The sequence below is a fragment of the Ceratotherium simum genome, chromosome 11 (assembly GCF_057802395.1).
Source record: "Ceratotherium simum simum isolate JZ-2026a chromosome 11, ASM5780239v1, whole genome shotgun sequence".
NCBI classification, from domain to species: Eukaryota; Metazoa; Chordata; class Mammalia; order Perissodactyla; family Rhinocerotidae; genus Ceratotherium; species Ceratotherium simum.
The window spans coordinates 16019483-16163661 of NC_141910.1; the positions used below are offsets into that span (position 1 = coordinate 16019483).

The window sequence follows — 144179 nt, forward strand, 5'->3', positions numbered from 1 at the left end:
CAGCAGTCCATCCTAAGGAGTTAGAATTTTCCTCGGCAGGGGAGGACACGACTTTGAGCAGACAATGGATAAGGGAGAACTAGAAGTAATTCCAGATTGACAGTATAGAAAGATCACTAAAGTCTGGAGGGCAGACTGTAACCGGGAGGGCTGGATAAAGGACTGTTATTACAATAGTCTTGGAAGGATGAGGGGTGCTAACCACGACTGGCTAATGTCATTCAGTCCACACAGCTGGTACTGGTGCCCTGCAACAGAGAACTAGAACTCACAATCTCTTAGTCACTGTGGAGGCCCACGCAGCTAGGTTGTTTTTTAACGGATTCTTCATCTAAGGAACCCACGCATAGCTGGTATAAATCTCAATCCAGAAACTCAGATGTACAAGAAACGTAACTTTATTTTTCTAAGACTAAAGAATTTCTAATGTGAGCTCCTTTCTGCTGGCAGAGATGCAATCTCAATCAATGTGGGGACACATCCCAGAGCTGCATCTAACTAATAAGACATCTGCCAGGAGGGTGAGTTGCATCATCTGCCCACACTAGCATCTGCAAGGGAACGAGGTCTCCATCCTTGGCTCACCACCAAGTCATCCCTCTTCCCAGCCACAAGATCTGTCCAGGTCCAGCTCTGTCTCTCCACTACTTCTGGGCCCTGTGCTTCTCTCCACCGCTCGGAGATCATTAGGTAGCTTCCATCCGGCCATGGGAAAGAGAGTGTCTCAGGCTGTCTGAGGCCCTGTCTGGTTCTATGCCTCTCTGGGGCAGATCTTACACTGAGTTTTGGGGAACCTGTGGGGCTGCCTAAGAAGACTCTCTCTGCCTTGACCCACTATGCAGCCATCAGCTCTCTAGAGTCTGGTCACCTCCCTGGGGCTCTACAAAGTTAGACGTGCCCGCTCTGCTCTTGGATTGCTCAGCCATCTGGGGGTTCTGCCAGCCCCCATCCCAAGACTTACTCAAATCTTTACATTGTATTATAATTTCAGTCTTCTACTTAACATTGATCACTAGCCACACACTATGTTTCCCTGTATTTGTACATAGTGACATGGAAATACTTATAATTATAAAAGGAAGATACCAAAGTATATATATTTTATTACCGCAACATTAAAAAAAAAATCCACATAGGAAAAAAGATTGGAAAGGAATAAACCAAGACCATGTGGATGAGCGTGTGGCCCCTGGCGATAGTAGAGCAACTAGAACTAGAGATATGGAGTTGCCACATGAGCCCTAGACTGCTTACCTTCAGATGACATATGAGAAATAAACATTTATCATGTTCAAACCAAAAAAAATTGCTTTTCTCTGGTTTCCAAATATTTATGGTTACTTTTATAGTGAAATAAACAAATGTATTCATTCATTAAACAAACCTGTACTGTTTAGTATGCACCAGACACTAAGCAAAGACTTGAAGAAGAACAATGAAAAAGATAGACGTGGTCCCTGTCCTCGTAGAGGTTTTAACCTAGTAAAGAAAATAAACACGGGAGAAGTGATGAGCACTGTCACAGACGAGTACAGGATTCTAAGAGAATACATGACAGAGGAGTATATGGGGTGGGGAGGGGGGCAGTCAGAAAAGTCTTTTTTGAGGCCATAAAGCAGGTTTCAACAAATTTCAAAAGACTGAAAATATACAAAGTATGTTCACTGACCATAATGTGATCAATCTGCAACTAATAACCATAAGTTACCTAGAAAATACCTACATGTTTGGAAATTTAGAGATACATTTCTAAATAACCCATGGATCAAAGAAGAATTCATAATGGAAATTAGGAAATGTTTGAGCAAAAATACTACATATCAAAACTTGTAGGGGGCCGGCCCGGTGGCGCAAGTGGTTAAGTGCACGCGCTCCACTGCAGCGGCCCGGGGTTCGCCGGTTCAGATCCTGGGCGTGCACCGACACACCGCTTGTCAGGCCATGCTGTGGCGGCGTCCCATATAAAGCGGAGGAAGATGGGCATGGATGTTAGCCCAGGGCCAGTCTTCCTCAGCAAAAAGAGGAGGATTGGCAGATGTTAGCACAGGGCCCATCTTCCTCATAAAAAAAAAAAAAACTTGTGGCAGTAGCTAAAGCACGATAAGAGGGACATTTATAGCCTTAAAATGCAAATATTTGAAAGAAGAAAGGTTGAATAGAAATAAATAATTTTTTAACCCCTCAAGAATACCTTCATGACTTTGGAGTTGAGAAAGATTTTTTAAACAAGATACAAAAGAAATTGACTATAAAGGGAAAAAAATTCTAAATAGAACTACATTTAAATTAAGGACTTCTTTCATCAATAGATACTATTTTAAAAGTGAAAAGGCAAGTCACCAAGTAGGAGAAAATATCTGTAACATCTATAACTGACAAAGAGCTCATTACAAGAGTATATAAATCTATTCTACAAACCAATAAGTAAAATACCACTCATTAGGAAGATGTGCAAAAGATTTAAACAAGGTCAATTGTAGGAGCCTAGGCAAATAATAATATTAATAATCATGGTGGCTTTACCTAGGGTGATAACAGTAGGCTAAAGAGATGTGAATAGATTCAAGAGATATTTACATGGTAGGATATTTATAATCATAAAACATTTGCTTTATTTTATATTTAATAATATAAATATATATAAAATAACCATTCAACCAAAACTTCAAATGTATTTTAATAAATTTTTTGTGACTTCCAAAAAGTTGAATTACTCATTCTGCAGAAGATGGTATTCTTTGCCTGAGAGTTTTCTTTTCCCCAGTAGACTTCCTAATCTACCAAGCAATACCACGACTAGAAAGTGATAACATAAGATTTGCTTTTTAAATTATCAGTTTGACCCATAAAGTTTCGCCTGGAGCCCTTCCACCAAGGTTGGCCATAGCTGGGTTTCTGGCTGTCACTCACTGCTAACCCAAGATTTAGACAAAGTGGCAGCGATGAGCAAACTTCACTTCCTCCTATCATCCCAGGCCTCCAGGCCCCCCTTTATCCCACCCATATCTGAATGTAAGTAAATAAGAAAGAGTCCCCATCTACCTAGTATCATCGTTTGCGGCTGGGAGTATTTCGGCCGCTATTGAGCCATCACAGGGTCTGAGTGCACAGTGCGGCATGCAGGAGAGATGGGGAAGGAATCCAGACTACATAACTGACCATCCATGACTCTGACAGGGCTCAGACTTGTTTCCAGTGAGTCAGCCAAGGCCTGGGCCAGACAAGATCTCAGATCCTGAAACCTCATTTCCTACTCCCAAAGCACCAGGAAAATAACACAAACAGGCGTCTGAGCTTCCTAAAATGAGATTAAACTGCTTCCGCCATGACTCCCATTTCTAAAGCCAACTGCAGTCAGGCATCATTTTTCATAAATCCTAAAGAACCATTCATTTCGTATACACAAACTAGCAAGGCTGCATTACTCAAAGACTTTTAAATTCATTTTAGTGTGATTAACTGGGCTCCTACAAGTAAGACTTGGAGAGATTCAGTCTGACATTTTAGGAATAAGGGGAAAAAGTGAGAAGCTTCAGGTTGTACTATAAAGAAGAAAGAAAGAACTCTCTACGGAGTATGCAGACACAACTATAAACATTGTCAGTCATGACAGCGATTTCCTACTCCTATAGTTTGGAGTCAGCTTCTCCAGGTTGGAAGTCCAGCTCCACTAATTCTAGCTTCTAAATATGCAACCATTGACAAGTGGCTTCACCTCCCTAGGCCTCAGTTTTCTGCCCTGAGTGGGAGAAAAGTGGATAACAAAGTACTCACCTCATAGGATTGTTGTGGGAATTAAATGAGATAATCCATATAAAGCACTTAAAAAAGTGCCTGGCACATTGTTATAATAGCTGGCGTCACCCTGATTCCAGCGGCTGCTGGGAGCTGCCTCTAGTCTGGCTTGAAATGGAAAGGATGTCTCGGACCCTGAACAGTAGTTTCCCGGGAGTTATCAGGACGTGGGCTAGAGAGAGCCTGGCGCTTCAAGAGCTCTGCTTTCTTGAAAGGACTTTGGGTTGTCAGGCGTCCCACTGCCCTCACCAGAGTTCTCCTGCCATCTAGTGTCCAATGGCAGCAAATGCCTAAATTCCAGTATGTGGGCTCCTTTCTTCGTCTTCCACTCATCCATCTCCTTTCCTACTCCACGCTCCAAGTCAGCAGAACCGCTTGGCTTCTCCAAAAGCTCCAAGTTCTGTCACACTCTATTTTGTTCACAGCAGCTCCCCGCGTCTGGCATGGCATTCTTATCACTCTCCTGTGTGGCAGGCAAACACCCGCTCCTTGTCTCCTCTAAGAAAACTCACTTCCTTCTTGCCAGCCTGGGCCACCTGCCACAGCTCTTCCAACGTTGCCTGTGTCTGCCCCCCTCACCTTCACTGATGCTCCCTGTGGACCCTCGCCCTTAGCACAGTGCCCCATGTCTAGCAGGCACCCAATATGTGTTTAATAAATGGATGCATAAGATAGTACAGCTGCGGATGGGGCTGAGGCATTCCAGATACAACTGTTCCAGCTCAGAAACAGCTTGCTGTTGCTCTCAGGTAAATGCTTCATTGTCGATTGAATACCTGTAGCCCCTGCATTGCCTTTGTGGTTAATTTTTTATTAGAAACAAACGCATAAATATACATCTACCAACAATCCAACAATTCCACTTCTAGATATTTACCCAAGAGAAATGGACATCTATGTCTACAAAGACTTGCTCAAGGATGTTCATAGTCACCTCTTTACTCAGAATAGCTAGTACCTGGAAAAGACCCAAATGTCCATCGAAAAGAGAATGGAAAAACAAATCGTGGTATAAGAAACCCAACGACAAGGCTCAATCTCAAAAGCATTATGCTAGGTGAAGAAGCCAGACACAAAAAGAGTACATATTGAATGATTATACTCATATTCTAGAAAGGGAAAATGTAATCTGTAGTGACAAAGCAGATCAGTGGTTGCCCGGAGTCAGAGGTGGGGGAATAGAGGGAGAAACGGCGGAGATTGGGAAAACGCAAGGTTTGTTAAAACTCATCAAGCTGTACACCTAACATCCGGGCATTTATCTGTATGCTAATTACATTAAAATGTTTTTAAGAATTTGAAGGGAAAGAGGGACGAAGGGAGTGAGAGGAGAGAGAAAGGCAGTCGTAGTGCTCTCACAGCCGATTGCCTTGGGGAGCTCAGGGAAGGACGCCCTCCGCTGTCGGACGCGGCTCCGGCCGGCTGCGCACTGCGGCCGCGTGGGGCGGGGCGGGAGCCGGAGCGAGTGGGAGGCCGGGGGAGGGAGCGCGGCCGCCCGGCCTGCAGTTGCTCCTCTCGGACGCCAGGCGGCGGCGTGGGTCCGGGGAGGGCGGGCCGCGGTGACCCGGGAAGCGGCGGCGAGGGGCGGGCCGGTGCTCCGGAGTCCATGTGGGCGCCGGCGCGGCGGGTTGCGGTGCGGGGTCGCCATGGCGGAGCTGCAGCAGCTCCGGGTGCAGGAGGCGGTGGACTCCATGGTGAAGAGTCTGGAGAGAGAGAACATCCGGAAGATGCAGGTAGTGGGGCGGGAGCCGATGCAGGGGGATCCCCGGCGGCCCGGGACTCCCGGCCCCTTCCCGCAGCAGCCGCGCGGTGACGCTCGCCGCTGTCCCCTTCCTCGCAGACCCGGGTCAAGGCGTCCCTGGGGTCGCCGCGGCGTCCTCGGAAGCACGCCTCGCCCTCAGACAGAACTTCTGGAGCTTGGGCTGAGCAAATGAAATGTGTGCGCCCTCGCCACGCGCAAGGCCGTTTTCCACCCAGGCCAGCCCGGGGGAGGGGGTGTCCCCGGACCAGGGTTAGAAAGCCCCTGCTGTGAGGCGTTCGGCCTCCCCCACCTTCCCCTCTTGCTCGGCCCCTTCTCCAGGTGAGCAGCCCGAGGCCCAGAAAGAGCACGGCCAAGGTGAAAGACCAGAAAGAGAAAGTGCTCGGCCTCCCGCTGGCCAGGTCATGCCCGGTTCTGTTGCACCGAAATCCGCTCCACACAGCGCTGTTTATATGCTGCTCTGCTTTGATCCCCTAAATGTTTTGTTGGACCTGCCTCCCTAACCGGATTGTGGGTTTCCCTTGTAGTGCCCTTTGAGTCGATTAATGAGTCAGTTGTCCCCTGGTGGAATGTAGATTACTAGGTTGCTGACCTCTAAACCCTGTGGTTCTCAGAATTTGGCACCTAGTTTTCAGAACTTGGCTTCTTCTGACCCACTGCCACCTTCCCCATCCAGCTAGCCTTTGATGCAACAAGTGCCAATGAGCTAGCAGCAAGAAGGCCATGAAACACTCTGCTAGGCACCAAGGATAATTTTCCCATTCATGGTTTTAAGGTCCTGGTGTCTATTCCAAAGAGAGGTGCATATATGGACGCTCCTCCTAGACTCTCTTGCCCTCCGTGGTCATCTTTGTCCCCAGAGGCTTTCCTACCCAACCTCTCTCTGCCCTCCCTCTCCAGGGCCTCATGTTCCGGTGCAGCGCCAGCTGTTGTGAGGACAGCCAGGCATCCATGCAGCAGGTGCACCAGTGCATTGAGCGCTGCCATGCGCCTCTGGCTCAAGCCCAGGCCCTGGTGACCAGCGAGTTGGAGAAGTTCCAGGTGAGGAATATCCCAAACAGAGGACTCTAGTCCTTGATGTTGCTCTTTTGCAGGAGATGAAAAGCATTTGTTCAAACTCTTGGTTTTAGTGTCTTGGTTCTTTTAACATTTGTGACAGTCCTATGGCCAACCAGTCTTCATAGAGTTTGAAATTTTGGAAAAAGTCCCAGAGGTTGAGTGCTGTATTTCCCATAGAAACAAGGATGTTCATGACCAAGAGCTTATGCTTTTTTTTCCCATAGACAGCAAATATAATATGTATACTGTATAGTGTAAAGCTTTCTAAAACATATTAATTCATTCTTACAACAGCAGAATCTCCAGGAAAGTGAAATAGGATCATCTTTAAAAGGTGCATATTAGAGCAAGATCCTACCATCATTTTGTGGACTTACACACCCACCCAAGACTGCCCCTACTTGCTGCACTTGCTACATCCAAGTGACACTTGCAGCTCCCGTGTCACTAGAGAGCAGTCATTTATATGAAGCTTTATCATTGACTCACTGATGCCTACCTCGCAAGCCCCTCTAAGGTCACTGAGAGCCCCCTGTATCCCTCTCTGGAGCAACAGGTAGCCACAACTTCGTTTTACTCCCTTCCTCTGAATATACTTTTCTGGAACTTGGGGGAAGCAGGGCCCACTTCTGAACCAGTTTTTCATAGCCTGGGATTCTGTTCACATGGAAACATTATATCTAATGTGATACATTTTTATATCCTGCTATATAAAATTCTTCAAAATTACTGACACTATAAAGGAATAACTTCTCCAAGATCATGGAACTCCAAAGAGTTTCTTTGTGTTTATTTTGACACCTAATTTTATAGATAGGGTCTTTGAAAAATTGATTCATGAATTGCTGTATCACTTTCTCCTTCCATTCCCTTTTCAGTCCTCTCCAACCAGACTTACTCTTGCACTGTGCCAGAACTGCTCTTTCCACTCGCCTCTGTGGGGCTAAACCCAGTGGTCATTTCTCACTCCTCATCTTCCTCAACCTGTCTGCATCATTGACACAGTGGATCACTTTCCCCCTCCTTGAAACACTTTACTCACTTGGCCACCAGGACGTCTCACTCTCTGGTTTCCACCTCTCTCCCTGGCCACGCTTTCGTGGCCTCCTTTGCTGGCTTTTCCCCTCTCTAGCCTCTGAGCGTTGGAGTGCCTAGGGCTGTCCTGGGACCTTTTCCCTTTTCTGTCTAGTTCTCTGGTCTCACAACTGTAAATACCATCTCTATGCTGACAACTCCTACATTCCATATCTCTAGACCAACTTCACTCCTGGTCTCCAGATTCATAAATCTAACTGTTTCCTCACCATCTCCACTTATTTGTATGTGTATCTCCCCTCACTGGAATGTAAGTTCTACGAGGGCAGGAACTTTACCTGTTTTACTCATTGCTGTATTCCCCAATGTTAGAAGAGTACCTGGCACATAGTAGATGCTCAATAAATATTTGTTGAATTGAGTTTTTCTGTGGCAAGGACAGACATTAAAGAATTAAGATGTTTGTAAGTCTTTCTGTAATTGATTAACAGTAGCCTCTAGTTACTTCTTACTTTCTGGAAGCGCGGAAGAGGCTTCTTTACAATTAATTCTCTTATTCACCTGCTTTCAAGTAATGCTTTGTCTAGGCCTTCCGGGTACCACCCTCTGTTTCAGTCAGGATAATCTTAGTTAATTGCCCTTGAGTGTCCCTTTCATTGATCAAGATAATATATGTCCAGCCAAAATATGTAGCAAAGGGCCTGGCGCATGATAAGTTAAGTACTCGGTAAATGGAGGCCAACCTCTCAGCCTTCTCTACCCTCTTCCTTCTTGCCACAGGACCGCCTGGCCCGGTGCAGTATGCATTGCAGTGACAAAGCCAAAGATTCAATGGATGCTGGAAGTAAAGAGCTTCAGGTGAAGCAGCAGCTGGAGAGTTGTGTGACCAAGTGTGTGGATGACCACATGCACCTCATCCCGACCATGACTAAGAAAATGAAGGAGTCTCTCTCATCCATTGGGAAGTAGAAGTCTTTGCCCTTGGCCATCGAGGCTGAGGACAGGAATCTACTTAAAAAGAAGAGTGGGAATTTTGGTCTTTTAAGGGAAGTTTATGAATGAAGAAATTGTGGATGGCAGCAAATTTAAGGCATATGTCACTTGCCTCTGGACATTGGTTTCTTTACATTTCAATCCTAGAAAGTGAAAGGGAAAAAACTGGTGCTAAAATATGGGTCAGAGATAGCACAGGAGAGTTTCTGAGAGCCTAAATTGCATGTGGCAAGTGCTTATCCTGGCACTAGGGATCTCCCCTGTACCAAACCAGCACCCTCAAGGTACCAGATTCTTCTCAGTACACGCGTACCAGCAGGCTGGCAGGTTCCTCTCAGCTGCCTATGATCTGGTAGAGTGGGAAGAGAGGTGTTTTCTTTTTGTTGCCAACCTTCTATTTACCAGAAGGATCACCACACCATTTTCCATAAGCTGTAAAACAAAATCCATGAGGTCACTAATGTAGAAGGGGAAAAAAGGTTTCTGGGTCTTTGTTTTGCTTGGTTTTGTTTTATATACAAGGGCATGAAGTTGATTTAAGAAGTGGAGTTGGGAGAGGTAGTTTGGATAAGAACTTTGAAAAGTTTCTTGCAGATATCCGTTTCTGGCCATCAAGATATGGATCTGCATTTCTTAAAATTCTCATGCATTACATCCTTCAGCCTGGGGACCCTGTGAAAACATGAGAGGCGATGTCATCCTCGGTATGGGAAGCAGACCTTCCCTCTCACTGGCTGCCGTGATGGGCCTGGAGGCTGTCTACAGCAGAGTGACAGGACAATCTTGCAGGGACACTCTCCCTTGAAGGGAAAGGGAGTTTTGATTGTGCTATATACAAGTATCTAGGAATGAACAGTGAAAGAGGAACTGCTGGCTGCTTAATTAAGAGGGTTATGAAGTACTGAATTTGGAAAAACCTGATTTTCCTAGAACAGAATGGAATGAAAGCCTAAACCCAGTATTGCTTACTTAGCCCCCTGAAATACCAGAGCCCTATTGAGACAATCCTTTTGGCAACAAGGTCAAAGGAGAAAAAGTAAGCAACTCAGGGGCGAGCTGTGACTCCTTTAGAGCAAAAGAGAGGTAGCCCCCCATTACCAAATACCACTTCTGCCTGGGGCTTTTGCGACATGCAGCATCCCTGTCCCAGCTCTGGCACCTTATCATTTGATAAGGACCTTATTGTCTTTCTACCACCTCATCACTTGAAATGATAATATAGCCTGTCTGTATGCCGAATCAAGGCTGTGATATATTTTCCTAGTGGTTGGGTTTTAAAAAATAAATAAGGTTTAATTTTTCCTCCACTATTGTGTTTCTTTCCTTATATCTGGGCAACGAATATATATCTTTCTCGGGTTGTATATTCTCTTTCTCATGCTTCTCTCTGTAATGTATGAAATAAGCTTCTTAAGAGGTTCAGAAGAGTGAAAATTAGTTGTGTGTTGTGGTTCGGATGCAGGACTGGTTCATTGTAAATTGGAAAAACTTTGAGGGTAGGCTAGGGCACTATGAGTTGAAGTCCACAGTATAAAAAGATAGAAACTGTCTATGAGGTTAAAAAAAGAAATTGAATATCCATGTCAGCTCTCTAGCTTCAAATCAACACTAACAGCAAGAGGTGGAAAAGATAGACAGTTATGACCCCTCTAGAGAAAATGCAAGGTCTAACATATTGAGTACCAAGAGAGTACAAAATATATGATAAGTTTAACTAAGTCTTTACTATCATTAATATTTAAATAGAGTCATTCCTGAACATTAGGAATGAATTGAATTTTGGAAAACCATCCCCTACTTAAAATCACCAAGGCTTTTCTGTTTTGGCCTAAATCTTCTACAATCTCTGTTGCATTTAATGCATAAATGTGGATTCTCCTATTTTGGGTAACTTAACTGGGAACAAGTCAGAGACCACTTTTTACACTTACGCTCTTGACTTGAAAATCTACCTCATATTAGAGATCATTTGTGTGCTGCACTTCACGTTTTATAGATATGGGCAAGGTACATTAAGTGCGGTTCCCGAGGCAGTGTTACCAGAATTGTAGGACCGTCAGTCGGGAATACACTTCCGGGCTCTAGATTCAAATTCCTGGAAACTGAGGCCTTGGCACCCTACTCTTTTGGTGCAGAGGTCACTAATTGAGATGTTACTGGAACCCTATGCTTAACATGACAATATGCTGGGGGAATACGTGCCAAAGAAATACTAGGAGCCCAATCCTCCAAAGTTTATTTTCATTTAGTATGTATGAAGAACATAAATGATGCGATCCACAAAGGTAAAGGATCGACCACGGTCGTTCACACGCTAGAGACGAGACGGTTATCTCAATTTTACACAAGAGGAAAGGGAATTAAAGAAGTCGTCTTGAAGCCCCACCCCTCCATCCTGGCCAATCGCTGGTGGCGCAACCGGAAGCTCGAGACTGGTCAACACGCTCAGGCTTCCCCTGAGTATCGCGAGGTGAAATGTGAACGCTGCGGACAATCGATTGGCTTACGGGGTGAGTGACGTCAGACGCAAAGCGCCGGGCCTACCGCGGGAGCGTGAAGGAGACCACGAATTCGGTTCCGAGGCGTGTTTGAGCTCACTGCATCGACGCCATGAGCAAAGCTCATCCTCCCGAGTTGAAAAAGTAAGTATGTGTGAGGGCCGCGCCCGAGTGGCAGCTTCTTTGCGTGCCTCAAGTTCCTTAGCTCCCCCTCCATTTCCCGTCAGTGCGCCTGGCGTGTATTCCGGTCCGAGGCCGCCGAGATCCGGCCGGGGTCCCGCGCCCGCTTCGGGGGCTGAAGCCCGCGCAGACGCCGCGTTTCGGCTTGGTCGGCATGGTTACCAAAGGCAGCGAAGGCGCCCGGTTCAGCGGGCTTGCCTCGCAGGCCCTGCTCCCGGCCCACGTCTCTCCTACCCTCTCCCTCGTTAGTTGAAGATCTCGAATGCCCGCCTTTGTTGAACGTCTCGAATAGCATCCTGTTCTAGATAAAGTGGCTGAAGAGTGAACTAAGGAAGTGGGTGGAATGGAAGTGTTTGATAGTATATGTGGAATCAAAAGCCACCTTAATCTTAGAATGTGTTTGCAGCTGTTTCTTTGAGCTTTAACTTAGACATTCCTGTTTCTTGCTTTCTTGTACTTTAAACTTGAATGTATGTGATATTTTGCTCTGTGAACAGACTTGTGTGAGAACCTTCGTTTTTCTAATCAGAGAGGGCTAGAGTCTTCTTGTATCCCCTGCACCCACTAAAATCAACTGAAAGTAGGATATTTGTACTTTTGATAGGGCCCAATTAAAAGTTTTAACCTCCTCGAACGCTCTTAACTGGACTTAACATGTTCTATGTCTCCTAAGTACTTCTCTATCTTGCTTATACCATGTAATGCTGGAATTCTGCGTGTAGTAGTTGGATAGCACAAAGAATGCAAAGGTGATCCAGGAGTCAGTTGGTAAGGCAGCCATCTGGTCTGCCTTGTGTGTGGTTTATTACTAGCTCCATAAAGAAGTCTGAGTTAAGGAAAAGTTCATATTTAATAATTTTGCATTTAAATGCACATTTATATCAAAGCCATCTTTTGTGCAAAAATGCCGTGTATATTTTAGTTGGATCTGTTAAAGACTTCATTATTAAATCATAAGCCTAACATTAAGAAAAATAGAAATTATTGTCATGGAAATGCTTATCTAAAAGTTATTTTATTGGTGAGCTGGTAAAATCTTGTTAAGTGTCCTCTGGATTCATCGGGAGCTGGTGAAATGGTAATTATTTTTTAACAAATGGACCATTTTCTAATTGTAATCTTAAATTTCCTTTTTGATTCTTAACAGATATTATTTGAGAATTTCAGAGGATGAAACTAGTTTCATACTTTTCTCATCTCTAGATTTCATGAATTATGAAATCCTGTCAGATCTGTCTCCAAAATGAGTTTCATATTTTTTCTAAATTAATTATTTCACAAATACCATCTTCTTTTACGCTTTTATCCCCTCCTCCTGGTTTAGCATAACTCTGTGGTTCTTAACTGTGGAGTAGGGAGTCTGGTTCTACTAGCATCTATTGGGTAGAGGCCAGGAGTGCTGCTAAACACCCTACAATGCACTGGACATCCCTCAACAGTGAAGAATTATCTGGCCCCAGATGTCAGTATGCCAAGATTGAGATACCCTGGCCTAATGGAATGCTCCCACCCACCTCTTAAATTGCTGCCACAGTAGTCTTGCTAATGACTGATTGTGCTTTAATAATTTATCGCTGTCTGTATAATAAAATCCCGACTTCTTAACCCAGCATTCAAGCTCCTCCATCTGAAATTCAAGCACCAAATATTACACACACTAATATTTGAGTGCCCTGTTCTCTAGTCAAACTGAACCATTGTGTTTGCTCAAACTTTCTCAATCGACTTTGGACAATTTACGTAACCTTTCTGAGCCTCAGTTCCCCTCCTCTAAGGGGAACTTATAAGGGGAGGTAATAATAGTACGTAATTTACAAAGTTGTCATAAAGATGAAGCTTGTTGGTTATATTTGCTATATTTTGTATAATATATCCTATTAAAATAGATGATTTTGTATATCACACTATGTATTTTTATTTGTAAATGTATCTTCTCACACGTTCTGTCAGGCCCCATGTCTTATTTTTGAATTCTCCCATGATAATACATTAAAAATTAATGCAATTTCATATTTTCTAGCCTATAGAAGAGGTAAAATTCTTAATATTCTCATACTACCCTGCAGAGATGAGATTTTCTTGTTTAAAGCTTCAAAGTATGCTTTAATTTTGCTAAAATATATGTTGAAGACTATCCTAAACACGTAAGATTGATGCTTAATATTGAATAAAACAACACTACTTACTGTCTCAAATATAAAATAAAATACCTATTGAATTGGATATGGTTTGATTACCTTTGGTTTTCTTCACAACTTTGGTTTTGGAAATAACCAAAATATAACCGAATCTTTGTTTTTCTGTTATGGCTGTCAAATCCAGTCATTGAAAATTAGGTCAGTATTGAACAAGAATGCGTAATTCACATCAGTATAAGGACTCGATTTAATGTACATTAATATATTCCAAATCCATTCCACTTTATTATCTTGCCCCTTCCCGAATTATGTTGCTGTCTATAAGTACTAACTGAGGTGGTCCATCACTCCCTTATCCTTTACAGCAGTACAAGGTTTTTACTATTTTAAATTTCATTATTCCTATTGTGCAAATTTTAGCAAATTAATAATATTGACTATACCTACTTTTGTACTTATTTATACTTAAATTTTTTTAATTGGTTATATAATCTTTACATCTTTTGCTTTTTCAGATTTATGGACAAGAAGTTATCATGTAAGTTGGAGTTTTTTGTTTTTTTATTGTTCAGTTGCTTTTTATGTGTGTCTTGGCAGTATATAACATTTGGAGCAACTTTATAAAAATTCAAAGCACACAGAACCTCTAACTCATATCCATTAAGCAAATTTATCAAAATCCTAACTACAATTTTATTTACCTAGTTTCTTATGTTTAATAAATTTCACAGTACTTCAGACTTTTTAGTATTTCATTTAAGCCCTCCCTCGCTTTAACAAAATCAACGGGATTTTCCTATTTTATGATATTCGAAAATTTATCAACCTCTTTTCCTTTAAGCAAAGGACTTAGTTAGACAGGGACTGAAAATCTGACCCATACAGTACTTGAAGTGTATAGGGGTTAAGATTATGGCTTTTTGTGTGTGTGTGAGGAAGGTCAGCCCTGAGCTAACATCCATGCCAATCCTCCTCTTTTTGCTGAGGAAGACTGGCCCTGGGCTAACATCTGTGCCCATCTTCCTCCACTTTATATGGGACGCTGCCACAGCATGGCCTGACAAGCGGTGCGTTGGTGTTTGCTCAGGATCCAAACCCGGGCCACCAGCAGCGGAGCACGTGCACTTAATGGCTATGCCACGGGGCCGGCCCAAGATTGTGACTTTAGAGGCAAGCAGCCTTTAATTTGAATCCCAGCTTTACCACACAGTAGCTGTATAACCTTGAACCAGTTACTTAAAAGCTCTATACTTCGGTTCCCTCGTAAAAAGTTGGATAAATTCTACTTCATAGGATTCTTGTAAGTTTAAATATGAAAGTAAATATAAAATATTTAGCCCAGTGCTTGGCATATAGTAAGGATGGTGGATTATACATCTAAATGCCTGGGTTTTATCCCCCCTAATTTTTAGTTAATTATTGATAGCTAATGGTCAGTTTCATTAAGATTTTTTCTGTTTTTCTAGTGAAATTAAATGGTGGCAGGCATGTCCAAGGAATACTGCGGGGATTTGATCCCTTTATGAATCTTGTGATAGATGAATGTGTGGAGATGGCAACTAGTGGGCAACAGAACAACATTGGAATGGTGGTAAGTAAAGATATAAGATTTCTCTTAGAGATTTCATTTTTCTTTCGAAATAAGTGTTAACTTCCCTTCTGTCAAACTCTTGGACTAAATTGGAGTTAGACAAATTACAGGCAAGATTAGACTTTCCATCTCCCTGTTAGTTTAACATATGGCAGTCATTTAAGTTTGATAATAGCCCAGTTACCTGTAGGTTAGATCTGAATCTTATATGGAACTCTCTGAGGTCCTTGGGCTTGAGATAGCTGTTGGAAATCATTTTGGAGCTTTATTCTATAATAGAGGCCCATAGTTAGTCCTTCATTAGAGCAATAGTTCTCAATCTTAGTTGTATCTTAGAATCAGATTAGTCTGGGATATTCCCCAGATGATTCTAATGTAAGGCAAAGATTAAACTACTGATCTGGAACATTTACAATCACCTGAGGAGTTTTACTAAAAAAACAACTGTGCTTAGATTCCACCCCAAAGCAATTGAAACTATATGTAATGGTGCCATCTTTTTTTGGTTATAAGACTTTGGATAATTTTAATATGTCATGAAGATTAAGAGCTACTTATCAAACTTTAATGTACTTAAGAATTCCCAGAAGATGTTGTTAAAACACAGATCCTAATTCAGTAGGTATGGCGTGGAACCTGAGATTTTGCATTTTTAACAAGTGCACATTTGATAGAGAACTACCAGTCCACAGATCACACTTTTTTATTTTAATTGTGTATATAATTAACCTAGATTTTCTGATTTATCACACCCAGATTTAAAAGTAGTCAAGGTAAAAGTTGGAAGGGATGATCACAATGGCAGCCATCCACATGGAAGAAAAGAGAAAAAACAAAAAACAAATACTCAGTTCTTAATTAAAGGAGCAAACATTTCTGTATTCATTAGGCCATAGGGGTATGACTAGTAAAGAAGAGTTTTGGTGTTTGTCAACAAGACCCAGACTTTGATTCCCTCTCTTTGCCCAGCACAGGACACTATACACAGTAAGTGGTAAGTCTAAGTTTCTTGGAAAAGGTGAATCAAAAAGGACAACTTAGCTTTAGCAAATCTTTGAACATAAAGACCTCTAAGAGCAGGTAAAGTTTTCCTAGTTGTTAGCCTTGATTTCTTACCTCACAATTTTTTTTTTTAAGTTTGAGCAGTAGAGGGGTGTAAATTTTTTTAATCACTCCAAGGTTTGTGTTACTGCTTATTTCAAATGTATTTCTATTACTGCATTTTGAAAAGCAAATCAGTAGTCAGGGTTTGAAAAACAGCTTAGAGTCTCTAGATATGCGACCATCCCCCCTCTCCAGGCTTCACATAAATCGACCTTCTTCCTCTCAGGTACGTGCTTCTTGAGCTTCTGTTGAAAGTGAGTAAAACTCTGGGTAAATAATTAGCAGCCACTTTCTTATAAAGACAGTTTTTTAATACCCCAAAATTTCCCTCTAGCCCTTCCTTTTACGGATTAGGAAACCCTCATTATAATAGAGAGTAGATTAGGTTTTTATTTCATATCTCAACAGACTTGCTAAAAAAGGATTCAAGAAGGACTTAACATGTAAAAGTCAGTTCTAATTTGGAAAGATAACTTTTTAATTTTTTTTTTTTTTTTTTTTTCCCCCCAAAGCCCCAGTAGATAGCTGTATATCATAGCTGGACGTCCTTCTAGTTGCTGCATGTGGGACGCGGCCTCAGCATGGCCCGAGAAGCGGTGCGTCAGTGCGTGCCCGGGATCCGAACCCGGGCCGCCAGCAGCGGAGTTCGCGCACCTAACCGCTAAGCCATGGGGCCGGCCCGGGAAGATAACTTTTTAGAGAATTGTGTGCCACTTGGAGTTTTATCAGAGAAGGAATTGAGCCTAGATCAAGGATCTTTCTCGAAATTTGCCCCCTGAATTTTGATGGGCTTAATTTTCTTGACACAGAAATTGGTTAAAAGCAGCACCATCCCAAGTCACTCAAATAATGAGCACCTACTTACTGTGTTTAGGCAGTCTGCTATTCCGCCTCTGGTGCTTGTTGTGTGACCAAAAATGTTTGTATTAGTAGGCAGCAATTCTTACAGCCAAGTTAACACTTTGAAAATGAAATAATGATAATATATCAGTGGTCTTTAATAAAGAGACATTCTAAAGAAAATGCAAGAAGGGCTTTTCTGGGGTTAGAAAAGAGAAACAGGTTACAGTTTTGTTTCTTCACAAGTAATTTGGTAAAGGAGACAGTTACATTGGCTTCATTTTTCCTTTGTCCAAGTCACTGACCCCCTGAGGCCATTGAAGTTACTTAATACCATTATATTAAGAATAGTTTTAGGGGCCGGCCCGGTGGCGCAAGCAGTTAAGTGCGCGCGCTTTGCTGTGGCGGCCCAGGGTTCGCTGGTTCGGATCCCGGGCGCGCACCGACGCACTGCTTGGTAAGCCATGCTGTGGCGGCGTCCCATATAAAGTGGAGGAAGATGGGCACGGATGTTAGCCCAGGGCCGTCTTCCTCAGCAAAAAAGAAGAGGAGGATTGGCGGATGTTAGCTCAGGGCTGATCTCCTCACAAAAAACAAAAAAAACAAACAAAAAAAAAAAAAGAATAGTTTTAAGAGTGTGTGTGTTCTGAGGGGAAATTTGTTTGGGGATCTATCAGCTGGATAGTTATGTAATGATGTCTTGACTAGCCTCTTCTGAAGATCCTGAGTTGTCAGTGGCCTCACCTCTGTCTTCCTTAACATTCCATTCCTCACCAGGGTTCCCCTAAGAATGTAATAAAAATTCTATATTTTATGATGCTGAGAGCTCAGTTCTTACTAGGTCTGTGCTTCTATAGCTCCATTTTAGGTTTGTATTCTTTATTAGACACCTGCGCCCTTTGAGACGCTGAAAGCCTGAGCAGCACTTTACAAAAACTAGTAAAGCACAAAACGGAGCAATGTAGAATTCTGGACCTGACAGTTCCAGTTTGATTTGGAGAATTGGGCCTCAAAGACCATGGGAAAAGAGGAAGAGCACTACAAGGCAAAGGTGTTCACCAGCTAGCGTTACTTCCTGTGTATATGTGAAAAGACGAAGTGTGTAATACCATTTTAGAAAATGTTGATGAAAAAGGCACAGTTTTATTTTGTTTTTTAATGATTCCCAAAAAAGCCCTCAGATCTGAAAATCTTAATTATCTGAAATAACTTCTCTCTACCACTCTCCACGTCTAGGGAAAGTGTCAGAAATGGACAAATTTAGGAGGGAGCTAGGAAAGAAGGCTAGTTGTTTTTCACGCTTTAATCAGTGCAATGTGATGTTCTTCCTCTGTTGCAAGTAAGCCAGGAATTTAAAACTCGGAGAACTAAGTAAGCATGTTGTTGAGCTTTCTTCATTTCTATTCCTAACTTATAAAAAGAGTAAGAGTCTGTAGGCCCTTTCAGTCCCCATTGTCATTTTCAGGGCATCGTTCTCTTTTAATGCTGCTCTTTAATTATTTGCCACCTTCTCTCCATATTCATTGCTGTTAGTTCTGCCTGGCTCCAGGACACTTTCCCATCTGTCACGTTCCTTTCCAGTCTGAGCTGCAGTAATTACATGCGAGTTCATTTGTTTATTTAACAGGTACTTATTGAGCCTTTTCTGTGCCTGCCACTACTTTAGGCACTGGAGTATTGCACCAAAGTCCCTGCCCTCTAGAAATACCATTTGAGTGAGGAAGACAATAAATAACAGTGTATGTAATAAATAAATAAAGGGAGTAGAAGGAGGGGAGAAAACAAGTTATAGCTATTCTTACTCCAGCTGCCTACAAGCATAGCTCCACTTTGAATCTTAACCAGAATGCCTCCATCTCTAATAAATTGTTACATTTCCTCTTCTCCTCCTCCTGTCCTTTCATCTCTCCAGCTCTACTTGACCTGATCTGTGATTGCCTTATGATCTGCAGTCCACCAGGGGCTCATTTTCAGTCCCGTTGCCTTCCAGTTTGACTTGTTTTTCTGCCACTCTTGAACTCAGTTACCAGCCATTTCACCTATGCTCTCATAAGTATCCTTGCTTCTCTTCATTTATGGAATGGCTACTACGTCAAGCACTGTGCTCCTAGGTAGGGCCTTTTCTTTACAACTTCTCTTCCTGCCTCTAAGCTCTCTCCCATTCTCTTATATATGCTGTTGCCAGAACAGTGATGATTCCGCCAACTGTGAAACTTTCACTAGCTTATTGTTGGTTTCATGAAAATGTCCTCCCAACACTTTTAAGATTGGTGTTTGGGGCCTTCTAAGATTGGATGCAGACTATCTTTGTTTCCCACTTCCCTTCATAACCTTTTACTGCATTCAAATTAGATTGTTTTTTTACCCCCTTATACTTTTTCATCTCAGTTATGTCTAAAATTGCCTTTCTGTCAAAATCCTACCCAATTTTCAAGACCCAGCTAAAATGCCATCTTCACAAGCATACTTTTCACAACTTCTATCCTAGTTTGTTCCCTAAATAATCTTACACCCCTGAACTAATGTACATATTCTGCTGTCCCTATTTTTCCCATTAATTTATGGATCCCTTAGGGGCTGAGATGGGCACGTTATTTGAGTCCTACAGTTGAGAAGGTGGAATGAGTCATTGGAGATTTGGCATCTCAAAAGGGTCCTTGTTAGCCTTTGATCTAGAAGACGCGCATCTCACTTCTAAAGGGCTTAGTGGCTTCATGTCATGATTAAAAGACATGAGTTATTTGGTGTCCTTATGGCTTGAAAAAAGCCTCACAAACTATTTAATACTGGAAAACCATTAATGTTTTGGTGAAAATTCTTTAATCATTGATAGGTCTGTTAAATGAATTGTTCTTTTCAAATTTACTTTTCTCTTCCTCAGGTAATACGAGGAAATAGTATCATCATGTTAGAAGCCTTGGAACGAGTATAAACGATAGCTGTGTTCTCCAGAGGAATCAGCTGCTTCCACATGTCCCCACTCCACAGCACCTGTTTTGCTACAATACAGAATCGGGTTGTGTACATTTTCATATTAAACTTTTTTGTTAAATAAACTTTTGTAATAGTCAGAAATGTTTCTAAGATGTTCTGAGCATAGAAAATAAAATATTAGCTCTTCTTTTTTTTTTGTGAGGAAGATCAGCTCTGAGCTAACATCCATGCTAATCCTCCTTTTTGCTGAGGAAGACCGCCTCTGAGCTAACATCTATTGCCAGTCCTCCTCTTCTTTTTCCCCAGAGCCCCAGTAGATAGTTGTATGTCATAGTTGCACATCCTTCTAGTTGCTGTATGTGGGACACGGCCTCAGTGTGGCTGGAGAAGCAGTGCATCGGCGTGCGCCCGGGATCCAAACCCAGGCCGCCAGTAGCGGTGCTCACGCACTTAACCATGCTCTTCTAATTTTTTCTGAAATGAACTATTCCTGGTTGAGACCAATTTGTTCAAAAGTTTTTATGCGTTAATATAGAAGAATCTGATTAAGTGTGAAATATGGCAAGGAGGCCTTTTTTCCATCTTTTAACAGTGAACAGAGATTTAAAAAAAAACCTGCAAACCTGAGTGGGTTTCTTCTGAAAGATTAACTGTAATTTTCAAAACTCTTATAGTAACTTTGATGTACTCTGACTTTTCCGATTGCAGCTACATTCCAAGTATAGTACAATAGAAGTAAAACACAGGAAGTAATGATGTAGTTGTTTATTTTGAGAAAACAATTTTGAATACCAGAGTAGAAAGAATTCTAGAGAAAAACATTCCAGTGTATTGTGGTTCTTTGTGGAGTACAGGGGTAGTGATAATGCTGCCCATAATATATTCATCTTGTTTATAAATTTTATGGTGCACAAACTCAGATGAGAGATATATTACAGATGGTTGTATCATAAACCTAACCCTTAAGAAACCTACCAAGGAAATGCTTAGGCCTATTCTTTTTGTGATCTGGTAAAAAGCCTACAAATCTTCAATCACTTTAATACAACTAGAGAATGGGGTATACTACACGTGAGTATGAAAGGTACTTATAAAACACAGAACACAACGGATGGCTTATATGTATCTCTGAAATGGTATTTCCTATTTATAGAAAAGGTTTATGGCAAAAGAACAGCTAGAGGGATCAAACCAACTTAATCACAATAAGGAGAGTTGATGTGACTTCCTATACATTTTTATTCTTCCCTTCTTCAGCAGCTCTCTTTAAATCTTCGCTGATGTTAACAGGCTTGCATTTTGTGTAACTACATAGAGCTGAATTATAAAACTGTTTCCCTAACTGTGGGCCCTAGACCAGGAGCAGCATCACCTAGGAACTTAAAAGAAATGCAAATTTTTGTATACCACTCCAAACCTATTGAAAGAAATTCTGAGGGTGAGGCCCAGCAATGTTTTAACAAGCCCTCGCGATTGCATTTCATACTCGAGTTGGAGAACAACTGGAGTAGAGCTGCTTTCAGTTAGCCCCTGCATAATTTTTACCGGTAAAAATCTGTAAAAAGATGAGTAGAGTGCTCTGAACCAGGTAACAGGCTCTGATAGTATTTTTCTTCCAATAAAAAATTATTCCTGTCATTGCAAACTATCTAATACACTTGATATATCGATGACCTGTTCTGCTCTTTGAGGAAGCAATTGCAGATATCCTGTTGGAAAACATAATCAGCATAGATTTGATATAACAGCAACATTTTAAATTGGTATTCTTATAAGTAAAATATATATCCCCTTGCAAAACAAGTCTACAAGTGATAGAAAATAAACTATTGCATTAGTATTTACCAATCTTTAACATATACATAACACAGTATGACATTCTCTGTACTATCTTCCTTAAAACCACAAAAAGAAAAAAGACTTGAATGCCTCTTAACATACTTAAGAATAAAATTAGAAAAAAGCTGGCCCTTTGACAAACTAAATTAAATCCCTGCCTTTACATCAAATAGATCTTGGCAGTTTTATCAGCATACTGATATCCACAATTGTAGTAGAGAAGAAATCATTTTAACTATGACTGTGTTCTCATACCATTTTGCTAAAGTAGCTACTGCCATAATTTGGTAAAGGACTTTTTTTTTTTTTACAGGACATATTAACTTGGTTGCGGTTACTTTTAGAATTCACAAGCTTTTACTTGTTCTGCCCTACCAGTGACTATCAGGACAGTCATTCATGGTCTTTGTAAAGTGGATGTAGAACTGGTTCTCCAGTTCTAAAACTAACCAGTTCTGGCTGGATGGAGAACCAGTTCTACATCCACTGTACAGAAGAGAAACTTGGCGAGTTTCTTTTTTGGAGAAACTGGTTCTCCAAGTTTGCTGCATATTAGAATCATTCAGGAACCTTTAAAGTCCTATAGGTGATTCCAACATGCAGCCAAGTTTGAGAACTATGACCTTAAAACAAGATTTCAGCAACCAATTTCTCACCCGAAATGCTACAGTAGGTTTAGAAGCATTCAACAGTTTGACCATATGCTGGATTTGATCAAGCACAGTGTCATTCTCAAAATCCTACCCTAGTGTCAACTGCTCTGGAGTAATCTAAGTTGCCTCTGCTATTAGACTGTCAGTGCTTCTTACTATCAACATTACTACTAGAGTTCACATTGAGAGAAGTCATTCTTCGCAAAATGGGTCTGCTTTAATAATGGATTGGGTTTCTTCGGACTCTTAAGGCACTAAAAACCCTTTGGAAACATCTTAAACCCCCACATCAGCGATTCTCAACCCAGGTTGCACATTAGAAACTTTAAAAATCTACAGTGCTGAGGTCCTGTCCTCCATCCATTACATCAGAATCTTTGATTATAGGGATCTATCAGTACTTTTTAAAGCTCCATAGGTGAGGATTTGATGATAGAATACCAATTCTTTAAATCAATAGCCTATATTTGCTTTTCATTCTACTTGAAGGAAGGTTTTTATTGACATCTTAAGGTTATACTACTAAAACTTCAAAATTTCACCCCTAATAAAATTGAGACAGAAACAATCAAAAGAACGTTCTGCAAGTCAAGGCTTCAGGCATGGGCACATTTACTTTGAAAAGGTATAAATTACTGAAGCCAGGCATGAGATACCAGCTCCCATAGTAGTTTTAACTATCTGACTGAAGATCACCTCCAGGAGTGAAGTGCAAATGAACTAGTCCCCAACTAAGAGGTATGTCTTTAAATTCTTCCTCAAGTGCTCAGCTTAAAATGCTCTAAGGTTTTGTTCAAAATCCAGGGTCCCCCCCCCCCAGACTTAATGATTCACCAGAGAAGGAAGAGAATCTATATGTTTTGACAAATTCCAGATGACTCTTAAGATCAGGGAAGTTTGGGAAACACTGTTGATGATGGATACTAAAAGAGTTAAGAAATTTTGGAGATGGCATAAATGCATTACACCTTCACACTTAATTAGAACTTTGTATTTTCTCTTGATTAACTGGTATTACTTTCATTAAACCATGATAATGGCAAAATATCTGATTCAAAATCATCTCAGATTGTGTTCCTTTTTGCCAGTGATATTCCATTTGGAACCAAGAGGGGGAAAAAGTGACTTATTTCATAGTTCAGTTTTAAGCTTCTCATATAAGTCCTCTTGGTCAATCATGTCCACGTGCTCATTCCAGCGGTGATAGGCAAGGAGAGCAGCATTGTGAGCTGCAATGGCACTCATCTCCATGGCACTTGCTGCAAACTCCATGCCATTGAGGTAATAAAGTCGATCGTGGAGTATGATGGAGGGGCATTTCTCTGGAGGCTTATAATGAGGATATGCAAGCCACGGCTGCTTCACAGCATAATCATAGGACAAAAAGAGCTTTAAAATTTGTTCTTTAGTAAGAATTTCTTGGGAAAAGATCTTCCAAACATATGTCCCATCTGTTGATGGTTGAGGATTATTTTCGCTTACAGAGGACACAATCCCAATGCTGTTAATGAACAAATCTGAATTATCAGTGGTTAAGATCATACCGAGATCAAACTTATCTAAGTCTCTAGAGCTAAAAATAGTTGAATTCAATTGCCCCTTAATTAAAGTTGTCACTATATGTTGGTAGTATTGATGGAATTCCTCAATTGGAGGATCAAAGTTGAGAAAAGTTATATTGGACATTTTTCGATTCAATGGAGTGGCCACCAAGACGATGTCATAGAAGTCTGAACGGGTTTCAGATCCAGTTTGGTAGACCACTTCATACATCTTTGTGGGATTTCCTAGAGGAAATAAGAAAGCATACATTTCTTTAGTGTTTCTAACATACTATATTTTATACCTTCTAAAAATAATTCTATACCTTCTTAATAGTTTATAATTCTAAGGAATTAAAGAAGTTTTATCCCCTAAGATAACTGTCCCAAATTGAGGCCAATTTCCTACGTGGAAAGGAAATAATACTTTGTGAGTAAGTACAAAATATGGAATTTTTACTTTGGAGGATGAGATTATTTTTCAAATTCAAAGAGTCATGCCACTGTACTTGAGCACAGGGAATATTTCTACATGGCACAACATACAGAATTTAAAATTCCATTATTTGGAACTGAGTGAGAGATGGCAGAAGAGAGGTTTCTCTGCCTGAGCAATTATTTTCTACAGGGGAAATTAGGAACAATAAAATAGAAGTTCAAACTCACCTGTCTGCTTGGCCCTTGTTTTCTCCTCTATGTACATTACTGAGCCACGTATAAGGTTGCTTTTGGAAGCCTGAAGGAGCCGTGAGCAAACAAGTTTATTGCCACCTTCTACTGCCCAAAGGCCAGAATCAGCACCGGACATTGACACTGCCCCTGTCGGCAGTAGGAAAAAATGTGTTTTATTCTAACTCTGTAAGAGGCCCTCTACCCACTCTCCCCATTTAGGTGAGTTCTGCTCCAAGTGTCTCCGGATATTGCCAAATGGCCGTTGGGGGCACAATCTCCCCCAGTTGAGAACCATTCAACTAATGAAAGCTAAGGACCCTCTCCCCATAAAAATGCACATCTACACACACACAATTTTATCAACTGTCTGAGGTTTCACAGAGAAAGGTAGTCGTCCCTGAGGCCTTAAGTCAGAGGCCACTGTCGCATCAGGTAAGCCTGTCTGTGAACTAATGTCCATAACTGTTCCCAGCCTTGGCTTACCCACAAAGCCATTGATGCTCATGCTTTGGCCATAATTGACTCTCATGATGGGAGCAATCATTTCATTGAGGAATTTCTCAGAGAAGCCTGCTTTCTGCAGGGTTTCAAGAAGTGTTTGGTTAAGCAGTCCAAGGAAGTCGTCCCCTCCTAGAGAATGTAGTAACTTTTCAACACTACTGAAGGCATAGTCATGAGATTGGTAGCGGTAGATCCTTTAGAAAAGAAGAGAAATGGCCATTAAACACCAAACAAGATAGGAGGAAGGGGATGCATAAAGAAGGGAAATAGCATCATAAGACTCAAACTGACTTTTATGTTACCTTCTGATGAGTTCCTACCTATCAAGTGAGACACACCTCAGTCACCACCTTCCCCTGGTATCCTAGAAGCTCTTGGCTTTCCCTCTCCCTCCACCTCCCCTGGAAGTCCACTGTCCTTTGTATACACCCTTGTGCATTAATATGGTCACTGGGAGCACCTTTAAAGAAGTGGGTATGTCTTTGTTTTCATTCATATTTTTATCTTCCAGCAGCACTTAAACATGTCTAAACTTTATCTTTCCACCAGGCTTGATCCTCTCTAGCCCCCCCAGTCCCAACCAAAAATAACGAGTCACTCCTAACATCCTGCATGTCATCTTCAGTTCATTTAGTTTCAAAGTGAAACATTTTCACTTCTCCTTTCTGCTTCTCCCACACAAGAAGGAAACCTTACCGATCTTTCTGACATCTCTCTTGTTACTTCATTCTCATTTCCCTGATCTTAAGTCAGGATTTATATTCAAACTACTAAAATGAATAACTGATCTACCTGCTTCTAGTTTCTTCTCTTTGAAACATTTATGAACCTCCTAGAAGCCCTAAAATACCTCTTTTATTTTTCATCCATCCACTTATTCAAAAAACATCTTGCTTACTGCTGCTTACTAAATAAAGTCCTGACATTAAAAAAAAAAAAGAGAGACACAGATTTTAGAGCCAAACTCATCAAGTCTAACTCCTTTGCTCTAACTGCGGATAAAGAAACAAACGAAAAGTAAAAGAACTTGTCTAAAAGTCACATGACAAGTAGAAGGCTCAAGCACAACTTGCCCCCTCTGCCCTCAACCACACGCACACATTCAGACCCTCCCTTGAGCACACCCGACCCGTTCACTGGTCTCTAAACATGCTCTGCATAATGCTCCCCAACACTGCACCAGCTCTTCCCTCCAACTGGAATACTCGTCTCATTCCTAACCACAGAACAGCTCCACTTCCTTCAGAGCCTGAATTCCACCCCCTCTGCAAAGGCTTGCCCAAATTCCTAGTCCACACTGATGTCATCTCCAAAAGTTCCATAAAACTTAGCACCCATGCCACTCATTCAGCACTTACATAGTACGTTGTATTATTTAATTTTTAGAAAATATCACCTGAAATTTCTCTGCACTTTATGGACTTAAAAGAACATCCACATAAATCAGTAATGCAGTAATTCAATACATAATTTTTCAGGTTGCAAGTGACAAAAATGAGAAAGACGTAGTTCCTTTCCCTCAAGGACATACAGTTAGGGACAGGTAATAAGAAGGCACATGCACAGATAAGTAAATGAAACAGAAGAAATAAAAGTGCCAAAGAAAAATCTTGATCAGCAATCATGGGAGGAGAGTTTTTACATCAACTTTCTTCTCTCAAAATAAGCTGTAAATTTTTAGAGAGCAGGGAACAATGTCATATCCATTTCAATGTTACCTTACTGTCTAACAGTATAGTATCGGTGGTCCAGTGATTCAGATTCGGTGCTCACACCGCCACGGCCCAGATTCATTTCTGGGTCAGAGAACCACACCACCCATCTGTCAGTTGTCATACTGTGGCAGCTGCATATTGATGTGAAGCTGAAAGCTATGCCACTGGTATTTCAAATACCTGCAGGGTCACCCACAGTGGATGGGTTTCAGCAGAGCTTCCAGACTTGAGACAGACTAGGAAGAAGGACACAGCCACCCACTTCCAAAAAAACTGGCCATGAGAACCCTATGAATAGCAGTGGAGCATTGCCTGATATAGTGCTGGAAGGTGAGAGGATGGTGCAAAAAGACCAGGCAGGGTTCCGCTCTGCTGTACACAGAGTCGCTAGGAGCCAGAAGCGACTCAACAGCACTAACAACAACAAAACAGCATAGTGTACAAAATGTTGCATAACTTTTTGTGGGAAAACTTTGATATCAGTGCCAAAACTTGGAAACTAAAATAATTTCTGCAACCATATCCTTTGGTTTCCAAAAGTTGGAAAAAGTAGGATGCAAACAGTGAGTTTTTTAGAAAAATAATATACTGAATACCTCATAAAATGAAGAGTAATCTTTGGCTAATGGTCAGCATGACAATTTAGTAGCTACTATTTAGTAGCCAATTAAATAACTTATATATGATGTTATAAAAAAATTATTCCTCACTTCCTCTCACCCTGAGCCCCAACCCCATTCAAGCAAGCCTCCTAAGTAAAGGCCTCCTAGAGGGGTACTTGAGACAACATACACCACATAAACACTGAACACGCTGTTTCACAACACTAGGTGCATTAGAATATATATCTACTACAAAGTTAGACGTGTGAATAACTAGTAGTTTCTGCTAATCAGATTGCTTATACAGCCTTTTTCCTTTTTAAACTACATTTGTTTAACCCTTAACTTTTATCTGTTTATTTATTCAACAAATATTTATGGAGCATCAACTTTGAGCCAGGCACTGTTCCAGGTGATAAGGATGCAAAGGTCAACACAAAAGAGAAAACAAATCCCTGCCCTCATGGAGCTTGTGTTCTAGTTGGGGAAACAGGTAATAAAAAAATAAATCAATGCGAGTAAATTGTATAGCAGGTTAGAGGAGGATAAGCATTAAGGAGAAAAATAAATCAAAAAGGAAGACTGGGAATGCTTGGAGTTGGCAGCATTATACTCTAAATAAGATGGTCCAAAAAAATAAGTAGAGTGGGGGCCAGCCCTGGTGGCCTAGTGGTTAAGTTCAGTGGGCTCCGCTTCAGCGGCCCAGGTTCAGTTCCCAGGCACGGACCTACACCACTCTGTTAGCAGCCATGCTGTGCTGGCAGCCCACATGGATGCTAGCTCAAGGGAAAATATTCCTCAGCAAAAAATAAATAAATAAGTAGAGTGGTCAATGAAAGCCACACTGAGAAGGTGACACCTGAGCAAAGACCTGAAGGAGGTGAGGAGGCAAGCCATGCAGTTATCTGGGGGGGAAATATTTCAGGTAGAGGCAAGAGCAGTGCAAAGGCCTTATGACAGAAGCATGCCTGCAGTGTTCAAGGAACAGAGAGGCCAATACAGCTGAAGCGGAGAGATCCAGGAGAGCAGGAGGAGGGACCATCAGAAAAAAGGAAGGAAGGGTAGGAGAAGAAGGATGAAGCACCTCCAGAATGGTGGAGTAAGGACCTCAGAAAATCTGCTCCTACATAAAAGCAGTGAGAACACCGGCAAAAGTTGTCAACATCAATGTTTTCAGAATTCTAGAAATAAACCAAAGACTTCCCAAAATCCCAGGAGTATTTATTCAAGAAAAATCACTGAATCTCGGTAAGAACAGTGAACTCTCTGGCATTTCAACTTACCCTATTCCCATTCCCCTCTTGCCAGCTCCAAGGTAGCCTTGAAAATCAGCAGCCTTGTAACTATGATATCTGTGAAACTAGCAAGCTGGCAGCCACAGCAGGGAATAAGACAGCTTTGGAGCTCCCCAAAATCCCCATCCCCAGAGAAATGCCACTATTTGACCTATCTGGCAGCTCACTGCAAAGCTCCATCATCAAGCTTGTCTTTATTTGACCTGATTCAGAGCTCACTCTATACAAACAGCCCATCTGAGGGCATCTGTCAAAAACATCAGTGGCAACTGAACATCACAGCTACCTGAGGGTGAGATACCAACTGGGGCTCACGAGAGGCTGACCAAACGACTTTAAAAAGAAATATTGGGATACACCTGAAATTTTTACAATGTTATAAACCAATGTTACTGCAATAAACAAAAAATTTAAAAAAAAAAAAAAAGAAAGAAATATTGGGGAATGAAAAACACCAAGACATCCTGGGGACCTAGAAGGCAAGGCCCACGTACAAGGCTGTCACATGCCCAGGAAAGACCTGAGAAGGCCCTAATCTGTCACCTTTGGCCAACCTTGAGGCTCTGAGCAAGCAGGAAGGCTAAAGTAGTAAACCACCTGCCAGAGCACTGAAAACATACCCCAACACATACACTTCAGTGGCCATACATGACAAATACAGATTTTACAGGATTAGTCCCAGAAAGGTACTAAACAAACAGCAACAATAACAAATCTTGGGGTTGGGAGAAATCTGATTTCCCAATTTGCCATATAATATTATTTTAAATGTCCAGTTTTCAACAAAAATTATGAGATACTCAGAGAAACAAGAAAGTATAGCCCATACACAGGGGGAAAAAGGAAAAAAGGAGTCAATAGGAACTGTCTCTGAGGAAACACAGACATTGGACTTGCTAGACAAAGACTTTAAATCAGCAATTATTAATGTTAAAAGAACTAAAGGAAGCCCTGTCTAAAGACCTAAAGCAAGTATGAGAACAATGTCTCACCAAATGTAGAATATCAACAAAGATCAGAATCCCAATGATATTTTTCACAGAAATAGAACAAAGAATACTAAAATTCATATAGGGCAACAAAAGACCCTGAATAGCTAAAGCAATCCTGAGAAAAAAGAACAAAGCTGGAGGCATCCCAATCCCTGACTTCAAAACATACTACAAAGCAATAGTAATCAAAACAGCATGGTACTGGTACAAAAGGAGACACACAAATTAATGGAACAGAATTGAAAGCCCAGAAATAAAGCCACGCATATACAGACAGCTAATCTTCGACAAAGCAGCTAAGAACATACAATGGACAAAGGAAAGTCTCTTCAATAAATGGTGCTGGAAAAACTGGACAGCCACTTGCAACAGAATGAAAGTAGACCATCTGCTTTCACCATCCACAAAAATTAACTCAAAATGGATCAAAGACCTGAAGGTGAGACCTGAAACTATAAAACTCCAAGAAGAAAATATAGGCAATACACTATTTGACATTGGTCAAAAAGGAATCTTTTCAGATACCATGTCTACTCGGACAAGGGAAACTAAAGAAAAAATAAACAAGTGGGACTTCATCAGATTAAAGAGCTACAAGGCAAATGAAACCAGTATCAAAATGAACAGGCAACCCACCGGCTGGGAGAAAATATTTACAAATCATATATCTAACAAGGGGTTAATCTCCACAATATATAAAGAACTCACACAACTGACCGAGAAAAAAACAAACCACCCGATCAAAAAATGGGCAGAGGAAATGAACAGACACTTCTCCAAAGAAGATATACAGATGGCCAATAGGCACATGAAAAGATGTTCAACATCACTAATCATCAGGGAAATGCAAATCAAAACTACACTAAGATATCACCTTATACCCATTAGAATGGCTATATTCACCAAGACAAAAAACAACAAATGTTGGAGAGGTTGTGGAGAAATGGGATCCCTCATTCACTGCTGGTGGGAATGCAAACTGATGCAGCCTCTACAGAAAACAGTACAGAGATTTCTCAAAAAACTAAAAATAGAAATACCCTATGATCCAGCTATCCCACTACTGGGAATCTATCCAACGAACCTGAAATCAACAATCCAAAGAAGCTTTTGCATCCCTAAGTTCATTGCAGCATTATTCACTAGAGCCAAGAAGTGGAAGCAACCCAAGTGTCCCTCAACGGATGACTGGATCAAGAAGAGGTGGTATATATATACAATGGAATACTACTCAGCCATAAAAAAAAAGACAAAATCGTCCCATTAGCAACAACATGGATGGATCTGGAGGGTATTATGTTAAGTGAAATAAGCCAGAAAGAGAAAGACAAACACCACATGATTTCACTCATAGGTGGAATATAAACCAACACACGGACAGAGAGAACTGTATGGTGGTTACCATGGGCAAGAGGATTGGGGGGTGAAGGGCACAAGGGGTGAAGGGAGGCATTTATATGGTGACTGATAAACAATAATGTACAACCAAAATTTCACAATGTTATAAACTATCAAGACATCAATAAAAAAATAAAAATAAAATAAAGATAAAAAATTCTGGAGTTGGAAAGTACAACATCTGAAATAAAAAATTCCCTAGAGGGCCGGCCCCGTGGCTTAGAGGTTAAGTACATGCGCTCCGGTGCTGGCGGCCCGGGTTCGGATCCCGGGCGCACACCGACGCACCGCTTCTCCGGCCATGCTGAGGCCGTGTCCCACATACAGCAACTAGAAGGATGTGCAGCTATGACATACAACTATCTACTGGGCTTTGGGGGAAAAAATAAATAAATAAAATTTAAAAAAAAAAAAACAATTCCCTAGAGAGGCTCAACAGCAGATTTCAAATAACAGAAGCATCAGTGAACTTAAAGATAAGATCAATTGAGATTATACAGTCTGAGGAACAGAAAGAAAAAATTTAAGAAAATGAGCAGAGCATCAGAGACCTGTGGGACAACATAAAGCATACCAACACACACAAAATGGGGATCCTAGAAGGAATGGAGAAAAAGAAAGGGACAAAAAAAATTTGAAGAAATAATAGCCAAAAACTTCCCAAATTTGATGGAAAACATTAACCTGCACATCGAGGAAGCTCAACAAACCCAAGCAGGATAAACTCAAAGAGATCCATACCTAAACACATACTAGCCAAACTGTAGAAAGACAAAGAGAGAATCTTGAAAGCAGCAAGAGAAAAGAGACTCATCCAACAAGAGGGATCTGACTTCTCATCAGAAACCATGAAGGCCAGAAGGTAGCAGCATGACATATTCAAAATGCTGAAAGAAAAGACTAACAACCAAGAGTCCTATATCCAGCAAAACTATTTTTTAGTTTTAGAGAAATTAAGATAATCCCAAGTAAACAAAAAACAGATAATTCAACACTAGCAAACCCGCCCTACAAGAAACACTAAAGAGAGCCCTTCAGGCTAGATAACACTAGACAGAAGCTCAAATCCACATGAAGACATAAAGAGTACTAGTAAAGGTAATTACATAGGTAAATACAAAAGACTCTTAAAGGTATAAACATTTATAACTCTTTTCTCCTAACTTAAAAGACAACCACATAAAGCAATAATTATAAAACTAACGAGCTTATAACGTATAAAGACATAATTTGTATGACAATCACACAAAGGATGGTGTGGTAATGAAGCTATACTGGAGCAAAATTTTTGTATATTACTCAAATTAAGTTGGTATTTGCTTAAAGTAATTCACATTGTTTTAAGCAATTATTATTTTAAGTTAAGATACTAATTATAGGGGCCGGCCCCGTGGCTTAGCGGTTAAGTGCGCGCGCTCCGCTGCTGGCGGCCCGGGTTCGGATCCCGGGCATGCACCGAGGAACCGCTTCTCCGGCCATGCTGAGGCCGCATCCCACATACAGCAACTAGAAGGATGTGCAACCATGACATACAACTATCTACTGGGGCTTTGGGGGAAAAATTTTTTTTTAAATTTAAAAAAAAAAAAGATACAAATTATAATCCCCAGGGAAACTACTAAGAAAATATATACTAAAAGAAACAACAAGAGAATTAAAATAGTACACTAGAAAATATCTCTTTAAAACAAAAAAGGACAGCAACTAGAAGATGACTGAATGCTGGAGATCCAATGCACAGCTCAGTGATTATAGCCAACTATACTGTATTATATACTCCAAAGTTGCCAAGACTAGATCTTAAATGTTCTCATCATATAAAGGAAATGATAATTATGTGACACAGCAGAGGTGTTAACTAGCTTTAGTGGTAATCATATTGCAATATATAAATGTATCAAATCAATATGCTGTACACCTTAAACTTACACAATGTTATATGTCAGTTATATCTCAATCTTTTTAAAAAGGCACAATATGCTAACAATGAACAATACGAAAAGGAAATTAAGAAGACAATCTCATTACAACAGCATCAAAAAGAATAAAACAAAACATTTAGGAGTAAATTTAACAAAGGAGACAAAAAGACACATACACTGAAAACTACAAAACACTGCTGAAAGAAATTAAAGGCATCCTCTGTTCATGGACTGGAAAACTTGATAAGATGTTCTTTTTTTTTTTTTTAAAAGATTTTATTTATTTATTTTTCCCCCAAAGTCCCAGTAGATAGTTGTCTGTCATAGCTGCACATCCTTCTAGTTGGTGTATGTGGGACACGGCCTCAGCATGGCCAGAGGAGCGGTGCGTCGGTGCGCACCCAGGATCCAAACCCGGGCCGCCGGCAGCGGAGCACACGCACTTAACCGCTAAGCCACGGGGCTGGCCCAAGATGTTCTTAATACCTAAAGTGATCTACAGATTCAATGCAATCCCTATCAAAATTCCAATAGTATTTTTTGCAGAAATAGAAAAAAAATCCTAAAATTTATATGGAATCTCAAAAGACTCCAAATAACCAAAACAATCTGGAGAAAGAAAAACAAGGCTAGAGGCCTCACACTTCCTGACTTCAAAGTATATTACAAAGCTACAGTAATCAAAACAGTATGGTACCAGCATAAAGACAGACAGATAGATCAAAGGAGCAAAATAGAGAACGCAGAAATAAACTCTCACATATATGGTCAAATGATCTTCAACAAAGGTGCCAAGGCTATACAATGGGTCAAGGATAGTCTCTTCAACAAATGGTGCTGAGAAACTGGATATCCACCTGCAAAAGAATGAAACTGGACCTTTACCTCACATGATATATAAGAATTAACTCAAAATGAATCAAAGACATAAATATAAGACCTGAAACTATAAAACTCCTAGAACAAAACATAGAGGAAAAGCTTCATGACATTGGATTTGGCAACGATTACCTGGATATGACACGAAAAGCATAGGCAACAAAAGCAAAAATAGATAAATGGAACTATATCAAACAACAACTTCCGTGCAGCAAAAGAGATAATCAACAGCATGAAAAGGCAACCTACAGAATAGGATAAAATATTTGCAAACCATATATCTGATAAGTGTTTAATATCCAGAATATATAAAGAAGTCCTACAACTCAACAACAAAAAATTCAATTAAAAAATGGGCAAAGAACTTGAATAGACATTACTCCAAAGAAGATATACAAATGGCCAAGAAGTACGTGAAAAGATGCGCAACATCACTAATCATTAGGGAAACACAAATCAAAATCACAAAGAGATTATCATCTCACACCTGTTAGGATGCCCATTATCTAAAGAAAACAGAAAATAACAAGTGTTGACAAGAGTGTGGAGAAATTGGAACCCTTGTGCATTGTTGGTGGGAACATAAAATGGTACAGCTGCTACAGAAAACAGTACAGAGGTTCCTCAAAAAATTAAAAGTAGAATTACCATATGATCCAGCAATCCCACTTCTGGGTATATATCCAAAAGAATTGAAAGTGGGATCAAAGAGATATTTGAACACCCACATTTACTGCAGCAGTATGCACAATAGCCAAGAGGTAGAAGCAACCTAATGTCCACCAACAGATGAATGGATAACACAATAGAAGGCAATAAGGGAGGAACAGAGAAACAAAAACAACATAAGACATATAGAAAGCAAATAGCAAAATAGCAGACATAAATCCTACTTTAACAATTATATTAAACATAAATGGACTAAACAGTCCAATCATAAGGCAGAGATTGGCAAAGTGGATAAAAAAACATGATCCAACTATATGCTGTCTACAAGAAATACACATTAGATTTAAAGACACAAATAGGTTGAAAGTAAAAAGATGGAAGAAGATATACCAAGCAAACAGTAACAAAAAGGGACCTGGAGTAGCTATACTAATATCAGAGAAAAGAGACTTTAAGACAAAAATTGTTACCAGAGACAAAGGAGGACATTTTATAAGATAAAAGGGTTAGTCCATCAGGAAGACATAAAAATTATAAACATATATGTACCTAACAACTGAGCTCCAAAATACATGAAGCAAAACTGACAGAATTGAAGAGAAAAACAGACAATTCAACAATAATAGTTGGAGATTCCAATATCCCACTTTCAATAATGAGTAGAACAAGTAGGCAGAAGATCAACAGTATATTAGTTCACTAGGACTGCCACAATAAAGTATCACAGACTGGGTGGCTTAAACAACAGAAATGTATTTCTTACAGTTCTGGACACTAGAAATCTAAGATCACGGCATTGGCAGGTCTGGTTTCTTCTGAAGCCTATCTGCTTGGCTTGCAGATGGCCACCTTCTCACTGTGTCCTCACATGGTCTTTCCTCTGTGTATGCACACTTCTCGTGTCTCTTCTGTGTGTTCTAATCTCTTCTTATAAGGACACCAGTCAGATTGGATACGGCCCACCCTAATGGCCTCATTTTAACTTAATTACCTCATTAAAAGTCCTATCTCCAAATACAGTCATACTTTGAGGTACAGGGGTTTAGGGCTTCAACATATGAATTAGGGGAAGGGGGCACAATTCTGCCCATACAAACAGGAAACACAAAAATAAGGGATGGGATTATCTATGTCCTGTCAGGTCTTCCAAACCATGGTACAGATTTTTGCCATTTCTCTGCATGAAATAGCCATTGAAAGTTTCTGAGCAGAGAAGTAATGTGATGACTCTTAGATTTTAACACGACCACTTTGGCTGCTATGCTGAAAATAGACTGTGGTGGCACAAGAGCAAAAGCAGGGAAATGAATTAGGAGGTGTATCAGTTTCCCATTGCTGCTGTAACAAATTAACACAAACTCAGTGGCTTAAAACAACACAAATTATCTTATGGTTCTGCAGGTTAGAAACCCAAAGTCAATCTCACTGGGCTAAAGTCAAAGTGTTGGCAAAGCTAGTTCCTTCTGGAAGCTCTGAGGGAAGAATCCATCTTCTTGCCTTTTTCAGTTTCTATAAACCACCTGCATTCCTTGACTTATGGCCCCTTCCTAGCATCACCCCAACCTCTTGCTTCCATCACCACATCTCCTACTACTCATTTTGATCCTCCTACCTCCCTCTTATAAGGACCCCTGTGGATTATATAGGCTACACCTAAATAATCAAGAAAAGTCTCCCTGGATTGGTGGTTACCAGAGGGAAAGGGGGGAGAGAGGAGGGTAAAAGGGATAATTCGGTACATGTGTGTGGTGATGGGTTGTAATTAGTATTTTGGTGGTGAACATGATGTAATCTATGCAGAAATAGAAGTACAATGATGTACACCTGAAATTTTTACAATGTTATAAACCAATGTTACTGCAATAAACAAAAAAATTAAAAAATAAATAAAAAATAAATAAATAAAAATAAAAATCTCCCAATTTCAAGACCCTTAACCTGATCATATCTGCAAAGTCCCTTTTACCATGTAAGGCAACACATTCAGAGGTTCCAGGGATTAGGATACAGACATCTTGAAGGAGGAGGGAGGCATTATTCAGCCTACCACAGGAGGCTATTCCAGCAATCCAGACAAAAGATAATAGTGGCTTAGATCAAAGTGATAGCAGTGGTGGTGGTGAGAAGTGGTGGAATTCTGGATATATTTTAAAGACTGACAGGATTCCAGATAAATTGGATTTGGAAAATGAGAGAAAGAAACAAAAAATGACAAAATATTTGTTAGCAGTAACTAGAAAGAAAAAAAGGGTGTTTATAAAGCCTTTCACTGTGAGTCCTATCAGTCTCAGATCAAGAAGTGTTAAGGATCTAACATGTCCCCAGAAATGCTAAGTGCTAGAGGCACGAATGAGCTTTAACCTAGCCTCCAAGCCAAGATATCCCAACAGGAAGCCATCAGTGGACCGGAGGATTCAATTCAACAAACATTTGAGTGAATTATCTACTACATTCGAGTTACTGTGCATACTATAGAACAACACAGGTGGGTGTGGTATGCACCATCTAATACCAAGGGATGTGTGAAGAGAGATGAATGGTGACTAGAGTATTAGGGGAAGGTTTTGTTGAAAGAGTGAGATACGAGATTGGACTTTGGAGTAAGAATGGCATCCAACCAGAAGAACTGCATAAATAAATACTCAAAACTGGAAATTAACCTGGCACGTGTGGCTATCACGGGCTGCAGGATTTCCACCTAACTACGTCCAACAGTGAGACGAATGAATGCATACTCCTAGGGGTGTGCAACGTTGCCTACCACAAGCTTGAACCCTCTTTCAAGTGTCATGGTTTACTACTGTCATATGAGCCTTCGTTCACACTGTACACTCCCTGAAATGGAAGCAGAAAAAGGACAAGATACCTCCCCAAAGCTGATGAGCAAATCCCTCAAAAAGTTTTCTGCAGAAAATCACACAGGCCACTTTCAAGGGGACCCAACTGGATCTGTCACATGTATCCAAAAAAGGGAGAAAACTTTTTGAGCAAGACCATTAGGTTTCTATACCATTCAAAGAAAGAAAAAACTCAAGAATATTCTCCAACTGCACATTTTAACCTAGTGGTTCTCAACTCTGGCTGTAAGTTAAGATTCACTTGAGGTGCTTTTAAAAATACCAATGCCCAGACCTCTACTCCAGAACAACGAGATCAAAAATCTCTAGGGGTGGAACACAGCATTCTTATTTTAAAAAGATCTTCAAGTGATTCTAACGTGCAGCCAGGGTTGAGAACCACTGCTTTACTGAAATGCAGGGGAATTCACTGTTGCAGATTCCTCTTTGGCAACCTCCTAGCTCCCAATCCTGGTTGTGACATTCCAGAGTAACTCCAACATGGGGTGATACCACAAATATTTAACAACTGGTACAGAATTAAACAGAAAGTAGACTGACGACAGCACTGGAACTGAGTCAAGACTCCCTGCTGGCGGCGGGGAGCGCGGTCCCAAAGAGCAGGCAGATGCCTTGAGTGGGAACACACAGGGTGGCAGCTATTTCACATCCAGCAGTATTTCACTACTTTAACAACTGGCGCATGCTGGTGCAATACCAGCCTTCTCTCCAACTATCGCACAGGGCATGATAAAATTATCAAAATAAGACTTGTATGTTCTTGATTTATTGAAAGAAACAGAAATGTATGATACATGACCCTTTAAACATAAAGGTCAATACTATATAATCAAATATCAAAGACAGACTGAGGAGGGCAGTAATTTCATAGAGCTTGGAAATTGTCTTCTAAAATCAAAAATAGTATTTTTCACAGTTCTGTAATACCTTGAATTCACTTCAAAAGTGATTTCTTAATTTCTCAAAGGGCAACTTTCTACATGTCAAGCAAGCCACAGATAAGAAGACTGTTATAAGCAGAGCTGCATCTGATGCCACCTAAACTTGATTTTCCTGCTGAGTGTGCAGCAACATGCCACCTATCTTCTTTAAAAAGTGACTGGCTGTCTCTACACAAATTCTATATATTTTTTTAGTTATTAGTTTATTGCTTGTCTCTACTAGTATGTATATACTTTGAGGGCAGGGACATGTTCTAGGTTCTATACCCTCAGGACCTAGCATAGTGCCTGTCACTCAATATTTGGTGAATGAATTAATGAATGAATGCCTACTTTAAAACAATCTGGGGCCGGCCCCGTGGCTTGGCGGTTAAGTGCGCGCGCTCCGCTGCTGGCGGCCCGGTTCGGATCCCAGGCACGCACCGACGCACCGCTTCTCCGGCCATGCTGAGGCCGCGTCCCACGTACAGCAACTAGAAGGATGTGGAACTATGACATACAACTATCTACTGGGGCTTTGGGGGGAAAAAATAAATAAATAAAATCTTTAAAAATAAAAATAAAAAATAAAACAATCTGCACTGTAGCTGAACTGAATGTACCTACTGAAAAGGTGTTCAGGGAATTGACCTAAGAATGATGTTTATTTATTTATTTATTTTTTCCCCCAAAGCCCCAGTAGATAGTTGTATGTCATAGCTGCACATCCTTCTAGTTGCTGTACGTGGGACGCGGCCTCAGCATGGCCAGAGAAGCGGTGCGTCGGTGCGCGCCCGGGATCCGAACCCGGGCCGCCAGCAGCGGAGCGCACGCACTTAAACCGCCAAGCCACAGGGCCGGCCCAAGAATGACGTTTAGAAAGAAAAGAAATCTCTAACTAATATTTTAAGTTACAGTAACTAGAGTGTATTTATCCTACTCAACTCCTATATTTGTCCTGGGCAATACTCAGTCATATGACACGTAATTTTACCTTTTTAACATTACTTTATTATGTTGGAACAGTCATAGCAATGAACTATTATTAGCATTTACAAGTTGAATTTCTCCAGCATCTAAAATTGTAAACCAGTATAAAAATCAGCACATGCCAACCGCCTTAAAAAAAAAAATAGGTTGCATCTTTCAAAGTCAGACTGGTTATTATATGTTATTTTTCCTAATTACAAAGCAATGCACATTCATACACATAGAAAATTTTGAAACTACAGAAAAACATAAATAAGAAAAAATGCCACCTGTATTCCCACTACCCAGAACAGTGCTGGAATGTAGTATCTTAATTTAAATTCGTGAGGCACAGAACTGATACTCTACCTCAGGCTGCTGGCCCACTGAAACATCATGTTACAATTAAAGCTCATTTAAGCTTTCTGATCCTTTCTATAAGCTCTTATACACATTAACTCACTCATCTACACAACACCAGCACAGCGCAGAGATTAAGAGTGAGGACTCTGGAGCCAGAGCCTAGGTAGGAACCCCAGTACCACCACTTATTAGGTGGGTGTACTTGCACACTTGAAACACCTCTATGCCTCCACCTTCCACATCTGTAAAAAGAAGCTAATAACAGTACCTACCTGAAAGAGCTGTCATGAGAATTCAAGGGGTTAGTATTTGTAGAGTATTTAACAGTGCCTGGCAACACTAAATAAGCATTTGCAATATACATTTTCAGAAGCAAAAATAAACTACTCTTTCAACTTCCAAGTGGATAAACAGCTCACATGTTTTATACAAAACATTTTGCCTAACAGTCTTGCAAACAGGCCTTGCAGTTAGGTAGAGAACTGTTCCAAGAAACTATACCTCCTAAAGATCATCTAACTAAAAGGTCTTAGGTTAAATGGAAGAGAAAAAATTACCTCATAAACTTGTCTAATATATCCTCTACCCACATGTGCATTCGGAGGGACTGAAATCCATATTGCCAAATTAGTTTAATCATGTTAATTATAAACCAGCTGCTCTCCTCAAACACCAAAGTTTCTCCATTATACACCCCCATTAGGCCACCAGAGCTCTGAACAGTAGAGAGACCTGCAAAAACAGAGAAAAGGTAGCTAAGTCAGTGGTTTCTATGCTGATCAAATGAAAGAAGGTAATCTGAGGCTATCAGGGACACTCTGAAGTGAGTGAATTCCGGGCTTACCTCAGTTCTCAGGAGACATATTAAAGAAGCTCTATCTTTAGAACAGTGTGTGATACACGACACACTCACTACACTGTCCAAAAGCAGAGTCTCCAAAAGATGGATCAAATGATCATGCAGATATATCAAAATTACACTGGCTACTTTTAGCCTAAAAAGGCTAAAAAGTCAAAGGAAAATGCCAGAGTACCAACTGAATTCAAGTTAAAAACAGAAATGCCAGTCATGAATCTTTGCAGCATAAACTGCTCCTGGCAAATATTTGCCCTTATGGAGGAAAGAGAGGCCCAGGAAGCATCCACAGGAGATGTGGAAGGCAGCTTAGGGAAAGGAGGCATCCCCATTCCTATGCAAAGCCTATTTTGCATAACTGGATATTTCAGATAACTGGAAGGAGGCTAAAATTACACAAAAATTCCTGCAAGAAAGGACCTGCAGAGGCCTGCCAGACCTCCCCCACAACCTGTCCCAGCTCCTCTGCTGGTAGGAAAGTAGTCAGGTGTGCCAGGTTCCAGGCATATGTCTGCACCCTAAGCTGTGTGAGTGACTTTAGGCCAGACACTTTAAGCCTCTGGGCCTCATTTCCCCAGCTGCAAAATGAGCACACCAGGTTTCTGCTAATGCAAACCATTCTTTAATTCTTCAACATGAACCCAGAGGTTTAAGAACTAAGAAGAGCAACCACCCCCACCTCCACCCTATGGTTGTAATTCCAGATAACTGAAGATACAGATAACTAGCATCCCATTACAGGAGAGTGGCTCCTAAGGCAGTACCAATTGCTAGCAGGAAAGTGAGGAAAACAGTTTTACCAACTTCTCTGTAAAAGACAATTAACAAGGCAGAAAAGTTTCAGCTCCCTATATGATAAAAACATCCATGGATGGTCACACAGAAATCTGCTTAGCTCTAAGACCAAATTACCTACCCAGGTCCTTGACAAAACGCTTCATGTGCAGATTTAAAGGATGGATGACAGAACCTCCTGCCTCATAGTCTTGCCCCCGCACAGTCAAGGTGGCCAGACGGCCCCCCACCTCTCCTTTTTCAAACAGGTCAATCTTCACATCTTTCCCAAATTTCTGCCGCAGATAATAGGCTGCTGAAGTGCCACCAATTCCAGCTCCGATGATCGCTAAGGGGGAAAAAAGGAACAATTTCTTTCCCATTTACCAACTATTTTTTTTGTCAACAATTTGGGGAAGCTTGGGGAGAGGAAGGCAAGTGACCAGTTGCAGTGAAGACAGAACTCTCTGAAGCTGGACAGACATTGCCCCAGACAAAAGTGGTAGATTAACCTATAAATTGACATTAGATCTTTTTTTCTTGCCAGATGCCCAAAGATTCTCACATTTCTTAGTCGAGGCACCAACAGGCCCGCACACCCTTTCTTGTGCCCAATGCATGGGAACAGAGGAGGTGGGCCTTTCCAGCACGCATTTTAAATCAGTGGCCGCCATTTTTGCCTAGATTTGTTCTGTCTCATTAATGTAGGTAGGTTAATGAACCCAAAGAACACAGCTCTATGGGGAACAAAAAACAAAGCAAAACAAAATAAACAGGGAGCAAAAAACCAAGACGACTGAAACTGGAAAAAGAGTGGATTATTTCGGCTGTGTAGGAGTCCTAGGCAGAGAAAGTGTGCAAGTCAGGGGTCTCTGAGAGCAGGCCACCTCAGCAAAGCGGACGGAGGGCAGGGGGTTCCAGCCTATCAGGGGAAGCAGACGGGCTCAGCTTGTCTGCACTGCTCTGCGTGCGGTGCCCGCGTGCGCCTGTCATTTGCAGAGAAGAAGCGGCCGGTCGCTCCAGGACGAACCAGAGGACCGGCCTCCCAAGGTGCAGCAAGGCAAGGCGGCGAGAGGAGCCTCCGAGACAGGGGCTGCAGCGACGCTTGGAGGCCGCCCACCCGCCCCGTACCCTCCTCCACGGCCCATTCCTCAAGTGGGCATATCTCTACGCCCGGGAAGGCACGGTGCCTGGGGCACCGAAAACGGCCCCGAGGCGCGAACCGGGAAGAGCGCGGCCCACGCGGCCCGGCGGGCGTCGCGGTGCGGAGCCTGTGCACTACGCGGCGGCCGGCCGGCGCGGGGAGCCCTCCCGCACCCGCTTCCGCGCCGCGCCCCTCTCGCCTACCGATCTTATCCGGCGGGGCCCGTGGCTCGGCGCTCCCGGGGCACCCCCAGCTGCACAGCAGCAGCCACAGCCCCAGAAGCGACGAGACGAGCTCCCCAGCGGTGAGCCCCATGACGCCCCAGGAAAGCACCCAGCCTACAGCACCGCACAGGCGGCCAGCCGCTGCGCGTCTGCGCGCTGCGTCCGTCCAGCCCCGCCCCCCGGCCGGCCTCGCCCCTCCGAGCCCCACCCAGGTCCGCCCCACGCCCGCGCAGGCGGCTGGAGCCCACAGTCCGCCCCACCTCTGGGAGCTCCCGGCGCTGGTCAGCTCGGTCCTCCAAGCCCGGCTCGTCCCTCCGAGGCCCACTCTGCTTCGGACAGACACCAAAGGCACTGGAGGAGGCTCACCCCAGCTCTCCTCCTTCCTCCGCATCTATTCGAGTGAAACACCTTATTTCTTCACTAATGCCCTCTTCTGTCTCTTCAGTGGCTCCTTCTCAAAGAATGCACACAGCTAATCGCCGTCAGAAACAGACCAGTGGAGCAACATAGACTTATCGAGTGATCACTATGTTTCGGGAACTGCTGGGCAGGAGATGAATGGGTAAATGGTGCTAGGTGAAAGGAAAAATGAGGGAGACTGGGAATGGGATGGTCCAAGGTGAAGGGAGTGGAAAAGCGGTGATAGACGTGAATAAAAGTAGTGTACTCATATCATACAGTGGAACATTATGCAAGCATTAAAAAGAATGTAGGATCTTGGGCCAGCTCCATGGCTTAGCGGTTAAGTGCGCGCGCTCCGCTGCTGGCGGGACCGGGTTCAGATCCCGGGCGCGCACCGATGCACCGCTTGTCCGGCCATGCTGAGGCGGCGTCCCACATACAGCAACTAGAAGGATGTGCAGCTATGACATACAACTATCTACTGGGGCTTTGGGGGAAAAAATAAAATTAAAAATAAAAAAAAAGAATGTAGGATCTATAACTGTTGTTGTAGTATTGTTAGGCAAGAAAAGCTGGTGGCTGAGTAATGGGTATTATTTGATCCCATTTCTGCAATGAAAATACCCCACCTCACCCCCCCCCCCCGCAAAAAAGAAAAGAAAAACCAGTATATGAACATGAAGAAGCAGTATGGATGAAAAGAAAATAACTTAGATAGAAAGAAAGGTTTAACTTGGAGAAAAGGAGTAGAAATCTAGTGCAAAAAGCATTTGTTCATTGGACAGTTATTTATTGAGTTCCTTCTAAGTGGCAGGCAATGTCCTAGGTGCTTGAGAAAAATCAGTAAACAAAACAGATTTTTAAAAATATGTATTCTAGGGGCCAGCCTGGTGGCCTAGTGGTTAAGTTCGGCACACTCTGCTTCAGCAGCCTGGTTCAGTTCCTGGGCATGGACCCACACCACTTGTCGGCAGCCATGCTGTGGCAGCAACCCACATACAAAATAGAGCAAGATTGGCACAGATGTTAGCTCAGAGTGAATCTTCCTCAGCTAAAAACATATATATATATATATATTTATTCTAATGAAGCTGACATTCCAGTGGAGAACAACAGATGATAATTAGAATAAATAAGGAAATGATATATATAGAGTGGGATGAGAGGAATGGGGAATAGGGTGCAATTTCAAATAGGATGGTCAGGATAGGCCTCATTGAGCAGAATGGCATTTGAATAAAAGCTTACAGAAAGTGAGGGAGTGGGCCCTGCAAATATCTGGGGAAACAGCTTTCTAGGAAAGGAGGGTGCCTGGTATTAGAGGAACAGCAAGGAGACCAGTGGAGCAGAGTAAGAAAGGGGAAGTAAAGGTGTTAATGGAACAAGATGCAAGTCATACAAGAAATAAACACTTCTACTTAAGAACGTAAAAATATGAAGATCAGGTCTCCTTTTCCACTACATCTAGAAATTACAAAGAAAGAGCTAAACTGTGTGCGCCTTTTCCTTTCCTTTTTGCAAGCTACAGTGTCCCCACAACACCATAGTGCATTAAGCCTACTAGGTCCTCAATAAATATTTGTTGCTTGATTAGAATTGACCATGTTAAGTGACCTTGACAAAAGTGTCATATTTGGAAACTTTCATTTCTGCTACTGAAACCTTGGGAAAGAGTTTACCGACAGGACACTCAGTGAAGGACCGCGTAAAAGACTTGCAAAGTGGAAAGTGGGCTGAAGGGTTTCTCATTCTGCACCTTTGCCCTTTCAAAATAATACTGCCACTGAAACTCAAAAACATTTTTTAAAAATCATGGAGGGAAAATTTTACCACATATATGAAGGGTAATAATAAGGTAGTATAACAAACATTTATTCAAAGAAGTGTTGTTCAAAAAAGCAGTCTCTCTAGAAAGCTAAACACTAAGATACTCTTCTCGACTAGGCCTCAATATTGGCCTATCAAGACTTGAAAAAAACACTAACACAGTTTCTATCAGCTCAAAGCTGCATCCTTGGGATGACCCTAGCTCCCTTTAAAGTGTCTGTCTGAGAAAATTCAAAGCTGCCAAAAAAATTTACTGTTTGCTCCAGCCAACATGTGGAGATAGAGCCCCTTTCTCCCAGTCCGTGTGGCGTGGTAGGAACCTAACTGACAAGCCCCAGTTACCCACCCTTCTCAATGTTTGTAATCTTTCGCTTCCCTGACTCAACTGGGCCCCTGCTTATCCACCTCCCTATTCCTTCATTTTCCCTTTAAAACGCCCGGTCACCTCTGTACAAATCCAAGTTGAGTTCAGTTCACACTGGACTCTTTTTCCTGTTGCAATAGCATGTTATTGATTAAAATTTAAACTTTAGTATCGGGCTTTGTTTATCTTTGACAACACTCAGATCTATAATTCTGCCACTGCTCCATGTTTCTTTTTTCTTCAAAACTACCTCGAAGAAATTCGTTTTCATACCTTCTCACTTCTTCACATCTCATTTCTTTCTTATTCTAAATAGTCTAAATGATATTTATTCTGTCTTAGACAAGACAGAAACTCAGAAGCAATATAAGAAAAGATAAACATATTTGACTACATAAAACAAACATTTTCAGATAGCAAAAGATAAAATTTTACAAGTCAAAAAAAATAATGCATGAGAAATATATTTGCCACTAATATGACAGACAAGACTGGAGTGTGTATCACAAACACACAAAAAGCTTTACAAATTGATGAGATGAAGTAAACATCTCAATATAAATATAGACTAAGTATATGAATAGGCAATTCACAAAAGAGAAAGTAAGTGCCTATGCTCGAAAAAAAACCATGAGGAAACGCTCAGCTCCAGTAGTAGTTTAGATGAATGCAAATTGAAACAAAGAGATACCATTTTTAATCTATCGCATTGGCAAAAATTAATAAGACTAATAACATCTTAGGATGTAGGAGATCATGAGGTGGAGAGGGTGGAGATCACAAGAATTGATTTTCAAACATTGTTTGTAGGGCTGTGAATGACTAAAACCTTTTAAAAACAACTATCTATTAAGATATATCTATATACAAATAAATAAATAGATTATTTAATTCATAAATCCCATGTTTGAGAATCTATTTTACAGAAAGAAAAGAATCAGTTACAAGGATATACATACCAGGATGCTTATTGCAACCTTGTTTGTAGTAGAAGAAAAGAAAAGAAAAGAAAAGCAGGAGTAACCTGAATGGCCATCAATACCATTTATGGTCATTTATTCAATTTACCATTGAATAAATTGTGACACATTCATTTTATGGACTATTCTGCAGCTATTAAAAAACAATTAACTAGACCTGTATTAGTTGACCTAGAGAATATCTATGACATAATTTTAAGTGAGAAAAGAAAGTTGCATGAAAGAAGCACAAAGCTGGAGGCATCACGCTCTCTGATTTCAAACTATATTACAAAGCTGTAGTAATCAAAACAGTATGGTATTGGCATAAAAACAGACACATAGATCAATGAAACAGAATAGAGAACCCAGAAATAAACTTCCACATACATGGTCAACTAATTTACAACAAAGGGGGCCAGAATACACAATGGGGAAAGGACAGTCTCTTCAATAGTCTTGGGAAAACTGGACAGCAACATGCAAAAGAATGAAACTGGACCCCTACCTTATACCATACATAAAATCAACTCAAAAGGGATTAAAGACTTGACTGTGAGACCTTAAACCATAAAATTCCTAGAAGAAAACATAGGCAGTAAGCTCCTTAACATGGCGACAATTTTTTGGACCTGACTCTAAAGGGAAGGGCAACAAATGCAAAAATAAATAAATGGGACTACATCAAACTAAAAAGCTTCTGCACAGCGAAGGAAACCATCAACAAAACAAAAAGGCAACCTGAATGAAAGAAGATATTTGCAAATCACATATCTGATAAGGGGTTAATATCCAAAATATATAAGAACTCATACAACCCAATAACAAAAAACAATCAATCCGATTAAAAAATGGGCAGATGATCTGAACAGACATTTTTCCAAAGAAGACATACAGATGGCCAACAGGAACATGAAAAGGTGCTCAACATCACTAATCATCAGGGAAATGCAAATGAAAAACACAATGAGATATCACCTCACACCTGTCAGAATGGTTACTGTCAAAAAGACAAGAAATAACAAGTGTTGGTAAGGATGTGGAGAAAAGGGAACCCTCGTGCGCTGTTGGCGGGAATGTAAATTGGTGCAGCCACTATAGAAAACAGTATGGAGGTTCCTCAAAAAATTAAAAGTAGAGCTTCCGTATGATCTAGAAATTCCACTTCCAGGTATTTATTCAGAAAAAACCTCTAGTTCAAAAAGATATAGGCACCCCTATGTTCACTGCAGCATTATTTACAATAGCCAAGATATGGAAACAACTCAAGTGTCCATTGGTGGATGAATAGATAAAGAAGATGTGCGTGTATATATATATATATGTGTGTGTATATAGATATACACATATATATACATATACATATATATACACACACACAGTATATTTATAATATATATATTGTATATATATAATGGAATACTACTCAGCCATAAAAAAGAATGAAATCTAGCCATTTGTGACAACATGGATGGAACTTGAGGATATTATGCTAAGTGAAATAAGTCAGACAGAGAAAGACAAATACCATCTGGTTTCACTTATATGTGGAATCTAAAAAAACAAAACAAACAAACAAACAAAACAAAACTCAGAAAAACAGAGAAAAGATGGGTGGTTGTTGGGGGGTGGGTAGGGGAAGGTGAAGTGGGTGAAGGGGATGAAGAGGTACAAACTTCCAGTTATAAAATAAATGTCATGAGGATGTAATGTACAGCATGATGACTATAGTCAATAATAATGTATTGTATATTTCAAAGTTGCTAGGACAATAGATCTTGAAAGTTCTCACAAGAAAAAAAATTTTGTAAATTTATATAGTGATATGTGGTAACTAGACTCATTGTGGTGATTATTTTGCAGTGTATACAAATATCGAATCATTATGTTGTACACTTGAAACTAATATAATGTTTTATGTCAATTACACTTCAATTTAAAAAAAAAGAAAATTGCAAAGTACTAGCCATGGCATAAGCAGATGTTTTTAAATAACAAAAAAACCCAAGTACTTATATACACGTGTATTGGCATGCATAAAAAGTAAGATGTGGAAGCTTACAGACTGATCTATTAATATTAGTTACCTCAAGAGGGAAAGAATGAGGGAATTATTAATCTTTTCCTTATTTATTTATATTGTTTTACTTGTGACAGTGAGCATGTATTACTTTTGTATCTTTAAGTGTATAATATATAAACAAATAATGTAATATATAATATAATAAATAAAAATAATATAGTTTTAATAAAGTTCTTAAAGCTTAAAAAAACTTGTGCTATATCCATGCAATGGAATTTTTTGTGGCAAAAAAAAAAGAATGAAGTATTGATACATGCTACAACATGGATGAACCATAAAATCATAATACTAAGTGAAAAGAAGCCAATCACAAAGGACCATATACTGTATGATTCCATTTATATGAAATGTCCAGGATAGGCAAATCTATAGCAACAGAAGATTAGTAGGCGGGGGAGAGGGGTGGGATGGCGAATAGGGAGTGACTGCCAATTGGTAAATGTTTCCTTTTTAGGGTGATGAAAATGTTATAAAATTGATTATAATGATGATTGCACATTTCTGTGAATACACTAAAAACCACTGAACTGTACACTTTAAATGGGTGAATTGTTCAGCTAATCTTCGACAAAGGAGCCAAGAACATACAATGGAGAAAGGAAAGTCTCTTCAACAAATGGTATTGGGAAAACTGGATAGCCACATGCAAAACAATGAAAGTAGATCATTACCTTACACCATACACAAAAATTAACTCAAAATAGATTAAAGACTTGAATGTAAGACCTGAAACTATGAAACTTCTAGAAGAAAACTTAAGGAGTACGCTCTTCGACATCAGTCTTAGCAACATATTTTCAAGCACCATGTCTGACCAGGCAAGAGAAATAATAGAAAAAATAAACAAATGGGACTACATCAAACTAAAATCTTCTGCACAGCAAAGGAAACCATCAACAAAACGAAAAGACTACCTAACAATCGGGAGAAGATATTTGCAAACCATACATCTAATAAGGGGTTAATCTCCAAAATATATAAAGAACTCATGCATCTCAACAACAAAAAAACCAACAACCCAATTGAAAAATGGGCAAAAGACCTGAACAGACATTTCTCCAAAGAAGATATACAGATGGCCAACAGGCACATGAAAAGATGTTCAACATTATTAACTATCAGGGAAATGCAAATCAAAACTACAATGAGATATCACCTCATGCCCGTCCGAATGGCTATAATTAACAACACAGGAAATAAGTGTTGGAGAGGATGTGGAGAGAAGGGAACTCTCATACATTGTTGGTGGGAGTGCAAACTGGTGCAGCCACTAGGGAAAACAGTACTGAGATTCCTCAAAAAATTAAAGACAGAACTACCATACGACCCAGCTATTCCACCACTGGGTATTTATCCAAAGAACATGAAAACACCAATGCGTAAAGATACAGGCACCCCTGTGTTCATTGCAGCGTTATTCACAATAGCCAAGACTTGGAAGCAACCTAAGTGCCCATCAAGGGACGAATGGATAAAGAAGATGTGGTATATATACACAATGGAATACTACTCAGCTATAAAAAACAATGAAATCCAGCCATTTGTGACAACATGGGTGGGCATTGAGGATAATATGCAAAGTGAAATAAGTCAGAGGGAGAAGGTCAAATACCGTATGATCTCACTCATTAAGTAGTGGATAATAACAACAATATACACACACACAGAGACAGAGATTGGATTGGTGGTTACCAGAGGGGAAGCGGGGAGGGAGGAGGGCGAAAGGGATAATTAGGCACATGTGTGTGGTGATGGATTGTAATTAGTATTTGGGTGGTGAACGTGAGAACATGATGTAATCCATACAGAAATAGAAGTATAATGATGTACACCTGAAATTTATACAATGTTATAAACCAATGTTACTGAAATAAACAAAAAATTTAAGAAATTAAAAAAAATTAAAAATAAAAAATAAAACCCTTACTCAAACATAAAAACAAGTAAAACAAAAATGGGTGAATTGTATGTTATGTGAATTATATCTCAAAAAGCTGTTAAAAAATTCTATCCAGGGCCAGCCCTGTGGCTTAGTGGTTAAGTGCGTGCGCCCCGCTGCTGGCGGCCCGGGTTAGGATCCGGGTGCGCACTGACGCACCGCTTCTCCAGCCATGCTGAGGCCGCGTCCCAAATACAGCAACTAGAAGGCTCTGCAACTATGACATACAACCATCTACTGGGGCTTTGGGGGAAAAATAAATAAATAAATAAAAATTAAAAAAAAAATTTCTATCCACTATTAACATTTGTCTCATTCATCCTCAAAAGACTAATATTTGATATCTTTTAATAAAATCCAAAGAATGTGTTACAGATTCTAAAGACAATTCCAAAAACGGAAATCCAAAAGTATTATAGTCTAAAGGAACTACTTCAAAGAGGACATCAGATTTTTGAATGCGTATATTCTCCTATGTTTAAAAAAATTTACATAATTTATAAAATGCAATACAAAATGCATAATGAGTACACTGAACCACATTTCAGAGCCCTGATTTTTCTGCCCCACTGGAAGAGGACTGAAATTTACATATCTTCTGACTCATTTAGTTTTAGGATTCTTGTGACCTATTCGAATTAAATATTTCTTAAGTATTTTCCAATGTACATTGAATATACCAAGAAAATGCAAATAGAAAATTCAGCAAAGATCTGGAAATATTTTCCTGGCTCTCAATAATTTAACACCAACAAGACAAATTCTTCTTGAAACTTTTTTTTTTAAGTAAAAAAATTTAATTGAGATTTTTCTGTACAGAAAAAGTAAAAACATCCATTCAACTGTATTGGGATGAGAGAAGATAAATCGCTTCTTATATCAATGAAAAACAGCAGAGTATAGACTCTCAATAAACTTTTATTTGTACATGAATAAACAAATCATCATCGTAGGGGAACGAACGTCTGCTTGCACTCAGCCTTAAGATATTTCAGCGCGCTCTGCTACCGTCAGCGCCGCTGGTGTAGTGGTATCATGCAAGATTCCCATTCTTGCGACCCGGGTTCGATTCCCGGGCGGCGCACGCAGTTTTACTCTTGCCACCTTTAAAACAAAGTAATTTCAAGAGTTCTAAACATTTATAGTTTTTAATTTTCATACAGATTTCTATTTCCTTATAATTCACAGTTGAAACATTCGAATTCGTAACTGGAAGACAAAAATGTTTACGCAAGTCCTGAAACAGGTAACCCCCACGCCTGCGCAGTCTGAGACATCCCAAGCTTCGGGTGGAAGAGCGGCTGCGCAACAAGTGAACCTATGGGTTGAGGTGTAGCCTGGCGGCCGGGAGGTTGAAAGTGCAGGATTATTCTGCGCCTGCGCAGCCCGGGTCACTTCGCTGGCTGCTCCTGGGCTCCCGGCTCGCCGCCATCTTGTTTTGGGGCTTCATTGTTCCTGCTGGGCCGGGCAGTTTCGTGTAATTGCCGCCGAAAAAGGAGGCAGAGTAACCTCCCGTCAGCCGAGAAACCCCGCTATCCCGCAGCCATAGCCGTTCAAAAGATTTGGGAGGTAGTAAAGGGTAGGGAGCTGGACCCGGAGGCGCCGCCGCGACAGCAGCAGCCATGGAGGACGAGATGCCCAAGACTCTGTGAGTCTGGGGCAGCGCTGAGGGGGGCGGGATGGTGGTCGTCCCGGAGGGAGGCTTCGGCGCTGGGCCGCTCCCCAGCCTATTGTTCTCCGAGGATGCCGCGAGATCATGGTTCCCCTCCTTGGCGCACACTTGGATGCTTAGGGACGGAGAGCCGGGCAGTGAGAGGACGAGGCGGAGGGAGAGGGTTCGACCCTCTCCACCTCATTCACCTGAAGGACACCTCAGCGTGGCCTTTGGCCTCGCCACGGGCCCTCTGGGGTCTTAGGCCTGGACAAAAGACTTTTTCATTCAAACCTCGCCTTAGAACTGGGCGAACCTTCTTTTCTTGTCCCATGCTTTCCTTTTTTCCCGCCCCTCCTTGATTAATCTCTTGATCTGTACAGCCGCCTCCCTTTAATTTTACTTTGATTTCCTCGTGAAATTCTTCATTTTCTTCTCGTTGATAGGCAGTTTTCTCTTGAGGCTGCCTGTACTCATTTTCAGTGAGGTAAAACTTTATTCTTACAGTTGCCAACTGGGAAAAAGCCAGATGTTTTCCTCTAACCTCTCTGGTTTTCCTTCTATAGCACCCCCGACCCCGACCCCTTACCAAAAAGCCTAAAACCGGAGTCCCTAAGGATTTTGAAACTGCTTTTTAAAAATGGAAATCTCAGCCGGAGGTATATATCAATTGAGAGGAAGTGGATTTAATACATTTTTGTCATCGCTTGCTACTTTTGTGATTGACATGTTGCTGAACCAGCGGGCAGTGTTTAGGCAGCAACAGTTGATAAATATCAACATATTTAGTCACCTCTGAGAATTTTTAGAATTAGTGTCAAATGAATTCAGTTTGGGATATTTTCTTTGTCGTGTAGCTTCCCCCACAGCATTTTCCTTTGTTTTTCAAAGTATTTTCGGATGAGGTGCTCCTGCCTTTGTTGCTTTTCTCTGAAAAAAAGAAAAAGCCCGATGAATTTTTGACATAGGTTTTTGTTTTTATTCTTAGAATACTGGCAGTTTGAGAACTCTATGCGTAAAAAATACAATTTTAGGTTTCTCTTTGCAACTCTCTAGCTATTACAGTTGTTGTTATGAAGTACAATGTAATCAATTATTTTTTCCATCACCGAAAAAGTTTCCATCTTGTAATCTAAATGGGAAATATAGTCACACTTGTTTCCTTAATAGATTAGTAAACTTTTTCCTAGTTTATCTGATAATCTGTTAGTTACCTTAAGTATCTTTTTAATAGGATGCAGCAATTAGTGCATGACCTTTGTTTTTTGAAAGATTATATCTGTAGATGAATACTCCCTAAACAGCCTCATAGAGTTTATGGAAGCATTTTTTTCACCTTGCCTCTTAGCTAGAAGTATGATAGCCAGCAACATATTGGATTAAGCACTGCTCACCTTTTATAATGTCTTTAAATTTAAGATTCTTATATTATTTCGGAATTTTTAATTTCAGAAACTGCCAGAAATATCTGGGAACGTAACGTTTTTAGTACGTTGATTTGGGACTATCAAATAATGAAGACAACTTCAGCTTTCTCAGGCCAGTCTACAAAAGCAGGTAGTTAAATAGTACTAGCTTGGGGAGAGGGGACCAACCATTGCAGGAGAAATAATGAAGGAAGTTTTATTCAACAAATTCTTACCTAAAGCTTGTGATTCGCCAGGTTCTGTTTTAAGTGCTGCAAGTGCTTGTTTAATGCTCATCAGAACTCTGCGGTAAATGAGTACATGTTTAAGCTGAGGAAAAGTTAAGCTTAGACTTTAACTCAGTCAAGGTCATATACCTTTTTGTTCATCATCCTGCAACTCTACTGTCCTCAACTTTTAACTTACATTTAGGACTGCTTTTGCCTTGCATCCTTCATTAGAACACCCCATCCAAAAGTCTTTTCCCCAAAGTAGTTCATGCTCTAACACTTCCTCTTATCTCTTCACTTCTACCTCCCCAACCAAAACTCCCATGCTTCCAGTCAGACCAATCTTGATTAAATATGAGTAGGTACCAATCCTTAAGTTTTCCCAGCAATATTTTTACCTTTAATATGAAATGTTTGTTTTAGTGAACATGGAAGTCAGGGGCTTTTAGTATGTTCTTAGCACAGTGTCTGATCCATGGTAAGTGATCAATAAATTTGTTTTAAAAACTGGTACAATTCCAAGCAGTGAATCAAGATTTTACTCATTCTTGAGTGTAAAATATAGTCTGAATCTCAGTATCAATCTCAATATCACCTGTGTACTTAAATGGCTCAGAGGAAATGCCTTCATTTGCCACAAATGAGTGTTCAGCATCACCGTGTTAGGTTAGAGATTGCCAGTATTCAATTTCTCATCAGCAGTACTTTGGAAATGTTTGTAAGAATTGGTTTGGTTCTGGATATGTTTTGAAAATAGAGCAACAGCAATTACCAATGGATTGGATGTGGGATGTGAGAAGGGAGTCAGCAATAAGGTTTATTTACAAATGTGTAATATCGGTCATCTAAAATGTTAGTATGTTGCAAAGTATAAGTAAAAATGAGAAGACTCTTGAGAGCATGGATGTCTTAGGATGTCTTCTGGCATAATAGTAGATGCATTTTTTCAGACTGGTTTATGTTTATGGTCTGATGCCCAGGTGAAGGAGGTGCTAGCTAATAAAATAAGAGGGTTTCAGCTATCACGCAACAGACTATCCTTTGTGAAGAGTAGACAGTTATTAAATAATAGTAAGGTTATGATGCTGGTGTATAGTATATATATAAGCATTTGCTGTTCTACATAATTAAATAATTAGTAAAAGACAAACACCTTTTCCCCCTGAACTAGAGTCAGGCAAAATGGGATAATTTCCTAGCAAATTGCAAATGTTCAAAAGTAATTCTGAGAGTGTACAGTTATCACTTTAACAAATATTTATAGAGCACTTACAGTGCTCTAAAACACTATTTGAATTTAGTTATCAGCCTCATAAATATGTATTAAATTGATGTGAAATCCTATCCCTGGCAGAACTGTCAAGTTTTGACTAGTAGCATTGATGACTTTTCCATTGAATTTTCTCAGGTAGCTTTTTATTTTGAAAAATTAAAAACCTACAGAAAAATAAAAATAATACATTGAAGACTTGGGTACCTTTCATGTGACCTTACCAATTACTAATAGTTAGCCCAATTTGCCTTATTTATGTATATTACTTTTTTGCTGAACCATTTGAGAAAAGATCATGACACTTACAGCCTAAATACCATATATTTCTTAAAAACAAGGGCATTCGCTTACATAATCACAATACAATTTTCATATTAGGTAGACTACATTGGTACAATATTGTTAACTAATATACAGTTCATATTCATATTTATCCAGTTGCCCAAGGAAGACATTTTTAAGTTCATTGAAGTCTCTTTGCCCTAACAGTTAATTCTCTTCTGCTCCTGTCCAGTTCTACATAAGGGTGATACATGATCTCAGAGATGATATAATAACTTATCAACATGGGATACTTCAATCCATGCTGTTAAGAAGAAGTCCATGGAATAGCTAAAAACAGATAATTTAATGTGATTCCAAAAAACACAATTAAGTGTTTTGAAAAGTACAAGCTATTTAAATGTAAGAAAATTACATTTTTGTTTAGTAGTCCTGTAGACATCGTGAGAGGGAACCTTGGCTTGCAACTGCTCCAGTATCAATTTTTGTATCAGTCAGGATTTTCTTAAATACAAGCAGTAAAAAAAAAGCATAAAAGAAATATGTTAAAAAGATATTGGACACTCCCAGAATTTGCAGGAAGCTTATGGAACCTGACTTAGAAGATGTTCATTAAAGAGAGACAACTGACCATCCAGAAAGGATACTACTACCACATCCCCTGAGGACCAGACACCACAGCTTCCACTTGCACTGGACGTTGGGCTCTACTGCTGTTTACCAGCAAAATGGATTCTCTTCAATCTCTGCTTCCTTAAGCCCTATCTTTATCTTCTGTGTTAAGGACTGGTGTCTCTAATTGAACTAGCCTAGATCCATGCAGGGGAGACTACAAAACCATATCTAGCCTTTTCAGCTTCTGTAGAGGAGTCAGGCTCTGCCATAGGGTGAAGATTTCTCTAAAAATAGGAAGGAAAATGTTTGGCAGCCAAAAAGAAAAAAATAATCCACTACACACGTAACTTAAATCCTTACTGTTGATAGGAAATCCTTTGGCTTCGGAAACAGAATGGTATGTGACAAAGTATGGAACAACTGAAGAAACATTTATCTATAAAAATTAGAGTGAACTTTTTAAAGTATAGAACATTCTAAAAACTATAAGAAACTTGTTTATTTTTCCATTGAAAGTATTTTAAGTATAAAAATGGTCTGCAGATTTCAGATTTGGGCTTTCTGTCTCAAACTAGTATTTATTTAGCAAGTAGACTTGGAAAGTAACATCATTAAGTTGTTTCTAAAAATTTGAGGTAAGTATTAGTGAATAACTTATTGGTAAAAAGCAAAAGACTAATGGGTAATTTTTATTTGCACAAGGAAGAAAAGGAGATTTTTGTCATTTGATTTCTTTGGTATGAATATGTTATATATGTTACTTGTAGCTTACGGTATTGATGTCAAAGGTTAAGAGTAAGTTGTTTGTGTAACTTCCTCTGAAGACCATTTCTCCTAAACAGTTGTGTGTAGAGTTAATTGGTAGAGGCTCCTGGAGCTTATAGTATACAACAGGCCACGTTAAATAAACAAATGTAAAGGCATTACAAACCCTGGTGCTTTTTAAAGTAGCTTATTATTTTTTTAATTACCTATCTTCAAACTAGGTATATCACTCAGAAAATATTTCTCAAAATCTTAGACAATTTTGCAAAGAGTAAATGATAGAACTCAGGTTCCCTAAATACTATCTGCTTCAGCAGCCCGGGGTTCGTGGGTTCGGATTCTGGACATGGACCTACACACCATTCGTCAAGCCATGCTGTAGTAGCATCCCACATGCAAGATAGTGGGGGACTGGCTCAGATGTTAGCTCAGGGCCAATCTTCCTCAGCAAAAAGAGGAAGAGAGGCAACAGATGTTAGCTCAGGGCCAATCTTACAAAAAAAAAAAAAAGAAAAGCTTGACTAGATTCAATTTAGTTTTTTTGATTTGAATACTTCATAGGTGATATTGTATAATTCATATTGTACGCAATGTCTCATTGCCCATCTATAAAATGATTTAAAGTTTGATCACTGGGTCAAAGTGGTAAACAGCCAAAGTTCTTACTTTTTAAGGGGGGGTTTCCCTTTGCTATTTTTAAGTAATCTATGTGATAACTTTGAAACCCTGCAAATATCCATTTTCACACCCAACATTTCACCTAATGGTTTTGCATCCATTGATGCTTCTTGCCTGAATCAGTTATTTCAGTAGGGCTTACACATTACATTGTTATACTGGCTGTCTACATTTATTGACTACCATTTCTCTGTAAAGAAGAGCTTTTCCCTCATCAGCTAGAGCTATTAGATTATACTGTACTGGAGTTTCTACTCAAAAGGCAAGATAAATGCTTAATTCTTTCCCTTTAATTACTGATTTTCAGAAGAAGAACTTGGTGTAATAATAACCTCTAGTACTGGAAAAATTGCTGTTGTTTAGATGTTGCTGTTGCTTTTTTGAGTATCATTATTCCACCTGATGTTTTAATGTTCATTGTTCCCTGAGACTCACCACTTCTCCTTTTGCCATTTTAACGTATTCCGGTGTCTTTGTAGTAAGAACTCAGTATGTTTGTTGAATGGGTAAATGGAAGGAAGAAATTGAATCCGCACTTTCTGGCATGTATAGATGTTTAGTTTTCTGGGGAGAGAGTCCATACCTTTCATCATATTCTCTGAAGGATTCTTGGCAGAAGAATGAGAAACTATGGTTGTTGGGAGACTGCATTCTCTGATTTCAGAAGTGATTGCTTTTACCTCTAACGTGTCTAGAGGCAATCTCATTTCAAAATCCCATTTTGAAAGTTTATTTATAAACCTTTTAAATAAATGTCATCCCAGTTTGCAATACACTGTTTAGACTAGTTAAGTTTGTTACTCACCAAGTCATATTATCTGTTAAAGATCTCTCCTGGAATCTTTGTACTCCCTCTCCACTTCCACTGATCAGTAATATTCATTGAAAGGTTTCCCATCCCTTTGTGAGCATGTACAACACCTAAGTGATTTACCCATGATTTTTCAAAAATATGTTTATTGTGTAAACCAAAGTATACCTAAATTGGACTGTTAGGGGAATCATGTGAATTAAGAATTGAGGAAAATTTACTCATTGATATTGTAGAAGTAGAAATAATTGCAAAGCTTCTCAGGATTGATTGTATAAAATGTTCTGTATATCTAATGATTCTTTTGAGAGATTTTTAAGCGTATCTTCCTAAGGTAAACCTAGAAGCTTAGAAAGAAACAACAGATTTAATTTGCAAAACCTTGAATAAAACACACACGCACACAAGCTTCCCCTGTATTAGCAGTGTCTAATATATTTGCAAGTAACATCTTAAATCTGTTTTTAAAGAGATGTTGAAGATTTGCAAGCTTTTATAAGCTATTCCCAAACACTGTAGTTAAGGCAAAGATCTACCTATTCACAAAGTTTTATTTTTCAGTAAGCAACTTTAGAAACTGATGCAAAAGAAGCAAATTTAAGATGGTAAATTGTTTTTCTTTCTGTTTCAGATATGTCGGTAACCTTTCCAGAGATGTGACAGAAGCTCTAATTCTCCAGCTCTTTAGCCAGATTGGACCTTGTAAAAACTGCAAAATGATTATGGATGTAAGGGTATTTTACTTAGTTAACTTTCTTCTTTTTTTATAATTTTTATTTATTTATTTCCCCCAAAGCCCCAGTAGATAGTTGTATGTCATAGTTGCACATCCTTCTAGTTGCTGTATGTGGGACGCGGCCTCAGCATGGCTGGAGAAGTGGTGCGTCGGTGCGCGCCCGGGATCCGAACCCGGGCCGCCAGCAGCAGAGCGCGCGCACTTAACCGCTAAGCCACAGGGCCGGCCCTCTTCTTTTTTTAATGCATTATTTAAATCCGTTGCCTCTAGGAAGTCTTTTTTTTTTTTTTTTTTAAGATTTTATTTATTTATTTTTCCCCCAAAGCCCCAGTACATAGTTGTCTGTCATAGCTGCACATCCTTCTAGTTGCTGTATGTGGGACGCGGCCTCAGCATGGCTGGAGGAGTGGTGCCTCGGTGCGCACCCGGGATCCGAACCCGGGCCGCCGGCAGCAGAGCGCACGCACTTAACCGCTAAGCCACGGGGCCGGCCCTAGGAAGTCTTAAATTAGTTTATACAGTCTAAATTCATGGGGACTTTAGTGAATTTGTAATAATCAATTTTGGCCACTGAGTTTAATTTGTTTTACTAGGTAAAGGAAGAAGAAAATAGAACTAATCATTTCTAGAGCAGGTGAGAACTGTGTGTAGGCTCTTGTTTTAAGGTGCATTGAGGTATGAGAATTGTTTATTTTATTGTGGTGTCAGTTGATTGGCTAATCTAGAAATTCAGTTATTACAATTAGATTGGGAGATTGGGTCAAAAATAATAGACATTTGATCCTGTGCAAGTGTTTGTTTTTAAGGGTCACGATTCAGGTTTTTCTTGCATTGTGGCAATTCCCATCCATCAAACCTTTTTGTATAGAAAAAACATGGAATTCATTCATCTAATTGGTATTAATCTTGAATCATAACGTGTATAAAAAGACAAATCAAAAATTTTTTGATGGGAAAGACAATGCTAAAGAGAAATCTTTTTCTTTTTTTTTTTTCGGGTGAGGAAGATAGCCCTGAGCTAACATCTGTGCCAGTCTTCCTTTCTTTTGTATGTGGGTTGCCTCTACAGCATGGCTTGGCAGGTGTAGGTCCGTGCCTGGGATCCGAACCCATGAACCGGGCTACGGAGGTGTAGGGCGCTGAACTTAACCACTATGCCACCGGGCCAGCCCTTAAGGAGAAATCTTTTTATCTCGTGGTCTCTCCTTCCTGTAAAATTCTGGTTTTCTTTTCCCCAAGAAAGAAAATCATATATGTGTATCTGCTACTTTCTCTTCTATTGTATTCCAATATAACTCTTTTTTACTTGGTATTTTGAAAAGTAATTGTTTAGCCAATTGGCTTTGGTTTGTTGTCTTAGATTTTAAAATATTAAACCTTTCTCCTAATGAGACAGGGTCATCTACACATAATATAGATGGATTCAACAAATGTTTTTGTCATTTATACTCTTCTTAAGTGTTTTCTTATCACATTTAATATCTGTATGCCTTTGGGTAAAGAAGAAAAGATCTCTGTACCCATAGAGAAACATAAGAGAGAGAGACAGGAAATGATGGAGAATTTAAAACCAATCTTTCCTTGATCTGAGTCTCCTTCCTTATGCCAGTAATAGCATTTATGGAATACTTGGTACCTATTAGTTATTTTAATGCTGATGCATTATCACAAATGCTCGATAGAAACATTATAAAGCAGATGTTATTCCCATTTAATATATGCAGAAATGAGGCAGAGCAAGGATGTAAAGCCAGATTGATCTGAATATAAACCTTCTCCATTGGTTTGTACGCTGCTATTCTCCTCTCCCTGTCTGGGTCATTCTAGATATTTGCCTGGTAAAGACCACTAGGCAAAATGTTAACGACTGCCTGACCTATAGCCTTTGCCACTTTGTATAAAGTTTGGATTTTGATCACTCAAAGGCTTAGATTAATGCCTTTGAGTATTATTATTATTATTATTAGTCTAAATTCTAGTTTAATCACTGTTGGCCTGATGTTCATGTTTATGAATTTTATGCTCCCTGAAGTATAATGGCTGATAATGTGTATGTTTAGATTCTTTTTATCTAAAAAGTACAGTTTTTTCAGGGTACAAATTAAGTAAAATGAACGTTCTTTTTCATTTGATTGCTCTACTCTTAAGTGTAAGCTACTTTTTCTGACTACATTCTGATGCCTGTCAACATTGATCTGTGTAGTAGAATTCCCATTAAGTGTGGTGTTAGTTTGAATTATACAATATTTAAAACATTTTTTTATTCCCTAATGTTTTTAAAATAAACTAATGGATAGTCTCAATATCATCAATTTTGTAGCTGCCTCCTTGCTCTAAAATTCTTAAAAATCATTGCCAGTGACTTTTTTAAACTATTAATTGTGCTTGAAACAAAATGGTATATTTCTTTCTTCTAGTCCTTTGAATTAGTTTCTTACTTTAACAATTCTGCTTAGAAGATGATGGAAAAAATTTAAAAATGGGCTATAAAGTCATTTGGTATTTTGCACTGATAGGTGTAAAATATTAGATGTTTTTTCTGCTTCTTTAATTTATAGTGAAACATCCAGGCTTCACTTATCATCATACCTCACTTACCTTGGAACACCAGCAGAAAAGAGGAGAGAATTTTTGAGACTCCTAAGTAGAGCAGAAATTGATGTCAGAAAGTCCACATTCTAAAACCTGTTCTAAAACTTTACTTACCAAAGAACCTCTTCAGTTTTCTGTTTTTTGTTTTTTTGTGAGGAAGATCAGCCCTGAGCTAACATCTGATGGCAGTCCTCCTCTTTTTTTTGCTGAGGAAAATCGGCCCTGGGCTAACATCCGTGCCCATCTTTCTCTACTTTATATGGGACACGGCCACAGCATGGCTTGACAAGCGGTGCATCAGTGCGTGCCGGGATCTGAACCTGCGAACCCCGGGCCGCCGAAGCCGAGCGCATGCACTTAACTGCTGTGCCACCAGGCCGGCCCCACCTCTTCAGTTTTCAAAACCTATTTACTTATATTTCAGAAACAGGTTTAAGAAGGTTGGCTGACATTTTCTGTTACTCAGCAGGTTAGAAGCAGCAAGGATATATGTACATTTATAGCAATAGAAAGTAACATGTAACAGGGAAGGGACAGAAAAATCATTAAAAGCCAACATCAAGACTTGAGACATTTGAGTCTAGTCAAACTTAACCTCTGTAGCTTAAAGAAATGATTATATTATATGATGATGGGGAGACTTTATATATATATATAGCTATATATTTCATCCATCCATAATTAGGACACTTAATCATTAATAAAAGATTAAGTTATGTATAGTAGTATAGTATGACTTGTTGAAGAAGATAGCTTTCTATAAAAATAGTTCATTTTTAAGTGTTTACTTCCTTATCTAAAGATTTGCTTGTGGAATGGACCTTTCATTCTTCATGGCCTGATAACTGAGATGTATAAAACTTTACGTAATTTTCAGATAATAAGAGTATAAAACTTAAAGTTGGCTTTTATCTTTCTTCTTCAACAGACAGCTGGAAATGATCCATATTGTTTTGTGGAGTTTTATGAGCATCGTCATGCAGCTGCAGCACTAGCTGCTATGAATGGGCGGAAGATAATGGGTAAGGTAAGCTATCATAATTAAAGGTGACTTGCACTGGAAAATTTTGAGTTGTGTATAGTTTTATTTCCTTTTTAGAAGCGTTGTATTCACTTTACAGCAAAATTTCACGTTTAATATTAAAAAGATGAGATAAAGCTTTTGGAGGTCGTGTTTATGTTAGTATTCTTCATGGTGCCTTGCACGTGGTAAATACTAAAATATTTGTTGAATTACTCAAGCTTTGATGAAACATCTAGGAAGACTGGATACTAATGGGAAAGAATAAAAGGAAAAAAATTTATTGGTACTTTAGGTAAGAAAGGTTAGTTGAGTGTTAACAGAGAAGTATGTTAAATTAGCATTTGTCAACATTATTTGCATAAGTGTAGGTTAAAAGATAACTATTGAAACTTTGACCAGAACTGGTATCCCCTTGAATGTTTCATCTCAAACATATACCTTCCTATGTGTTTGTAGATGCAAATCTTATAATATCTTATTTTGAGCTTTTTTATTATGGAGTATAAATGTAGAAAAATTTTTTTAGGAAGTCAAAGTGAATTGGGCAACGACCCCCAGCAGTCAAAAGAAAGATACAAGCAGTAAGTATATTTTATACTCTTTGAACTTTTGTTTTTATTGTACACAGTAGTTTTATTGTAAAGCATATAAACATCATACATGTTTGCAGTAATGTTTTGATCGTTATCCTAAGATATGATTGAATGTGTTTGTGTTAATAAATTTAAGAACAAATCTAATCTTTGTCATCAGGTAGTACCGTTGTCAGCACACAGCGTTCACAAGGTAATTGTATCTTCTTAAACATAAAATGAAATCTCTTGAAAGGGTATTCACTAACCACCTGAAGTTTTTTTGTTTGATATTGGGGGGGAGGAGGGTGGGAGGAGGTTGTATTTCTATTTGTGTCTCTGGCAATATTTTTCCCCCTTCTTCCCAGTGTTGACCAAGTGTGGCTTGTCCACTGCTTTGGTGCTATTTCAAGCTCTCTGACCCACTTGGTAGCAGCTGATGCCTTAGAAATACTTTCACCACCTAAAGGGCAAGATACCCTACTTCCTTGAGGTCACAATCTGTGCTTCATACCCAGATCTTCCGATTGCTTGAGTTGCTCCTGAAACTGTGTTTCCCAAATGGCAACCCAATATGTTGCTTATGGCCTGCCAAGTGGGGGTAACTTTTCTTTCCAAATATACTTTGTCAAAGTTGATATATATGTCCATTTTAAAGTGTTGATACAACTATTTTGTACTTTTAAAGTGTTTCTTTTTTTGAGCATTGTCTTTTTTGAAAAACTTCACATATGAGATCGTTGTTTCTCTCCAATGCTTTTTTAATGGCTCTGATATAAAGTGAAGGGATTACTGTTTTCATTCTGTTGCCTTCAGTCTTAGTTCACTTGCACATGGATTCACATAAACTGAATGGTGTAATGTCTGGGCAACCAAAACTGTTGGCTTTTGAGAAAACTATCAAATACTTTAACATCAAACTGTTGCAATGCAAGGTATTTCTTTGATTGTTCTTCACAAAATATGGTTAAACCAAATATATCATGTAGCTAGCTTCAGTAAATTGTCTTAACTGAGGCAAATCTAGTCTACATAACTCACAATACCACTATTTTATTTTAATGTGTAAAGCTTTAATATAGTGGTAAACGGGATAAATGTAAATAATTACTATTAGAATGGTGATTAAGTCATTAATTTTTTTTGCAAAACTTATTATATATTATTAGTTTATTTTCTTAGAACAGTATAATAATTGGCTGTAAGTAGAAATATAACTGTCAGTTTCCAGTTAGACATATCACAGTCTTTAGGAGAATCTTACTTGTATTGTCACCTTGATTCACTATGTTTAAAATTGATAGGATTTGTGTAGATATAGGATAGTGTTTTACTTATACTTTAATCTATAAATTATTTTAAGAATACTTTACTGAATAGATTTTAGTATTTTTTAAATTCTAAAATTTTGTTTTTCTTTTCACCTCCCCTTCCTTCCCCTTATAAGATCATTTCCATGTCTTTGTTGGTGATCTCAGTCCCGAAATTACAACTGAAGATATAAAAGCTGCTTTTGCACCATTTGGAAGAATATCGTAAGTAACAGAAGATAAATTTAAAGTGCTTTTAATTAGAAACAATCTTATGTAACAGTAATTTGAAAATCTATTGTGAATTTTGGACATTAATTTTAACACTTGAATATAATGTATTACATTGTTGGGAGACTACTCAAGCAGTTAACAGCCAAAGATTGTTTTCCCATTGATAAGTAAATCTTTGGTCTTCAATTATCTTAAAATTCTTTTTCAGTTCGCATTAGCTTTTAAGAGACAAATTTGCTATATTGTACATATTGCTTTTTGTACAAGTGTCTTGTTAGCTTGGTGATAATCTTTAGTAAACTTGTGCTGTGACTAAGGAATTTAGACCCTTTGGGCACTTCTATGATACCATGCATTTTGTGTTAATATATTTTAACAAAAAGAAACTTTAACAGCACTGTCTTGCTTTCATTTGTTATTAATCGTGCAGTTTAGGCCCTTTGTAAATAGCTCACTCAAGGTCGTATTCATCATAAAAGAACTTTCATATTTTTAAAAGCATGCCATAATAAAGAATAGTAAGTTCATTATAGTACTTTCTTGGAAGTAGTTGGTGAATTTGGAAAACAGAAATTTTTTAGGGTTTCTGGTTGTTTTATTATTGTTCCAGCTAGAAGAGTAGTAAAAAGGAAACACTAGCTTTGGTTTGGTTTGGTGTACAGAACAACAACAGAGATGAGAAGGTGAGGAGACTGGAAAGTAAATGCCAATAGTATTGGTGATGAATTTTGGGAGTTTTCATTTGAAGAGTTTTAGTTCATTGGTAGGAGGATAAAAATGTGTAGTGACCAAGGAATGGTCATAAATAAGGGGCCAATTTTAAAGGCAGTCACAAGATAAGGGTTTATAAATGAACTCTTCTGTTAGGTGGCATTTTTCTTTGTGTGAACTGATTAGGAAAAATAAGTAAGTTCTAATTTCTTGATTGTTCCTTTTAATCTGCCTTAGGATTTGATGATGGTTAGCTTGCTTTCAAATATCTAGACCTGGAGGTCTTAGCCTTTGGCCTCTCAAAGGTTTTTGTATTTGTTTTCATTTTGGTGTGGAGTATCTTTGTAAGTTTTATCTTATTTTCAGAGTAGTCACAGGATCATAAAAGGATTAAGGAAAGATTAAAGAACCCTGATCTAGATCTTTGCTGCTTCTTCCTTAGAGAATCTTTTCAGAAATAAGTAAGAATTAAGTATATCTTAAGGCTAACATTTCCTGAAACTTAACTTTAAGAAGAAAAAAAAATTCTAAAATTTTACCAGATTAAACAGCTGTTTTGTTAAATGCTTTGATTTTGATCCAAGTAGCTTTTCTGAAAACCTGAGAATTTTAGTTTGGGATTAGATAAAAGTTGTTTAACAATTGGTGAGTTTAAGTTAAATGACATTCAAATTTTAGTAATTTCATGACTTTTTAATCATGGATCAATAATTTCTTATTAAATATGTTGTTATAATTATAATCTGTAGATTTTCTTATGGTTAACCATGATTATTGATGTATATATTATTTTTTCTTGGTAAGGCCTTTCTTGAAGTTTTACAATTTTCAGTTGACGTAATGTATAATGTCTAAGCTTTAGGCTACTCAAGGAGTTTGTGTTCCTAAATTTACAAGAACCATTTTCATTTGGTAGCATCATTTCCTGATTTTTTTGTTAAAGGAGATAAGTTGATAACTATATATTAAAAGGTTATGATAGTCAGATATTCTCTGTAGAGATCCTGTGACAGTGCTTGATTTATAGAAGGTATGCAGTCAATGGTGTCCTATTAAAATATTTAATATAAAAAAAATAGTACTTTCTTTCCCTACTCTATACAGTTTAAAGTCTTCCTGTTCCTTGAGTTCAGGGTAGTCGAACAAATTTTGGTATAGAAGAGAATCATCTACCAAATTAAATGCATGTGTACCATACAGATAATTTAATAAGTATTTTTACATATTGAGAAGTGACTTACATTCATTTTCCCTTTTTACCACCACTTCTTTGTCATTTTGACCCTAAACACTTAATAAATCACTCTTAAATTGATCAAAATATGCTTATGTATTCTTTAATATAAAATTATATTGCATGGCTTTCTGACTTGGGTTTTTGTTGTAAAAGTGCCTGTTTTGTTCATGTGTCCTGAGAGAACAAGCATTGTGACATACCTGGCTAACTTAAAAGCAGATTGCCTGTGAAGCACAATTTGAGTCCAATTTTTTGAGGTATGGAGTTTTAGCTATCATGGCTGGGTTTTTTTACTCAATCTCAAATAATAGGGCTCTGGTTATTTTGCAGAGTATCTCTGAAGAATGGACAGAATTGCCCTGGCTAACTACAAGCTACGGTTCACAGTGGATAAATGTTGGCGTGCTTTTTTACTTTCTGACTTTTTAAAATTTTGCTTTTATATCTCGTAGTTTCCAATCAATCTTATGTGATTGCTATTTTAAAATTCAGTATAAAATCTTTTCTTATATAGTTTAAAACTAAAGTGTGTGTCTAGTATTTTTCTTCAATGATTTAGCATTTCTGAAAATGTCAAGTTCTCAAAATTTACCCATAGTCCAAACGGGGGGTATGAATTGATCTGAGAAAATGAAATAATTTAATTAATTCAGGGAATATGCAACTTTCTCATTCTTTTAGTTTTCAGTTTTCTATTTATTTTTTAACAATTAGGTAGTTTATGGTGTGAAATAGCAAATTATAAATTGCATGGTTAAAGAAAGCCATTCATCTGATGTGCCTGGGAACCCTATAAGAGGTTAACTAATTCATCTGAATAGCTGCTTTCACCATGCTTAATATTTAAAAGTTTAAAAACCTTTTGAAGTGGGAGGCAATTTCTGTACAATGTATACGTATATATTTAAGAAGTTACTGATTTGCATGTTTATAAAATTAAGCCTTATTTGCTAATACATGATACATTTTATAGAATAAAAGGTGAATTTGCATTAAAGGTTCATTTTAATGAAGATGAAACATGAAAATGAGTTGTGTATGAAATTCTCTCTTGATATCCAGAGGAGAGTTTGCAAACCTAAACTTCTGACTGTTTCTAATTTCAGAGATGCCCGAGTGGTAAAAGATATGGCAACAGGAAAGTCTAAGGGATATGGCTTTGTCTCCTTTTTCAACAAATGGGTGAGCTCAATAAAAAGTGCATGTGCAGTGCTCTAAGAGTAAGGAATAAAAATACTCATTTTGTTTTAATTATTAATCTTTTCTTTCATCTGCCATTTGTTCATTTCACTGGTAATTAACACCCTCACTAAAAGATATCTTCTTTCTCCTGTTGGGTCATTTATTCAATATGTATTTATCATCTGATGCATGCAAAATACTGATAAAATGTTTTCAGAAAATAGAAAGTAGAAGTGTTTAAATTTCAGCCAAAGGTAGATATTGAAAATCTCAATTATGTATTTAATTCATTATCTCCCTGTTTTATATTCCCATGATAATTTAAAAATAGCTAATGAAATGCTCCAATGTGTGGGGTTTTTTAAAATTGTATATTAACATATTTGAAAATGTCTCATCATTTCTTTCAACAATCATTTACTGAACACCAATTTGCATGGACTTGAAATTTCTGGTTTTTGTGGAGAAAAGGAAGGATAGTGCAGTTTATCAAATGAGAGGTTATAGTAAGGAAAAGGCTTATATTTAGTGTGACAGCTGGATAAAATCTTTGGCATGTCTTCCACACTGTGCCGTTGTTTAAATAAAAAAAGAATGAGGAAGCCCTGTACGTACTGATGATGGAAAGATTTTCATGGTATATTGTTAGGTGAAAAAGCTCATTTGTGTAAAAAGGAAGGGAGCATATATTTATGTGACGTGTGTGTGTGTGTGTGTTTCTTTTCCTCTATAGGAAACAAGAAACTTGTTGCAGGGTTTCCTGTTAGGGGTAGGTAATGAGTTAGGCAGACGGGGGCAGGAGGGGAAGCTTCTCACTATATTGTGCTGTTTGAAGTTTGAACCTTGTAAATATATTACAAATTCAAATAAATAAATTTTTTAGTGTGATAACTCAATGTTCAAAACAGTTAAATGCAGTTAAAGAGATACACACTTCCTAAAACATAGGGTCCAATGGTGGGAGAATTTATGTACACTAACCTTGGAAAATACAGTAAGGTTTCATTAACCTTAGATTTTATTGTATTGCCTCTGTGTTGTGACTTTGCCTATGATAAGTACAGAAACACTATACTTGTCTGTGTAAGAGTGTCTTAGAATGAGGCGTTAAAAGTTTTTGGTAGTATGAAATGTATTTTAGAAAGGCTTTGCTTTACTAAATGGAGTATTTGAAACAGATATTATATCATTTCTTGATGACTTCAGGTCAAATTTCTGAGCATCAGTTATTATGCCAGTTTCTTCTGGGTTTTTTAAAGATATATTTGTTTGCAGTTATGCCAAATAGTGTTGAACTGTGTTTTTTCTAGTTCCTGTGTCTGCTCACAGTGGAACTAATGTCTGGGTATTCTTCACTATGAGCTCTTACTATCCAGATATTTGCTATAACAGCTTCCAACCATTTTGCCCAAAATTTACTTTCCAAATCAAAAATCTACCCTAAAAATGTTTACGTGGCTTGCAACTTCAGGCAAGAGAACTAGAATGTACTGCAACTGTATCTTAGCTGTTTGCACAGTAACATCATATCTTGTGATCAGATTGTTTAAATGTGTTAAGCAGTGTAGCTATCATCTTCCTCTCATCAAGTGAAAATGTCTTCTAAGAAAATAGAAAAACCTGTGAAGAAAGCGAGTAAGTCTAAGAGCTCGGGAAAAATCCATGTATTAGAAGAAAAGTTGGAAATGATAAAACATGAGAGGTGAAAAGATAAAACTTCTGTCATGTATGTGTCCCACTTTGTAAGATTTTTTTTTTCTGTGAGATGAGAAAATAAAAACTATGAAAGTGGAGTTGGTTCTGAAAGCTTTACTGTTAATCACTGCATAATATTTAGCAAAAGTAGAAAAATACTTCATATAATGGGTCGATAGCCACAATTAGTGTGAATTCCTTAGAGGATTCATATATAGGATATCAGTGTTTTGTGCTATTTGGGGAAATAGGTTGGGGGCTTTGGGTGGGCCAGGAACTCATTTTTTCCATTTCAGTTTATGGAATATAGGCCCCTGCTATATAAAAATCACTATTTAATGCATATTTAGTATGAAATAGAGTCATATAGCAAAAGATGTCTGTGTGTGGCCTCTGAAGTCAGCCAGATGGATTTGAATCCTGATGGCCATCGGATAGGTATAACTGAGAAAGTGATTTCATTTACTCTTCTCCAGTTTACATTTCAGCTTCTATAAAATTTGTGATATGTGATTGACGGGCACTGTCTGGTGTTACCAAGTGCCACGGCCTTGACTGCAATTACCCCCAACTCCGTTGCCTCTTTTCCTATGTTGTGTGTGCTAGGCAAACCCCAATACTGGTTGAACATAGCTTTTCTGCCTGCTAAAGTAACTGAATGTTGCTGGAGAAAAACTGAGTCAACTGGTTTTGCTTCTAATTTAATGGTCACACAGTTAGATGAGTACGTGATATTATCTTTGCAAACCTGTGTTTCTCTAGTAAGTTTGATTTCCCATTCTTTGATAACTATTCCAGGCCCCCTCCTATCTCCTCAGATACTTCTCACTCTTTGTCATCACTCCGAGCTGACAACCTTATGCTTCACTGAGAAAATAGAAACTATCAAACGGGAATTCCCTCAGCTTTCAACCACCAAACCTATATAAAATTCATCCGTCTTCCCCCTTTTCCTCCTATTACAGTGGGGGAAAGGTCCTTCCTGAAAAAGGTCAAATCACTTATGAGTGGGATCCCACCTCTTTTGCCTTCTCAAGGACTTTGATCCTGTGCTTATTTTTTTTCTACAGCAGCTTTATTGAGATATAATTCACATACTACAAAATCCACTCAAGTGTACAGTTCAATGGTTTTTATTTTTTATTTATTTATTTTTGTGTGTGTGTGAGGCAGATCATCCCTGAGCTAACATCTGCCAATCCTCCTCTTTTTGCTGAGGAAGACTGACCCTGGGCTAACATCCATGCCCATCTTCCTCCAGTATATATGGGACACTGCCTCAGCATGGCCGGACAAGCAGTGCGGCGGTGTGCGCCCGGGATCTGAACAACGGGCCGGCCCCTTAGTGGTTTTTAGAATATTCACATAGTTATGCAACTATCACCACAATTTGAGAATATTTCATCACCCCAAAAAGAAACTACGTTCTCATTAGCAGTCACTATCCTTTTCCTTCTATACCCTCTCCCCCTAGCCCTGAGCAACTATTAATATACTTTCTGTCTATATAGATTTACCTGTTGAGAACATTTTTTATAAATGGAATTGTTGTGCTCATTCTTGTTATCCTTTGTTATCAGTCTTTCCTTCTTCACTGGATCATTCCCATCAACCAAAAAACATGTTCTAGTATCTCTTAACTAAAACGACACTTGACCCCATATCCCTTGACCTATATCTCCATTTCTCTGCTATAGTTCAGAATCAAACTTCTCAGAAGAGTTGTTTGCATATGCTTCCACTTCTTCATCTCCCATTCACAACCCCCCCCACACACACACACACAACACATCCTATAAAAAGTTTTTTTCCCTCTTTTGTGAGCAAGTAGTTGTATTTCTTTCTCAGGGCTGCTATATCAAAGTACTATAAGCTGAATGACTTAAAACAACAAAAATTGACTCTTTCAAAGTTCTGGAGGATAGAAGTCCAAAACAAGGTGTGATCGTGGCCATGCTCCCTCTGAAGGCTCTATGGAAGAATCCTTCCTTCTCTCTTCTTAGCTTCTGATGGTCGCCAGCAATCCTTGGCATCCTTGGGTTGTAGCTGCATCACTCCAGTCTCTGCCTTGTCTTCAGATGGCCCTCTTCCCTCTGGGTGTCCACATCGGCTTCTCGCCTTCTTAGGACATAGGTTATAATAGATTTAGAGCCCATCCTAATCCAGTATGGCCTCATCTTAACTAATACATCTGCAGGGACCCTATTTCCAAATAAGGTAACATTCACAGTTTGGGGGAGGGTGGGTAGTTACGACTTCATATCAATTTAAGGACACAATTCAATCCACAACAGTAGTTAAACATCTCATGGAGGGCTGGCCCGGTGGCTTAGCGGTTAAGTGCGTGCGCTCTGCTGCTGGCAGCCCGGGTTCGGATCCCGGGCGTGCACCGACGCACCGCTTCTCCGGCCATGCTGAGGCCGCGTCCCACGTACAGCAACTAGAAGGATGTGCAACTATGACATACAACTATCTACTGGGGCTTTGGGGGAAAAAATAAATAAATAAAATTATTTAAAAAAAAAAATCTCATGGAGCTCAAACTGGTTAGTGTGGTAAACAGTGTTTGTTTCTTTTTAAGAATATGCATTTCCTTTTTATATGTGTCTTAGGAGTGGCTTTTAGCCTTGAATTGGCCTGTTCTTTTGTGCTAGGTTAAGCCCACAGTTGACATATGCAAACCAGGCTGCACCTCATTTACATTTCAGTCCACTCCAAGCTGGCTTCTATTCTCACTTTCTACCAACACTACTCTTTTCCAAGTTTACCTCTTGATTTCTGCTTCCTTGGCTCCGTGACAGTGTACTTTTGTGGGTTTCTTCTTTCATCACTAGCTGCTACTCCTTAGTCACCTTAGCTAGCAATTTTTCCTTTACCCAGTTTTCAGATTTTGCTGTTTTTCAGGGCTCTGTCCCAGGATGCTTTCTTTTGTCTCTCTAGTCTTCATGACTCTGAATTTTATATCTCCAGTTCTGTTTGCTTCTCTGTGCTCCACACTTATTAACAATGGTCTTCATTTAGATGTTTTACAGACACCTCAAACTTCAAGTGTCTTAAATGGAGCTCTTTGTTTCTTCCTCAAACCTGTTCCCCTCCTCCCTCCCCGGCTTCTCATTTCAGTAAATGCTAGCACTGTCCTCCCTACTGCTCAAGCAGGAACCTAGGAGTTATCTTTGATTCCTCCCCTTGTACTTACTGTGCACACAAACTCCCTATGCCCATTCTGTTGACTCTTCCTTTAAATTACTGCTACTGCAATAGTCTGACCACCAACGTGTTTTTAAGTCAGGATATTGGATTAGTCTCATAAAGTGTCTTTTTCCTTTTACTACCCATCTCCCTAAACTATTCTCCTCCTAGCACTAAGAATGGCCTTCTTAAAACATAAATTGGATCATGACAGTCTCTTACTTAAAATCTTTCAGTTTTTTTCCTCTGGCACCCTTCCTTTTTGCTCACTAGATTCCACTGAAACTAGTTGTCTTTCACAGGCTTCAGAGGCAAATCAAACTCTTTCCTGCCTTCACACACTTTGCAATGCTTTTTCCTCTACTAGGGCTTTCTTCTCCAGTGTTTTGACTTGGCTAGTTCATATTCCTCCCAATTTCAGCTAAAATGACATTTCAGAGAGACCTTCCCTAATGAGGCTGTCTAAAGTAGATCCCCATGTGCATATTCTCCATCTCAGTCTTTTGCTTCTGTCATGGCAGTTACCAAGATTTGTACTTAGTTTGTCCCCCTAAAAGAATGTAAGCTCCATGACAGCAGAGACCTTGTCTGCTTCATTCATCATCATATCCCTGGTACTTAACGTGCTGCCTAGCACATGATAGCTGTTCAATGTTTACTTGTTGGATGAATGAGAAACCAAATACTATCATTAACAAGCTTGTTGGATTGTATAAAGTGAGATTTTCATCCATAATAGTCTGAGTTGTTGCATGAACTTTATAATAGCCACCTCCTAAGGGCTTTTGGGCTCTGGACTTTTTCAGGTGATTAACATTCCCAAAGTCTGCTATCCAAATAAAAGAAAGGTAATTTAAAAGCACTATTGCATTTTAGTAAAACTATCATATATTGTGTATTTCATAAAGCATTTTCATTCAAAAAATATTTGTGAAATGCAGCCATGAGTTTTCTCTACTGCTAACAGTTGTTTAATATCAACTAATAGTGGCTTCTTTGTCGTTTCTAATGTTATGCGGAACAGGATGCTGAAAACGCCATTCAACAGATGGGTGGCCAGTGGCTTGGTGGAAGACAAATCAGAACTAACTGGGCAACCCGAAAGCCTCCAGCTCCAAAGAGTACATATGAGTGTAGGTGTATTGGAGAAGAAAAGGAAATGTGGAATTTTGGAGGAAAATACACTAGATTTTAAATGTTAGACCTGTTCCCCGGAGACTTGTTGCAGAAATAGATGAGAAGCAAATCAAGACTACTATTCAAAAATGTACTTAGTTTTCATTTTTGTAATTATAAATAATAACTGATATCTCTAATGTCAAGTCTCCTATTAAATAGAAAATACTGGGTAATTTTTTAGACAATCTTGGGGGAGGTTTAATTCTCAAATGTAATATGTATTATATAACAAGGTAAATATTACCATTGCAGTAGTGTAGTTAATGCTGCTTTTGTCTTTCTGAACATTTTATGTAACGAATTAAAAATATAAAACTTTGCCTCCCCAGCAAACACCAAACAGCTATCATATGATGAGGTCGTAAATCAGTCTAGTCCAAGCAACTGTACTGTGTACTGTGGAGGTGTCACTTCTGGGCTAACAGGTATGGGAGCTTTACCTGTGTGGCATCTTGAGATTCGTTTTTAAATTGAAAAGCTTAGGGCCGGCCCTGTGGCTTGGTGGTTAAGTGCGCGCGCTGCGATGCTGGTGGCCCGGGTTCGGATCCCGGGTGCGCATCGAGGCACCACTTCTCCGTTCATCCTGGGGCCGAGTCCCACATACAGCAACTAGAAGGATGTGCAGCTATGACGTACAACTACCCACTGGGGCTTTGGGGGGAAAAAATAAAATAAATAAAATCTTTAAAAAAAAAAAAAAAAAAGAAAAGCTTAATATTTGTAGGATTTTAATATAATGTAGTGTGGTTTGTTTTTGTTTTCTAACAGAACAACTAATGCGTCAGACTTTTTCACCATTTGGACAAATAATGGAAATTCGAGTCTTTCCAGATAAAGGATATTCATTTGTTCGGTAAGAGTATTTTTTTTTTTTTTTTTTAAACTTTTCCCCCTAAAATTATTTTTAAACATTTAACTTAGTGGTTTTCTTGAAAATTTATGTTGGTTATAAAGAAATAGAACTTTCCCCAGTATTTGCCACTGTTTTTTATTAGCTCCCTCCTTCCAAAACAAGGCCAGTAAAACATGCTCTATTAAAAGAAGTTTCTCCAGAACTACAAGATCTTTGGAAAAAAAATAGCAATGAAAAGATGCCATTTTATTGATTGTTTTATATGAACTGCCTATTTTACCTCATGTTCCACTTGATTTTTAAAAATAGGTTTTATTCCTAAGTATTTTAAACAGTTTATGTTGGTGATTCTTAATATTGTTTTCACTAGGTTCAATTCCCATGAAAGTGCAGCACATGCAATTGTCTCTGTTAATGGAACTACCATTGAAGGTCATGTTGTGAAATGCTATTGGGGCAAAGAAACACTTGATATGATAAATCCTGTGCAACAGGTGAGAGACTTTGCAAAGTAATTGCTGGGCTAATAATAAGGTTATTTTAAAATGAAATTGTTGATAATCGTTGTTAATAAGTTTCTAGCTTAAATGATAGTATATAAGGGCTCTTCCTACGTGTATTATAGTTCCAGAGTGGTGGTTCATGGATTGCAGTTGGGACATGTGTGTGACTGCCTCAGTTGACTCATGCTCATACAGTGGATTTTAAAATGCTCCAACATACCTAACAGGGTATTAAATTTTTTCTTAATACTCGGTAGATTTGTTCACATACTATTTGGAGAACTCACAACATGCTTGACTCAATTGAAACAAAAATAAAACTATAAATATATTTAGGGCCTTGACATTTTCTTCCAGATTTTGCTGCTTTTGTTTTTCCAGGCAGCTTTAGTGGTTCAAACTTGATCCCACAGAGATGTCTATAAGTAAATTGTAAATGGAGCACCAAGATAGCAGTAAGAATCCTGGGGCTGGCCCGGTGGCATAGCGGTTAAGTTCTCGTGTTCCACTTCAGCAGCCCAGGGTTCGCCGATTTGGATCCTGGGCACAGACCTACTCACTGCTCATCAAGCCATGCTGAGGTGGCATCCCACATAGCAGAGCTACGACTCTACAATTATGATACATAACTATGTACTGGGGCTTTGGGGAGAAAAAAGAAAAAGAGGAAGATTGGCAACAGATGTTAGCACAGGGCCAATCTTCCTCAAAAGAAAAGAAAATCCTAAACTACAGTCATGTGTTGCTTAACGACAGGGATACATTCTAAGAAATGTAGGCAATTTCATTGTTGTGGGAACATCACAGAGTGCACTTACACAAACCTAGATGGTATAGCCTGCTACACACCTACGCTATATGGTACTAATCTTATGAGACCGCTGTTGCACATGTGGTCCATCGTTGACTAGAACGTCGTTATGCGGTACATGACTGTATATGTTTCTTAAGTAAACCGAATATAGGAATAAGTAATCTCTATATCTTCCCTATCTAAAGGAAACAGTCATGTGGATAGTTTACAAAACACTTAAACATTATACTGAGTTTACTATTTATTACTAGGGCATTACCTACTGCCTGCATTACAAAGAGTATGCCATTCATAGCATCACATAGAGTTACAGCAATATGTCACATTTTTTTTTAGCAGTCACTTTCTAAACTCTTGTTTATCTTGCATTTTAATTGTAATGATGGCCCTATGTGTTATGGCTCTGTATTTGTGGTATATTAGGACTATATATGTACATATAACTTCAAATAATACTAAATTATCTGTTATAATTTTACTTAATAGCAGAATCAAATTGGATATCCACAAGCTTATGGCCAGTGGGGCCAGTGGTATGGAAATGCACAACAAATCGGCCAGTATATGCCTAATGGTTGGCAAGTACCTGCATATGGAATGTATGGCCAGGCGTGGAACCAACAGGGATTTAAGTAAGCATATTTGCTCTTTTCCTTTATTGTTAGCCTTTGAAAATGTCAGGAACTTAGCAAGAGATTTTAAGTAATTAGTCGGTAATGTGGCCCTCTTGTTTAAAGCATAGCTTTAGCCTTTGAAGGATTTTGCTTAGAGTGGTTTTTAATTTATAGTTTTAAGTATCTCTTTAAAGATTTGCCTAGAAATACGTTGCTTTGAGATATAACCAGTATTATAAGAATTTGGTAATGCTTGGTAATGAATCAACTAATATTTCAGTAAGAAAATAAGAGTTTAATAATTGTTCAGCTTTTTATGTGACTAATGCTCACTTAGCCATCCTTGGATACAGTTATTTTGATGCTAGTTGTTTTATTCATTATGGTTTTTTCTGTGCAAAAGAGTTTGTTCATACATTGTTATATGGAAGCTTCCTTATACACCCTCAATTACGTAATTTTACTTAAATTTCTAAAAATAAACCGGAAATTAAAATACTTTGCAGTTTTTATTAAAAAGAATCTTGTATTTGTAATGTTGAAAAAATTTATGAGCTTACATATGCTAATAATTGTTTTAATTTCTTCTTTGAGTAATATAAATGCTAGTCCTTATCATACCAAATGATGCAGTTTCTTTTAGGTAGTGGGTTGTTCAACATGGGTCTAACCCAGATGGACAGTTTTCCTTTCTGAAGTGAGAGATGAGTTTTTTCTGAGTCAAAGGGGATAAATGTTTACAGGTTAAGGGTATTTCCTTAGCTGTAATTAAACTAACAAAATTAAACTGCACAAATTAAACCTATGAGGATACTAGTTTTTAAGAGAAAAAACTTTTGCCTTTGCTTTCCCTGGCATAACAATTATTCTTATATTTGAGCTTAAGAAAAAGTATCTCTCCCATGTATATGTTATTTGTTCTTGGCATTACATTTTATTTTAATCAGTGAATTTCCCCTGCCTTCTGCCTCTTTGACGTTCTCTACCAGTCAGACACAGTCTTCTGCACCGTGGATGGGACCAAATTACGGAGTGCAGCCACCTCCAGGACAGAATGGCAGCATGTTGCCTAATCAACCTGCAGGGTATCGAGTGGCAGGGTATGAAACCCAGTGAAAAAGGACTCCAGAATCTAAAGCCAGAGGCTTGAGGCTACAGGGATTGTAGTAAAGCCGTTGTTTACTTAAAGATTTATCAAATCAGTCAGTGCAAATGTCAGATACAATGTATTTATTTAAAAGATTCATTTTTTAATCATGAAATTACTTATCATCCACATTGTTTTAAAAAGAAACAAGATGCTGGATGTCTGCCAATTTTTGCCTTCATTACCTTTTTTGATAAAGTTTCTCAGATCCTTGTTTCAAATACAAATGCAGGGATTGCTGCCACTTTTTTAAAATTAAGAGGCAGAAAATTGCACAATGTTGAACTTTTTTCCATTAAGGTAGTATGAAGTTCTAGTTTGCATTCCTGATATGATTTAAACATGTAATATAAAGAGTAAAAAAAACGAACAACCAAAACTGTGCAGAGTGTAGAAGTTCTTTGTAATCTTCAGCTTGTGCACAATTCTGTTTTAGGTTTTTTAAAAAAAGGCATCGTTTGAACTGTCCCATCTCCACTGTGTTCCCTTTGGGGTTTTTAAATATAAATTATTAGTTTACATCATTTTTGTATCTACATTTTTTCACAAATTTGTCTTGCCTTATTAAAGTTCTGTAAAATATACTTAAATGAAAAAAATGACGTTCACTTAGATTGAAAACTTTTCTCAGATGGACTGATAATTGCATTCATCTTGTGTTTTATATGAGAAGGTGCCTCAAGAATTCCCTGTTGGATTTGTTTAAAAGGATTTTTATCTTCTGTGATAAACTTTGCTGTGTACCAGGAAATATAAAAACAAAAACTTGTTACTAAAGAAAATCTCTGAAATGTGATAAGTTCTTTTGAACCCGTGTTAATTTCATGTGTCAGCTTCTACATTTACATGTATTATTTCATTATGTAAAATGTTATAGCAATTTAATACTTTGCACAGTTAGCAAACTTTGTATGTCATTTCCTTCTTAAAGGCATCATGCAAAGTTGACAGGACATTTATAGGTTTTAAGTTCTTTGCTTGTGAATATCAAATACACACCTTGGTAGTCTTTGAATACAAAGTCATCTGCTCTTGTTTTTCAAGAATTTTGAGACACAAAGTTGTATGTAAAGAATATATTAATTTGCCATTTTCTAGCTATATTTACTCAAAAAGAGTAAATCAACTTAATATGTACAAATGATAGCTGTGAAACTGTAGAAAATCCTTATGTCAGGCTTGGGGTTCGTTGTAAACTCCAAAATTAGCCTGAAGGACCAGCCGAGCAAAGCATTTTTTAAATGTTCAGAGGCCAAAAGATAAACAAAAAAAACCCTTAAAATCCTACCTCCTTAAACAGCCTTCAAAGAGGAGAATCCTCAGTGCAATCGTTATTTTGATTCTTTTGGTACCTGTTTTCCTGGAGTTCCCAATTTTATTATTTTGGGGTGGCTCCGAGCATTAAGAGTTTTAATCTTTGATGGCAGTGTTCTAGTTTTGAAATTTCTAGTACATTTCAGAGTCTCTTAGAAGAGTTGTGGGAGATATTGTTTTGTTTTCAGTGAAAGGCACAAACTCTGTTCTTCCTTGACTCACAAAGGGGAAAGGTCCCCAGTATACATATTTGGATGGTTGGTTGTTTTTAAGACCTTCAGAGAGCTCCTAGCATTTTATTTAGAAACAGAAAAGGCCTGTGAAATCTTCAGGTTTCCTGGCCGGTACCTTCCAGGTAGGAGCAAATGACTCTAAGCTGGTCTCTAAGCCAATACTCTTATAAACCAGAGCCCAGGAAAGACAGCTCAATTCTATGCAGTTGTACTGATGTTTCATTAAGTCACTGTGTATTTTTAAGTGTTGATACATTAAAAGTTGCTTTATGGAAAATGAGTACATTTTCTAAATACTTGGAAATTTTATTTCCTTATTAATTTCTACAGATCAGGGCATGCAACCTAAAGCAGCTTAAATGAAATACTCAAAAAAATAAATTATCAGGAAGCTATTTTTAGATCCCTCTGGCTTATGTTTCTATTTTAGGACCCTCATTATTTTTCTCTTATTCAAAAATATTTTGTTTCCTATACATCTGTGGAATGCAGGGTAAATTATTTGGGCATAAATAATTTAAGCAAAAATACAGTTTTTCTTTCATTTTGACTTTATCAAGTAGTAACAACACTTTTTATTAGCCAGTATCTATTCTTATTGCACAAATCTTAAAATGTACATTGACTACTTTTTGAGAAGAAAGTGGTATATTACTCAGATGAAAAGGTTACTACTGAACAAATTCACATTTCAGGCACATTGCTAACTTTAGTTTAAATCTTACTCTTAGTGTTAAAACACATCATTTAAAGATTTTTCAGTCTAAAAATCATACTGGTATTAGTATTCAAGTATGGAAATTAAAGTTTAAAAATGATTTCATTCTCTGCAGTATGCATTCAGATTTTATTTTAAAATATGTCTGGTACTGTAAAGAACCTGAAGTGATTCACACTTACTGGGTCATTAATCCAGTCTTTGCCCTGACTGTTTGGATATTAAAGTTCTTTTATGTTTTCTATAATCTATGGGATCTTCTTGCAGTGATTATTGTGTGTGAGAGATTTTTTTTTCTTTTGATCTAGCCATATTGTTATATTCACCCAGATATTTGTTAGATTTTTTTAAAAAATCTTATTTCAGAAACCATGGTTTGCACTTGGTTACTGTTTAATACCACAAAGAATTGGCATTCTGTAGATTTAACTTATTATGAAACCAGGATCTCGTTTTCCTCGTTGATATTCTCTCCCTGTTGAAAATGAGATTCACATTCTAGTGTTTTATTCTTCTGTTTGTCCCTGTGCTTGCTCGTCCTCCTTTTGTATGTGTGTTCGAGTTCTATTACATTTGAGAAGGCAGTTGATAAGGACTAGATTGATTATACAAAGAGAGTTAGGTTTACTAAGTGCTAATAGGGTGCCCTTGAGGTTACAGTTGAGTTGGAAAAATAAAATGTGTTTATAGGAAATAAAAAGCAAATCCTTTCCATGAAAGAGTGATGATTTATAAAACCAAAATCATTTTTTGTAGGGGGTTATTACATTTTTTCCAGTCACTGCATTTTGACTGTTGTGTTTAGAACTTGAAGAACATACCTCCAAAAACAATAAATTTTAATTTAAAAGCTTTAATAAAATGTATTTGAATGTGTCTCAATTAAATAGGATTTACACTATGGCCTCTAAAATGGAGGCTGAAGTTAGTTTGATAGTAATTGAACTAAAAAAGGAAAAAGTAGACGTCTGACTCAGGGTTACTAGGCTAGGGTGAAATGCTATACAGAAAATAGGGATTAAGCACAATTTTACATACTAGATAAATGAGATCTCTAGCTCTTATCCTTGTTCAGCTCCAGAATACCAACAGCCACACTTATACATACCAGGCAGGATTTGGAGGATCCTTCTGTGGAAAACTAAACTCTTGAGAGAAAAGACCAGTGCTGACATTTGAGGGTCCCCACCAAAAAGCCAACTGACAACCAATCCTGCAGTGGAGTGTGCCAGTCAGTAAGCCCTGTCCATGTACACTAATCTTCCAGATAGGTTTGTAATGTTTCTCTTTTAAATAAAGACAGCCAAAGATCACCAGAAATTGAGAAAAACTTTGTGAAAGGTAAATCTAAACAAAAAGCAACTCCCGAGAATTACAAAACTTCCAAGAACTGTAATATCCTCAGATAAAAGAAGATACTGTATTCAAGAAACTAGAACAGGATACTAGTAAAATGTCAGAACAAGAAATTAAAATATGAATAAATTCAGTGAGAATATTAAAAGACAAGGAAATGTTCTAGAACAGAAATCAAAAGTGAAGGGAAAAAAATACAGATCAATTCTGGAGGTTTAATATATAATCAATAGGAGTTCCAGGAAGAGAATTGAGAAAATAGGGAAAAAAATACAGACCAATTCTGGAGGTTTAATATGTAATCAATAGGAGTTCCAGGAAGAGAACTGGATAGAATTTATTAGAAAATAAAAGAAAATCTCCCTGATGAAATGATGAGTCCCAAGATTGAAAAAAGGCTATTATTGAATTAGCACGATAAATATAAAAGACCCATACGAAGGCATACCACCATGAAATTTTAGGACATAAAACATAAAGAGAATATTCTAAAGTTTACCAGATAGCAAAAGGATTGAAAATAATAGTCAATAGCAACACTGTAAACTAGGGATCAATGGAGTACTGTCCTCAGAAGTTTGAATGAATTATATGTCCGACTATACTGTCATGGGTGACAGTAGAATAAAGACAGTTTTATTTAATTATTTATTTATTTATTTATTTATTCCCCCAAAGCCCCAGTAGATAGTTGTATGTCATAGCTGCACATCCTTCTAGTTGCTGTATGTGGGATGCGGCCTCAGCATGGCTGGACAAGCAGTGCGTCGGTGCGCACCCGGGATCTGAACCAGGGCCGCCAGCAGCGGAGCGTGCACACTTAACCGCTAAGCCACGGGGCCAGCCCCTAAAGACAGTTTTAGACATGCAAGTTCTCAAAAGATTTTCTTCCTTTCACTGGTTCTCAGCTACTGGATACACTCCATCAAAACGAGAGTAAATCAAGAAAAAATATAATGTGTCTAGAAATGGGATCCAATACAGCAGTGAGATAAAGGGAAGACCCAGGATAACAGCTGTGAAGTGACTTGGCAGGCAGTCCAGATTGATGGTCAGGAGTAGACCTGATTATCTGACAGGTTGGGCTATGTAGATAAGTGTATAGTGAGACATTTTACAGAACTATAGAGGATGTGAGAAGACTTAAATGCTGGAAGAAAATCAGACAAATGGAAAGAGGCAATTGTCAGGAAAAGCATTGTAAGAGAAAGGAAACGTTCCTTTCCTGAGCCAAGTACATGCACTAACATAGTATTAGAGAAGTTTTCCTGAATTATATTCATAAATATTTGTACTATTCCCCTGCTTTGGTTTCCTTGGGCAACTCCAGTTGTATGTTGGATCTCCTCTGCCTATCATCTGTTTCTATGATTTGTTCTTAATTCTTTTTATCTTTTTGTTGACATTTCTCATTTCTAATCTCTGTTCCTTAACATGCTTCCCGTGGTATCCAGACTTGCTTGTGTTTCTTTTAATTTAGTCTTCATTTCTGAGATGGTCTTGTGTTTTTCTGTTTCCTAAGTTCTACCAGTTTCTGTTTCACTTTAGGGACATCTATTCCCTGAATTCTTGTATTTCTTAGCTGCATTTGCTTCATTAGATTTGTAAAATTCATGTTGAAATGTTGGTGTATTATTTTCAACTGCTTTGTGGAAACATTTTTCTTGTGAGTTTTCTCCAGGGAAACTAGGTAAGTTTTGCTACTGTCTCATATTTTTAATTAGAGTGTCATTGTACAAATGCCATGCTTATTCATTTCTATTTATTCATATTTGAAACAGTTGGATTTTCCTAGACCAAGTACCAGCGGGAAGATGAAGGGGAGGGACCCTGTTCAGGTTTCTGATCTCTCTCTGGCTACAGTGAATTAATTGTCTGTTTAAAAGTGTAGCATGGATTCTGTCTCTTGGAATGTGACTTTGTTCAGAAGGAGTTCCCTGCCAGCTCTGAGTCCCTTGGTTCCTTAATCTGCTACATTAAGGGACCTAGCTCCTGTCTTTCAAGAAGATCCCCTAACTTGCTTTCTGAAAGATGTGACCCCTAGAACCACTAGGCACTTCTCACACCTTCCTTCCCTGCCTCACCCAGCACTCACACACTTGTTCAGTCCTTCTCATGGCAGGCTCCACTCAGGTTTGGCTTTCTTCTCAGAGGGAATATTTGCTGGTGATTTCTGAGATCTGCCACCACCATCCCCCTCCTCACTCCCTGTTCTTCCCCCACTGCACTCTGTTGGCCTCCCATCCAGTACCACACTTCCACTCAGTGTGGAATTTGTACATTTTCTCTGTCTCCCTAGTTTCACTTAAGATATTGTTTGTGGGGGTCAGTGGTCATATGTTTTCCTTGTTGTTCTCTAGTGGTTTCTAGAAGGAGAAGTGGAAAGATCCAGAACTAGGCTGCTAATGTTTCTACCAGAATCAGAAGCCCAAGGAATCTTTTAAACATGTTAATTTGATCATGGCTCTCCCCTGCTTGAAAGTCTTTCTTTGCTTCAAATTGCATTTAGGATGTAATCTAAAATCTTTAATATGGTCTGCAGTGCCTTCTAAAGTGCAGTCTTTACTTATCCAACTTCACAGCAAGCCATTCACTCTCCCGTAAGCCCTTCCACTCCACACTCATCTTTCCGTTTCTTGAGTAAGTAAACACTTTATATCGGTCAGGGTCCAGTCAGGAGACAGAGACCAACAGGAAAATTGGAAAAGGGAAATTTTAACATGAGTAGTTGTTAAATAGTAAAAGGTGGTTCACTACCAAAAGGGGTAAAACAAGGACTCAAAGGGATCCAGAAGTTGCAGGTGCAAAAAAAAAAAGGTGTCTACTGCTTATAGACAGAGTGGAAAATGAAGGAACTAAGGGTTTAGGAGAGCCCTGAGTGAGATTCTGACCTCTTCAAAGAGGGCTTGATTACCACAGGAACATGCGGCCTGCTGAAGAAACATGACAGGGCCAGAGCTGGTCCATAGAAGCCACCTACCATTGCCAAAGAGCCTGGGCGGACTGGAAATGGTCTCTAGAAATGGTCCACCAGGTGGGGAGACAGCTAGAGTTGCCAGATTTAGCAAATAAAAACAATCCAAGCATTGCATAGAACATACTTATATTAAAAATTAATTATTGTTTAACTGAAATTCAAATTTAACTGGGCATCCTGTATTTTATCTGTCAGTCCTAGAGACAGTTGCAGACTAGTGCAGTCAAAGGTGCCATGGAAATAGCTGGAGGTGGGGAGAGTGTGGGCTGAGGTGCAGCTGGGGCAGGTCCCAAGGACCACTGAGGGGAGTGTCATGGGTCTTCTGTACACTGATCCACTGAATAAAAAGAGAAGAGATCCAGAACCCATAAGGGAAGTGCCTTCCTGCCACTATGCATTGTTCCCCCAGTGCCCTCTATTGACAAATAGTAACACTGAGCCAACTGGCAAAGGAGAAATGTTTCACAAAGCAAGGTGGATTGGGGACAGAGATTCCCATCGCAGGGCCTTCCACCTGAACACCTTTTGCCTGCTCTTTGTCTTCAAGTCTCCGTTTAAATATCACTTACTCTAAAAGGCCCTCCTTTCTTATCCAACAATCTAAATTAGTAGCCTCTCAAACCATCTTATACTTCCCTTATAGCATTTCTCATAATTTTTAATTATATATTTGTGTGACTATATCTTTAAAACCTGTGCCCCACTAAACTAAAAGCTGGTGACTGTTTTCGTCAATGCTGTATATATCCAGTACCTGGGAAATAAGAGGTACTCAATAAATGTTGAGTTAATCAGTTAATGAATGAATGGTTATCTCAATCTGGTTTTTGCCCAGATGGCTTTCTGCCATGTGCTGACAGTACTGCCAGCTAGAGTACTGGGTGTAAGGTGATGAGAGCTAAACGTGAAGGACCAAAACACAGCCAATTCTTTATGCCATGCCAAGTAACTTGAATTTTTTTATCTTAAAGGTCCTAGGGAGCCGTTGATCTAATTTGTGTTTAGTCAGGCTGTCTTCCAGGCTCCTGGCTTGAGCAATTAGATGGGTGGTGGGGAAAAGTTAGAGGAGCAGTCTGTGGGTGAGAAGGATGGAAGCTAATTAAGAGCGCAAGAAGTGAAAGCTAATGAGTGCCATCTTTCAAAATGCGGAGCTTGGCTATGTGTGACATTCAGGTAGAAATATCCAGTAGGTAATGATAAGGAATTTAGAAGGGAGATCCAGGCTGGATATAGAGATGGAAGTCACCAGCATTTCTAATTCAACCCATGGAGTGGACATCACCCAGGGAGATTCTAGAGTGAGAAGAGGCCTGAGGACAGAACTCAGGTCCTTCAGTGTTTAAGGGGGCATTGGCAGAGAAGCTTGCAAAGGAGAAGGAGAAAGAGCTGCCTGACAAGTGGGCGAAATACCAAGGGTCTGTGATGTTGCAGAAATCAAAGAGGAAAAAATTCAAGGAAATAGAAGTAGTCACGAGTGTCAAATACTGCAGAGAGGAAAAATACAAGAAGTTGTGAAAAAAAAGTCCACTGAATTTACAATAAGGAAGTAATTGGTGACCTTAAAGTGAGCCTTTTCAGTGAAGTAGTGGGAGCAGAAAGTGGACTACAGTGGGTTAAGGATTCGGAGGTGAGGACAGTTAGCTAGTGCAGACTGCCTTCCCAGGTCATTTGGCTGTAGAGAGAAGGAAGAAGAGAAGAGAGGGGAGATGGGTTTAAAGAAGCAATAAATTTTTTAAATCTCAATACAATAAACTGAATAAACAACAAAAGGAAAGGACCACCCTGAAAACAACCCCACCATTCAACCATTTGGAAATACAAAACAGAAGACATTCACCTCCTTTTTATAAAAAAGGAAATTGGAACTACAGGTAAAGAATAGTTTTTGTGCATATGTATACTATTTCTCTAGGATACTTAGAAGTTGAAGGATGGGCTAAAGAAATGTGAACTGGAAAAATTGTATTCTGTATCTTCAAATTGCCTCTTAAAAGGCTGTACCGTTTTACACTCCAACCAATAATGTCAGAAAGCACTCATTTCCCTCTACCTTCACTAATGCTGATTGTCACTAAGCTTTTATTTTTGCCAAACTGATGCATGTAAAATGATCTCTTTAATTATATTTCCCTGATTGCAAGTAAAGTTAATCATTTTTTTCTATGATAATTGGGTGTTTGTATTTCCTATGACATGTCTGTTCGTGTTCTTTGTCCATTTCTTGATTAGATGGTTTGATTCTTTTTATCAGTTAGTAGGAATCTCCTGTGTAGTTTGGATATTCACAAATCCTCTCTGGAACAACGTAACCTCAGGATTACCTCTGATTAAAGTCATCAACTGGGAGCTCACAATAAAAAACTATCAAACACATGAGGAAACAGGACCCTACGAGGGATTCAACAGAAACAAAGAACAGCAGAATCTGACCTCCAGGGACTTCAGATGTTATCATTATTGAAGATGTAATAACTATATTTGATATGTCTTTAAAAATAATAGATGCGGGGCCGGCCCTGTGGCTTAGCAGTTAAGTGCGTGCGCTCCGCTACTGGCGGCCTGGCTTCCGATCCCAGGCACGCACCGACACACCGCTTCTCCGGCCATGCTTAGGCCGTGTCCCACATACAGCAACTAGAAGGATGTGCAACTATGACATACAACTATCTAGTGGGGCTTTGGGGAAACAAAGGAGGAGGATTGGCAATAGATGTTAGCTCAGAGCCGGTCTTCCTCAGCAAAAAGGATTAGCATGGATGTTAGCTCAGGGCTGATCTTCCTTAAAAAAAAAAAAAATAGATGCAATAAAAATATGAGCAAGGAGGAAGTGACTATCAAATGATGAGGGAGAATTTTAAAAGAAACTAATAGAATCTAGAAGTTAAAAATACAATAGCTAAAATGAAAAATTCAATGAACTGACCAAACAACCAAATTAGATACAGCTGATGAAATCTGTAAGTCGGAACGGTACAGAGAGACAGAGGGTAGAAAGTACGAAGAGAGCGTGGAGAACAGAATGAGAAATCTAAAATATACTGAAACAAGTTCCATAAAGAGAGAAAACAGCTTGGGATGGGCAATATTTGAAGAGATAATGGCTAAGAATTTTTCAGAATTGTTGAAAGGAATTCTCAGATTCAAAAATCACAATGAATCCCAAGAAGGATAAATAAAATGAAGTCCATGCTTACCTACGTAGTCAAATATGGACTTGTAGGTAGACAAAGAGAAGATCTTAAAAGTGGCAGAGGGGAAAAAAAGACTACTATAGTGATATGACAATTAGATTGACAGCAGATGTGTCAGTAGGAAGGTGATAGGCCAGAATTTGGAGGATAATATCTTCAATGTGCTGAGAGAAACAACCAACCTAAAACAAGAATGAAGATGAAATAGAAAAAGAAAAGCCAAGAGAATTTCAACAATAAACCCTATACTAAATGAACTTCTAAAGTGTATATTTCAGGAAGAAGAAAATCCCAGAACAAACGTCTGAGCTGCAAAAAGAAATGATAGGCAAAGAAATTTGTACATATGTAATTTAATCTAAATAAATACTGACTGTATAAAACAATAATACCTTTTTCTTTTTTCTTTTTTTTTTTTGGTGAGGAAGATCAGCCCTGAGCAAACATCCATGCCAATCCTCTTCTTTTTGCTGAGGAAGACCGGCCCTGAGCTAACATCTATTGCCAATCCTCCTCCTTCCCCCCCCACAACGCCCCAGTAGATAGGTATATGTCATAGTTGCACATCCCTCTAGTTGCTTTATGTGGGACACGGCCTCAGCATGGCTGGACAAGTGGTGCGTTGGTGGGCGCCCGGGATCCGAACCCGGGCCGCCAGTAGCGGAGCGCACGCACTTAACCACTAAGCCATGGGGCCGGCCCCAAATAATGCCTTTTTCTAAGAGAGAACTAAAACACTGGACAACAATAACATATATGACAGGAGAAGTGATTAAAATGTTCTAAGATCATTGTATTCTTCAGAAAGAATGGCAGAGATATTAACTTTGGTCTTGAGTTAAAATGTAAAGGACTGCCACTAAAAGAATAGAAATAGAGGATAAAAGAGAAGAGGCAATAATAAAAGAAATCCAAAAGAATGCAGAAAGAAAAGAAATACAGAGAAAGCCAGACAAACAAATCATAAAATTAGGTGGTAGAAATAATTCCAAATAGATTGGTAAGCACAATATATCTAATATCTATAGCTTATATTTAAGCTAATGAGTTTAAAAAGATTGATTGGATTTTTAAAATCTAGATAGATGTGCTGCTTGTAAGTAACATCTAAAACAAAAGTACACAGGGGCCGGCCCCATGGCGTAGCAGTTAAGTGCGTGTGCTCCGCTGCTTGCGGCCTGGCTTTGGATCCCAGGCTTGCACCGATGCACTGCTTCTCAAGCCATGCTGTCGTGGCGTCCCACATAAAGTAGAGGAAGATGGACACGGATGTTAGCCCAGGGCCAGTCTTCCTCAGCAAAAAAGAGGAGGATTGGCATGGATGTTAGCTCAGAGCTGATCTTCCTCACAAAACAAAAAGAAATAAAACAAAAGTACACAGAAAAATCTATACCAGGAAACCATAAACAAAGCTGATGTAGCCAAATTAACAGCAAACAAAATACACACCTTTTCTCAAGCACACATAGAATACTTAAGAAAATATTGGTTTAAAAAGACTATAGGTAAAGGTGAGGGAAGCTGAAGGATAATTGTTGCCAGTTGTCAAAAATCAAAGAACTGAGTATTTGCTATAATGTGCAAATAGCACACAAATTCTTTTTTACTGAAAATGCCTTTAAATATCAGGAGCTATTATTTGTATATTAACAGATAGATAAAGCAGAGTTTCCATCAGACAAAAAAAAAAAAAAGTAGCTTACCATGTTTTCTGACCATAAAAAAGTTAGGTTAGAAATCAATAACAAAGGGCCGGCCCCGTGGCTTAGCGGTTGGGTGCACATGCTCCGCTGCTGGCGGCCCGGGTTCGGATCCCGGGCGTGCACTGATGCACTGCTTCTCCGGCCACGCTGAGGCCGCGTCCCACATACAGCAACTAGAGGGATGTGCAGCTGTGACCTGCAACTATCTACTGGGACTTTGGGGGGAAAAATAAATAAATAAAAATTATTAAAAAAAAAAAAAAAAAAGAAATCAATAACAAAAATTTGTAGAAATTCCAAAACACGTGTAAATAACTTATGGGCCAAAGAAGTACCATAGTGAAAATTTTTAAATATTTAAAATTTAAAGAAAATAAAAATACTACATACCAAAACTTGTGGAATGCAGGTAAAATGGCACCTTGAAAAATAATGTTTAACCTTAAATGCTTATATTAGAAAAGAAGGGCTAAAAATTAATGACCTCTGTGTCCTAAGAAGTTAGAAAAAGAACAATAAGGAAGGAAATAATAAAGATAGGAGCAAAAATTAATACTGTTGAAAGCAAAGATATAATAAACTAGCTCAAACAAGCCAAAAAGTTTGTTCTTTTGAAAAGATTCATAAAATACATAACATCATGGTGAAATTGATCAAGAAAAAAGAGAAAGAACAAAAAAAATTAGGAATAAAAGGGGGGCTTTCACTATAGATAGAGTCAAGATTTTAAGAGATAATGAGGAGGAAACTTAAATGCGTATTACTAAGTGAAAGAAGCCAACCTGAAAAGGCTACAGACTGTATGATTCCAAGTATATGACATTCTGGAAAAGACAAAACTAGGGAGACAGTAAAAGGATCAGTGGTTGCCAGGAGCTAGGGAGGAGAGAGGGATGAATAGGCAGAGCACAGGATTTTTAGGGCAGTGAAACTATTCTGTATGATACTATAATGGATACATGTTACTATACATTTTTCAAAACCCAAAGAATATACACCACCAAGAGTGAACCCTAATGTAAACTGTGTACTTTATGTGATAATGATGGGTCAGTGTAGGTTCATCAACTGTAACAAATGTCCCACTGCAGTGCAGGATGTCAATAATGAGAAAGGTTGTGTGTGGGGATAGTGAGTACAGGGGCACTGTCTGTACTTTCTGTTCAATTTTGATGTGAACCTAAAACTGCTCTAAAAAACAAAGTTTATTAATTTTTTAAAAAAGATAATACCAAGAACAATATGCTAATATTTGAAAACAGACAAAATGAACAATTTCTTAGGGGGAAAAAATAACTAAAAAACTGTCTCAAGAAGAAATAGAAGACCTCAATGGTCTCATAACCATCAAAGAATTCAAAGCAGTAGTTAAAAATCTGCACAACAAAAACACCACCACCACTTCCCAAAAAGCAGGCACAAATAGCTTTAGAAGTGAGCTCTATGAAACACTCTACAATGAATGAATGAATCAATAAAACCATACAAACTCTTCCTGAGAATAGGTAAGCATAATCTCAAACTTATTTTATGAGGCCTGGAAGCCTTGAAACCAAAACAGACAAGAAGAGTAGGAGAAAGGAAAAATCATAAGCCAACTTCACTAATGAATAACATGATGGCATCTGTTGGGAGTCTGATTCACAGAAATCTGAGCATCTCACACAATTTGAGACAGGTTATCCATTAAGCTAGACTATTCATTGTGAGAGGATTTTATCTCTCCAGACTGTTAAACTCAGGCTTGACCATATGACTTGCTTTGTCCAAAAAAATGAGTGAAAGTGACCTGGGATATTTCTGGGCAGAAACTCTACGAGCCTTGTATGTCTTTGCCATGGTTGCCAGCAGTGTTTCAGATGGTGGGTATTCTGCCAGCCTGGGTGCTGGAGAGAGGAAGATAACAATGCAGGCCAGTCCTCAGCTGATGTAAGGTTGTTGACCCTAAACAAGGAGGCATGTTGCTTTAAGCCACATAGATTTGAGGGTTGTTTGTCACTGCTAGAGTCTAGCCTATCTTGATTAATACAGCTGCACAAAATACCTGACAGTCACTGACCAGAATGAGGTACAGCTACAGGTACTCACTTCGAAATAGAACCATGGTATATTATATATTAAGTAAAAAAAGCAAGTTGCAGAAAAAGTGTAGCATTTATCTTTGAAAGTAATAGAGGAAGGTTTGAAAACAATACTTTTGAACTTAGCTTTCTTCTAAATATAATTAGAGTAAAAGCTAGCCTCGTGCAAATGGGAAAACCCTAGAAACATTCTCCTTAAGGTCAGGAAGACAAGATTATCCACTATTACCATATTAATTAATATTCTGAACCTATGACAATTAGAAAAAACTTTAAAAACAATGAGAGAATTCAGTAAAATGGCAGAGTAAAAAAATTAACATACTGAAAATTAACATACCATAATTGTATGTGTTTCAGGATTTTCACGTTTTTGTTATTGATTTCTAACTTAATTTCTTTATGATCAGAAAACATGATATGCTATTTTTTTGGTTTGTTTCATAGAAATTCTGGTTGTTATGAGGCTTAAATGAGATCAAGACAGGAAGCATTTAGCACAGAGCAGGCAACATTGTTAAGGGCTTGATAAGCGATAAGCAGTCACTATTATTATTTCTCAGATTCTGGTTTGCCACATAGTTGGAAGTTTTAAAATAGCACTTCTCTAACGTTTTGCTTTCCTTGTATATTTCCTTAATAATTATATATATATATTTCCATAACAATTATACTATTACAATATATCATGATGCCAGGGAGGCTCACTGTGAATTAATAGCTTGACTCAGGCATCACAACAGAAATCTACCTCAAGGCTGAAATCATGATGTTCAGAGAATAGAGAAGGAAGGCTTACTGTGTCAAACCATAATTTGAGAATATTATGCAATTCTGAGAATTCTGTTTATGAGAAGAGGGCTCAGAAAGGACTTCTATGATGGCAAAGCTTCTTCAAAGGCCCTTCTTTGAAGAAGGAATGGAAAAACCCTCAGTGTTTGGCTTGGAAGACAGAAACCTCTTTCAGAATGGGGTGGCTTGATAGCTGCCTTCCTGACTGGACCATATAATGGCTCACCTTAAAACCCACAGATCTCTTAGGATGCATTCAGGCAATTCCATTGAAAAAACGTCAAACACTGTCTTTACAACAGGGTCTCTCAGCTTTGGCACTACTGACATTTTGGGCCAGATAATTCTTTGTTGTGAGGGCTCTCCTGTGCACTGTAGGATTTTTAACGATATCCATGGGGTCTTCTTGCTAGATGCCAGTAGCAGCCCTCCCAGTTGAGAACAACCGCTACAGATAATCACTTGGGACCAATACAATCATAAACACAACGAAGCATTGAAACCCCACAGTATTGTTAGAAGGTGATCATCCAGATGATCCAGGATATACTGATGATTTTAAAAACTTATAATCAAAATGGAAAGACAAAATTGGAAAGTCTCCTGGAAAAAGTGTGCCATTCTCTCCCTACCTCCAATTTAAGAAACAATATTACACACCTTAATCTTGGAAAGGACCATTTCTCTTATTAATAGTTGAGAAGACTCAGGCAGTCTGCCCACAGCGCCACCTCTAGTAAGCAGCAGAACCAGAGCCAAAGGTACAGAAATCTCATTCCAGAGTTTTCCAACACACACACATACACACACGCCTCACCCTTAACACACTGGGCTCAGGAGCTTGCTTTGATCATGATCAAAGAGCATTTAGATTGTCGAGGAGGGGGAACATCCCCTTTCTTCCTTTCTTGTGTTCTTATGGCTGGACTATAATAAAATTGACACAAGACTAGATTTAACAGGAGAAGAACCCAGTTTAATACATACGTATTGGAGATCATAAAGAAATGATGGAGAGTGAATAAAGTAGGCAGTATATATATCTTCTACACAAAGAAACAATAAATTTGTGAAGAATTAACAGGACAAAGAAACTTAGCTTTGGGGTAGGTAATTAGTTAGGAATTTAAGCAGAGTTTAGGCTTGAGGTAGTAAATTAGCAAAGTTTGTTTATGCAGGCTTCTCAGCCTGGAATCCCCTAGCTCTAGTGAGCACCTTTCACATGGGAGATTTATTTCCTGCTTTCAGAGGGAACCGAGACAGGAGAGTGAGAATGCCCTTTTTGCTTCTCAAGTAACTTTAATTCAAAATAATCAATATGCTACTGTGGGATATTTTGGGGTTGCCTGCCCTGGGCCCCAACAATTCCAAAGACCCAAACTAGGACACATATGAAGCCGATTTCAAATTATAAGGGAAAACGTTCAAGTTACAAGTCAGAGTGTAGTTAAAGGAGAAAAAGATAACGATATAATCACACAAGTGACAGAAACAGCAAATACTTTGGTGGACAAGACCTCCCTTGACAAAATGCTAAATAGCAGCCGACATCTGCTAACACCATAGAAAAATCTCAGGCGATTTTTGCATCGATTACCAATGGAACGCTCAGAAATAGGACTCTCCCAGGCTTTGAAGCAGTCCTGACCGGCCCTAGTGCCGCGTCGCTGCCTTCCGGACCAGCAGGGTGGGCCAGAAGCACTCCAGCCCCAAGGAAGAACCTGAGCCTTACAGCCACCAAGGAAGCGCAGACTCCACAACCTGATTCCGCAGCAATTCTCAGCGGCCTCCAGGAAGAGGAAACTACAACTCACGGCAGACAACGCGAGCTAAGGTGGGCGGGCACTCGCCGCGCGTGGGCGGCCCCGACCAATAGCGGCTGTTGTTACAGCGAACAGTTTGGCCTCGTTTGTAAAAGGCCGCGGCAGGCGAAGAGAGAGGAGGTGAGGGCGGTCATCAGCGTGGGGCCCTAGGGCTGCGGGGGGGCGCAAGGCAGGTAAGGGGGCCGTGTCGACAGAGGGTGGGGGCGGCAGTAGGACAAGCGCATAGAGTTGGGACTCCCGGCGGAGAGCATGTCCAAGCAGCGGGGTGCCGGCCAGGTGATGCTTCTGCTTGGGCCTACTTAGGACCGGAAGTGAGCGGGCGCGCGGGGAGGATGCCGGGAAGGAGGTCCTCGGTGGCGCTTCCAGGGGCGGGGCGGGGCGTGCGCGTTCCGCAAGCCCGGTGGCGGGACGCTTGCGAGCAGGGCTGTTGTGGCCCTTCTCCGCTGTTCCGAGACAGCGCGGGGCTAGTGGAAGCACCCTGGGCCAGGATTCAGGAGTCCTGGCTTCTAGGCCTGCCCCTTCGTCTCCCTCTGTGGCTTAACAAGGAATCTAGTAGATTCCAAACTCAGGTTAGATATCTGGTGGCTGTGAGATAGCCATCAGATCTCTGCTTTCACTGAGCCAGTTTCTGCATCTCTAAGATGGGTAAAATAGTACCTGTTTCACAGGATCGTGGTGAGCAGTACATGAGTAAATGCGTGGGAAGGGCTTAACGTGGAGTGTGCTCAATAAACGCTAGCAAATTTTATTCATGGTGATCATTCGTTCTCTTCACTTACTGTACTTCACAAGCATTCAACAGCATCCGACACACTGTATTTATAGCTCTACAGGCAAATGGTACCTGGATGAAAACCCAGCAGTTCCAGGGAGCCTTCGTGGGTTAACTCTTCCAGCACCAGTCTCTTTACACCCTCTTGCTGAGGAGGCTGTGAACTTGCCTAGAAGAGTAATTTTTATAGGCAGGAGTCAAATAACAGGTTTCAAATACAGGTTCTCTACAAGTGGTGTTACTTGTTTGTATATGCTTTCAATATGGAGTCTGTAATAAGTGACACTAGTACTAGATACATGTTTAAAATTCAAATAGTACAAAACAGTGAAATGGAAGTCTCCCTCCCACTTTCTATTTCACCAGTCACTTCTTCTGAGGCAATAGAAATATTGTTTGTGTGTGTGTGTGCGCACATCTATATCTCCCCTATCTTTTATGTTTTTTAAACCAAGACTATCATATTATACATGAAATACTACAGCTTTTTTCACTCCACAGTATCTTGATATTTGTTCCTTATCGATACATATAGATCTGTCTGATGCTTTTTAATGGCTTTCTAGTAGCATATTGTATGGTTACACCGTAATTTATTTAGTCAACTCTTAGACCGTTTCTATTCTTGTACAGTTATGGACAACCTTGCATCGAGTACCCCTGTACATACTTTGTGTACATGTGAGACTATAACTCATGAAGTCTTAAAAGTGGAATTGCAAAGTGAAAGTGTGTGTTTTACATTTATTTCATTTACATTCCTTCAAAGAGGATGTTGCAGGTTATACTCCTACCAACAATGTAGAGTGCCTGTTTCTCCACATCCTCATGAACACAGTGATAACATTTATCTTTTTGTTACTTTGCCAAAGTATTGTCTTGTTTTAATTTGCCTCTTGCTTATTGTAAGGATGAATTTCAGACGTTTAAAATCATTTTTCCTTTTTGGAAGCTGTCTTTTCAAGTCCTTTGCCCATTTTTCTAGTGAGTTTGTTTCTTTTTCTTATTAATGTGTAAAAACTCATTTTAGGAAATTAGCCGTTTGGCATTTGCATTCCAAATATTTTTTTCTCTATTTTTAATAACAGCTTTATTGAAATATAATTCATATAACATAAAATTCACTCCTTTAAATTGTAGCAATTCAGTAATATTAGTATATTCACAGAATTGTACAACCTTTCATCACCCCAAATAGAAACCTCATACTCATTAGCAGTGACTCCCCAGCCCCGGGTAACCACTGATCTACTTTCTGTGTCTATGCATTTGCCTATTCTGGATATTTCATTTAAATGGAATCATACAATGTGTGACTTTTTGTGTCTGGCTTCCTTCACTTAGCTAATATTTCAAGCTTTATTCTTCCATGTTGTAGCATGTATCAGAACTTCATTCCCTTTTATAGCCAAATAATAGCCCTTTGTATGGATATACTACCTTTTGTTTATCCATTCATCACTTGATAGACTGATGATCAATAAAATGGATTGATTCTACTTTCTGGCTATTATGAATGATACTACTATGAACATTTGTGTACAAATTTTTATATGTTTTCCATTCTCTTGATAGTCATATGGTAACTCTTAACATTTTGAGGAACTGTCAGTTTTCCAAAATGGCTGCAACATTTTACAATACCATCAACAATGTATCAGGGTTCCAATTTTTCTATATCCATGCCAACACTTGTTATCATCTGTCTTTTTTAGTCATCTTAGTGGCTGTGAAGTGGTACCTTGGTTTGGTTTTGATTTGCATTTCCCTGATGACATGATGTTGAACATCTTTTCACGTGTTTATTAGCTATTTGTATACCTTCTTTGGAGAAATATCTATTCAGGTCATTTGCCCATTTTTTAACTGAGTTATTTGTCTTTTTATTGTCGAGTTGTAAGAGTTCTGTATATATTCTGGATATAAGTCTCTTATCATATATATGATTTGCAACTATTTTCTCCTGTTCTGTGGGTTATCTTTTCACTTTCTTAATGGTGACCTTGGAAGCATGGATGTTTTAATTTTGATGAAACCCAGTTTCTCTATTTTTATCTTTTGTCACTTATGCTTTTAGTATCATATTGAAGAAAGCATTGCCTAATCCAAGGTCGCAAAGATTTACTCCTATGTTTTCTTCTAAGAGTTTTATAGTTTTAGCTCTTAAATTTATGTCTGTGATCCATTTTGAGTTAATTTTTGTATACAGTGTGAGGTAGGAGTCCAACTTCACTCTTTTGCAAGTGGATATTCAGTTGTCCTAGCACCATTTGTTGAAAAGTCTATTCTTTCCCCACTGAGTGATCTTGGCATCCTTGTCAAAAATCAGTTGACTATAAATGTGAGGGTTTGTTTCTGAACTCTTGTTTCTGAACTTCCATTGATCTGTATGTCTATCCTTATTCCAGTACGACATTGTCTTTTCTTCCCCCAGCTTTATTGAGATATAATTGACATATAACATTGTGTAAGTTTAACGTGTACATGTTGATTTGATACAATTATATATTGCAAAATAATTACCACCCTAGCATTAGCTAATAAGCCATCACATCACATAATTATCATTTCTTTTTTGTGGTGAGAACATTTAAGATTTACTCTCTTAGCAACTTTCAAGTGTATCATACAGTATTATTAACTATAATCATCATGCTGTACATTAGATCTCCAGAATTTATTCCTCTTAACTGGAAGTTTGTACCCTTTCACCAACATCTCCCCATTTCTCCCTCGAGCCCCTAGCAACCACCATTCCACTCTCCCACTCTCTGTGTCTTTTTTTTTATTTTTAATTTTTAATTTTTTATTTTTTGTGAGGAAGATCAGCCCTGAGCTAACATCCATGCTAATCCTCCTCTTTTTGCTGAGGAAGACTGGCCCTGAGCTAACATCTATTGCCAATCCTCCTCCTTTTTTTCCCTTCAAAGCCCCAGTAGATAGTTGTATGTCATAGTTGCACATCCTTCTAGTTGCTGTATGTGGGACGCAGCCTCAGCATGGCCGGAGAAGCAGTGCGTCGGTGCGTGCCCGGGATCCAAACTTGGGCCGCCAGTAGCGGAGCGCGTGCACTTAACCGCTAAGCCACGGGGCCGGCCCTCTCTGTGTCTTTGAGTTCAGCTTTTTTAGGTTCCACATATAAGTGATATCATATAGTATCTGTCCTTCTCTGTCCACACTGTTTAATTACTGTAGCTTTGTAGTAAGTTTTGAAATTAGGAAGTGTGAGTCCTTCTACTCTGTTCTTCTTTCTCAAGATTATTCTAGCTTTTCCAGGTCTCTTGCATTTCCACATGAATTTTAGGATCATCTTGTCAATTTCTGCAAAAAGATATCTGGAATTTTCATTGAGATTGCATTATTTATGTAGATCAACTTGGGGAGTAGTGCCATCCTAACAATGTTAAATCTTCTGGGACCAGAAGATGGAATGTCTTTCCATTTTTAGGTCTTCTTTAATTTCTTTCAATGATGTTTTGTAGTTTTCATTGTACATGTCTTGCACAACTTTTGTTGCTCAGTTTGTTTTCATCTTTGGACTTAGTTTATGGTACTTTTTTCCATGCAGAAAATGTTCATTTTTATATAATCAAATATAATTGGTCTTAATTTTAAAATGGGCAAAATATTTGAATAACTGTTTCCCTAAAGAGATAAACAGATGGCTAAATAAGCATATGAAGTGTTGCTTAACATCGTTATTCATTAGGGAAGTGCAAGTTAAAACCACAGTGAGATACTGAGCCAGCCCCGATGGCCTAGTGGTTAAAGTTCGATGCTCTCACCGCTTTGGCGGCCTGGGTTTGTTTCCCAGGCGCGAAACCACACCACCCGTCTGTCAGTTGCCATGCTGTGGCGGTGGCTCACATAGAAGAACTAGAAGGACTTAAAACTAGGATATGCAACCGTGCACTGGGCTTTGGGGAGGGAAAAAAAAGAGCAAGATTGGCAATAGAGGTTAGCTCAGGGTGAATCTTTCCCTGCAATAAAAAGAAACAAAACAAAACCACTGTGAGATAACGTTTGACACCCACTATAATCAAATGGCTATAATCAAGAACACAGTGACACATATTGGCCAGGAAGTGAAGAAACAGGAACCCTTTTATGTTACTGGTGAGCATGTAAAATGGTACAGGCACTTTGGAAAACAGTTTGACATTTTCTTTAAAAGTTAAACATAAACTTAGCATACGACCCAGCAATTCCACTTGTACATATCTGCCCAAGAGAAATGAAGACATTCATCTACACAAAGACTTGCCACGTTAATGTTCTCAGCAGCACTGTTCATAATAGCCAAAAATTGTAAATAATCCAATGTCTGTCAGATGGTGACTAGATAAAAAAGGATATTCAGCAATATATAGGAATGAAGTACTGATACATGCTACAATGTGGTTGAACTTTGAAAACATTATGTTGAGTGAAAGAAGCCAGAAACAAAAGGCCACATGTATGATTCTGCCTATATGAAATGTCCAGAAAAGATAAATCTATAGAGACAGAAAGCAGATTAGTGATTGCCTGGGGGTGGGAATGGTGATTAACTGCAGACGGCAAGAGGGATCTTTTTGGGGTGATTGGAAGTGTTCTAAAACCGGATGGTAGTGGTGGATACCCAACTCTATAAATTTAATAAATATCATTGACTCATACACTTAAAATGAGTGAATTTTATGGTAGGTGATGTATACCTTAATAAAGCTGTTTTTTAAAAAAACATTGATTTATCCTGGAAAAATTTAATCAGTATTTTGTGGATTCTGGGTTTTGTGTTATTTAGGCCATCCTCATTCTGATATCCTTTAAAGTGAAATTTTTAAAACTCCCCTTCCGTTTTTTTTAAATTCTAATATTTTAACAGTTCCATCTTTTGTACTCAAATGTTTTATCTGCCTGGAATTTATTTGAGTATAGAAAGTGATACAGGATGAATAAGATATATTTAATGATAATTTTGCCCTTAAATTTTCCTTTCATATTATATAATTTTAAGAAATTTTAGTAAATTAGTTTATTGATTAAAATTATTTGGATCCTCTCTCCTTGTTCACATTTAAAATCAGTGATGTCTTTTTCAGACATTTTTAGAATAGAACCTTTTTCTCCCAATAAAATCTTATTCTGCACCCAAATAAATTTTTAAGAAAACTAGAAGCAATGTTCAGAATCTCTTCTACTGAAATACTTACATCTGTGCATTAAATATTTAGGATGTTCATTGCAGCTTTATCTAGAACTAAAAACACATTGGTAGAGCTGGTTACACTATGGTATATTCACACTACAGATTACTGTACAGCCATTAAAAAAGGTGTTTAAAGCCATTTGTGCTGACATAGAAAGAAATCTATGATAAAATGTTAAGTGAAGAAAGCAAACTTCAGAGCGATGTGTATAATTCCATTTTTCTAAAAACAAAAACCTCCTTCTGTGCATATATTTTTTTACTTATAAACATAAAGAAAATAACCTGGTGGATATATGCCAGGCTGTTAACTGTCATTACTCTTGGGGGTGCGGAATCTGGGGTAGGGGATGGAGGGGGATATGGGGATAGTGGTGGTGGTAGGGGTGGGGCTTAAAGGGGTCTTTAGCTTTTTAGTCTGCTTTTGCATTATAATTTTGTAAGGTGACTCAATTATCTTTTTAAAATTTACATTTTTGAAAAGATCGTAGGTTTACATGGTTAAAAATAAACTATAAAAGGTATATAGTAAAAAGTTTCCCTCGTACACTTGTCCCCTATTCACCAATAACATAACTACTCTTATTAGTTTATTCTTTTGGAGATTTTTAAAAACATTTCTATTTCATTTACAAAGTAATACAAATATATATATATGTATATATATATTAAAAAATTCCCCCTTCCTTTTATACACAGTTGACACCATATTATACATGCAGTTTTGCACCTTGCTTTTCCCCTTAATATTTCTTAAAGATTTTAAAGACCAATACATAAAGAACTTCCTCAGTCTTCTTTTCAAATAGCTTTTAAAGTATTTTTTAAGTATTCCATTATATAGATATACCATAATTAATTTAACCAATTCATTTTTGATGGACATTAGGTTGTTTCCAGTGTTTTGCTGTTACAAAAATGCTTCAGTGGGGCCGGCCCCGTGGCTTAGCAGTTAAGTGTGCGCACTCTGCTGCTGGCGGCCCGGGTTCGGATCCCGGGCGCACACCGATGCACCGCTTCTCCGGCCATGCTGAGGCCGTGTCCCACATACAGCAACTAGAAGGATGTGCAGCTATGACATACAACTATCTACTGGGGCTTTGGGGGAAAAAAATAAATAAATAAAATTAAAAAAAAAAAAAAAGAAATCATCTACTTCTATTTAAAAAAAAAAAATGCTTCAGTGAATAGCCTTAGATGTCCCTCGTTTGTCATGTGGGAGTGTCTATATGAGATATATTCTTATTAGTGGAATTACTGGGTCAAAAGGAATATGCAGAGAAAACATCAGACAAGCCCAAATTGAGGGACATTCTGTAAAATACCTGACTGTTCAAAATTGTCAAGATTATGAAAAACAAGAAAAGACAAACTCATAGATCTGAGAAGACTAAGGAGACATGATGATTAAATGCAATGTGGTATCTTGGATTGGATCCTGGAACAGAGAAAAAGACAAAATCTAGAGTTTAGTTAATAATGATGTACCAATGTTGGTTTCTTAGTTTTGACAAATGTCCCATGGTAATACATGATGTTAACATTAGGAGAAACTGGGTGGGTGTGTATCTGGGAACTCTCAATTCTATCTTTGCAACTTTTCTGAAAATCTAAAATTATTCTAAAATTAAAGGTGTATTCTTAAAAAAGGGCATTAGTGGAAAAAGTGGTGAAATCCAAAGAAAATCTGTAGTAGAGTTAATAGTATTGTACCAATATTAAAACCTTAGTTTTCATAAATGTCCCATGCTTATTTGAGATGTTAACATCTAGGGAAGATGAGTGAAGGGTATGCAGGAACTCTGTACTACCTGTGTACCTTTTCTATAAATCTAAATTACTCCAAAATTAAAAGTTTGTTTAAGAAAGAAATATGCCTTTGTAATTTTGAAAGGTACTAACAAGTTGCCCTCTACAGAGCATAATCAAAAAGAAGTAAAAGAAAAAATAAGAGGAAAGAATGGAATGCCCAGGATGATGCTGAAACTCCAGCACCTTAAGGCTTCTTAAAGGGTGTGTGTGTGTCGTTTTTTTTTTTTTCCATTTTACAAATGAAAAACAACCTGAGCTCAGAAGTTAAAAGACTTGGTCACAGAGATAATTGATGGTAAAGGGCAAAAACTGATTCTTCCATCTTTTGACTTTGGAACAACATTCTCTCCTAAGAACACATGTTTAGCTGAATGAGAAGACTACTAATGAAGTTCAATGACCTGGGAAGGAAATGTTGTGTACACAGGCTAATGTCTCTAGATCAGTGTTTTGTTTTTGGCTGAGGAAGATTTGCCCTAGTTAACATCTGTTGGCAATCTTCTTTTTTTTTTTTTTTTTTTTAATGTGAGCCGCTGCCACGGTATGGCCACTAACAGCCGAGTGATGTGGTTCTACGCCTGGGAACTGAACCTGGTCCACTGAAGTGGAGCACACCAAACTTTAACCACTAGGCCATTGGGGCTCTAGATCAGTGGTTTTTAACTGGGGTGATTTTGCCCCCCCGAGGACATTTATCAATATCTGGAGACATTTTTGCTTTTTTACAACTTGGGGAGGAGGGATGGACTGCTACTGGCATTTGGTAGGTAGAGACCAGGGATGCTGCTTAACATCCTACAATGCATAAGACAGCACCCCACAGCAAAGAATTACCCAGCCCTAAATGTCAGTAGTGCCAAGGTAGAGAAACTCTGCTATAGATCATATTTCACTTAGCAAATATTACAGTTGGGGATTATTTCATAGCAGTAATGAAAAGGTGGGCATTCTTAAACTATTCTTATTTGTACTTTCCAGTTTTTTAATCAGTGGACTATAGAAGATGTGAAGGGAAAATATTTTATTAAGACCATCCTTGTGGTCAAGGGGGGAAAAGCAGTACTCACAGCCTATTTCAAAATCACAAGCAGATTACCTTTAAAAAAAAGCATTAAAAATATTGAACTTTAGTTAATAATATGGTGAACTGATACCTGCAACTTGCTTTGAAATGCCTCAAAATATAAGAGGGATTGATGGGTAGAGAAAGGGATGGATAAATAGATATGTAATAAAGTAAATATAGTAAAATGTTAATTGTAGAATCTAGTGGGTGGATGTATGAAGATTCACTGTATAATTCTATTTTTTTATACGTTTGAAAATTTTCCTTATATAAGGGGGAAAAGCAAAAGCAGAGATTCTCACACTCTTCTTAGCAGACACTGTGGGTTAGTGGAAACCATGTTGCTGATTTTGCTGGGTGACCTCAGGCAAGTTACTTAACTTTTTATTTTCATCTGAAGAGCAGTTGTTGTTTGGCTCAAATGAGATACAGTATTGTGAGGTTCAAATGAAATAATGTGAAAGCACTTTGAAAAGCATAAAGCTCTCTAAAAATGTAATGCATGACTATGAGGAAGGATGACGGTTTGACCAATTATATACCATGGCTCTCCAGGTTCTTGACAACTCCTTGTGTGATGATATTAGCACTCTTACCTACTTGCAGTTGGAAGTACAAAACACTTAACCACTTCCATAAAAATTTCTGTCAAATATTGCTCAAATATTTGTGAAAGACTTAGATTCCTATTCTATCTGCTTTCTTAGAGGATAGAGTTATCCTGCCTTTGTATGACTTTAATATTTTTTCTTGTTTTACTTACGGACTGCCAAGATCTCCACTTGGAGCAATGGGAATCTCCTTTGATTGTGGAACATTGGACAGGAGCTTTGCCAGTGGCTGGCCAAGAAGGAGGCAGAATGTCTGCATTGTTACACCATAGAGTTCAAACTTCAGAAGACATTGGGTTAAGCAGTATCATTTACTCTGCAAATGATTATGTCTTTACCTGTCCTCTATGATCATCACAAACTAATGAAACACCTCTTAGGTCTTGTGAATTCAGGTTACACTGTTTTCCAGATGCGCTGGCAGCTCTTGCAGGTAGGATTGGGCTGGGTTTTGTGGGGAATGGTGAAAGGGAGAGAACTCATCTTTCCCATTTTCAGTCCTCACTTAAGTTAAACATCTGTGCATATCAAGGTTAGGTTAACTAATCTAGGTTGTTGTATAGAACAGGATTGAACCTAGAAAAATGCTTTGGTTGTTCCATTAGGACTTATATGTAGAGATATGAAAGGCAAAGTTTTCTCCACTTTTTTTGGGGGGGGGTTTAAATTGATGTTTTGTTTGAGGGTACAATTTGAAAATGATAGATAGCTTGTGTACATTTCACTTTCTGTACTAAATATCATAAGTGATTTCAACTTTGTGTGTGTGTGTGAATATATACCTATGCTGATGGGCTTATTGCCTTTTCTAGGGCCCGTGAAAAATGGAACCAAACTCTCTGAGGACTAAAGTCCCAGCTTTCTTATCTGATTTGGGGAAGGCCACATTGAGGGGAATCAGAAAGTGTCCCCGATGCGGTACATACAATGGAACCCGGGGCCTGAGCTGTAAGAACAAGACTTGTGGAACCATATTCCGCTATGGCGCACGGAAGCAGCCTAGTATTGAAGCTGTCAAAATCATCACAGGCTCCGATCTGCAGGTCTACTCAGTGCGGCAACGAGACCGGGGCCCCGATTACCGATGCTTTGTGGAACTTGGTATCTCAGAGACAACAATCCAGACAGTGGATGGGACGATCATCACTCAGCTGAGTTCTGGACGGTGTTATGTCCCCTCATGCCTGAAAGCTGCCACCCAGGGTGTTGTGGAAAACCAGTGCCAGCACATCAAGCTAGCAGTGAACTGCCAGGCAGAAGCCACTCCTCTGACCCTAAAGAGCTCGGTCCTGAACGCAATGCAGGCCTCGCCAGAAACCAAGCAAACCATCTGGCAGTTGGCCACAGAACCCACGGGTCCCCTGGTACAGAGGATTACTAAGAACATTTTGGTGGTGAAATGCAAGGCAAGCCAGAAGCATAGTTTGGGGTATTTGCATACATCCTTTGTGCGGAAGATCAGCGCCAAAAGCTCGCCCGAACGCCGTTTCTTCTGCTCCTGCCAGACTCTGAAATCGCACAAGTCGAATGCTTCCAAGGAGGAGGCAGCCCAGAGATGCATTCATTTCTTTGCTTGCATCTGTGCCTTTGCCAGTGACGACACATTGGCTCAGGAGTTCTCAGACTTCCTAAATTTTGATTCCAGCGGTAGGTGGTGTGGTTGACACACTTACTCTGTTTTTCTAAAATGTCAATGAAAGAGTTCCACTGATGGCATTTGGAGATTGTCCTAGCAACCGTCAGAAGCAGTTGCTAGAGTTTCAAATGAAAAGCATTCCTTCCTTTAATCCCAGTCAGCACACTTGCATAAAGGTTGGTTGGTTGGTTGGTTGGTTGGTTGATTGGTTGCTTGGTTGAAATGAATGATCAAGAGACTCAGGCATTTTCATTGAGATGATGAATCTAGCTAAGTTAGCTTTGCTTTGATTTTTTTTACTCTTCCACGGATGCCCTGTGTTAATAAAAACAAAGAACAAAAAAATCCGTTTTATTTTGGCTTGCTTGCTTGTTTCTTATCTTTGAAGATGGGGGAAACTAGTACCTTGCTCAAAAGAAGACCTTTAAAAGTTTCTACACCGGGGCTGGCCTGGTGGCGTAGTGGTTAAGTTCTTGCACTCCACTTCCGAGGCCTGGGGTTTGCAGGTTCAGATCCTGGGCGCGGACAGATGCACCGCTTCTCAAGCCATGCTGTGGTGGCCATCTCATATAAAGTAGAGGAAGATGGGCACAGATGTTAGCCCAGGGCCGATTTTCCTCAGCAAAAAGAGGAGGATTGCCATTGAGTGTTAGCTCAGGGCCAGTCTTCCCCACACACACACACACACAGTTTCTACATCAAGTGTTTGAGATTAATGTATTTTTGTAGATGCTTTTTATTTTCATTCCTTAATGACCTTAAGTTGGCAGCAGCTCCCAGCTTTTTACTTTGACATTTCTCTGTAGAGCCTTCTATCAAGTTAATGTTCTATGAACAAAAACGTATGTTTTAGGGAGTTCTTTAAAGGAACTTATTTTAAAGCAGGCAGTCACTCCATAATTTGTTTTGGGGATTTGGATTTTTATAAATTAATTTTTCTCTAGGTCGGGGCCCATACTTAATCTTGGATAGTATTAATAATTCAGAAATCTGTTATATTTTAGGTCTGAAAGAGATTATTGTGCCCCAGTTAGGTTGCCACTCAGAATCAACAGTATCAGCTTGTGAGTCTGCTGCCTCAAAGCCAAAGAAGAGGAAAAAGGATGAAGTATCTGGTGAGACACTGTTTGGTTGGTTTGTTTATTTGTCTGCTGGTGGTATCTTTAGAGATTATTTTACTGTGTTTTATGTGTTTCACTGAATCTCAGCCATTACAAGAAAGAGTTTTTGTTATGTTTTTTTTTTGTGAAAAAAGTTTTACTCTCCAGTGATGATTCTTTGTCAAGTCAATCAAAGCATTGGTTCTACTGGCCAAGAATAAGATCCAACCAAACTCCACTTTTGTTATTGTTATGTGTTTATTTATCCCTTAAACATTCAGACTAGTCTTACACCTTAATCTGTCTCAGGACAGTGTTATAAAGTTTTCATCCATACAGTGTTTAAAAAAAAAACTTGTGACAATGGTTGATTATTATTATCCACACTAATTTAGGAACATAGTTTGTTACTTGCATTTTCAGCGTGTGGCACCATAGATATATTTTTTTTTCTTTTTCAATTAAAATAATATTAGAGTCAGTTAAGGACTCATCTAAATCAGTGTGAAATGCTGAAGTCCCCTAGTAGATACGTGTCAAAAGACCTAGACTCTAAACAAAAGGGAAATATTATCTGGTCCACACGTGGACCAAACTCCAAACTCACTAGTGAACAGAGAAATGCAAACATTTTAGAAATGCAAAATTAAAACAAGATACTTTTTTTGCTACCAAATTAGCAAACATTTTTTAAATGGTGAGACCACAGGTAAAGGTGAAATCAGGGCTCTTTGGCCTGGCTGCTGTAGTGTAAGTTGCTATAACCATTTGTGAAAGTAGTTTGCAATATCTGTTAAGAACCTTAAAAATGTTCCTACCCATAGGGAGTATTGCTGGAGGTGGGTCAAGTGGTCATGACAGGAGTTTTGGTGCTGGGAAGTTGGAGAAAGATGGAGAAACAAAGTGACATGGTCATTTCTGTGTTTTTGAGAGGTAATTCTGGCAGCAATGTAGAGCAGAAATTATTGTTAAATGTTTACTTTTTGGTCTTTCCCAGGAAAACTTGAAATTTGAAAAAAAAATTTTTTACCATTTGACTCAGTAGTTCTACTTCTAAATAATCTTTTTTAAGGAAATAATCCTTGGTATAGAAAAAAAACATTTTGTCCAGAGATGCTCATTTTATGGTTATTTATAATATTGAAAAATTAGAAACAACTAAAGGCCAACCACTGGGGATAATTAAATGAACCATGGTAAAGCCACTTGGTAGACTATCCAGCAGCCATTAAAAATGATTATAAAGAGGGGCCGGCCCGGTGCCGCAAGTGGTTAAGTGCGTGCACTCTGCTGTGGCGGCCCAGGGTTCGCCGGTTTGGATCCCGGGCGTGCACCGACGCACTGCTTGGCAAGCCATGCTGTGGCGGCATCCCATATAAAGTGGAGGAAGATGGGCACGGATGTTAGCCCAGGGCCAGTCTTCCTCAGCAAAAAAAAAAAAAAAAGAGGAGGATTGGCAGATGTTAGCAAAGGGCTGATCTCCTCACCAAAAAAAATTAAAAAATGATTATAAAGAATTTGGGGAAATGTTTAGATCCCTCCTGTAGCCAGATAAAGTACAGAATGCTCAGTTAAACTTGAATTTCAGGTAGATGATGAATAATTTTTTAGTATAAGTATCTCCCATGCAATATTTGGAATGTACTTATACTAAAAAGTTATTCATTTATTTGAAATTCAAAAAAGTGTTTTTGGCTAAATCTGGCAGTCCTGGTATATGTAATCACAGCTACTTAAAATCACAAAACCAGCAAAACAAACTATTCACAGAAAAGAAAATGAAAGATAGTTCACCAGAAAATTAATAGTGATTGTCTGAGAGGTGGGAGCCATGGGTGATTTTTTTTCATCCTTTCACTTCTGGTTCCCCCACCCAATTTCCTGTAAAGGGCATAAAAAACTTAAAATGTTATATATAAAGGCTAATGCTAATTCCTTCTAGAAACTAAAGCTAACTTAGAAATTAGCAAAGACTTTTTATATGTTTTAGACTCTTCAGAAATTAAAATCAAATAAACTTGTATTCTGCAGACATGTTACTAAACAATATAATGATTTGTGGTTTAGGTGCACAGACAAACATTTCACTGTTGCCTCAAGATGCAGTGAGCAGTAATCTAAGGAAAACTGGCCTGAAAAAGCCTGTGGTTGCTTCTTCATTAAAAAGACAGGGTAAGTTTCCCTTTACCAGAATAGGCTGAAGAGGTGGAAAATCATCCAAAAGAAGCCCAAAGTGATATAATCAAAAGAAATGTTGCATGTTGTCCCCCAAGGAGTGCTAACACCACCAGGCACTGAGGCTGAGGTCTGTCCTGTCCCACTGGTCTCCAGTCATGCTCAGAACTAAATTGTGTCTTTTAAATAATGAATGCAACAAAAATTACTGACCTGTTGAGCCAGTCCTGATGGCCTAGTGGTTAAAGTTCGGTGCTCACTGCTTCGGCAGCCCGGGTTCACTTCCCAGTTGTGGAACCACACCACCCATCTGCCAGTTGCCGTGCTGTGGTGGCGGCTCACAGAGAACTAGCACAACCTACAAGTCGGATCTACAACCATGCACAGGGGCTTTGGGGAGGAAAAAAGTAAATAAATAAAATAAATAAATTCACCAATTGTTAACATTTAAAAAAAATTACTGACATATTTTGGCAGCAGGTCTTTTGTGGGATATTTTCATCTTGTTGCTTATTACCCACATGCAGTTGGGATGGAGATTCAAAATTGAAGAAGAAACATTTTACAATTATGCAGTGATAAATATGTGTTGAAAGACAAATATAGTCTGTTTGTTCTCCAAAGTTAGTGAAGTTTGAAAACATACCTAAAAGCAATAGCATGGGTATCGTTTTGAATTTATGAGACTTAAGTCATAAGAATGACTTAATTTTAATACAACTTAGATATTTATATGTATCACTTTTCTTTTTTTTTTTTTTTTAAGATTTTATTTATTTTTTTTTCCCCAAAGCCCCAGTAGATAGTTGTATGTCATAGCTGCACATCCTTCTAGTTGCTGTGTGTGGGACGCAGCCTCAGCGTGGCCGGAGAAGCAGTGCGCGCCCGGGATCTGAACCCAGGCCGCCAGCAGCAGAGCGCGTGCACTTAACCACTAAGCCACAGGGCCGGCCCTATATGTATCACTTTTCTACTTAGAATAATTAAGCTTGCACATTTGGGGATCAATATTTTTTAACTCTCCTTATACATTGTAAAAAAACAGTTTAGTTCCATTTTTGCAGTATGTATTCAATACTTGCTCTGATATGGCTAGCCATATAACATGGCTACGTGATTAAAACCTAGGTGTCATCCCTGCCCTCATACTCTGGTTTTGAAGATAAGACAAATACATAAATAGCAAACAATACAAGACCAAATCTTAGTTAACTAATTAAGAACTTATACATTCCAGGAATAAATGTTTTTGGAAGGTCAGGAAGTAAACAGATCAACTGTATCAGGTATAAGATTTTTAACAAATTTTCATCACTTCCTTTGGCATAAAGAAAAAGGGAAATAGCTCTTAATCCAAATTATCACTGTATGCATTTACCTGTGAGAATTGTAATTTCAAATGAATAGTAGTTATGGCATCATTATCTCTATAAAAGGGAATATACTTCAGACATGTGAAGACATTTTAGGAGAAGGAATGGAGTAGAATGGTAGGTCTGTGAGCATATAGACATATTCATTAGGAATAGGACCAATTTATAGATTTCTAAAACAGCCATCATAAAAGGCCATTCTTCAATTTGCAGGTTAGTGTTGACAGACTGCAAACTTTCTGTGATTAGTAATCTTGAACCTGTTAGTGTCCCAGAGCTTTTCATTTCTTTTGTCCTAAATGGATTCTTAAAAAAAAATCATAGAGGGCTGGCCCTGTGGCTTAGCGGTTAAGTGCGCGAGCTCTGCTACTGGTGGCTGGGTTCGGATCCCGGGCGTGCACCGACGCACCGCTTCTCCGGCCATGGTGAGGCCGCGTCCCACATACAGCAACTAGAAGGAAGTGCAACTATGACGTACAACTATCTACTGGGGCTTTGGGGGAAAAAAAGGAGGAGGATTGGCAATAGATGTTAGCTCAGAGCCGGTCTTCCTCAGCAAAGAGAGGAGGATTAGCATGGATGTTAGCTCAGGGCTGATCTTCCTCACACACACAAAAAAAATCATAGAATCTTCCATTTCATTTATTGTATCTAATTTCTTTGAATTTCAGCTTCTTGTTCTTTTTTTTCTGTACACACTCCTCAACTTTTTCTAACTTCAATTAACTGTATTCTGTAAGGAAAGATAAAAGTTTACTGAAGAGTTGTGTGTTTTGTTTTTCCTAGCTTGTGGTCAGCTGTTAGATGAGGCACAAGTGACCTTATCCTTCCAAGACTGGCTGGCAAGCGTCACAGAACGCATCCATCAAACCATGCACTATCAGTTTGATGGTAAGTATTGGTCACTCAACTGGGCTGTTGCTGAAAGTAGGAGAAATTCAAGTGATTGTGTTGTAGTTCTACTGTTTCAATAGGAAAAGTAATTGGGCTTCAGTCCAGAGTGCATTCGGCCACAGGAAAGTAGAGATCTAAATGAAAGAAAGGAACAATCACATAATTAAAATGCAGGACCAGCAAAATGAATTTAGAGATGGAAGAGAAAAAAATTCAGCAAATAATAAGTAAAAGTAGAGAGCCTTGATCTTGGGGTGTACATGTGTGTGCGCATGTGTGCTTGTGTACATGCATGCATGTTTGGTGGAGAGATACCAAAGCCTTAGAATATCATTCTAACCCTCAAACTTAAAATTGAAGCAAGGGGGGAAAAAGTTTAGAGAAAATCTAAACAGGTGATACTAAGATAATTATATAAATTTATATATGTAATATATATATATAAATTATATAAAATTATATAGACATAGTAAAGAAGATGGAGAACACAGGCTGGATTTGGGGTGATTGTGATAACCTCATGGAACGTCGGCAATTTCAGAGGTGGACCATCCAGCCAGTCCTTTCCATTGCCTTCAAAACATTCCTGATGAATGGTTTTCCAGGTTTTGTGCAGTGATGAGGAACTCACTGCTTTTTGAGGCAGCTGCTAACATTGTTGGAAGTGATAGCTGTGAGGAAAGTTCCTCATGCTAAGTGGAAACATTTGCTTATAATACTTCCTGTTGGTTCTAGTTCTCTGCTCTGGACACATGGAATAGGTCTGTTCCTGTTTCCAAATAACGGTTCCTGCCACTGCATACCCACCCATTGCCCTCCTGACAGGTCTTCTCCTTTCCAAGTGATACATCTCAGGACTTCAGACCCTTCTCATGGCGTATGTGCAGACCTCATATCATGTTGATGTGCTTTGCTGAATATGTTGCAGTTTATACATATCATTTTAAAAAGAAAGCAGCCCAAGCTGAATAGTGGCCTGGCAGTAGACACTCAGTAGGAGGAGATGAGTTTTGAAGGATTAGAACAGTTATGGATTCTTGGTAAGGAAAGTGACAAGAATGGAGGTCTTGAAATACATGCTTAGCTTTATTTATATTAATTCAGAATAAATAAAAACTTCAGAAGTTTCTTTTTAGAAAAATAAAATAAACCAAGGAGGGTTAAAGAGAGAATCTATGTTTTTCTTTTAAAATTTTATTTATTTATTATTTGAAATAATACAATAAATACCTATTAACCCACCTCCCAAAACAGGAAATAGAACATTGACAATAGTGTAAGCTGTACTCTGTGATCCTTCTCCATTCCACTCCTGTACCCCCACCTCTCACATCTCCGGCACCTTTGTCCAAGTCACCATCAGCTCCAGACTGTGAGTCTATGTCTTTTATGAGGGCTTTTCAAGATTAATTTAAAAACTAGAGACAGCTAAGGCAAAACTGAGAATAAAAATGTTTACTTTGGGGGAAAAAAAGAGATTAATTTGTAAACCTAAGCTCTAGCCTCACCTCACCTGCTCTGTTGCACACCAGGGGCGAGTTCTGGTGGGTTAGCACTTCTTTACAGCTGTAATGACCTGTGTGTAGCCCTTAATCTAATTTCAAGATGAAACATTTAAAAACTCTTTGTGTGGTGATGTCTCTAAACTGCTCAGATACTAATATTTTAGTGGCTCAAAAGCAGTGACAGTTTTGTCATTGACATTCTGCATTCAATAAAGTAAGCAAAATCAGTTGAAAGAATGTAAAGTCTTTCTCTGGAATTCTAGAAAACCTTTAATTTTTATTTTTCCTCGCTTGACCTTTGTTTCAAAAAGGCATCTGAACTGTCTTTAAGAGCCATTCTTTAAGTTGTATCCAGGCAGGTAGAGGTTACATGTTGATCCACATGGTTCTGGATGTTTCCCTCTGCTGGGGCTAGCCCCTTGGGTAGAGTTTTTAAGGCCTTAAAACTGTGAATACTTTCAACCCCTCTCCAAACACTCTTTCTGTTGACCTAGTGTCTTGCAAGTTTCTTTAAGAGGTTTGTTAAGTATTTTCAAACATTTTACCTGCCTCAAGATCATATTCAGAGGGACTGATGCTTACTGGATAAACAGTGTCCTGACTGTGGTCTCTGGGTTCGTGGTCTTGACCATCTGAGTGAGAGCGTGCTGTGACTGTGCTTAGACAGGAAGGCAGACAGCAAGTGCCTGGGTGTAGTGAGCGGGAGTGAATCAAGTTTACCTTCTCAGCTCAACCTCATTGTTCTCATCTCATTTCATACGCCCTTTAAAGGTGAAAGTCTGCTGTGGTGGTGTTTACAGTTTGGGGATTTGAAGTTATCCTGGGTGGATGACAAGGATCTGCTGAATTTTTTATGATCACAAGGGATCAAGACTAGGGCTGGTGGGGCTGGCCCAGTGGCGTAGTGGTTAAGTTCGCACGCTCCACTTTGGCGGCTCGGGGTTCATGGGTTTGGATCCCAGGTGTAGACCTGCACACTGCTCATCAAGCCATGCTGTGGTGGTGTCCCACATACAAAATAGAGGAAGATGGGCACAGATGTTAGCTCAAGGACAATCTTCCTCAAGCAAAAAGAGGAAGATTGGTAATAGCTGTTAGCTAGGTCAGGGCCAATCTTCTTCACAAAAAAAAAAAAAAAAGAGTAGGGCTGGTGATAGTGCTTGACCTATAAAAGGTCAATCAGAGCCTTCTTTTTGCCTCTGTATAAAGAAATCTTGGGCCAGCCCCATGGCATAGTGGTTAAAGTTCAGCACGCTCTGCTTCAGTGGCCCAGGTTCATGGGTTCAGATCCCAGGCACAGACCTACACCACTCATCGGCCATGCTGTAGCAGTGACCCACATAGAAAATAGGGGAAGACTGGCACAGATGTTAGCTCACAGCAGATCTTCCTCAAGCAAAAAGAGGAAGATTGACAACAGATGTTAGCTCAGGGCAAATCTTCCTCAGCAAAAAACAAAAAAAGAGATCTCACTGGTATATTTAGTTACTACTGCCCCTCAATTCATTTCCTCCACCTCTCCCTACACGTCAGGAAGCCCAGTGAATTTCTTTACATGATTTTCTTCTTATTTCCTCTAGGCAGACCAGAGCCCCTGGTGTTCCACATTCCTCAGTCCTTTTTTGATGCCCTGCAACAGAGAATATCTATAGGAAGTGCAAAAAAACGGCTTCCCAACTCCACCACAGGTATGGGCTTTTTCCTCAGGAGTAGCAACACATGTCTTCACCTTAGAGAACTGTGTTTGGGAAAATCGTGTGGAATTTTCAGGATTAGGACTTCTAGTCATGTGCTGAGAGCATGAAGCCTTAGCCAGTCACCTCTTGGAATAATGATCACGCTCTTCAAAGGCCCCATAGTTATTCCAGTACGAGTTAAGGGAAAGATTCAGAAAGTGCAAACTTGGTAAAGGAACAACAATGAAGTGCAAAGAAGGTGCTCACCAAGAAGTCTGATATTTTCTAGATATAAACCAATTTCAACAAAAGCATTGCAGGTTCCAATCATTATTTGAGCCGGCTTCTTGCAGGCATAGTACAACATGTATCAAAAACTAAACCTTGTCTTTCATGATTCCCGATTTTTGGTGAAGGAAGATTTTATTTTTAGAGTAATTCTTAGGCTTAGAACAATTTATAATTGCACTATTCTGGTACTTATTTCTTGGTTTTATATTACGTCTTTCTATTAGAGCTCTCAAGATACTCATTAGGTAATATGAGGAAGGAAGGGGGAGAAAAGAAGAAGGATTGCTCAGGGAAAATAGCCCCAGAGTGACTACAGCTAGATATCAATGCTGTTTCTTCAATGAATTATTTGATGATATAATAGTGACTGTTGAGGTTTAATTCTATTTTTGAATAGTGCAAGCTATGAATCACTATGTTTAGGGCCATGAAAATCGTCGTCTTCATAGCTTATCTATCTGACTTTGGAGACCGTGTTGATTCTTTCTTCCAGTTAAAATTTTAGGCCTAATACATTAATTTTAACCCATCCCTTAGCTATTTTTGCAGGCCCTTCGGTGGAACCCCTTTATAATCCTGCAGGCAGGATAAAGGGTTGGCAACCACATTAGCAGACTTAAACTCTGAATAATTATTTTAAGGACTATGATTTGACCTCTGATATATCTAAGGTTGTAAGAAGTTTTAAAATGGAGTCCTGGGCCAGCCCCAGTGGCCTAGTGGTTGTGTTTGGTGTGTTCCACTGTGGTGGCCCGGGTTCTGTTCCCAGGCGCGGACCTACACCACTCATCAGTGGCCATGCTGTGGCAGCAGCTCACATACAAAATAGAGAAAGACTGGCATAGATGTTAGCTCAGGGCGAATCTTCCTCAGGAAGAAAAAAAAAAAAAAAGGAGTCCTGTGCGTGTAGCTTTACCAACAAAGAAACAAGTCTCTAAGGTAGCAAAAATAAGTAGCATCTCAAAAAGGCATCAGAGACTTTATATATACCTTTTGATTTGTCCCATTTTTGCCAAAACCTATTATATATTTGCCTCTAGAATTTCTAGAAACTGGACAACAAATACAGTGAAAGAGAATGTTATTTTTTAGTAGTCTAATTTTGTCCCCTTTTTACATTGAAGCTTTTGTTCGAAAAGATGCCTTGCCATTGGGGACCTTTTCCAAGTATACCTGGCATATCACTAATATCCTGCAAGTTAAACAAATCTTAGATACCCCAGAGGTAAGAGTTTATTTCTACAATAGTGGGAGGGCAGAGAGGGGAAGAGAGGGAAGCAAGTATGGGAAGTATGTTTGCACAGTTCCTTGAGTTACAGACATCAAAGATTTTTCATACTAAAAGATTATTCAGAAATACTCAAGGCTTTATAGTTCTGACTCTGAATTTAATGGGTATTCCCTATAGCTTGAAAAAGTATCTTAAATTGGAGTATCCTTTTTCTTTGCTTTTGGAATCAGAAAACAGGGATGATTTTTCTTGTAAATTAAATAATGACCCCCTACTAGCTATGGTGGGCCCTAGATTAACTGGCAGGTAGCTAGAAAGTATATAAATAATTTGGCAATCTATACTATTTACAATCTATACTATTTGTGAAGTCAGTGAGGCAGCACAATTAAATGCTCCTCCCCAAACTGCAGTTTAGTTCTCATTAGAGAAATGACCTCTCATTAGTTTGTGTTCTTTTTCACAAGGGAAATATTAGACATTTTTAAACAATTTTTTCCAGCAGATCCTGAAAATTTGAGGATTTTCGCTGTAGAAAATTCAGCATAATGTGATTTGATATATTAAAATTAGTTTAATTGCAAGGCATTGTTAATGTTCAGAAAAAGAATAAAGTATTTGGTAGCTATGGAACTTACATGTGCACCCTAGAAGAGGCCTGTGTTAGCGCTAAAGACCCTAGAGGAACTTCTTTAAACGCAGAATGTCACAGAGGCAGCTTCTAGCCTGGAATGAGTGGTGTTCAGGGAGGCACTGAAGCAACCCAGAGCAAAGTCAAGTGAGGGAAGGAGCTAATAACAATAATCACTGAGCTTCTGTCTTTTGGGTGTTATTTACCTATATCACCTCATTCAAACTCACAGCCATGTGTTGGTGTTAACTGTATTTTGCAGATGAGAAACAGGCTATGAGAAGCTCACCCTGCTGTTTAGTGGCAAAGACAAAATTCAGTTCAAGTTCTGTCTGGCTCAGTCCCAAGGATGGTGTGAAGCCCACAGGATGTGAGGTCAGCTGTAGGTGCTATCAACAGAGTTTTTAGAAGAATGCTGCTAGCAGAGCAGTAGGGGAAGGAATAAAACTGATTTTAGAGCAGGTCTGTGCCAGTAGCACTCATGTAACCCCAAAGATGTTAGGGGTTCAGTTCAGTCTGGTTTGGCTGGGGTTCAAATTCAAGTTATAGAGAAAAAGGAAAGCCAGGAATGATATATGGGAGAAAAGGCAGATTTGTTGACACAATTTACTTGCAAGTACAAGGGGAAGTTTTAATTAATGTGAGTGTACTTAACAAGAAAGAATGAGTAAAAGATCTGTTGTCATCCAAATGTTTGTCTGCTTTGAAAGTTTTTCCTGTCTCACCTTTCTTGGTATTGTCTCCATGCCCAGATGCCCTTGGAAATCACCCGGAGTTTTATCCAGAACCGGGATGGGACTTATGAGCTGTTCAAATGCCCTAAAGTAGAAGTAGAGAGCATAGCAGAAACCTATGGTCGTATAGAAAAGCAACCAGTGCTGCGACCCTTGGAACTGAAAACTTTTCTCAAAGTTGGTAAGTCAGTCAGTGGTTTCAATAGCACATCTTCCTCTGAGGGTCAGCTGTGTGCACTACACTGTCCTAGACTTTGGATCTCGACCTTAAACAGAGAAGACACATTCATTCATCTTGTAAAGGCAGTCATGGGATAAGGTGTTTTGTTTCATTTGAGCCAGAGCTTTTAAAATAAAATTACAGAAGTAATCCATGTTCATTATACAGAAATCATAGATTTGGGCCGGCCCCGTGGCTTAGCGGTTAAGTGCACGTGCTCCGCTGCTGGTGGCCCGGGTTTGGATCCCGGGCGTGCACCGACGCACCACTTCTCTGGCCATGCTGAGGCCGCGTCCCACATACAGCAACTAGAAGGACGTGCAACTATGACATACAACTATCTACTGGGGCTTTGGGGGGAAAAAAATAAATAAATAAAATCTTTAAAAAAAAGAAATCATAGATTTCATTATAGAGCATAAAGGAGAAAAATAAAAACCACCCATAATCCCACCCACCATAGACGACATCACCATTAAGATTTTGGTGTATACCCTGTCAGACTCTTTTCCATGCATGAAAAGAGTTTCCAAAACATGAGATCATACCTCAGCTGCTTTTTTCTTTTCTTTTTTTTTTTTTTTGTGAGGAAGATCAGCTCTGAGCTAACATCCATGCCAATCCTCCTGTTTTTGCTGAGGAAGACTGGCCCTGAGCTAACATCCGTGCCCATCTTCTTCCACTTTATGTGGGAGGCCGCTGCAGCATGGCCTGACAAGCGGTGCATCGGTGCGTGCCCGGGATCCGAACCCAGGCCGCCAGCAGCGGAGCTGAGCAGAGCGCATGCACTTCACCTCTACCCCACGGGGCCGGCCCCTCGGCTGCTTTTTTCACTTAAAAATATATCACGGGGGCCGGCCCCGTGGCTTGGCGGTTCAGTGCGCGCGCTCCGCTGCTGGCGGCCCAGGTTCGGATCCCGGGTGCGCACCGAGGCACTGCTTCTCCGGCCATGCTGAGGCCGCGTCCCACATACAGCAACTAGAAGGATGTCCAGCTGTCACATACAACTATCTACTGGGGCTTTGGGGGAAAATAAATAAATAAATAAATGGCAAAGGAGTTTAAAAAAAAAAATATATATATATATCATGAACAGCTTTCCATATCTATCTTCAACATTATTCTTTAACTTTTTTTATTACAATAAAACATACATAATATAAAATTTACCACTTGAACCATTTTTAAGTGTACAGTTCTCTCGCATTAAGTACATTCACATTGTTGTGCAACCATCACCACTATCCATCTCCAGAATTTTTTCATCTTCCTCAACTGAAACTGTACCCATTAAACACTAACTCCCCACTCCTGCCTCCCCCCAACCCCTGGCAACCACCATCCTACTTTCTGTCTCTATGAATTTGACTACCCTGGGTATCTCATGTAAGTAGAATCATTCAGTATTTGTCATTTTGTGTCTAGCTTATTTCACTTAGCATAATGTCTTCAAGGTTCATCCATGTTGTAGCATGTGTCAGAATTTCTTTCCTTTTTAAAGCTGAATAATATTCCATTATATGTATATACTACTTTTTGTTTATCCATTCATCTGTTGATGGACACTGGGTTGCTTCTACCTTTTGGCTATTGTGAATACAACATTCTTAACAACTACAGAAAATTCATTCATTAAGGTAACTGTTATCAATCCTCAATTTAAGTTATTTCAAACTTTTTGCTGTTATAAACAATGCTTCCTTTTAGAATTAACGTCTTTTTAGATAAACCTTTTATTTATTTTTATTTTTCATTTTTTATTTTTCTGAGGAAGATTGGCCCTGAGCTAACATCTGTTGCCAATCTTCCTCTTCTGCTTGAGGAAGATTCGCCCTGAGCTAACATTGGTGCCTGTCTGCCTCTATTTTGTATGTGGGTTGCTGCCACAGCATGGCCCCCGATGAGCGGTGTAGGTCCATGCCTGGGAACCGATCCTGGGCTGCCAAAGTGGAGTGCGCTGAACTTAACCACTAGGCCACAGTGCTGGCCCTAGATAAACCTTTTATATCCTTAATTATTTCCTAACTTATTTAGGATATTCTTTGGGATAAATTCTTAAAAGTGAAATTGCAGGGCCAAAGATTAGGTACATTTTTAGGGCTTTTGATTGTTTTTGTCACATTGCTGTCCAGAAAGATTGTAATATTTGTACATTTTACTCCTGCCAGCCATGTATGAAAGAGTTTGTTTTTTTAATCTTTGTGGATTTGATAGGCAAAAAATGTTATCTCACTCTTTTAATTTGCATTACCCTCAACATTAATGAGAATAAACTTTTCATATTAGTCCTTTGTATTTGATGAATTGCTTTTTTTTGGTCTGTTTTTAACTGGGGTATTTATATAATAATTTAATAATAGGGCCGGCCCTGTGGCTTGGTGGTTAAGTGCGCGCGCTGCGATGCTGGCAGCCCGGGTTCGGATTCCGGGTGCGCATTGAGGCACCACTTCTCTGTCCATCCTGGGGCCGAGTCCCACATACAGCAACTAGAAGGGTGTGCAGCTATGACATACAACTATCTACTGGGGCTTTGGGGGCAAAAAATAAAATAAATAAAATCTAAAAAAAATAATAATAATAATAACAACTATAACAAGTAGCACTTAATCAGCACCTACTCTGTGCCAGCTATTATTTTAAGTACTTTACAAACATTAATTCATTTAATGCTCATCAACCCACTGAGAGGTCGATTCTGTGATCCCCATTTACAGATGAATAAACTGAGGTGAAGATAGGTGCAGTCACCTGCCCAGAGTTACACAGCTAGTAAGTGGTGGAGCTAGTCTTCAACCCCAGGCAGTTTTGGACTCCAGAGCCTGCACTCCTAGCCATCTGATGCTCACCTGTCTTTCTACTGACTAGACTATAAGCTCTTCCAGGGCAGTGAACTATGTCACTCTTGTTTATCACTGTACCCCAAGATAGCACAGTGCCTGGTCCATAGCAGGCACTCAGTAAAGACTTGTTGAATGAAGAATGAATGAATACCAGCCATAATTTTAATTACCTTGGCTTTGTGATCCATCTAGTGGGTCCCCTTCATTTCTCTAATTGTGTACTTAGAATCTTCTAGGAGAAATTTAGAATTTATAACTATTTTGTCAAATTCTTGTGAGTATATCCCTACATATATTTTTTGCTGCTCTTGTGAATAAGATGTTTATCATGTTTCTAACTTGTTATTGCCAATGTATGGAAAGCTCTTGATTTTGGTATACTTATTATCAAATTGGCCCCCCTAATGAGCTCCCAGTAGTGATAAGAGTTGTTTCCCTCTGGTTTCTGGGAAATCAATTATATCACCTGAAAAATAATGATAATTTTGTTTCCTATCAAATGTTTATATCTTATTGTTTTTTTCTTGTTAAATTACCTATGATTTCAAGAGCAACAATGTAAAGCTAGCAGGAAAGCAAGCAGCCACAATTATCATTTTATTTTATTTTATTTTTTTTTTAAAGATTTTTTTATTTTTTTCCCCCCAAAGCCCCAGTAGATAGTTGTATGTCATAGCTGCACATCCTTCTAGTTGCTGTATGTGGGACGCGGCCTCAGCATGGCCGGGGAAGCGGTGCATAGGTGCGCGCCCGGGATCCGAACCCGGGCCGCCAGCAGCGGAGCGCGCGCACTTACCTGCTAAGCCACGGGGCCGCCCCAACACAATTATCATTTTAGATTATAGTAAAAACTCCTCCAGTGTACCATTTTCCAACTTTGTCTGAAAAAAGAGGTAGTGATAAGTATTCTGTGAAAAAAGCATTGCACAGTTAAATAAGTTTGAGAAATGCTACATATCGTATTTGATTCTAAGACCCCCTTGATTGTAAGATGCTTTGTCAATTTAGTAATGACTTTTTTGAGAAGAAAAGAAACTTTGCCATATGCAAACTGCCCTGGCTGTAAGATACACTCACATCTCAGAAAGTGTTACAATTGAAGTAGGGAGGCAGTAGGGAGTAGTGTCTTAGAATATAATTTCTCTCTCTTAGAAATTCATCACATACATTTGCATATTAAAAAGATCCTGAAATAGGGGCCAGCCCTGTGGCGTAGTGGTTAAGTTCTCGAGCTCAGCCTTGGTGGCCTGGGGTTCTCGGGTTTGGATCCCGGGCACGGACCTACACAAGCTCATCAAACCATGCTGTGGCAGCATCCCATATATAAAATATAGGAAGATGAGCACAGATGTTAGCTCAGGGCCAATCTTCCTCAGCAAAAAAAAAAAAAGATCCTGAAATAAATACACGTGTTGAACTTTATCTAACCTAAGATTTCCCAAATTTATTTGACCAGTGAACACTTTTCAGGGGAATACCATTAGCATTTCATAGGATATTTTTCTGGGAAAAGCTGCTCTATGTTTCACTATTAAATAATGAACTATTGGTTATTGATTTCAGATAAATTTTTTTATTATTGTAACAACATATCATATTTTTAGTTTATTAAGTACTTTTATTTGGAACTAGTATTGCATTTTTTGAAATGCCTTTCTGCCATCTTTTGAGGTTTGTCTTTTGACCCAAGTACAATGAATTGTATTAATTAATTACTAATATTGAAGTAATCTTGCATTTCTGGAATAAATCGTACTTGGTCTTTTTTCTTTTAATATATATATAGATTCTATTTGCTAATATTTTATTTAGGATTTTTTATTATCTATTCATAAGTGATAACTGCCTACAGGTTCTTTTTTGGAAGCTATCATTTTTGGGTTTTGGTAATAGATTTTAGAAAGCTTTGGATCTAATTAAATAGCCTAGGAAATATCTGTTTCTTGAATGTTTACAAGAATTTATTCTCTGCACCTAACCTTTTCTTGCAGGTAGTGCTCTAAAAACTTGTTCAGTTTCTTCTGATTTACATTTGTATTCATGGTTTCTATCTTTTCTTGAGTCAATTTTGATCATTCATGTTTTTTCCAAAATTCATCTATCTTCATCCAAAATTTAAATTGTGTACATTTTAATAATTTTTGGTATAGACACTATTCACATAACTTTTTTTGGGGGGGCGGTGAGGACGATTAGCCCTGAGCTAACATCTGTTGCCCATCTTCCTCTTTTTGCTGAGGAAGATTGGCCCTGAGCTAACATCTGTGCCCATCTTCCTCTACTTTATATGTGGGATGCCTGCCACAGCATGGCTTGATAAGCAGTGTGTACGTCCACACCCGGGATCCAAACCTGCAAACCCCAGGCTGCTGAAGCAGAGTGCGTGAACATAACCACTATGCCACTGGGCTGGCCCCATAATCACATAACTTTTAAAATCTATTCTAAGTCTGTAGTTATACACTCCACCAAAATTTTGTCTATTTTATGGTCTTTTTCAAAGAACTGGCTCTTGTATTTATCTATCAGTTGTTCTAAGTTTCTGTTTTAAACTGTTTTCTGCTTTTGTCTGTAATAATTTCTCCTAACTCTTTAAAAATTTTTTCTAACATTTTCTTGGAATTATTTTATTTTTATAGCTTTTAAAATGGAATTCTCGGTTAATTTTTTAAATTCATGTTTGATAATAGGAACATTTAAGGTTCCTACTATTGTTAATATCTAAATAGTGTATAATTATAGTTTAGTTTCTCCGTGTCCCCAGTGCTTTATATTTAAAATTTCCAGTTGGTTGAGGCTTTTGATTTTTATACTCTTAGGTCTCAATTTCTATTTATTTTTTTTAGTTTTTGAGGAAGCTTGGCCCTCAGCTAACATCTGTTGCCAATCTTCCTCTTTTTCCTTTTTTTCTCCCCAAAGCCCCAGCACATAGTTGTGTATCATAGTTGTAGATTTGTAGCTCTTCTGTATGGGACACCGCCTCAGCATGGCTTGATGATCCGTGAGTAGGTCCGAGCCCAGGATCCGAACTGGCGAACCCCAGGCCACCGAAGCAGAACGTGTGAACTTTTTTTTTTTTTTTTTTTAATTTTTATTTATTTATTTTTCCCCCAAAGCCCCAGTAGATAGTTGTATGTCATAGCTGCACATCCTTCTAGTTGCTGTATGTGGGACGCGGCCTCAGCATGGCGGGATAAGCCGTGTGTCGGTGCGTGCCCGGGATCTGAACCCAGGCCGCCAGTAGTGGAGCGCGCGCACTTAACCGCTAAGCCACGGGGCCGGCCCTTTTTTTTTTTTTTTTTTTTTTATTTTTCCCCCAAAGCCCCAGTAGATAGTTGTCTGTCATAGCTGCACATCCTTCTAGTTGCTGTATGTGGGACACGGCCTCAGCATGGCCGGAGACGCGGTACATCGGTGCGCGCCCGGGATCCGAACCTGGGCCGCCAGCAGCGGAGCACGCGCACCTAACCGCTAAGGCACGGGGCCGGCCCCAGAACGTGTGAACTTAACCACTGTGCCACTGGGCCGGCACCGTTAGGTCTCAATTTCTAGTTTTATTATTTTGAGGTCAGAAGATATGCATTTTCAATTTCTATTTTTTTAGGAATTTAAAAATACTTTCTCACTAATCGAATGTATGATATGAATTTGTGCTAGCAAAGATGTTATTATTTATCCAATATAAAGTCTTATATAGCTTTAAAATGAACCATATTATTTTATTTGTCTTCTGTATCTTCATTTATTATCTCTTTTACCTGCCAAAGAGAGCATGATACAATTTCCTACTACAATTTTGTTTCTCTAAATGTCTTCTTATGTTTCAAAGTCTTTAAGTATTGTAATGCAGTGTATTTGGTACATCAGAGTTATTGACAGATGTCATTGTAAATTATATTGTCTTAGTCCATTTGGGCTGCTACAACAGAATACCATAAACTGAGTGGCTTATAAACAACAGAAATTTATTTCTCATAGTTCTGGACGCTGGAAGTTCAAGATCAAAGCACTGGCAGATTCACTGTCTGGTGAGGGCCTGCTTCCTGGCTCCTGGTCGGCAGTGGGCAGTCTTTTCACTGTATCCTCACGTGACAGAAAGGGCAAGGGAGGTCTCTTGTGTCTCTTTTATAAGGGCACTCATCTCATTCATCAGGGCTCCGCCCTCACGACCTAATCATCTCCCAAAGGCCCCACCTCCAAATACCATCACACTGGGGATTCGGTTTTCAATTTATGAATTTTGAGAGGATACAAACATTCAGTCGATAGCAATACTTTATCAGTGTAAAAATAACTTTTGCCCTAAATTCTTCTTTGTGTAATATTACAACAGTGACATCAGCTTTCTTTTGTTTTTCATTTTTCTGATATGTTTGCCATCATTTTACTTTTACCTTTTTTTGTGACTTTGTTTTAGTTGAATCTCTTATCAACATTATATAGTCGGTTTTGATTTTTCTCCAATTTTAATATTTTCCCTTTATTTTTATTGTAATTGATATAGTTGGTCTTCTTTTTGGTTTTCTGTTTTTTGCTAAATGGACTATGTTTTCTGTGCTTAATTGTCTCCATAGTTTTGATTACCATATTCTTATTTTTCATTCTGCTAGTGTTTTATATTTTTTCAAAAGCATTCTTTAACCTGAGTTTTTCATGTTTGAATCTTTGATCCTCTGGAATGTATTTTGATGTAAGGTATGAGGTAAGATTCTGACACCTTTTATTTTTTTCCAGATAATTTTCTGGTTGATGCACATCATTTATCATAAGAAACACTTCCTGGTATTTCTTTTACTAATTGTAAATACCACCTTTACCTTAGGCTAAATTCCTGTTCTATTTGTGTCCATTTTGAATCTTTCTGTTATGTTCTTTTAATCTGTCTAGACGTGCCAATACCACACTCTTTTGGTTATTATGGATTTGTAATGTTTTAGAACCATATAGCTTTTAATTTTATTTCTTTCTGGTTTCCTTGAAACTTGACCTTTTCTTGCTAGTCTCCCTTTTAATCTCAACCAGCTGTCTTTTCCTCTCAGTCTGGGCTCTCCTTATGATTCTTTTGGCCCTATTGTCATAAAGGCTGGGTCTTATTTTATTCGAGGATGCCAGACAATTCCTGAAATTTTCTTTTGGATAGATACAGCAGTAATCGCTTTTCCCTTCCCTTGATTCTTTTTGTTGTTTTTCCTTTTTTTTTTTTCTCAAATAGTTTTTCTGTTAGCTTCTTTTCCTTTTCTTTTTTTACTCCTGAACAGAGTAAGATCTGTCCAGGCTCAAATTTTGGAATTGTACTAATCAGTGTTCCTTTTTTTTTTTTGTCTTCAGGCAACACTTCCCCAGATCAAAAGGAGCCAACACCGTTCATCATCGAATGGATCCCAGATATCCTTCCCCAATCCAAGATTGGCGAGCTGCGGATCAAGTTTGAGTATGGTCACCACCGGAACGGGCATGTGGCAGACTACCAAGACCAGCGGCCGCCCCTGGAACAGCCCTTAGAACTGGCCCCTCTGACCACCATCACCTTCCCTTGAGGCAAAACATAAGAGTCTTTTGCTGCTAAATTTGCACATCCCCACCCCTTGACAACTTTAAATACCAGTTAGGCACTTAGATGGCCCTGTTCCTTAGTGAACTGCTCTTAGCTAAGATGCAATTTCCCAACGCATTCAACTGGATTCTGTTGAAGAAAAACTCTTGTAAATAGCCTTTTTGGTGCTGCTGTGTATAGTCTTCGTTAGAAATTGGGTGGTATTTCTGGCTAGTTTTTAAAGGAACAAAAAGAAAACCAGCTCACTTTCCTTCTTAAAGGACTCACCTTTACAGTTCACTTCAATTTTTTTCTAATTCTCTAAGAAGTTAGCAGCACTCTGCCTTATACCAACAGTGTTGGAAAGTTAATGATACTCTGGTTAGGGCAGAATGTTGAGGACCATCCTGGCAGAGTTCCAGTGATGCCCTTTTATTCTGTTCCCAAATATAGCACAGTGTCACTAGTTTTTCCAAATTATATCTCATGTGGCCTGATTACAAAATTATAAACCTTTTGGGAGATTTAGGTGATAGTGAAATAGGAAAAAGAGGTCCAGGTGTCAAGGGAATATTGACATTTCAAACTAATGCTTTAATAGCTTGTTCACTTGATATTTATTTCCTTCTTTATTCTCCAAAACGTTTAACAGCTGGTAAAATTCAATTCCTATTTCTAAGTTCATTGATCACAGGATGGAGATAATGAAAGACACAGAAGTGGAAGCCTGTCTTTAAGGAGAAAAGAAGGAACATTTCCTATATGCCTACTATGTGCCAGGCACTTGCATTTGCATTTTCACTTAATCGTTTTTCTCACTTAGTCCTCATTACTCTTTGAGTTTAGGCATTACCCCTTCTTTTATAAAATTAAGGAAATAGCCTCCCTGAGGTTAAGTATATTGCTGGAAACAGCATTAAAAATAATGTTTCCTTTTACTCCAAAGTGCATGTTCTTTCTACTTTATCATGTTGCTTTGATATAAATTCCTTAGAATTCATTGTCCTTGGGAAGACAGGAAAAATCCATATGAAGCAGGCTCAAGTAATAAAAACGCAACTCTAACCACCTCAGGCAAAAATGGGAATGAATGACTGGTTCATGGACAACCATCCTGGCATGGAGCTGGGGTGTGGCCAGGCCTCAGGACTCCTGGGGCCAGGGTCCCTCTGACTGCACTCTGCCTCTCTTGGGGCTTCACTCACTCTCAGCACAGAACAACTCCTGGTTGGAATTCTGGCTCCTGATGTGCCTGAAAGTATGACTTCCTCTTCCACTCTAGGGCTCGACTGACTGCACTACTCTACTCCTAAGCAAGGCTCTGATTGGCCTAATTTGGGGGGCGGGGTGAGCATTTTTGGTAAAAGGGGAGCTGTGTCCCTACAAGAGGGGGATGGGTGGGCAAATTAAATGTTGTCTATCCTGTACGATTGAGGGGCTGGGTGGTGTGGAGAGCTCCCAAGTGCTTCAGACAGTGGGGGAAATCCTTGAGGAGAATACAGCAAGATCCACAGAGACCTTAGAACTTACACTGGACTTTAAAGGAGAGGAAGGGTTTGGATAGGTATGGAGAAGAGGAGAAATTAAAACTAGGTGAGGCAGAGAGCTTGCCTGAAAAGCAAGAACACCCAAGGAAACACAGTGGTTGGCCCATTTTGAGAGATCCTTCAACTTGAGTAATTTGAGGACATCAGTCACAGCTCTTTGACCAAGACAAACCTGTGAATGACAGGCAAATGCCTGGGTCTAACAGTACTTGACTAGAACCACAGGGGCACAGGGGCCAGAAGAACCATAGGGGCCATAAAACACATGGCTGGGGCAAATGATCCACCCAAAGAGGCCCCCACTCAAGGGCTTGAACCCAGGACCACCCCAGCCCACCATCGCAGCCCATCAGAAACTGGAATGGGGTTTGGAGTTACACTGACCCTTTTTTCTAATTCGACACCCTCTCTATCAGGTCAAGCATGGGCCTAGGAGTACCACTAGGACCACTGCATCTGCTCCCAGTGTCCAGACACCTCTGTGACACCATCAGCATTGACCTCATTGCACTCACCCCACACTACCAGAGTGGTGCTAGATACTCCCACCAGAACAGCACTCTTCAAACCCTGCACCGACCTGCCTCCCCACCTATACACGCTCCCATCTGTACTATCCATTGCACACCTCCTCCATTAGTCACTGGAATCTCCCATCTCTAAGGGCTGCCCAGCTGCTGCCTTTCCAGAGTGCAACCACCATTTGTATTCTGGAGTGAACAGCTCAAAACCCTCCATGTCCACAAAGCCGCCTACCTAGTGCAGAGACTGATCGTCCTCAGACTGAGTGTATTAATGGGTAGAGGGATGCCACCTTAAGTCCTCCTCCAGGCAACATGCCTGGGCCCCATCATCCTGGGCATCATGAGACAATTTGCTACTCCTCCACCCAGAACTCTTTGGTTCTAACCTCTCATGTCCCTGCCTCTACCAGAACTGCTGTCATCTCAACAGCTTGCTAGTATTTAGAGGAGTGATAGGCCACTTGCAGACCTCCAGAAAATATGACTCCAAGAACCACCCACCTAAGTGAAGTCTGTAGGCCTGCCACCTGGCTTTCTCAAGGTACCAGATGTCCTCAGCCTTCAGGTCCAGCAATTCCCAGTCATGTAAGTCCACCCCATCTATCACTGATTTTTGTTACATCCAGTCTGCCAATAACCTGCCCTCCCCTCCAGCCCACATGTGCATATATGTACACACACATCACACACACTCCAGCCCCCAGCCCTCATCACCTACAGAATGCAACCTGTGTATGTCATCTAAGAGACACTGTTCTGTCAGTGTCTGTTTCTCCCATGTCAAAAAGAGCCCAGAACTTCCCCTCCACTAAAAGAACTCAGAGAAATCCCACTCTACCTGCTGAAGGTGAGGGAACAGGCAGGGGCTGCCTCCTCCACTCCTTTGAATGAATTGAACCCTCTCAAGCACAAGTCACAGACAACACAGAAAGATCAGCCACAGAGAACCATTGTGTCTATTTTTTTGTGAATTTTCCCAAGATGGATCTACTTACCCCCTCAACCTATTTCTCTTTTCTTTTTATCTCCCCGAGTCTGATTTCCTGGTTTTCTTCCTTTGCGTCTTGTGTTATTTTCTGACACTCCTTATTTGATTCTCTTTTTAAACCTCTTTACAGACCTTGCTCCTTGTCTGCCTGCCCTCCCACCATCCAGCTCTGTAAGCTCCCTTTTCCTTTCTACCATCTCACCTGCCTTACCAAAGGAGCAGGATGACTTGTTTTACAAGTGTTTTCAAGTGCATAGGAATCACCCAGGAGTCTATTTAGAATGCATATTATGATTCAGAAGTTCTAGGGTGAGGTCTAATACTCTGCATTTCTATCATCAAGCTGAATGCAAAAAGTGCTGGACTGCAGAGATGCTGCTGGACTCCAAACCGCACTTGGAGTAGCAAGACTTAGTGCCTGACCTAGTACTGTGACTCCCACCTTTCACTGCCACTAACGGGAGAAGGCAGTGCTGGAGGTCGGTGACGATCAGCAACTAGTGGCCCTTGCATATAGCTAGGGCACTAGCTAGCATGTAGTTAGGTGTACGGCAGCATGTTAGTCGGAGCTGCTTTATGGCACTATCCCACGAAGTTGCTCCAATTGATGGAGGCACCAGCCCTTCTCCTTAGAACTAGTTCCAACTTGACAGAGAAGCAGAAAGTGGGTCTGTAATCAACTACATTTCCTGCTGTTTTCCTCCCTTCTCCCCAGCAGCAATTTTTCATTGTCCTCCCCACACCCACCATCTTAAGTACGGTTCAGATTTTAAGGCCTGGGTTCAAACCCCAACTCTGCCACCCGCTTACTAACCGTGCCACCTTGGGCAAGTTCTTTAACCCTCTGAGCCCCAGTTTCCTCATCTGGATGATGAGCCTAGTAAATAAGATACCGTGTGTGAAAGCTAATCGAATACTAGCCGTTGCACCTTCGCCTATTGTTTGCACTTCTCCCTTCCTCGTCTACCCTGTTTTTCTAGCTTAGCCTCAGGCTCGCTCCACCAGTGCTCTTTGTCCCTCCTTAAGAATTTTTGTACGTACTTAATACCATGTTACAGCAAGATCACAATTGTTACAGCAAGATCACAATTTTGTTTACTATAAAAGAACGGCTAGAAGTAAACGTGAAAGGGAAGGGAGCTGGTATTCAATTTCTTCGTATCTTTTTCCCCAAAATTTTCAAACGAACAATATTACTTTACTAAACTCAAAAAAAAGGCAAGATTATAACCTTACAGGAACAGGCAAAAAAATTAAGCTTTCACACTCTACTGAAAGGAGGAGGGATAGAAAGAAAGACGCCGGGGCGCCACGGCCGGGGGCCAGTCACGCGGCGGCCCCTCACCTCCGCGCGATGACGTCAGTCACGTTCTCCTCCCGCCCGCCCCGTTGCGGCCCGTTTGGCGGCTCTTTCTTCCACCAGGCGGCGCCGCAGAACGTTCTGTTGCCGTCGCCTCCTGCGCAGTCGCACTGCCCGCCCACCACCCTCCCGACACGTCACCACCTTCGCGTCTTTTCTGGAGAGCGCGGGAAGGCGAGTGCTGGAGGGTGGTGACGTTACCGGGGTTCCCCGCGTGGCTCGCGGGGGCGGGGCCGGGGACGTGGCGCGGTGGGGGGGGGCGTGTGTGAGAGGGGACGGGAGAGGGAGGGATGTGACGCTGAGCGCAGGCCCCGCTGGGGCTGACCGGGCCGCGCCCTCCTCGTGACCCACTGTGGGGCAGAGCCCCGGCCACACCGCCGGCCGAGCTGCGGGAAAGGTGCTGACGAGGCGGGCTCGGGCGGGGAGGGGCGCCGGGCCCTGCGCGAGGCTTTCCCGAGGTCGCTAGCCGGCCAGGTGGCCCCCAGGCGTCCCGAGCGCCGTCGGGTCCGCTTTTAGGCCGGCCGCCGACTTCCTGGCGCCCTGGGCGGCCGCGCCCTCGTGCTGGCGGGACCGAGCCTGGACTCCGGCCCCCGGGTCCTCCGGGGCAGCGGGGTGGCCTCGGGGCACGTGGGGCCGGGCCGCGCCCGCAGCTCCAGACCGCGCGGCTCTGCGGGGAAGGAGCAGCCGCGCCCCCGGGCCCGGGCCCTCCCCGTGCCGCCTCCCCGGTGTGGGCCAACCCTCACCGGGCTGCTCCGGCCGGGTGGGGAAAGAAAGAGCGTGGGCTCTGGAAGGAGACCTGGGTTTGAATCCTGGCCTGCCACTTCCGTTGCCTTGAGCAATTTGAGTCATTCAGTATCTCTGACTGTCGGATTTTCCCGTAAAATACAGATAGTAGCATCCACTTCACAGACTTAATAGTCTAGCACATGGTAGGTGGTCAGTCAAAATATAAAAATTCCTTTTCCACCTTTCCTCACCGGGTGCTTTAGAGCTAGTTTGCAAGGGCATTAATCCCTTGGTGGTCTTTAAAAGGCTTTATATGGTTCCGTGTACTGGCTGTTAACGCACAGAACCTTCCCTTTTCTTAGTATGAGCCTCATAGCCTGCCCAGTGGCTTTGGAAGAAAATGGTGGCACACGGCTTGTATGTGACCTGATAAGTTGAACCTGGGGCCTGATCAAATTTAGGGCGGGGTGGTTTCTCTGGGCCTCAGCACCTGTGAAACTACTTAACTGAGAGACCACAGAATTCCCTGCTGAGAGCCGTGTCGGGGACACACTCTGCCTTGGGGCGCCATTCAGTTGTTTTTCTCCTCGTGCTGTCCCTTCCAGAATTTTTCACCTCATATTATATTGCTATGGTCAAGTCATCTTTCCTGAGATGGCCTGAGCCCTGGAGACAAGATAGCCTCCAGGAGCTCATATGAGGCTGGTCTGACAGAGTAGACAGAGTACAAGACTATCTCCTGGAAGGAAGAAAACTAATGTATCCTGGAGTGCTTATTTAGCATGCGTCAGGGACTGTATTAGCCTTTTCAAACAAGCTATCATTTCATTTGATTCCTACAACCGGTCCTGTGAGCTAGGTGGAATTATCATGCCTTTATATAGAGGCGGAAACTGTGGTTCAGGAGATTAAATAACCGGCCTCACATCTTAAAGCAAGGCTATGGTAGAGCTAGTGCTCTTGGAGGCCGTACTAAGGTTCTGTAGCAGGGTGCTGGCAAGAAAGAGGCACTACCTAGTCAGCCTTTCTCTAGCGTATGAGATGCTCAGGACCATCCTGGAGGGGGCGAGTGAAGGCAGACATGTGGGCTTCCCCTCCATGTCCCCACCCTCTTGGTCACCCCGGCCATTTGTATGAAGGCAAAACCAGGTTAGAGGATGGATCAAGAGCAGCATTTGAGGCTCAAGAAGCCCCAAAAGATAGAAAAGGGGTAACCTCTCCCCCTCATTACCTTGGTCACAGATGGGTTAATGCAAGGACTCCTGTGTATCAGACTTGGGCCTTTTTTTTAGCACCATCTGGCAGAAGCCACCTCTCCTTGCACCTGCTGCTCTACTCTACAAACCATTGCTCACTTGCCAGTCAGCAGTGCAAAAGGCAGAAATGTGGTGCCTGTAATTTGGATTTGATGTACGTCATGGATGGCTGTGTTCTCTGTATTACGTTGTGAGAATGGCAGCTCATACCCACTGCTGAGTTGTATGTGGAACTGCAGGAGACAAGAGAAAGGCAACAAAGGCAGAAGTCCCTTCTCCATTTTCATTTTTTTAAGTCTTGACCTTAGCTAGAGCCTACTATTCTAGCTAGAGCTAGAATAGAGAAATTCCCAGGATAAGGCAAACGAATAAGGGCCCAGGTATTTTGGAGTAGTTCCTCAAAACCCAGGGCTTTGTAGGTAAATACTCCTTGGTTTTGAAGAAGGCAAATAGCTGCTGTGTTTCAGATTGAGAGAGCAGATGAACCTAGTTGACCAAGGGCCATTTTAATTGGAGAGTAAGGTTTTTCTTCCTCTTTGCTGCCAAAGCAGTCCTTCCTGCTCTGAATCATACTAATATACTTGAAACCTACAAGGCCCAAGCCTTCAAGTACTTAGAGTCTAATTGGAGAAATGTCTTCTGTTTTGTCAATATAGCCTGTGTACCTAAGTGACAGGAAATGTTTGCCTTCAGACCAGTAAAATCCACATGTAATGGATGATTAGCCATCCATGAAAGTAAACCCAGAAATTATCTGTAAATTTGTTGCCTAAAAGTTTGAGGACACCCCAAACACTGATCAGATGTCTGGGAGCAGTCTCAAGAAGGAAGTGCTGGAAAGAGGCTGTAATTTCTGTTAAGTCTAATCAATTGTGTTATAAAGCGGTTTGGAGAACTGAGCAGAAGGGGTTTGGCCATCCTCTGAAGTGTAGAAGTAAGCCCTGGCACTGCCTAAGAAAGGGCAGGTCTTGACTAAGGGGACTTCAGCTCCATGATTTCTGTGTAGCTGGGAAGACGGGCTGTGCCCTAAAGGAGAGATGTGACTTTAGATTGGTTACTTTTGTTCTAAGTTGATATTTACCAAGCAATCTTTAGCCCGTGAGGAAAAGATCAGCCAGTTGGGCCAATTCAAGCATTCCAGTCCACTAGAACGTTCACTATTCTTTGATGTGAATCGGTACATCGGCATTTGGTTTGTATGTTCTCCAGCCTCGGTGTGAACTTGGTTAATAGGTGTTTGAGAGATGGGTCCCATCAGAGTGGGCCAGCCTGAAAGTGTAAGGCCCAGATCTACGTCCTTGTTTAAATTCACCAAGATAAGCTCCGCCTAGTGTGGACCTGTGGGAAAGGGGGTAGGAGGAAGGGAAGCAGGGGCAGGAAGCCAGCTTTGCCAAAATACTACCCTTGTCTTATTGTTGACCTTCCTGTTGCAATCATGTTCAGGAAAGTTATATTATCGGCACAAGGCAAAAAGTGCTAAATTCTAGATGAGTGATACAGGCGTTGAGTGCTGTGGATTCAGAGGAAGGTGAGATTGCTGTGGGAGGTTAAAGGATGGTGCCACAGAGGAAGTGGATAGGACTTGCCAAATGGATACGATTTCAGTAGGTGATGTTGGATGGGGAGGAAATACCCACTGCCACTTCAGTGAAGTTCCCCTCTAGAGCTGATGTAAAATATGTGGTCATCTGATCTCTTAGCTGTTAAACCAAAGAAAAACGTTGTGGCAGGAGAGGGTGTGATAGGCCCCAGAGAAAAGGAAGGAAAAGGCAACTGTTCATTCAACAATCTGTTTATTCAACATTTATTGAGTATCCACTACATGCCAGCCACTGAGCTGGGTCCTGGAGATACAGAAATGAACAAAACAAACAAAAGCTCTACCTTCAAAAAGTTTATATTCTAGTGAGAAGAGAGAGAGAGAGCCTATGAAAGGAAGGAAGGAAAAAAGAGAGGGAAGAGGGAGAGAGGAAGGAAGGACTATATAGTATGTCAGATGTGCTCTGAAGAAAATTAAAACCCCGTGGCCAAGAGGTTTAAGTTTGGCGTGCTCCACTTTGGCGGCCTGGCTTTGCAGGTTCAGATCCCAGGTGCGGACCTGCTCCACTCACCAGCCATGCTGTGGAGGTGTCCCACATACCAAAAAAAAAAAAAAGGTAGAGGAAGATTGGCACAGATGTTAGCTCAGGGCGAATCTTCCTCAGCAAAAAAAAAAAAAAAAAAAAAAAAAGGGGTGGAGAGGTAGGAGGATATGCTAAGGTGTTTTCCCTCCAAATTTTAAATGAATTATGTACAAGTCAATATGAAGGTAAAAGTACACACAGTTTTTGCTGTGAGTTGGAGGAGCTGACCAGGTTGTGACCCAGAAGATAAAATTTGTCTGTGAATATGACTCACTGCCTGGGGAAAAACAAGCCAAAGATCTCTGAATGGAGCATTTGCTTCTGAAAGCCAGAAAAGCTAGGTGAAATGATAGAGGAAAACGGAATTGTACCCTAGATCCCTAAAAATTATAAACACTGTGGTTCTAAGAAAATAAGTATTGACCTGGTGAGATGTGATAGAGCTAAGCAGGGAAGGGGAAAGAGCTAAAGAAGCACCTTCTCAGCTCCTTTTCCTGTCCAGGAGGTGGGGCCTGGGGAGGGGGAGGAAGTCAGGCCTTGAGGTGGGTGGCGGTGGAATCTGCCGAGTCCACATGTGTTTCCTCAGGAGGTTCCCTATTGACAGATGCAGGCACGAGGCTAAAGATAGTGAAGTTGAGAGAAGGATCTCAACCTGCCCACGTTGTGCTCCACGGCACTATTTTCTGAACCAAGAGTTTCAGAACTATAGAGTTTATCATACTCCTTTTTGATGCCAGAAAGGAAATTGGGTCACAAAAATATTGGCATTCTGAATACATTTTGATGGCTTATGAGCATAATAGGACAGAATAGTAGAAAGTAGAAGTTTGTGGTTGAGGAGGGAAAGATCAAATGTGGGACAGTACGAATATGAGTGTTAACAGTACCCATTGGAACAAGGCTGAGACATGTGTAACAGGTCCTTAAAGATCTGTGCTAACCTGCAAGATCTCTGGGTGAGTGGTCACCTATATTCTCTTTGAAGCTGGGGAAATGGGTGTGGAGCTATACAACAGAGAAAGGAGTAGGGCTGGTAGATGAACTTGGCTTAGTAACTTACATTCCCTGGCTTTACCTGCTCCCTCCCCCTCTCCCTCTGTTAATTATAAGATTGAGGGAAATTAAAAGGGCTTCCTAATAGAAAGAGGTGGGGGAGGGGTCTTGTGTTCTTGGCTGTCTCTGCTGCTCTCTAGCTCTGTCCTTGGGCAAGTGTCTCTATCTCTTGGAGTTCTACCTTCGTCTTCTGCACAAGAAGGACTTGAATTGATCTCTATTGGTCTTTCAGGCTCAGACATTCCATAAAGAAAAAAAGATGGGGGCCTCTTCACCTGTGATCCAACCTGTTCATGTGGAAGGAGTTTGGTCTCTTAAAGGTAATTAGGTGTCATCCTTTTCTAAATGGTGTTTTCACTTTTTGCTGCTTCTGCACCGAAGAGACAATAGGTATAAGCACAAGAGAAGTTCTATGGTGACCTGAGAAGTGGCATCTTGCCCAGATATAGTAATGAGCAGTGGAGACCACCAGCTTTATTGTCTGAGTCTGTGGTTTTGAAGAATCTGGAGGTTGACCAGTACTTTCTGCATGTCGTCAGCAGTGCCCATGAGAAATCATAAAAGTATCCATACTCTTTGACCTAAAAATGGCAGCCACCTCTCTCCTGTACAATGTGCTGATCCTATGCCCACCCACTTCTCTTCACTCCAACTGGCACTACCTTAGTTCAGCCCATCATCATCTCACTCCTGGATCACTGCAGGTGCTTACCTGATCTTCCTATCTCTGCTCTCACCCTCTTCAGTTCTCCCCAGTATGCCTATCTCCTATGCAAACATGGTCATCTTACTCCCCTTCTTAAAACTCTTCCGAGGCTCCTTCAGATGTTTATTGGCAACTGATACGTATCTGTCACTGAGCCCCGTGGGGGACAAAACAAACATAAGACACAGCCCCTGCCTTAGCATGACAACTAGAGCTTTGATGGCCCGCTTCTGATTTCCTCATCCATCCTTATCTCTTCCATCCCACCGTCTCTCACCCTTTATTCTCCATAACACTGAACCATGTAAAGCTCTGACTGCGCCATGTTTTCTCTCTCTCCTCTGTACCTTTGTGCATGTTGGTCCCACTGCCTGAACGTTCTTTTTCCTTCCCCTACTTTCCCTGGCTAATTCCTACTTACTCTCCAGATGTTTAACTTGGGCATCACAGTCTTTGGTTACTCTTCCCTAACTCACTATGTGCCACCATACTTGAAACAAGGCAGGACATATAGCAACAAGAGCTGTCGCACTCTGTGCAGACATCCATCATAGTGTCTTACTGTAACTGTTGGTTTTCTTGGCTCTCCGCCATTAGACTGTGAACTTCTTAAAGACAGGGAACTGAGTCTTATTCACCTTTGCATTTCCAGCACCTAGCATAGTGCTTGAAACCTCAGAGGTGCTCTATAAATGTTTATTGAATGAGTAAATTAATGAATGGATGAGTCCTCTGTCTGATCCTGAGCTTAGCATGACAAGCTTGGAGAACAGGGCCCTGGCCCACACCCTCCTTTTAATGGATCCTCTTTCATCCTGTGGTTCCCCTGAGAAGACAGCTTATACTGTTCAATGTATAGCCTTATGCTGTTTTGCTGAAATGAACTGCTTATACTGTTCAATGCCAGGTGGCAAAGCCCCTGGGCATTGGGGAACTCACAGGTGATCATCAGAATCACAAGCAAAATGGGGCCTGCCAGTTGATGTGGTAAAGCTTGTACATCTTTATGACAAATTTGGTCCAAGGGTGTTTGTTTGAGACAGGATCCTATCTGCTTAGAATTTGTGCATGGAACCTTCCCCAGGCCCCCGTGTTCCCATGTTCCTCTTCACTTGGAAGTCATTAATGAGAATGGGTGATTTTCATACCTGCTTTTGAGCTTTCCTTTGCAAGCTGACATAGTTTTGAGATTCTCAAGGACATGATCTGGCAGTTTCCAATCTGTCAGTTATGTTATATTTTTCGGTGACAGAACTGTGTTTTAAGCCAGGATGTCCTGACAGGAAACCTGAGTAACATAATGCTCCTTCTTCCGGCTAGTGTGTTTTGTGTGGATATGTGGAAACCGCAACGGTGCAGTAGCTTCTTGCTGCTTCTTACAGTCTGTGGTGTTCATTATCCTCAGCCTGGCTGGGGTTTTCCTCTGAGAATAAGCCAGTACGGAATGAATGTTGTGGTATCATTCCTGGTGATGCTGTACGTGTGTAATAGGGATGGGCATGCAGTCTCCATGGGGCCTTCTCCTCTGTATTCCCAGCAAATTTAACAACACTCAATGGCAGTGTTCTGGCCCAGAATTCTCAGGGGAAGTATATGGTCTGGTTATAGACACCTGAATCCCTACCGAGCTCGTCGTTGCTGAGAATGACTTGTTTTTACACACACATTTGATTTGAGCAAAACCTTTCACTGAACACACCTGGCATACATCTCAAATTTCCTGCACATTAGCCAAGGAATTCTGGCTAATGAAAGCTGAAAGCTATGACACTGTTATGACTAAATTAACACCCCGAAAGGTTAGTGAATCTTACATGGATTACATTACCTAGAGTTTGAACTCTGGCTGTGATCTTTGGAATGTATAAGCTGTTTCCCCAAACCTTAAAAAAGGGAGAAGAGGGAGAAACCCGTTCCTATAAATCATATTTCTGACACGCAGCTAGCCATGAAAATGTCCACTACTCAGTGATATAGTTAATACCTTGAAAATGGATTTAAAGAACAAAACGAATGAGTCCAGACACGTTTATGAGCTGAAGATGTCCTAATAGCGTTGTTAGGTATTGGGGGCAGGAGCTGGGTCTCATGTTTGTTTCTGTCCCCAGCATAGGGCCTCAGACAGCCATGGATACACATTAGGTGTCGATTAACAGTCACTGAATTACTAAATGGAAATTTACTGGGCCTCTCTGCACTGCTAGACTCCACGCACAAATAGACCTGCCCCCTGAGATTCTTAGCAAGAGTGGCTCTTTTATGAGAGCTGTCACTCCAAGTTGATTATATGGACAAAGTGAAACCAAGGGATTGTGTTTTAAAACCAAACACATTTACTCTGCTAAATTTTACAATTGGGATGTTCTACTTTGGGTTGGGAGTTGAACAAAATGACCTCTAACCTGAGGTTTGTAAGTTTAGGAAAATACAGATTTTTTTTTTTTTTTTTAAGACACTGAGATGAACCCAGCAGGCAGGCTGGCAGGAAGTCAGACTACGGTCCTTGCCTGAGAGAATGACACAGGCCAAAGGAGAGAAGGAAAACAACAAGGCAGCCAGAGCTAGTAAGGCATTTTGCAAAGTTTTACAGAGCTTTCCAGGTTTTTCTGGAAAAAGGAAGAAAAGAAAGAGAGTAAAGGGCAAGAAGAGGATTGGTTAACAGCTGGCTTCAGAAATGCTGATGGGTGGATTTGCCTACTGGTTTTGTTTTTCTAAGTCAGGGATAGGGAAAGAGGGTGTGCTTGGCCTGGCACTGCTTTGTTGGCAGGGCAGTCTTCCCTAGTCTGTGCTGACTCTGTTGTTAGAGCCTCCCAAGGAGTCCGGAGGCCTGCTGCCCTGCATGTCTCACTGAAAAGGGGGATGCAGACTGCTCTCCAAGGATGTCAGAGGCCTGTGGAAGAGTGGAAAGGACAGGAGTTTTATTTTGTTTTGCTTTTATTTTTTTATTTTTTTGTGAGGAAGATCAGCCCTGAGCTAACATCCATGCCAACCCTCCTCTTTTTGCTGAGGAAGACCGGCTCTGAGCTAACATCTATTGCCAATCCTCCTCCTTTTTTTTTGCCCCCAAAGCCCCAGTAGATAGTTGTATGTCATAGTTGCACATCCTTCTTAGTTGCTGTATGTGGGACGCGGCCTCAGCATGGCCGGAGAAGCGGTGCATCGGTGCGCGCCCGGGAGCCGAACCCCGGGCCGCCAGTAGCGGAGCACGTGTATTTAACCGCTAAGCTACGGGGCTGGCCCTGTTTTGCTTTTAAAATGTTTATATATATTTACTTTTTGAATAGGTAATTCATAAGTTCATAATTTACATGATTCAAAACTAAAAAAGTATGAAAAGGTATATAGTGAAAAGTCCCTCTCCTGTTCCTGTGCCCCATCTGCCCACTTCCCCCACCCCAAATCATTACCCTGCTATTAGGTTTTTGTTTATCCATCTAACGTTGTTTTTATCCATATACAAGCTAAAACAAATATATACTTTACCTCATTTTAACATAAATGGTGCCATGCTATACACACCTGTACCTTGTTTTTGTCCCCCCCCCCCCACTTAACACTATATCTTGGAGATATTTCCTTGTCAGTATTAGATAGAGCATTCTCATTTTTATTTTTATGGTGGCAGAGTTTTACAGTGTAGGGATATACTGTAATTTAACTGGTTCCCACCAAGGGACAGTTAGGTGGTTTCCAGTCTTTTGGTATTACAGATGAGGGCATAGACTTTAAAGACATATGTGCCTCAAATCCTCTACTAGACAATTGACTTTAGGCCTTCATTGCCTCATTTGTAAAATGGAGATTATTTTATATTTATATTACCTGCCCTATAACATTGCTGTGAAAGATTAAATAATATTAAAAAACTTGAGAGATAATAGATGCTCAGTGAAAACAATATACTTTGCAACTAGGGATATTAGAATTTATTTATTTATTTATTTTTAATGAGGAAGATCAGCCTTGAGCTAACATCCAATGCCAATCCTCCTCTTTTTGCTGAGGAGGATTGTCCCTGGGCTAACATCTGTGCCCATCTTCCTCTACTTTATATGGGACGCCACCACAGCATGGCTTGACAAGTAGTGCGTGGGTCTGCACCCAGATCTGAACCTGCGAACCCCAGGCCGCCAAAGCAGAGCTCGAGAACTTAACCACTACACCACCAGGCCGGCCCCTAGAATTTATTCTTGAAAAACAAGATAGGGCCAGCCCCGTGGCTTAGCAGTTGGGTGCACGCGCTCCGCTACTGGCGGCCCGGGTTCAGATCCTGGGTGCGCCCCGACGCACCGCTTCTCCAGCCATGCTGAGGCCGCATCCCACATACAGCAACTAGATGGATGTGCAACTATGACATACAACTATCTACTGGGGCTTTGGGGAGAAAAAAAGGAGGAGGATTGGCAATAGATGTTAGCTCAGAGCCAGTCTTCCTCAGCAAAAAGAGGAGGATTAGCATGGATGTTAGCTCAGGGCTGATCTTCCTCACAAACACACACACAAAAAAAGAAAAAGAAGATACTTTGTTCCCACTGAAATAGAGCAATCATATAAATTTAAATACATTTTATTATTTTTTGAGAATAAATACATGTTTATTGTTTTCCAGATCATCAAAAAGAAGAAAATATAAATTACCTATAATCTTACCATCCAAAAAAATTACTGCTAACTTTCAATCTATGTCTTTCTAGTTATTTCTTTAACCAAATGTGCATATAACATAAAATTCTAAATGGAATGGTACTGTACATGCTATTTTGTAACCTACCTTCTTCAGTTAACAGTGCATTGTGATCATCTCTCCATGTTATAAAATATTTTTCTCATTGTTTTAGATGATTTCATAGTATTTCATCTTATGGATATAAAACAATTTATTAACAAATCTCTCTGGGTAGACATTTTTATATATAAATATTTAATCTCCCTGGAATTAATTTTGATACATGGTATGAGGTAAGTAATCTAAATTAATTTTTTTGCAAATGCTTAGTTAGCAACTTGCCTAACATCCTTTGTGGAATAAGCCATCCTTACCAATCTGAAATGCTATCTTAATCATATTCTAAATCCTTATATACATATACAGTCATGCATCACTTAACAACAGGGATACATTCTTTTTTTCTTTTTTCTTTTTTTTTGTGAGGAAGATCAGCCCTGAGTTAACATCCGCTGGCAATCCTCCTCTTTTTGCTGAGGAAGATTGTCCCTGCGCTAACATCAGTGCCCATCTTCCTCTACTTTATATGGCACGCCACCACAGCGTGGCTTGACAAGCGGTGCATTGGTGTGCGCCGGGATCTGAACCTGTGAACCCTCGGCCCACCGAAGCGGAGCTCGAGCACTTAACCATTGCACCACCGGGCCAGCCCAGGGATACATTCTGAGAAGTGCATTGTTAGGTGATTTTGTTGTTGTGTGAACATCATAGAGTGTACTTACACAAACCTAGAGGATATAGCCTACTACGCACCTAAGCTCTATGGTACTAATCTTATGGGACCACCATCAGAACACAGTCCATTGTTGATCAAAATGTCGTTATGCAGTGCATGACTGTAGAGAGATTTGATTTTAGACTTTATTCTGTGGATTAGCTTCTCTATTCTTTCTTTCTTTCTTGCATTTTATTTTTTTTAATTTATTTATTTTTTTTCCCCAAAGCCCCAGTAGATAGTTGTATGTCATAGCTGCACATCCTTCTAGTTGCTGTATGTGGGACGCGGCCTCAGCATGGCCAGAGAAGCGGTGCGTCGGTGCACGCCCGGGATCTGAACCCGGGCGCCAGTAGCGGAGCGCGCGCACTTAACCGCTCAGCCACGGGGCCGGCCCTCTATTCTTATATAGTAATCACAGTTTCATTAAAATACATTTAAATATTTAGTGGTACAAGTTCTTCATTTTAGTTCTTTTTTTCAAGAATATCTTGGCCATTCTTATGTTCTTTTAGAATTTTAGAATAATTTTGCCAAATTTAGAAAAATGCATTTGGAATGAAAATTGAATTGTATTTAATTTATACATCCCTTTGGGGATGTATTAGTTTCCTATGGCTCCTGTAACAAGTACCACAAACTTGATGGCTTAAAACAACAGAAATTTATTCTTTCACAGTTCGGGAAGCCCGAAGTCTGAAATGAGTGTCACTGGGCCAAAATCAAGGTGTCAGCAGTGCTACACTTCATCTGAAGGCTCTTGGGGAGAATCCATTCATTGCCTCTTCTAGTTTCTGGTGGCTGCTGGCATTCCTTGACTTGTGGCTGCATCATTCCAACCTCCATGGTCACATTATCCCCTCCTCTTCTGTGTGTGTCACATCTCCCTCTGCTTCTCTGTTGTAAGGGCACCCGTGATGGCAGTTAGGGCCCATTTAGATAATCCAGGATAATTCTCTCATCTCAAAATCTTTAACTTAATCACATCTACAAGGACTCTTTTTCCAAATAAGGTAACATTTTTAGGTTTCAGAGATTAGGACATGGATATCTTTTGTAGGGCCATTTTTCAGCCTAGTACAGGGAAAATTTGACATCTTTATATAGTTGTGATATTGTGATTTATAATAAGAAATATATATTTGGTCTTTGTCCCATTTCTGGCACAGAGCTCCTAAAACCCCTGGAATTTTCTAAGTGATAAGAGTGATAAAGGTGTCTTGATATTCATAACAAATCTCTTTCAACCACATCTGAGTTTCTGTTATTGAGATGACTTTTGGGAATCACCTAAGGATGGAGGCTGGTTGCCAGGGGAACCAACTATGTGATTGGAGGGTTGGAACTCTCAGTCCCACTCCTCTGACCTCTGGGGGTTGGAGGTTGAATCAGTCATCAATGGCCAATGATTCATGCTTATGTACTGAAGCTCAAAAAAACGCAAAAAGATAGGATTTGGAGAGCTTGGTTAGTGAACCAAAATGCATCCAGGAGCCAGGAGGGTGGCGCACCCCAAACCCCATGAGGACAGCAGCTCCTGTGTTCCAGACTCTTCCTAACTTCACCCTATGTATCTCTTCATCTGGCTGTCATTCCTATCCTTTAATATCCTTTGTAATAAACCAGTAATCTAGTAAGTAAACTATTTTCCTGAGTTCTGTGAGCTGCTCTAGCAAATTAATCGAACCTGAGGAGGGGGTCATGGGAACCTCCAGTTTATAACCAGTTGGTTAGAAGCATAGATAACAACCTGGACTTGCAATTGGCATCTGAAGTGGGGGCAGTCTTGTGGAACTGAGCCCTTAACCTGTGGGATCTGATGCTATCTCCAGGTAGATAGTGTCAGAATTGAGCTAATTTATAGGACACCCAGTCACTGTCCACTGAGAATTGGAGAATTGCTTGGCAGTGTTGAAAAACACACACTCACACACACATACATTGTGATAACATTTAGTTTTTCCATGCAAATCATAATATTTCTCTAGTTAATTCTCTTAGGTAAAGTTTGGTAGTTTTCTTCACAGAACCTCTGCATGTTTCTGATATGAGTTTTTCTACCATTATATTTTCCAGCTGTATGTTATTGGCATATACAAAAATCTATCATTTTGTGTGTATTTATTTTGTAATTGTTATATTCATAATTATGAATTTGCCTATTGGTGCTGGTGGTATTTCAGAAAATTTTCTTGTGTTTTTAGGTGAAGTAGCATATCATCTGCAAATATTGATACTTTTATCTTCTTTCAAATATCTAGAGTTACATGAAAACACCAATGCGTAAAGATACATGCACCCCTGTGTTCATTGCAGCATTATTCACAATAGCCAAGACTTGGAAGCAACCTAAGTGCCCATCAAGGGACGAATGGATGAAGAAGATGTGGTATATATGCACAATGGAATAATACTCAGCCATAAGAAACGATGAAATCCAGCCATTTGTGACAACATGGATGGACATTGAGGATATTAGGCTAAGTGAATTAAGTCAGAGGGAGAAGGTCAAACACCGTATGATCTCACTCATAAGTAGAAGATAAAAACAACAATAAACAAACACAGAGACACAGATTGGATTGGTGGTTACCAGAGGGGAAGGGGAGAGGGAGGAGGGTGAAAGGGATGATTAGGCACATGTGTGTGGTGATGGATTGTCATTAGTCTTTGGGTGGTGAACAGGATGTAATCTATGCAGAAATAGAAGTATAATGTACACCTGAAATTTATACAATGTTATAAACCAGTGTTACCACAAAAAAAAAAAGCTTAGAAATAAATTCCAACCAAAATAAATAAAAATTAAAAACTCATAAGACATGAAAAAAAAAATCTAGAACTCATTTCTTTTTCTTCAGTGGCTACAATTTCTAGAACAATGTTTTAAAATAGTAAGCATTCTTTCCTTGTTCTAGATTTGACTTTGAAAGAATAACTCTAGAATTACTCCATTAAGTATAATCAGGTTATTGGTTTGCAAAATTTACAACAATAAGATTCTGTGTTTTTTGGGGGTTTTTTTTGCTGAGGAAGATTAGCCCTGAGCTAACATCTGTTGCCAATCTTCCTCTTTTTGCTTGAGGAAGATTAACTCTGAGGTAATATCTTTGCCCGTCTTCCTCTTCTTCATATGTGGGTTGCTGCCACAGCATGGCTGACGAGTGGTGTAGGTCTGCTCCTGGGATATGAACCCACGAAGCTGGGCTGCTGAAGCTGAGCGCACCGACCTTAACCACTATGCCACAAGGCCAGCCCCTGTGATTTTTTTAATCGTTAAAAAAAAAGAGGTCTGGGGCCAGCCTGGTGGCACAAGCGGCTAAGTGTGCGCACTCCGCTGCGGCGGCCCGGGGTTCACCAGTTCGGATTCCAGGTGTGCACCAACGC

General features: G+C 39.7%; 5 protein-coding genes, 1 long non-coding RNA gene and 1 other non-coding gene across 25 annotated transcripts in view; 6 read left to right on the forward strand and 1 right to left on the reverse strand.

Annotated features, from left to right (window-relative positions):
* Positions 1-5416: 5416 nt before the first annotated feature.
* TIMCC (TIM double twin CX3C motif chaperone) lies at positions 5417-9948 on the forward strand. Its single transcript, XM_004435572.3, has 3 exons — positions 5417-5528; positions 6455-6595; positions 8429-9948. Exons 1-3 carry the CDS (start codon positions 5442-5444, stop codon positions 8615-8617), a joined length of 417 nt encoding a protein of 138 aa, XP_004435629.1. The 5' UTR covers positions 5417-5441; the 3' UTR covers positions 8618-9948.
* Positions 9949-11154: 1206 nt separating this feature from the next.
* Positions 11155-20067, forward strand: SNRPG (small nuclear ribonucleoprotein polypeptide G). 2 transcript variants are annotated; one of them, XM_087436606.1, is made up of 5 exons: positions 11155-11283; positions 13973-13995; positions 14924-15048; positions 16379-16406; positions 19874-20067. In XM_087436606.1, the coding sequence occupies exons 1-4, from the start codon at positions 11252-11254 to the stop codon at positions 16391-16393; spliced, it is 195 nt and encodes a 64-aa protein (XP_087292732.1). In that variant the 5' UTR covers positions 11155-11251; the 3' UTR covers positions 16394-16406; positions 19874-20067. The 2 variants fall into 2 exon arrangements, with proteins under 2 accessions (XP_087292732.1, XP_004435630.1); XM_004435573.3 differs by lacking the exon at positions 16379-16406.
* A 3320-nt stretch (positions 20068-23387) lies between these two features.
* On the reverse strand, positions 23388-42850 carry PCYOX1 (prenylcysteine oxidase 1). Its single transcript, XM_004435574.2, has 6 exons — positions 42692-42850; positions 41487-41693; positions 40272-40446; positions 25115-25326; positions 24626-24778; positions 23388-24205 (listed from the first exon to the last, which is right to left on the reverse strand). The coding sequence occupies exons 1-6, from the start codon at positions 42801-42803 to the stop codon at positions 23550-23552; spliced, it is 1515 nt and encodes a 504-aa protein (XP_004435631.1). The 5' UTR covers positions 42804-42850; the 3' UTR covers positions 23388-23549.
* An 8449-nt stretch (positions 42851-51299) lies between these two features.
* TRNAG-CCC (transfer RNA glycine (anticodon CCC)) lies at positions 51300-51370 on the forward strand. Its single transcript has one exon. It is a non-coding gene; the product is annotated as a tRNA-Gly (tRNA).
* Positions 51371-51666: 296 nt separating this feature from the next.
* TIA1 (TIA1 cytotoxic granule associated RNA binding protein) lies at positions 51667-80101 on the forward strand. 13 transcript variants are annotated; one of them, XM_014791442.2, is made up of 13 exons: positions 51676-51934; positions 58629-58725; positions 62254-62352; positions 62876-62930; positions 63103-63135; positions 64369-64456; positions 67520-67595; positions 73504-73612; positions 73988-74083; positions 74427-74511; positions 74882-75005; positions 76318-76460; positions 77432-80101. In XM_014791442.2, the coding sequence occupies exons 1-13, from the start codon at positions 51909-51911 to the stop codon at positions 77556-77558; spliced, it is 1158 nt and encodes a 385-aa protein (XP_014646928.1). In that variant the 5' UTR covers positions 51676-51908; the 3' UTR covers positions 77559-80101. The 13 variants fall into 13 exon arrangements, 11 of the variants coding, with proteins under 11 accessions (XP_087292743.1, XP_087292742.1, XP_087292744.1 ...); XM_004435577.3 differs by having other exon boundaries at positions 51677-51934; positions 76315-76460; XM_087436612.1 differs by lacking the exon at positions 51676-51934 and adding an exon at positions 53390-53494 and having other exon boundaries at positions 76315-76460.
* Positions 80102-93819: 13718 nt separating this feature from the next.
* C11H2orf42 (chromosome 11 C2orf42 homolog) lies at positions 93820-126186 on the forward strand. 4 transcript variants are annotated; one of them, XM_087436608.1, is made up of 10 exons: positions 93820-93897; positions 103393-103662; positions 104042-104876; positions 105870-105980; positions 108033-108137; positions 110300-110404; positions 113493-113600; positions 115004-115104; positions 116494-116656; positions 124864-126186. In XM_087436608.1, exons 3-10 carry the CDS (start codon positions 104054-104056, stop codon positions 125070-125072), a joined length of 1725 nt encoding a protein of 574 aa, XP_087292734.1. In that variant the 5' UTR covers positions 93820-93897; positions 103393-103662; positions 104042-104053; the 3' UTR covers positions 125073-126186. The 4 variants fall into 4 exon arrangements, with proteins under 4 accessions (XP_087292734.1, XP_087292736.1, XP_087292735.1 ...); XM_087436610.1 differs by lacking the exon at positions 93820-93897 and adding an exon at positions 93909-93950; XM_087436609.1 differs by lacking the exon at positions 93820-93897 and adding an exon at positions 100710-101753 and having other exon boundaries at positions 102893-103662.
* Positions 126187-129466: 3280 nt separating this feature from the next.
* LOC147915932 (uncharacterized) overlaps positions 129467-144179 on the forward strand; it is a 16058-nt gene continuing 1345 nt past the window's right edge. The window contains exons 1-3 of one of the 3 annotated variants that reach the window (XR_015553624.1): positions 129467-129661; positions 134878-134965; positions 143054-144179. The exon at positions 143054-144179 is cut by the window's right edge and continues 1345 nt beyond it. This is a non-coding gene — a long non-coding RNA (uncharacterized LOC147915932). The other 2 variants (XR_015553626.1, XR_015553625.1) reach the window with 2 other exon arrangements.

Coding starts and splice junctions, on each gene's coding strand:
- TIMCC (XM_004435572.3), top strand. CDS start 5,442: ATGGCGGAGCTGCAGCAGCTCCGGGTGCAGGAGGCGGTGGACTCCATG. Junction 5,529..6,454: donor AGAACATCCGGAAGATGCAG/GTAGTGGGGCGG, acceptor CTCCCTCTCCAG/GGCCTCATGTTCCGGTGCAG. Junction 6,596..8,428: donor GCGAGTTGGAGAAGTTCCAG/GTGAGGAATATC, acceptor TTCTTGCCACAG/GACCGCCTGGCCCGGTGCAG.
- SNRPG (XM_004435573.3), top strand. CDS start 11,252: ATGAGCAAAGCTCATCCTCCCGAGTTGAAAAA. Junction 11,284..13,972: donor CATCCTCCCGAGTTGAAAAA/GTAAGTATGTGT, acceptor TTGCTTTTTCAG/ATTTATGGACAAGAAGTTAT. Junction 13,996..14,923: donor TATGGACAAGAAGTTATCAT/GTAAGTTGGAGT, acceptor CTGTTTTTCTAG/TGAAATTAAATGGTGGCAGG.
- PCYOX1 (XM_004435574.2), bottom strand. CDS start 42,803: ATGGGGCTCACCGCTGGGGAGCTCGTCTCGTCGCTTCTGGGGCTGTGG. Junction 41,694..42,691: donor GGCCCCGCCGGATAAGATCG/GTAGGCGAGAGG, acceptor TTTCCCCCTTAG/CGATCATCGGAGCTGGAATT. Junction 24,206..24,625: donor AACAAGGGCCAAGCAGACAG/GTGAGTTTGAAC, acceptor TATTTCCTCTAG/GAAATCCCACAAAGATGTAT.
- TIA1 (XM_004435577.3), top strand. CDS start 51,909: ATGGAGGACGAGATGCCCAAGACTCT. Junction 62,931..63,102: donor TCAAAAGAAAGATACAAGCA/GTAAGTATATTT, acceptor CTTTGTCATCAG/GTAGTACCGTTGTCAGCACA. Junction 76,461..77,431: donor TGGAACCAACAGGGATTTAA/GTAAGCATATTT, acceptor GTTCTCTACCAG/TCAGACACAGTCTTCTGCAC.
- C11H2orf42 (XM_087436608.1), top strand. CDS start 104,054: ATGGAACCAAACTCTCTGAGGACTAAAGTCCCAGCTTTCTTATCTGAT. Junction 113,601..115,003: donor GCTTCCCAACTCCACCACAG/GTATGGGCTTTT, acceptor TTTACATTGAAG/CTTTTGTTCGAAAAGATGCC. Junction 115,105..116,493: donor AAATCTTAGATACCCCAGAG/GTAAGAGTTTAT, acceptor CTCCATGCCCAG/ATGCCCTTGGAAATCACCCG.